This window comes from Anarhichas minor, unplaced genomic scaffold (genome assembly GCF_050575085.1).
Source record: "Anarhichas minor isolate MPS153535 unplaced genomic scaffold, ASM5057508v1 ptg000136l, whole genome shotgun sequence".
NCBI classification, from domain to species: Eukaryota; Metazoa; Chordata; class Actinopteri; order Perciformes; family Anarhichadidae; genus Anarhichas; species Anarhichas minor.
Window position 1 is genome coordinate 9285414 of NW_027466582.1, and position 120482 is coordinate 9405895.

The following is a 120482-nucleotide window of genomic DNA, read 5'->3' on the forward strand; positions in this document are numbered from 1 at the left end:
TGGCGTTTGTTGTTTTTCATTCTTTTGAAGGGAAAACCTCTCTTCCTGCTATTCTAAATGTATGTGTTTGCTGTTGCCAACGCAGAAGAGACGGCTGCTGTCTATTAAGTTAAGTTAAACATTCCTCTAAAACCATCTAAACAGCAGCGGGTGACTCAAGCATGTGGTCAGAATTTATGGCTGCAAGTTCTGGCTTTAAGTTGGTATGATGCACATACACCACTGACCTTGGCTGATGTCGTTCATGGTGATGAAATAACTCTCCAGCGCAGCCCTTTTCAGACAGAAGAGAGAGCAGAAATCCACCAAAAATTATAAAAAAAAAAAAAAAAGTGGAGCACTGATGTATCTGATAAATCAATCTCATTAACAAACAGCACACTGTTAACCAGTCCCGTCCTGGCGAAGCGTACAGGTGCCAACGAGGTCCACTCAATTCACTAATGAGAAAACGAGCAGGCTAATGAGGCCCTGAAAGAAGGTCATGATGTAATCTAATACCCAGCTCACACCAATACAGTAATATGAAAGCTGTACTCTTCTGGGGAATAAAAGATTTAAAATGAATATGTAATAAAGTGGGCTATTATAACTAATCCCTGGTGGGGATGTTTCTTAGTAGGAGCTTTGATGATTATAGTCAAGAAGGGCACATACTCATAAAAGAAGTATGAAATCAAATAAAATGAAGGGGAGATGCTTCTGTTTACAATTTGTCCAAGATAATGAGAAGAGGAGAGCTGGTGATTAGGAGAGCATGCAGCGACGTGAGGAAAACACATTTTCGATGTGCATGAATTAGCACACGTTGAATTACATCTTTAATGATAGTTTGTAAAATCTCCTTTTCATCACGCATTAACGTTTCTGCTGTGTCAAGCTTTAAAACTTCTTCCCAAGCAGCCAGGGGCCAGTGTGTAAGGATGTCCGTCTAATGGCAAAAGTGTCCACCACTGCCTCCATAATTTCTCCTTGTGTATTGAAACAAAGCGAACCTAGTCCACATTCGGATGGTTATTGTATATGTTGTTGTTACACTATATTTGTGGTGTGTGTGAGTACTTTGTGCATACTTTTACTTTCACATAAAAGTGCACACATGTACTATGTACATTTTTCTGTGATCATGTGTGCAGGCCATAATCTGCAGCACCTCTATTTCTATGATTCAGTGGAAAATTCCAAGATTGCCGTTGTGATGGCTTAGAAAACATAGAGGCTGTAACCAAAGCTCCGGCTGTTTCAGTCATAATCCCTTGTGCCTCTCCCTGCTCTGCTTCCCCATCAAAGGAGCGCTGATTACTGGGAACTCCGCTGGGAACGGAGCTGGGAGATGGGAAGTGGGCATGGAGGAGGAGGAGGAGGAGGAGCAGAGGACTATAACCAGTGATGTAGTGCTGAATAATAAAAAAACATAAGCAACTCTACTACCAGATAAATCTTTTTCATCGTCGGTCAGCTGATATGAGCCCATGCTACTTTTGCAGGACAGCAGCCTTTGTGGTTACAAGTGTTTTACAAGATCATGTTACATTAAATTCCCTCACAATTCCCAAGATTCACTCACTCACTACATATCTTATCTAAAGTTAGCTCACAATATCTAACCTGACTAAGGGAATCTGCAGAGTGGCATCGCTGCTGTCGTGGCAAAACACCTTATTGAAAGGATCGCTAATTCAATGATTATAGACTCAACTTTTCATTTGTGGAAGAAAGAATGTGTTATGTGTAGTCCAAGGTCGATTCTCACTTGAGGATTCGAATTCGCTCTGAAAGGTGTGGATTTATATAAACACTGTGTGCATTTTGTTTAAGTGGCAGCGCTAACGCTGTTGGCTGTTTTTTCACGTCATGTAACCACAAAACAGGCTTGATGATGTTTGGCTTCTGAAAGGAAGAGAAAGGTATTCAAAACAAAACACAGAAAGAGTAAAAATGTCTGACTCACTGGTGGCAAAGGGCAGGAAGCAAAGCATCCTAAGTGTGTGTGTGTGTGTGGGTGTATTTTGAAAGCCTGAAATAGAATAGGGTGTGTATCCGCACATTCTCTACTCGTGTTTTTAATCTTCCTGTCCATTTGTCCATCACGTAGTGGTGCAGCACTTCCTGTCTGTGTCGCGGCGGTGATGACTGCATGCACCCAATAAAAGGTCAAACAGGAAACTGAGCGGAGACCCTCTGATTGTTACTGAGCAAGAGTCCCCATTGTACATCCGCCGTGCTTTTTCCCTTTTGATAACACACACACACACACATATGAGCACAGAAGTGTATGCACATAAGTATACACACACACACACACACAGGCAAACAAACACTCAAACAAGATAAGCAGAGACAAAAAGGAGCTTGAAACTGTGATTATGCCGAAATCAAGGAGATAAAACACAACTCAAATTATCAACACAGTGGACTCATTGTTGTGCACACACACACACACACACACACACACACACACACACTCAGCGGGATTGTAAGGAGAGTGGAAGTGAGTTGAGCTTCTGGATTTGTGATGGAAACAGGCCAAGAATAGTTAAAAATCATTTATGTTTTGTTATTTCCTACACGGTGCTGAAAGGGCGTGGTGCGAGAAAACACTTCAGCGGCAGGTAGGATGTCAGTCACTCAGCGTAGAAGCATGCTACATTTACTCGCAGGTATTTCCCTTGTCACGTCCTTTCCCATTCAGTACGCATCAGGAAGACTCAGGATGATTATTAAACAAATCTCACAAAACGATCATTGAGCAGAAATCCAGATTCAGTAATCAGGGGGTCTCACAAAAAAAAGGCGACTGCAGACAGTTAAATTAGGTGGTCTAAATTAGGTGGTCCCAGACAGGGTGGGATGGACAGGGCTGTTGGCCGAACAGGAGCCACCTGGTGAAAGGCCAAGGTCTGGGCTGTAACCCTGGAAGGAAGTGGAGGTCCTGAGGAGCATATGAGAGGCTATAGGGGGCAGGATGTGTAGGAGGGGGCTGGAAAGAATCTCCTACTTTCCATTATTGTTTATACTTGTATATGAGATATGTGACAAACATTTGTTGGCACCCTTTCTGTTTTTATTCTATTCCATTCTACTCTGTTCTATTCTGTTCGGTTCCATTCTTTTCAATTCTATTTGGTACTTTTCTATCTATTTCTTTGCGGCTGTGTCCAAAATCATTGTTCTTCATTGTTCAGTCATTCGCTACTCTATATAACAGAAGTCCAATAGTGGGAGTACATTTACATTTTGGACACTTATATAAAATATAAAATACAAATGTCCTGCTCCTTAAACACACACTGGCCAATCATAGCATAGCTACGGCCAGCTCCGACCAGGGTCCGACAACTATAAAGCTCTGCTCCATAGACTCTCATGTAATCGTTTCAGATCTTCTTCATTTTCAGGCTGGTTTTGTGGATTTGGAGCTCTAGTCATGGTTAAACTTTGTGTAATAGTGAAACTTGTTACCTTGATTTCATTGTCTTCTGTCTTGATCACCATATAGACGAATTAGCTCACAATAGATATAGTGCACTATACAGGAAAGACAAAGGGATTTTGGACACAGCCATGTTTTTCCACTTTATGCTATTTGGTATCAAGCCGTGCAGAAACAGTAGTTTGGTTTGTATCTTTTGAAGATGTGAGATTGACGCTCGTTCATATATTTCTGATGGCAAACAAATCAATTGCGAGCATTTTTGAGAGTACTGAACAATTTCAAACTGCATCCTAGTAAAGCAATAGAATGAATATACAGTTGTAGAACAGGCAGAGTGGAGTGTAAGACGTAATCTTACTACGTCTTGAATAATCAAATTGCTGTTAAAGTGTACTGCAGCAGCTCCCACTCTTCCATTAACAGCATGCTAAAAGCCTGAATCTATGAAAGCATCTTTTGTTTTGTCCTCACTCCCTCATGCTGCTGCGTCCGTTTTCTCTCTTTCAGTGATTTTACGCAAAATGCGGCTTCACAACATGACCATGTGCCAGTTTCGTCTACTATTCGTCAGCCTCTTGGCCAGTCATGCCAAACCCCAGTCTACAGTACGTACGTAGAAGACATGCTGTTCCCGATGGCACAAGCATGCACTCACTTGTTTGTTTGCACTCAAGACACACACACACACACACACACGCAAACACTGGGAAAATGAGGAGATAAACAAAAGGTATGAATTATTTCCACACCATCTTGTTTTGAGTTATACTCCCAAACACACGTCCCCTACACACACACACACACACACACACACACACACACACACATACACACACCTCAGTGCACCTTAATGAACAACCAGCCTTTGTAATATGATTGTATAATAAGTGAGTTTATAGATTGGAGAGCATCATAAATGTGAGAGCGTATTGGAGCTGCTTGCCAGACCTCAGGCTCGGTATAACCAGCTCAGTGTGTCTTAATTGAAATTCTCACGGGCCTGCAACTTATTTTCCCTGGGAATCAGCTGGGGAGAGGCTCTGGGGTGTTGCTGGCTCCGGCGCTGCATGCAGAAGCTTGTGCAAAAAGCCACCAATTACAGACAAAGGCTTGAAATGAAATTTGGTTTCGATTCAGATGTTTCACTTCATTCTCTCACGATGTTCCCTATGAACAAGGTTGACATATTTGAAGTGGAGGCTCGTGCCAAAATCGACCTGTTTTGCTGACTCACTCTCTAATAAAATCATCCAACGCATCAAAACCATCACCCCGACAGAATAAGCCGTGTGTAAATGAATGAGCAATGATAGTCCCTGACTCGTAAACAGGCAGGTCTCGACCCGGCCGCTGACTGTGGAGCACGTTCTCGTGGTATCTGTGGAACATCACGGCCTGCAATAATAAATGAGTGGAGTTATCTAATTTGGGTAGGATTCTGTCAGAGGTCAGAGAGCATCACCTCTGCGCCTTTGAGCTCTGTCTTGTAGGGTCAACGGAGGTGAGGGCACAGCCACAGGCAAGCACACACAAATCCAAACACGCACACACATACGTGAGTACACACAATCCCGCTCTATCTGCTGATTTCTAGCAAGGTCAACATAAGGTTCTTTGGTGCTTTCAGTGGTTTGAATTCCTGCTTTCTGGTCCTCGGAGATCACAACCAGGGTCAGTAATATTTCTCTGAGTCCACACTGCATGGCACTGTACTGGGACTCCAGGATACAAGAAGCCCGGTCAGATGTTACATCTTCGGGACAGGGACGAGCTGAGCAGATCAAAGCTGTGCATTAGAGACTCCCCGCTCTGGGTTTTTCATAACCGCTCGCACACAGAGTCGGTCCCACAACGACGACACCCCTCGGCCCTCTGACCCTGTGAACTGTGCGTGTACAGAGCCAAGGCGTAACTAAACGGGTGGCTCCGGCGGCGTCATGAGAAGAGCTCGCCGTCATCCATGCAGAATGCGTGTCAGGGGATTGGGTAACTCTGCCAAGGGGGAAAAAAGGCAGGCAGCACACACTGCACACATTGTTGAAACAGAAGACATCTCACTTACACAAGACAAGCGCGTAGTGTGTGGAGGGGCCCTGTGTGTGTGTGAGTGTGTGTGTGTGCGTACATGAAGACGCATCTGCAGAGTTGTACGCTCGTGTGTATGCGTTTGCATGTGGATGTTTCTCTCTGTTGGTATTTATGTATGAATAGGATTGTGCAAATACATAGATATGTCTATTTATATGCATGTACGGGTGCATCAGTGCATATGCCTCTTTGTGTCTGCATGTGGTTATGCCTCTGGTCATAAACCCCCTACAACCTAAACATATTTAGCTGTAGCAAATTACCCCTCATCACTCAATGTGCCACAATCAAAGGTGAAAGGTCGTGTGTGTGTGTGTGTGTGTGTGTGTGTGTGTGTGTATTTGTTTGTGCGTGCAAGAACATCCTTGCATTAGAGCAGGTTTTTGTGTCTCTGCCTTCAGACTGTGAGTCTGTGTGTCCGTCCGAGCGTGTGTGCGTCATTTATCATCGAAGCTTTGTTTCCCCTCCTCTCACAGTGTTTTTGTTTACCTGTAGCTCCTATCTGAGGTCAAAGTCACAGCACGCCCAGGGAAGCTTTCTGTTTAGTCCATCTGAAGGACAAAACCACCAAGGATCAGCTCCCATCTGGTATCACCTGCTCGCTGTGACACTTGACAAAGCTAGAAAACAAAGATTTGTCAAACACATCACAATTAAGTATACAGACGTGGCTAAAACAAGTCCCGTTTTGAGTGATTATTCAGGAAAAGGTTTCTGGTTTGGTAACTACGGCTAATGTTGATGGATGTGGTTTCATCCATCTCTGAAATGTCTCTCTGGCTTGTTCATCCACAAAATCCAGTTTCACCCTGGAATTGCTATTGAGTGTCCCTGCAGAGCAGAGGCAGCTTGTCCTCCATCAATGCCACTTGAAAGCACGGCTTTGCTGCTTTTCACAAGCTGCTGTATTTTCACGCCTCAGAGGCCGCACAGACTGTAAAGATAGACTTAAATCTTCCCATGTTTCATCTACAATTTTGTAACGTTGACATTGTTTGAAATTTAGAAAGAAGTGAACTTCCCAGACCTCTGTAGCTCCTCAATCTCCAACAGTTTGAAGTCAAGTTGCATTGTGGGTAATGTAGACGCCAGATTTGAACCAGTAAGATGAATGTGCAGAATAGTGCAATTTGCTTCATCGATTTCGATCCTTTGATCATGGTATTACAAGATATTGTATGAGTTCTAATGAACTACGTTGTCAGGGAATGTTTTGCAGATGTGTTCAGTGTCAACATTGTGTGTCTTGGCAGATAACTTCATTCATAACATTTCCTCATGTTGATAGAAAATCCAGGCTGCGTTACATTTCCCTCAAAACACATTTGCTGCAGAACAGTAGGACACTGTATTACGGTATTTTCCAGGAGATAGGGTTGTTTAGCTACGTCAGCTTATATCTTGCTGTTTCCTTCTCGATTAGTTAAAAAGTGATTGTTTTTCTTATCATCATCATCATCATCATCATCACTACCACCACCCCTGGCCATATCCGTTTCCTCTGTACCTCACAGTGCTAAAAGACAACAGTCGTCCCGACAGCACAGTAAGGTCCATTATGGGTTTCCTGAGTCACATTCCAACCAAACGACCCAGTCGACTGATGCCCATCGCAGGGCAGGCATTCTCATCCTCGCACTGATCCCTGTACATGCTCCCTAACCATACCCATACTTTGAAAACATCCGGGACCCTATCGGATGCCCTGCGGAACGCCGCCTGGCGACTCCTCATGTCTCTCAACCAGCTGGCTCACATAATCAGGAGCTTTGAGGAGACACCCGGGAACCCTGGCATTCCCTTGGATATCATTCCTGTTCTCGCCAGTGTTGCTGTCAGCATGAGTAAAAGGGGCTCAGGTTCGGCAGCAGCTATGGTAATGGGATGGACAGATGTTTAGATGTGAGGAACCGGGCCCCCCCCCTGGGGCCCCTACAGCAGTACACTCTGACAGAAAGCAATCAGCTTGATGTGGAGGAACAGAATACTGTACTGTACGTTCACAGAAAGAGCTGCAATATGAGCCTGGAGAGAGGGATTTAGATATAGGGATGGATAAGGAGGGAAATTAGCAGCAGAGAGAGTGAAAAGGAAAGAATTGTGGTACATAGAGCTGAGCAAAGAACAGATTGGAGAGGGCGTAAATAAATAAGTTAGGTAAATAATACTTTCGAGATACAATTCAAAAAACAATTTCTTAACAATTTGAAAAGTGCAAGGGATCCAGCTTTAAATGATGTGATGCAATTCTTGGATAGGCAACTGAGTGAGACTGGGGGAATGACAAAAAGGGGGAGAGGAAAGGAAGGGAGGGAGTGGAGGTGCGCATAAAAATGAGTCATGTTGGCAGGAGAGAAGGGGGAAACAGCTGAGAGGTTTTCGAGGTGCGTCTTTGGCTCTGATCGCACTTTTATTTTGGCTGAAGTAAGGTGATACTTATGAGCAAAAAGGGTTTCTCTCTCTCTCTCTCACCCACACACACTCATTCTCTATGTCTTTCACCCTCACCCCCCCTCCCCCCCTCCCTCCCATCTGTCCCTGCCAAGTTTCTTTTTGTTCTGGGAGGTGATGTGAGTGTTTCCACGTGTGGTAGGCCAGTGCTACTAGTTTGGCTTGTAACACTGACTTGACACAAAGACCCCTTATAGAAACAGAAGAGCAAACAGGGATAAGGCCAAGATTACCTCATAGCTTTACTTTTAACTTAAGAGAGGCACGAGAACGGAGCAGAGATAGGCGTACTCTATAACTGGTATCAATTTATCATATTGTGTCAGTGCACATGCAACAATATTCTGAAGTTATATGACTTCATTTAGGCATTTGGTTATTTTTCTGTCTTTAAGTGTTTTGTTTACTTTTTCTCTGTCCCACCTTTCCTAGTGAAACTACTGGGCACTGATGTGTCGATACTTTCACTGAAGTAAATGATCTGAATACTTTTTTGACCACTGAGTTATTCAAAGATTGTGACACGTCACCTCAGCTTTTAGTAACAGAACCGTTTCACAGCATGTATTTGTAGAAAAAAAGGAAACAATGATCATTTTTAGTCTTTTTAATTTCGTAATTTGTTGACACCTGTGTGTAGGTTTACAACTCCTGGGACGTGCACAGTTGCGCTCTGTGCCAGGACACCAGGAGGGTTGCTTACTGCGATGGAAGCTGAGCACGATGGAGGGCAGCAGGCAGGGAGGAGGAGGAGGAGGCGGCGGCGGAGGAGGAGGCGGAGAAGGGTGGTGATGAAAGGGAGTGAGAGGATAAGACACACACACACACACACTTTTCTCTGTCGTCCGTTAGTGCCTGCCACCGTCACAGTGGGGGGGCTGTGGCCTCTGCATAGCCTGAGAATGCTAAAGGCTAATCCTACAGGAATTCTTCAGGAATGTGAAAGTTGAGTCAGGGATCGAACAAGAGAGGGGTGGTGAAGAAGTGGAGGAAGGGGGGGGGGGGGGGGGGGAGCAGAAAGAAAAGGGTGGCATTCAGGAATAAATGAACTGAAAGAGAGAGAAAGAGAAAAGGGGGGAGGAGGTGGATGGGGGTCCATAGAGAGTAAAAGAGAGGAGGAGAGGTTGAAATAAAAGAAAAAAAAAAAAAAAACGAGTAAAGGAACAAAGACAAAAAGGGAAGAGGGAGATTGGCAGGAGGGCTGATGGCAGAGTGTCTCGTTGTAAGATAAACGGTGGGATGCTTTCTTTTCTCACTGGCATTTAAAGCAGTTGTTATGGAAACAATGCCAACAACCTGCTGGATTGTTTTTAAAAGACATCCCCTGTCCTGCAGGTACACAGAGATCGTCCAGATAGTTTCGCTGAGAGAGTGCGCGAGCTTGTCTTGTCATGAAGCAAACGAACTTTGTGCAGGCTTTCGTAACAATGGCAGTTAGGCGTCCACCGACGCATCTTAGCTGTCAGGATGAGTCTCTGCTTGTCCTTGTATCCTGGTCCCGGTTACATAGATGGTCTTTCCGCCTCACAAGTGACGTACCCAAGCTGGCACAGCACAGTGCTCCCGTTGGGAGGTGTGCACTCTTGAATCCGGTTCAGTTATATCTGGGAAAAAAAAGCTGGTTAGACTTGGCTGTAAACCATTGGACACTGTTTGACTTTAATAGACAAACAGAAAGAAGTGTTGGCTTTAAAAAGCGGAGTGGAAAAGCCCTGAAGTGGGAAAAAAAACTCTTCTCAAAACTTCCTAGACCTACCGTACCGGATGAATGATATGATATCTTCAGTTACCTGTAAGGCAGGTGTGCCTCTGTGTGTGTGTGTGTGTGTGTGTGTGTGTGTGTGTGTGTGTGTGTGTGTGTGTGAGTGTGGTTTCTTTGTTTGGCCGCTCTTGTGCAACAGTAATTACAGTTGCAGTTACGGTTACAGTTAAACTTGCTGACAAAACACTGCAGGCAGCACTTGCACAAATGCAGCTGCTCCATTATCTTTATGTGTGTGTGTGTGCGTGGGCGGATGTGTTTGTGTACATTTATGCAAATGCCTGTGTGTGTGTGTGTGTGTGTGTGTGTGTGTGTGTGTGTGTGTGTGTTCTGAAAAGAAATAAGGGCATTCTTAATTTGATGAATTAATAAATGGAAACAATTATTCTGGTTTGATTTGCCTTTTTCAGAGAAGACAATGTGACAATCACATGAGTAAACAATAAAACCCAGGGTCCTGGTATTGTGCATGCTGCCTCTTACACTGTCATGACTTACTTGAATATTAGTAATACCTGTGTTTTTCCTACTACGGACAGTAAATATTTTCTACTTTGAAAAAAATGTCAGCAAAGTAAATGAATCAGTATCCATCCATACCCTTATACCAATATTTCTATACTCAATACGGACGTGAAAATTACAGAAATTGATAGAACTCTGTTACATCATTGAATTGTATTGCTATGGCCCATGTAAGATGGAAGATATGTGTTTTATGTTTTAATGGGTTTTGTGTTTAATAAATTAATTAGTCTCCTCAGATCCACAGGTAACCTGCGGTGTGTTTGTCAGCCATCGATAGATTGGGGTATAATGTACAACGACGGTACAACTATAAGGTTTGGCTATACTTGATCAGAACTAGTTAGTACGACGTGTTATCCGACCACATCTGAAATCAAAAGTGTTTATAGTTGTTCCGAGTGCCAACAATGAAAGATTGAGGGAAAATCCGTCCGTCTGGAAGGCAAACCCACAAATAAAAATTGTTATGTAAAGAATGAAAAATACGAGCTTGAGTGAGGTGTTCAAATACTGCTTAGTTTCTCACACCGCTTTTATCAACTGGCCAATCACTGCATGGTACACAATGAGTACACTGGCAGCTTAAAGGTCCGACATGCTGTCCGACCACAACCTAAGGCAAAGGTGTTAATAGCTGTTTGGAACCGCCACACTCAAAGGCAGGTTGAAAGGCCGGCACAACTAGCCTGGGTGTTGTGGTTGTTGTGGTTCACCCTGGACACCCCAACTCTTTGTATTCTTTATGTTTTGGGCTCTCTGGGGGACTGGAGGCATGTAATCATGAGTGGCAGTAGAGGAAGCAGCCTCTCTCTCCCCTTAGCCAAGCGTATAGAACCCAGAAAGCTGTTCTGGGTGGGCAGCGGTGGCTCAGGAGGAGCAGGTTGTCAACTTATCGGAAGATCGGCGGTCTGCATGTTGCAGTGACCTTAGGCAAGATACTGAACCTCAAAGTGTGTGAGTGTGTGTGATTGTGCATTACATTAAATCCTGATGGGCAGGTTGGCACCTTGCATGGCAGCCTCAGCCATCGGTGTATGGATGTGTGTGTGAATGTTGACATGTAGTGTGAAGCTCTTTAAGTGGTTTGAAGATTAGAGAGGCGCTATATAAAGGCAAGTCCATTAAACAAGTTGATGTACCTACTGTTTGATATATATATATATATATATAACACAATGAGAATAATAAGAACAAGAAATGAATAAGACTGGTTTAATTTAGGAGGTTATAATTGATCATCTGTCTTGTGTTTTTTTTGGTTGTGTGTGTATAATAAGTGTATTGTGAGCGTGTGTGTGTGTGTGTGTGTGTGTGTGTGCTGGCTGTCAGGAAGTGCTGTCATCATTAGGCTGGCTGGCTTGGTGTGCCGCTGTGGTCACCGGCTTCCCCCTGAGACGAACTCTCTCACTCACTCAAGGACAGACATCAGACATAAAAAACAAAACCACAGAGAGAGAGAGAGAGAGAGATGGTGAGAGCGAGCATCGAGGGTGGGAGGACGAGTGATAAATAGTAAATGTTTGAAGCCAACTGAGAGTGAGTGGGAGAGGAAGAGAGCAGATGGAAACCGAGCGGTGATGAGAGATTTTAAGAGGGAGGGATATGGGGAGAGACAATAGGACAGACAGGGACACAGAGAGCCATGCAGTTGAAGGAAGTCCCCTAATAAAAGGTTTCCTGTCTCGCTGAGCGTCCCTAGTCTCTGATGGCTTTTCACTGAGGCCTGCTTGACACCAATTAAACCTGCTCTGGGACTGACTGCACCCCCATCCCCTCAAGGACACAGCAGACAGACATGCACATGATGGCTGAGGGCTGGGTAAGAGGACTTCCTATGCAGGGATGCAATAAACACCGACACTTGCAGACAGCCACACACAAACACACGCGTGGCTGCACATACAGTCCAGGCAGCTTTTCATGAATAGTCTGTCTCCCTGACATAAAGGTGCAAATTCATAAAATTCATAATGATTTCAGTCAAACTGAAATTCTCCTCACAAGTTGAAAGGAATGCCCTCTTGCACCTCAGGACCTGTAGTTCGCAGTCTGAAAATTAGATTTTCTCTTTTTCTCTCGACCGTTGTTCTGCCTACTGCGCTCTGGGTGCTAAGGCAATACTTCCACATGGATAACTGCAATCAGAGGCTTTTAGGGGTGTTCGTGCTGTAATATCTTTTGCGAATCGGACCTTGAGACTGGGCAGATAGCGGTTGCAAGTGATGCACATGTCATGGTGCTATCAGTGGCCGCAATCCATCCTTTGTGAATCTGCCCCTCGCTGTTGTGTTGGTCCCATATTACAGAAAAAAAGGGGGTCCAGCTAGCATTAGCCGCCTCTTTTCCGACTATTGTGCCGCAGCTGGATTTGTGATCGTTGGAACTGATATTGATTTGACTTTGAAGCATACTGAATCACTTTGCTTTTACAATTCGGTTTTGTGTACATGGGAATGTAATGTAACACGGGGCGGTCATCGGACCTATAAAAACATATACGACAGATTGACTTCTGGGATAAGTTCCCCATTTGTGTGGCCCTTAAGATCCTGGTGGATCCGGGAAGACGTGGTTCAGGATAAAGGATTGGGACGCAGATTACAGAAAGGGGTTGATTGGGTGAAGGCGGGGGTGTAGGCGAATTGGAAATTGGGCCCAAAGCCCGGCACAGCATGCCACGCTCCAGGCTTTATCCAGCTCCGCTTCAAAGAGCCCTGAAATCTCTCCAGAGCCACTCAGACAAATTATAGTAATAAACAACAAGTAACCCCCCCGATCTCACCCGCCTCACCTCCCAGGGGGAGAACAAACGGCCCAGGATCCCGTTGCCCCAGCGACTGAACCCTGACCAGCCCGCCCAGCCACTGACCGTCTGTTTCCGACTTTGTTTGTTTGTTTGTTTGTTTACTCAAAAACACCAGAGACTGCGACAGCGGGGAGGGTTATCTTTACAGAGCTCAAGCTGAAAGGAGTTGGAAAAAATAAAGAACCCCCAATTACATGTGATTTAGTCCATCCTGGGGTATTATGGGGCTGGTGTATTTGATTGGGACGGATAAGCTGGACTGTGAGTGGGCTCTAATGACCGACCGGCCTACGGGAACGCTGGGTGTGCTTTATTCAATTGTGTGCATACTGTAAATCCCAAGTGTTCTGTGTATCATAATTGTATCCTCATTTTACAAAGCCCGCATGAAGATCGGGAAAACATTTTGTTTTCTCTCATGTCTGTATGTCTGTTCCAGGAGAAAGTGGGGGTTGAGTGAGGTGTGGCACACAGTGAGGACACGTCAGGTACACAAGCTCTCCCCCCAAACTATTGGCAGGTATTTGCCAAGAGTTCTGTTTTCAAAGGTTCTCCTCCACACTTGCAATTTGTCCCCAAGAGCCTTTTACCATGTGTTCGGATGGTTAGGAGACTAAAGTCCAAGCTATAATCCTGATATTGTGTCTGGTGCTTGTTTTTTTTTTGCACACCATCCCACACAGTGTGTCCAAAGGGGCAGAAACACTTTATTAAAGGGAAAAGAAATACACCACTCATATACTTGTGCGGCAGTCAAAGTCTTTACCTCACGACCAAAGGCAACGGCACTCAGAAGGTGTGGAATTTGACAGGGGAATAACTCACAGCCCTCTACTGTAGCTCACATGGAACTGCTAACAGAGAACCTATGAAGGCTCGGGCGAAGAGTGGGCGATCATTCACGACTCTCTTCTTTTATCTTGTTTCGCTAAGAGGAAAGCCAGATAAACACTCTCTGGTACCGTTTTTTTTTTTCCAAGGTCAATCCCGGTGTGACACTAAAGCCTCGCTTGGAGATCCACCAGACTTTTAGGTGAGAGAGGGAGATGCACAGACAGAAAAAGAAGAATAGATCGAAAGACGCAGGACCAAACATAAATGTTTAAGTTCAGGAGCTTAGTGGGGAGTGTACCTCCCCGAGCCTCGCTCCGGCAGATCAATCATGCTAATATCAGACAGTCATGGGAGGAATGTCAACAGCACTCACCTCTAACCTCATGTGTGAAGGCATTACAGTGAAGCAATGACCCCCTGATTCTCCTCACGGCGACCTCTGGGCAGCCCTGCTCTAATGGAGATTTTATGGACGGTGGTTCACTTTATAGAGACTGTGGGCCTGACTCGGCAGCTCTGGGAGCCAGATGTGTTATATGTAGGCCAATTACTTGAGATGGAAAGAACTTTTGATGCTTTTCTCAGGTACAGCCACTGATATGCCAATTAAACTCAAAAGAGAGTACTAATGCGAAAAATTGAAAGCTTGTCTCATCCAAAATACATTTACATACTATGTATACTTGCCATTTAACTTGCTGTCTGGATTGCATTCATCAGCAGTTAAGACACAGAGGCATGGGAAGGTTGCCTTTTGTTATTATGGAGTGCGGGAAAAAGTAAAGACTGTGAAATAGATTTTGTATGAATAGCCCTCTCAGAACTTCACATCACAAGACTCACCTTTAATTTATATTTTAAGTAGGTCTGTTTTTTAATGCAATTACATTTTATGGATTTTGTTCATTGTAATGTGTGTGTTTAAATGCTTACAAAGTGTTTTTCAATGCAAATCTTATGTGTAAATCGATCAGAGGAAGAGAGGGAGTTACTTCTGACATTAAAAGGAAGTGATCGCAGAGTGGGCTGGAGGTGACAAGCTATACATTGTACTGTCCACGCTGAAACATGAGGCTGACATTTTCAGATTTTCACTTTTCGGAGACCATTTTCGTAAAGCTCCATTTTGGGGAGGAAGGGGAGGCGGGAGGCGGGAGAAAACGCTTTTTCAAATGTAGCTAACTCAGTGTAGGGCTTATTCTTGGAGATCAAGAAAGTAAAAGAAAGACAGACGATGAAAGGAATGATGGAGCAAGACAGAGACAGTAAGTGCAGAGAGAACCGAGAGAGAGAGAGAGAGAGAGAGAGAGAGAGAGAGAGATAAAAGGACTAGAAAGAGAGGCAGAGAAAGAGTAGAGAGATCAAGTGTCAGGTCCACTGTGGTCCATTTTGCCCGGAGACAGCTGCAGCCACAACTGTCAAATCCAGAGGGGCCCCTTCCTCTATAGGCACCGGGAAAGCACCGGGAATTATCCAATGTCTCAGCTCTCTGCTCCTTGGGGAACCTCTCTCTCTTTCTCTCTCTCCCTCTCTCCCTCTCTCTTTAGTTAGCAGGGGAGAGGAGGAGGAGAGGGTCACGGCCAGTTCCACTTTCAGTGCCTCCACTGATACCCCTGCTCCACATGACTCTCCCCTTTGCACTCCTTAAACGGGGTAAATCCTGGACATTCAGGGGGCACACACCTCTCCCGCCCTCCCCTGCTTCCACTTCTTCCTCCATACATCCTCTAATAATGATTTGTGTAAGTGTGTGTGTGTGTGTGTGTGTGTGTGTGTGTGTGTGTGTGTGTGTGTGTGTGTGTGTGTGTGTGTGTGTGTTAAAGGGATGTGGAAGGAGAAGAGGGGGCAAGTGTGAACAGCTGTGATGTATTGTCGTCTGGGGCATGATAATATACCCATGTCATTAGGGCTGGACATTGCTAGCATGTGCATGTGTGTGTGTGTGTGTGTGTGTGTTAAGGTAGGCTTTAAAACAAGCTAATCATAGTTCAAAGGAGGCCACCGCTTGCTGGCAAAGCCTGATACCTGCTGAGCCTGTAAAGGAAGGAGGATGACGTGAGAAATCAATGCAGCCTACCACCACAGAGCAAGAAAAACAACTCAGGGCAGGCTGCAAATATTAGTGAGAGAAAGTAGCTATAAGGTGAGTGAGTGTGTGTGTGTGTGTGTGTGTGTGTGTGTGTGTGTGTGTGTGTGTGTGTGTGTGTGTGTGTGTGTGTGTGTGTGTCTGTCTGTCAGAAGGAGGAGGGGGAGGCAGTAGCTAGAAGGGTGAGAAAGGTAAAAGGTTTTGATGTTTGGAGAGGGAGTGCAGCAGGGGAGCGCATCGTAATGTATCTATTGAAGTGCAGGCCTCTGTGCTTGATACAGTACATCTGTACCCCATTTCCCTCTTTTCCCCCAGCTGTGCACTCTCACGTGTGCAGGAACAATAAGACCCGGGACCATAAATTCCCTCACTCCCTCTCTCCTTTTGCATCCATCTACCTTAACCTCTATATTTCTCTCTTTTTAATCTATCTTTCTCTGTCTTTTTCCGTCAGTCCCCCGCACCCAAACAACCTTGTCCCCCCCGCCCCCCCCCCTTCCCCGTCCTCGCTCCCCTTCACCTTTTTGATGTAATGCAATGATACCTAGCCTTTGCTATTAGCTCTAACGTCTGCCTCAGATTGCTGACTTGTCTGCAGCCCCTCATCGCTGACACACTGCATCGAAAAAAAGAAAAGAAAATGAATTGATTTCCTCTCAGTAAGACGGGTCGTGTCTTCTGCTCTGGTTTCCACCATCCCTTACTCCCCACCTCTTCCCTCGCCTCACACTCCTCATCTCATCACCCCTCTCTCTCAGTGCACCCCTCACCCGAATCCGTCCACTGCCACTCTCCGCACTGCAAGAGAGTGGAAGTATCAGTTGGCCCCCGTCAGGTCCACTGGGGTCTGGGTGAATGAAATATGGTAGCTGTCGCATTAGGAAATCCATTGAAGTTAATTAGGGCCGGTGTTCTCTGCGGAGCCACATCTGCTGCTGCTTAGGCGCCAACACCCCCCCATCCAGACACTACTAGGGGGACTGTGGTGGGGAACAGGAGGGTGGGGGTTGATATCAATGGGGAAACAGGACCTGGGGTATTGAGTGGTACTGGCCAGTGGTTGGCTGGGGAGAGTGGCAAGGAAGCTGAGCGGCTCCGAGATCGTGACCTCCAGGTGATTCGTAATGGCGGCTGGATGGGGAATCGAGTAATGGATACTGCGTTGTTATCAGGGCTATCAGCTGGCTAAGCTGTTGTAAACCAGCTACTCCCCACCCACATGCTATGACAACATATGATATCGACCAGCCAACTGAGATTATTTCAGGATGTATGATATTTCAGTCCCCACGTTTGCCGGTTTCATTACGGTCAAGCAGTGTCGGCAATAAAAGAATTAAACTGTCCTATATTATTGGTCTGTAATGAGCTGTGAAACAGATCTTAGTAATTTGGCAGTGAGGGCTATTGCAGGGTAATGGGGTGTAATTTTGTGATGGCAGTTCAGATAGAGCAGTCAGAGGGCGTGTGAGGCTTTACAGTCCACTCACAATGTACACCAGCTGACTTACATCATGAGGTGTGTGGGCCAGAGAGTGATAATAGCAAGCACACAATAGAGACAAGACAAGTCAACTCAGTGCGACAGAGCTGACCACTGCATCGACAGTAGTCACAGAACTCAAAGGGCGGCGTTTTGTCAAAGAGTGACAGACCCAGCGGGGTCAAAAGTTGAATGATAGTGTGTGTGTGTGTGAAGCACGGCGACTGTGCAGTGTATTGACATGTAGACTAACGGTTCAGAGCTGCCTTGAGTGGCCGGTCACAGCTCTTGAGTGCTGGACCGATGGACCGGATTAGGTTCTGAATCATCCGTCGGATTCAAAGAGTGCCAAGCAGGCCCACGTGGAGTCTGCTGGCTGCTAGAGGGTTTGTTTTTATTTCGGGCTCAGGTCAATCATTTGCAACTTAGTTTTACTTCTTTGCTTGAAGTTCCAGATGGGAAATGTTTTACTGTATCAGAAACGGTTCAAAGAGTGTTTGGTTAGCTGTCAGTCACTGAGTCGTAAGTTGACATTATATTGTGTCTGTGTTCATTGTGTTGCCTCACAAAGAAAATCCCACCCATCTGGTTTCTCAGATAGTTTAATTAAAAGATAACCAGAAACAACTCTATGTTTTTGGTTTGAGCAGGGATTTTAAGGAAGCCCATATGTTTCTTTTTCCCTCCACTTTTTAAGTCTGACATAAATCTTTATGATATATATTAATAAAAAGACGTGTATCAAAGTCTTGTTAACATAAGACATCATCAACTAGTGCTTCTTTAAAAATGCAGTTCCAAATGGTCGTTACTTACGTGATTTGTATTTATATATTTGTGTAGTTGTGACGGCATTTTTGTAACTTTTCTCAACAATTTCAGCAACTTTTCACTCCCGATTGAGGGTCTAAGGATGGACGTGAGGCACGTCGAAGAGATTGCGAAGCTCTTTGAAGCAAATTTGTGAATTTGGTTATATAAATCAACTTGACATGACTTTCAATTATTTTCTCCCAAAGAAAATTTGAAAGCATATGAAGAAGGAGTGATTCGATTGTCTATGGGTCTTCCAATCAGCAGGAGAAAGAAGGTGAAGAAATGGTCACGTAACCTTTGTCTAATCACAAAATAACCCACCCTCGGTCAGCCATAGCAGGGGGTCAGTACACCCACTGAGGTGGCTGATCATTTGTCACCTACAGTTCAGTTCAGAGAGCGTCTTCACCGTGTCATCCATCTTCACTTTGCATTCTAAGTGTGTGTGTCCGCGGTGTGTTTGTGTTTCACGCCATTTGTCAATAGTTCAGAGTGCATCTTCACTCATTCGTCTTCAGCGAGCGTCTTCAAGTGTGCATTCTTTGTGTCTATCTCAGGTCATTAGTGGTCAGCGTGTACAATGGATGAATGGGGTGGGTGACTGTCGGGATAATGTGAAGGGTTTCTCTCTTCTTGTCTGAAACTGATTGGACATCTTAACACGATTGTGATAAAACAGATTTTCTCATCTGGTCATTTTCTTTCAACAAACATCACAGAAAGACAATAAAAAAAATGAGGAAAACAATAATTGTGTTCAAATGTACTATACTGTAAATGCATAACAATGACTCTGAGACATGTTATACTGTCATTACAGTCCAGTTCTCTCTTTTAGATATATGCTATTCTGGGATAAATAGTTTACAACTGCAAAATCTAAAAATATTTGGAGTCCCCTTCTTCTCAAAAATATATATTTTCTTAGTGTTAAATCATTTGGATGTTTGACCTTCGCTGTGCAGAATCAAGTGCGCAGACTTTGACACCAGAAGTATGTTTTCACATGAATCTGCTGACAGTGCAAGGTGTCTCTGAGCTCACCTTAAATCTTGAGTGTGAAGTTGTGTTTACAGACAAGCATGATTCATGACATCACATCTAGTTTTGAGGCAATCGTGGTCAAATATGCAACAACTTTATTGACATTTTGTACACAATTATTTTATAATTTTCATATATCTTCAAACATTTCTGGAGGAGATGTTTAAGTTGAACTTAAAGGGGCCATGTTACCTCGCGAGATCTTATAGGATTTGTTTGTTGACCCTTTTGACCCCAGGCTTTGCAGTGTTGGGTTTGCTTGACTTCTGCACTGGTTCCATCTTTCAATCTATGTTCGCGACACATGACAAAATATACACTTCAGACAAATCTACAGCCATGCGGTTTGGCTGGGAACCGAACGATTGTGAGCCGAAACTCTTATCAAATCCCTCCATGTATATCAATAGCAATTTGGGTAGAATTGCCTCTCAGCTGTTGTTTGATATGAGAGAAAGAAAATGAGAGGAGGCAGTGAGATGAAGCTGGCAGTACCCGGTCCTGCGAATGTGTGTTCTGCCTGCATACTTGGCATCAGATCAAGGTGAATCTGGTATGAGCGAGGGAATGAGCTAAGGAAAGTGTGTGTGTCTGTGTGTGTGTGAAAGAGAGCAGTGTGTGTGTGCATTTGCAGCCCTCATTAGACAACTCCAGCCCTGCGTTCACAGTATGAACACACCACTCCTCCCCTTCCCCTCACTCTCAGCCTCTCTACTAAATGAGGTTAATAAACTCAAGCGTTTACTACCATCACCAACACCATCCCTCCTCCCTGGCTTTCTCCTTCATCTCTACCTCCACTGCGCTTTGCACTCCCGGGCCAGCACTCCTCCACCTCCCTTCTCCTTCCTAAGCCTCCCTCCTTCTTTCATCTCAGCTGAATTGCTTTCTTCCTCTTTTCCTCACCTCTTTTTTTATTGTCATTGTTGCGGGGCGAAAGCTCTGGGATTTCCTCCCTCTGCTTCCCAGGACAGAGCTGCAATTACAGCTCAGGAGAGAAGAAGACCAGCTGTGCAAGGGAATCGCAAGCAGTGTACCGGCAGTAGCAGGGAGACAAAGATGAGGGCGCCCCTCAGAGGAAAGGACATGAAACTGCTCGCATTTCTTCCTCACATCAAAGCAGAAGCATACTTTCAGACCACGTGATTTTTTATTTTTTTTAAGTACCAGGCAGGGTTATCATGACCATACAGGAATAACAACCCATCATAACGAATAATGTGCTGTGTTATGACCTAGCTCCTGAGCTTTAAAACACAACTGAACACACACACACACACACACACACACACACACACAGGCTGTGGCAGGAACACGCCGTGATACCAGGCAAATGTGAAGAATGCTTTAAACAGCCTTGGGTGCTCTTATCTGGGACCGCACGTGGACAGAGACATCCTAAAAGAAAAAAAATACATAAACATAAAACAGAAATTCAGACAGCTGTGACCTGAATATGTGAAGGAATGCTGTTAGAAGTATTTATGTGGCAGCGTGTCAATACATAATGCTTGTTTCCTTTCATCTTAATGTTTACAGCCGCCGGGCATAGAATCAATCACGTGCATTATTTCAGGCAATATAGTGTATACATGGATTACTTATTATACTTCCTTAATACTTACCTGCTATACAGTTCAGGAGACGTGGGTGCGAGACCAAAGTTGAAATAGCCTCTGTGATTATCCGACATCTGACTGGATTACCTTCAAACTAAATAATTGTTTTCACCTCAGGTCCGGTCACAGTGTCCTTCTGATGATATGAGTAAGGGCCTGCTGTTCATCAAGGCAACGGCTGTTAAAGTTTAAAGATTTCTTTAACTGAAGGAGGTTTAACAGTTAAACCTTCTTCAGTTTTTACTGTATCGTGTTATACACAGCAATGGCGGTGACAGTAATCATGACTTTAAACGGATTGTGATCCCTTCATCTCGTCACTCATCCTACTGCACCACCAAAAGATAATGTTTTTTTTTTTTTATTGTCAACAAATCCTGTGAAAAGACCAAATCCAACAATTTCGTTAATTAGTACCTCGATACTCTGTGATTTAGCTCTTTGTAAACATTAATCAAACAGGGGTAGACATTTGTTGGGGACTATTTTAGATCATTTACACATCTGGTGCTCTAGTCTGGTGAGTATTTCCATTAGCCGGATGATGTATGTGGGATTGACTCACAGTAAAACTACAGTTTTCATGTTCATCGTAATCGTAATGAAGGAAGATGTCAGCCAGCACGGCGGTGCGGCTCACTGGTGTGTTTTTGGACACACACTGGAGCTTTGGCTACACAATGATCTTTTTTTGTTTGTGTCTCTCTTAAATCCCTCAACTTTGTGGTTACAGTACAATACTGAATTGCTGAAGTACTCTTTTGAGTGACCCCTTTCCCGTCGTGTACAGTCATCCTTGTCCTATTTTGATGGACACCTTTATCCGTACATTTTTCAGATGCTTGGCCCCAACTGGCAATGATCCCATGACCCTGGCAGCGCCGCCAAGATCCACTGCACACTGGATCACGTTATTAAAATGACTCTGATATGTGCCTGTTCAACTTCAGGCATCAGCTGCTTGCAATGTAATGTTTCCTAACAGCTGTCGCACTGTCGGCTCGCCTGTGTGAGTGTGTAACAAAGAGAGAGTGATGGCAGCAGGAGCTCCCGTCGGGCCCATGGGACAGTCGGGAAAGCAGCAGACGGTCGTGTCGTTTCACTGGAAACATATGGTGAAACTCAAGTGTGTAATTTACCTAAGACTACGGGTGGCCCCGAGCAACACGTACACACATGTTCACATGCACACACACACACACACACACACACACACACACACACACACACACACACACACACACACACAGTGACAGGGTGTAATTTACCTGGAGCCTATGGGTGGCCCAGTATCCCGTTGCACTTGTCATACACACAGACAGCTCAAACTCAGTTCACACTCCCTGGCAGAGACAAGAGAGAGTGAAACTATTTCTCCCAGGTCCGCAGACAGGAGAGTAAGAAATCACACAATGACAGAGATGTTACAGATCAACACACTGAAAGGTTGAGAAGGCTGAAACTGCATTTAGTGTATTGGCCCAGTGGAAGACATTACCCCAGAATCTCCACCTGTGGGAGTTGCTGCACACCCTGTATCACATCCTCTGCAATTCATCAAGCTGGCTCCTTTTCAAAGCCGGCGCTATCCTCCCCTCAGAGAGAGAGAGAGAGAGATGAAGGTCATGGGAGCACCAGCCAAGGGAAGGGAAGACAGATTATTGGAGTGTGTCCCTCCCTACATTCCTGCACTGACCTTCATAGTGGTGTGGCACTGCAGCTATCATCAGCCCACCATGCTTTACAGTTGGTTTTGTTTGAGGGGTGGGATTACGGTCTCCTCCAACCTGCATGCCCCACCCCAATTCCACGGCAAATGGAGCATATCTTGTTTGGGAGGAGGATTGACAGACAGGCAGTCCCAGAGGTTTGAGGTGTCCGTCTGTGAAGGCTGATATGATAGCCTGTCTACAAGTTGCTGTGTGTGTGTGTGTGCACGAGTTGGTGTTTGATCTCCTTTCCCAGCCAAAGGGCTTTAACTGTACTCCAGGTGCAGAGAAGTCAACCTGAGGGCATGGGAGGCACATACAGTTGAGATCACAACCCTGTAGTACGTACACACACACTCTCTCACACACACACATACACACACACACACACACACACACACTGAGGCAGGAAGTTTCCTTGAAGCAGTAACTCAGACTGAGTAACTTTGTGGTTTAAACTGGTTTACCAGTCCAGTGGTGTCACCGTGGAATGCTCCTAGAGACTGCACTGTGCTGGAGGATAAACATTACTGTTACCGCCTCCGCAAGTGAACATCAATCAGTCACAAACAGAAATACTGAGAGTCAAAAAATGAAAAGGTGAAAGGGCCAGCTGGTTCAGTGGGCAGCATAATGACAATGTGCAGGACAGGCTCCCAGTCTCCTGTACACAGAAGCAGACGGAGTTGGGTTTTCTTTGCTGCAGGTCAGGTATGATTGGGCAGAGGGTCAATTAGGTGGAGAGTAAACAACGGGACTGAACACACTGAAGTGAGGCTGGGACACAGTTGTTCAACAGGTGCAGAAGATTTGGCAAATTTGGCTAAAATAATCAGCGAGCCATTAACTCTATCCAATAAAGTGAATTGCTGTGTAAGCGACGTTAAAAGCTCTAAACGGCATGTCTTCCATTCTATTACCCTAAATGTAGCAGGAATAATTCCAGCGTATCTGCACACAGGAACTCTGTGTGGTCCATAATGAGCTCAGTAAACATCTGCTACTCCTGTATTAAAGACCATTTTCTCTGTGCCTCATCCTGTAATATGGAGAAATTAGAGTGCAGGGACTCATTCGGCGTGTTTATACACACACACACACATTCACAGAGAGCAGACATAACATACGGAGTCCAAGTGTTTTTATGCAACCCAACTGACGCTCTAACATACCATCTCAACACCACAATTTTCCATCCACAACAGTAAAACATTACCGGGTGTCCTCGGTGTATGGTCCCTGACTACCAGGGTTTTTTTTTTTTTTTTTTTTTTAAGTGAAGGGTGCTGAGGCTTGATCCAAAGAAGCAGGTTTACAGATTCATCTGGAAATCTTTATTAATTTAACCCCAGAAGCTCCTCAAATCTGGAACATGTGAATGTAAAAATACTATTGTTTTTAGGTTGCAACTGAAATAATACACTGTTTATTTAGCATGGCAGCGTTTCCCTCCAAACACTGCAGAACACAACAAAGGCTTGGTTATGCAACTTTCATAGAGGAATAGCACCACCTACTGTCAATCCTCCATAGCAAACACAAATCTACCAATAGTCATCAGAAACACAACGTCCTATGATTCTGAGGAGAACAAAATGTAATTCAAAGGCTTGGAGGGTTTAATGGTTTTATTATAGGAACCACTTAAAGGACTTTGAAAAAAGCATTTCCTGCACAGCAGACTGACAAAACAAGAAGAAGAAGGCATGACTCCTCAGATTACAACACCTCCGTGTACACGCTGGCGTGGTTGTAGTAATCCATCTGGTTTAACTTAATCCAGCAGAGTGTTCCTCATCCATGCAAACCTCACGCTCCTGTCTCTCCCCCCCCCCCCCCCCACTCCTGAAAAAGTCTGTTGATGGTACATTGATCCATTTGCGGAGGCTCTTTCTCACTTGCTCATCTCCTGCTGGACCTCACTGAGGATCTGCTCCTCCAGTTTGGACGTGTCGTACTCCTTCAGCATGTCGTACTCCAGCCAAGGCTGGGCCCACTTCTGGGCGTGCTCCATCCTCTCTGGGGTCAGGGACAGGTCAAAGCGAATGCCCTGGATGTTGAACTTGGGTCGTTCCCAGCGTTTGGACCACGGCTTCGGACGCATCCTGACCTTCATCTGGTGAATAGACAGAAATGCTAATATGCTGCAGTTCTTTTGGATCAAACCACATTTTTTATCTAACTTACTAGAAACAATACCTGCATTACATGCAGCTGTACAGAAAAAATACTTTTAACGATATTAAGTACAACGAATATGTTTGGAGGACTTTGTTATAAATTAGGATCCATCTTGAGGCTCTCTCACCTTGTTGAAAGGCACCTCTCCAGTGGGGGAGAAGGGCACGGGCTTCATGTCCGGGTCGACAGAGCTGTACTCGTTCAGGGCGTCTCTCAGATACATGAGGTTGTCATCGAGCCTCTTCTCAAGCTTCAGCACGTCAATCTTCTGGATACGGGGGCTGTACAACTCGTAGCAGATTTCCACTCCTGAGACACACACACACATGAAGAAACCGGCGTTTTAGCTGAAGGACGCCTGGTTCACTTCTTGTAAATGTTAAGGAACTCTGGATGGAGGAAGTCTGTCTTCTTCCTCAACCAAGTTATAAATGGCCAACACTACGGTAGAGATGTGGACATAGACAAATATAGAGGGAAAGGGACAGGCAGACTCAATACTGGTTTACAATAATATCAAACATTTTGGTTAACTTAAACAAGACATTCCTTCATGTCATGAGACAGTGATGCCACAGCCTGTGTGCAAACCTTTGTTTCCTGAAATGCTTACACGGAAAATAAATAAACCTCACCTTGATTGTCAATGATGTTCCTCAGGACACATGTGGCTCCCAGCCCCTTTCCACCCCTCTGGATACAGATGCCGACAAAGCGATTCATTTTCCCACTGGCATTGGGGTCAGCCATGGTCACTGCCAGGATGCTCCCTGAAAACAATCGGAAATAATTTACACCATTTAAAAATGACGCAATCAATACACTTTGTGCGTAATTAAAAAAAAAACACAATTGATATTAGCATAGCAGCATTATTTAACACAATGCATATTGTTAATACGTTTAGGAAATTGCCTTGGTATAAAAATGGGATCTGAGGAGGCTTTGTATGTCTTAAGATTTGGAAACAGGAAGTTCCAGTGAAGGGCCGAGACAGCAGAGGTTTTTGGTAATCTTACACCTGTCACCTCACAGTGGTCACGTGCCTGTTGGGGGATTAAAGAGGTTTCTTACCTGCGTAGAACTCTGGGATGTTGAGGACTTTCCTCCTGCGAATCATATCTTTCCTCTCAATGGAAAATTTAAAAGGATCTGTCCTCTGTCTGGGAGGGATGAACTCTGGGCTCAGAAACCTGAGAGGGAAGAACAAACAGGACATCACTTAACAAAAACATGCTGTGTACAGTATGCAGCGTTAACATGTGTATCTGGGAATGTCAGTCATACTTTCGCAGAGACGCCACAGTCTGTGTTTTATCTATGATGACAGGCTTAGGTGGAGGGGTGAACTTTGGTGGCTCCTCGCTGTTATACGCCGGAGCCAGACGACAGAGTGACGTCGATATGAACCCTGGAAATAACAAGAAAATACGATAAAAATCCATGTCAGTTAAAGTGGTGGTCGCTATTTCGTTAGCTAACAGTCTAGCGTTAGCTAACGTTAGCTCATAGTTCGTGGATGTACGTTACATTACAAGTACAACACATCTTCCAAGGCCTGGCAGTAGACTACCGGAGACAAGTGAGCTTCTTCGGTTTGCTTACGTTCATTTTGGAGCCGCAGGTTTCGTAATAACCTCAGTGAAAACATGCATTTGTCGAGCCCTTTCGCACAGGCTGCCATATCTGACCTTCTATTGTCGCATGGGTATTTGTACGGAAGCCGCGTAGGGAGATGTCAATGAAACGCGATTTGTTGTAATCTGCAGTAAAGTCTGTGGTCCACAAGATGGCGCAACCGTTTCATAGGTTATACATCATCTAGCCGGGTCCTGTTTCAAATGCATTAAAAATATAGGAAGTAGCACATAAATACTGTATTAAAAAATATATATTATAAAGATTGATGCATTTAAAGATGCATTTATGGATCTAAATAGATTTACCTTTATTCCACTCAAAAATGTAATAGTGGTGTGAGTATTGAATCCTCTTGGATTCTATATGTCAGTAAAAATTGCAATATGATACAATAAATACACTCATGCCACTATCCAATAATATAACACTCTGAAAGGGGCCATTTTGCCCCCCCCCCCAATGACTATCATATTTTTACTTTTAATAATTGATGTAGACTACGTTTGTGCTTTTAAGTAAAATAGTGGATGCAGGAATATTACTTGTAATTGTGTCTGGTGGGGAACTCTGGGTCTTTGAGACCATGCAGGGGAGCGGCGGTCCTCCAGGTGGGCTGCCTCCACAACACGCAGTTCGAAATGCACTCAGAGAGCAGTGCACTGCTCGACCCGCACAGTCTCACGGCGGTGCGGTGGGAGGATGAGGGAGGACTAGAGACATGGGACCGCACATCTCCCGCACGCGACGCAGCACCTGAAACCCAATGCGGCTGCTGGACTTTGTAGTGCTACGGAGAAGCTCACAAACTTTAATGCTTCAAGGATGTTCCTCTCAGATGGGACTCTCTCAGCCGTCAGTTCTGCGCTCCTGTTGGGAATTACGTGTCTGAGCGTCCTCAGCGATCTCACCAAGGGCTCATCAGACCTTTCAGGTTGGGTATTGTTCTGTTGTGTTTCTGTTTGTTTGTAGTCTAAAAGTTGATTTTACAAACGTGTGTGTACTCGTGTGTTGTGTGCACTCAATTAAGCCTCATCCTGTTATTACGCGAGAGAAGTAAGTAGCACCCTAGTAGATGAAAAATAAAAAAACGAGTCATTACGCATGCTTTAATTCGTTGAGCACAACACTCAAAACAACTATGAGCAGTGATCTCAGTGCTGTGTGTCGCATGAACCTCTCCTCCCAGGACGACCCGTGCCCGTGGCGTGCTGCAGCATGCTCACTCGAGTGTTTGTTTCTCAAACCGAGCAGAATGATCAACTTTAACATGTGGAAAAAGCCTTTATCTTTTGGCAAATTCTGACCCACGTTGAGGCACTTCAAACGACAGGTTGTCCTTTACTGAAGGCTGTAGGGGATTAAGGCTTGGTTTATCAGTACAGCGAATATCTGCAACACACACATCCCATTGATGGAATGGAGATAAATGGGTTAATGTGTTACTAGATGGGAACTATTGTCTAGACCAAGTGCTGCAGATTTACAGCTCAGAGAAGAAAGCAAACTTCAGATGCCTTGTATGCAATCAGTTTGAAAAGGTAAAGTCAATGCGAGTCATATCAGTGCCCAGGACCTGCCAATTACCTCAGGTTTATGTGCAATCCGACTGAATCTGTGGGCTTTTATGTGCGCTAAGAAAAGGCAGCATATTGCTAAACTAATGAGTTGTTGTTTTTCCTGTGTTGCATTAAAGACCATTGAGCTCTGCTGAGCCCAAGGCGAGCCTGCAGGTTTTGTTTACTGTGCCATAAAACTGGAAGGCAGCTTTGTGTCGGTGTTAATTGATCCCTAATGGGTCTAATGGTTGGGAACAAGCATACTACCACTGTGGGGAAAAAGGTGCTGAAGAGCAGATGTATGTAACATGCCCTCTGTGTGTGTGTGTGTGTGTGTGTGTGTGTGTGTGTGTGTGTGTGTGTGTGTGTGTGTGTGTGTGTGTGTGTGTGGCTGTGTGTGCATGTGTCCAAAATGTGCCTAATGAGCTGCTAAAGATCACGGTGAAGTGAAGGCTGTTAACAAGGTTACATTTCTGTAATTGTCATGTGTCAGTGGCTGTTGGTTTGGTCATAAATGCTATGAGTGAGTAGATTAAATGGTGGTTAATTAATTAAGCAACAAGGTAAAACTATTAGAGCATCTGAATCCAGATTTCCGCTGGTCGGTGCAGGTTTACATTACGTTACAGTCATTTAGCAGATGCTTTTGTCCAAAGCGACTTACAATTCAGTATCTATCTATACACCGTAGGCACAGCTACGGCAGCAATTTTGGGGTTAAGTGTCTTGCTCAAGGACACATCGACATGCGACTAGTGAAGCCGGAGCCGGGGATCAAACCACCGATCCTCTGATTGACGGCCCTGCTTACCCATACACTGGCTTAGGCACGATTATTCAAAATCGATATCATAGGCGAGGAGTTAATTCGTTGAGATCTCAGCTTTGGTGTAACTTTTTTTTTGTTTTTGTCCTGGAAGTGGCTCATTGATACCTTTGCTCCATAGGGGGATGGGGAGGAGGCACTGCTGTCATTTTGGGATCTTCCATTGCGTTACGTGGACCTGAGATCGGTTTTTGAAGGGACGCCGGTGTTGAGTCCCCAGATGTGATTTGGTTTTGCTCATCAGGAACTCTGTGCAACATGCTTGAACAGAAATGCTGACAAAGCATGCCCAGTGAATGACATGAGAAAGAGGACTAAGAATACCTCGGGGACAAAGAAATCCTTCAGTCCTCACATTCTTGACCAGCGGAGTCTCCCTGGAGACTGAGAGGGGTGTTTTTTGATTGACAGGTGCTGCCAGACTGACAGAAGTAGATGTGGTAGAGCATCCGATGCTCAGACCTCTTATCGGTCATGCGGTCGGATTGGCGACGGTGGAAAATCTGGTCACATCGGTGAACCTGCGGTGAAGTGACCCAGCGGAGCCAACTGTTGATTTCCAAAGGAACGCGCATCATATTTTTAGTTCCTGCCTCTCTGTATATCTTGTGTTTGCATCGTCTGTTGACAACTCGAGTAAAAGCAGTTTCACATTTCATCATGGAAACAAACGACTGCATGTTGGTGGGTGTTTTGATTCTGTCACCCCCCCCCCCCCCTGTTATAATTTTCTATTATACAGCTGCCTGAACGGGTAATTACAGGTGTGGAGTGAGCCGAGCAACACTTAAGAGCCCCGTGGGCTAACGTAGCCAGCAAGCTCATTATGCGGAATGTTCAACAAGCCATTGATGCTTTGCTGTTGTTGTTTTGTTAATATAATCTACAGTACACGGCGTTATCGTCGCCTCCCCTGCATGTATATCCATTTGTTCAGGTTTACTCACATGACAAGCTTGTTATGTGACTGTTCTTCATCAGACTGTGAGCAGCAAACCATCCATCACCGTTAATGACCGTCACGCTTCTTTGCCTTTTTGTGCAAATACCATAGACTGTATATAAGGCACATACAGACCACACTGCACCACAAACACTGGATGGTGTCTCACATGTTTTAACACTAAAATAGAGCTAAAACTCTTTGTATAATCTATAAATCGTTAACATCATTTTATGAGTAAAAGTGCCAGCTTCTCAGTTGTTGCTTTTCTTTGTCTTAAGTGATGGTAAATAGAAAAAGAGTTTTTTGTCGTGGTTGGACAATAAAAGTAATTTGAAGACTTCAGACTGGTCTTTAGGGTGTGATGGGTATATCTTTGACATTATACTGACAAAATAATCTGCCTAACAAAGTCAGAAAACATATTTTTTGTCAACATATATGCTGCGTGATGAATGCTGGACTGTTTAAAAAAAAGAAATGGCGAAACAATGACAGGAATCTAGCATTTGCCTTTACTGGGCCTTTCGCCTGTGAGTTACTTCCAAAACAAAGATGTATTGTATGTCTCTTTTAAGCACAGAACATTTCAGACCCAGTTGTTTGTTACCAGACAAAATATATGACGCTGCCAAAGGGTTACAGTGCAGCAACTTTTCTTCTCTTTCATTAAACCCTCTAGGCAAAACCCTATTTAACCCCTGTCAATGGGATGTGAGGCTGTTGAGGGGCCAAGGGGTCAACTGAGGTCAACCCATAGTAACTGTGAGTGTGTGGTTAGGGGGAGTTATCATCCATCTTGCTCTTTGTTCCCCCCTGTCGAACCTCATCACACATGTTGACCACTGTCGGGAAAGAAAGAAAGAAAGACACCGTTTTCTTTAGGTCATGAATTTAAATTCCGTTCAGGAGAGGCAGATGTTTGGAGAACTTCAAAGTAGGGCTGTGAAGTTGTTTGGGATCAATTCGATTTGTTTTATCAGTTTTTATATTTACTTTTTCTTTTTTTTTGTCAGTGTTTTAACATTTGATACACGTACTTTGTCTTTGGTCAGAGCCTCTCCAGCCATATCTGTGTTCCCATGTTTACTAAGATATAGATGCTGTAGTTTACTGGATTTTCTTGCGGTAAAAAGTGTTGATCAAACAATTACAGCTGAAACGAGACAACTAATCGATTGGTCTTCAACAGAAAATGAATTACTCTTTTAAGTCATTTATCAAGCAGAAATGGCAAACATTTGATAGCTTTTGGATTCTCAAATGTGAGGATTTGCTACCGTTCCTTGAAAGTCTGAAATGATTGACGATTGATAGATTGTCGGTCGGACAAAACAAGAAATAGAAATGGGCCTCTTTTGGTTTTGGGGAAATTGGGATGGATATCTTTTTTAACAAATTCTTGCACTTTTATAGACCAAACAATTAATTAATCAATGGAATTGTTTTTGAAAATAATCATTAGTTATAGCCCTAAAAACAAAGGCTTGATCTTGTGATGTAAAGAGCAGAGGTCGATCGATTAGCGGATGTTTAAAGGCCGATATCATAATATTAGTTTGGAGCAAGAAAAAGCTGACAGACAAATTAATCGGTCGATACCGATACAGAGCTGATAGTGTTGCGCTACATTGAGAGCTAACTTTTGTGTGGAGAATTTAACTCAAGACGGGTCAGATATGACGTGAATACCACTTGTCATCTTGTTATAAAATCAGCTGTTCCCGGGATGCAAAGTTTTGACATCCATTTTCTAACACTATCCCCAGATTGATGCGTTCAAGATTTTTTTTCACAGAGTCAAACAATCTAAATAATCCAATTTAAAAACAGAATTTAAAGTCTGTCGGCCGGAGCGCACCGAGTTGCCAGTCTGTTGTTTCGATTATTATCAGGAATTAACCACATTCGCACACTGATATCGGAGCTCAGTTCCGCCGATAGCGATAGTTTGCATAATGTCCCATTGGCGCCGATTAATCTGCCAAACCAAATAATCCGTTGACATCCAGTAAAAAGACTGGGGAGCTCGATCCTTCAACTGAGACAGATCAGCTGATTGCTTTGCTCTGGGCAAGCGCTCTAAGCTGCCTGACACTGCAGCCAACACTCACACACAGACACACAAATCCACCTATATGTCCTAGTCCATATTACTGAGCGCTACTATCTTAATCCGCTCTGATTTTTGAGTGGCCTTGAATGAAGGGTAGCACACTGAACCCCATGCTCTCCTCTCCCAGCCCCTTCCCCCCCACTCACACACTCAGCAGCTCCCTTGCCTCCTCTCCCCACCTCCACCTCGCTGCCTCTACTCATCCCTAGGGCTTGCCTGATCACTGTTTCGGTGTCTTGTGTGCGCCAGGTGAGCTCTGTCTAAACAAATCCTGCCTCCCACTTGTTTTGTCTACTGCGGTGCAGGCAGGCGGCTAGGCGGACAGCGAGGGCCGGGCATAAGGCGGCTTTTCTCTCCGACTGAATAGAGAGGGGGAGCTGCTGCTATTCAAAGAGCCCTCTCTGTGGGCGAGTTCCCCAAGGAGTGAAGTGTCAAGATATTTTGATTCATTGCATGATGGTATCACAACACAGAGTTGTTGGGTGCCAACGAGGGAGTGAGTTCTTTAATAGCATGTATTGTTTTGAGACACGCTGAATCTATAAACCACTTGTGTGGTGCTTCAGATATTTTTGCGGTTTGAACAGGTTTGAACGATAAACTTTTTGATTTGTTAAATCAACATTTCTTTAATAGATAGGAGACACGTTGCAGAGGGTTGAAGGTTGCAACGTTTTGAAACCCCGACAACATTTTGTCGGGGTTTCAAAACGTTGCATCAAATCTGAATCGAGTTTAGAATCCGCTTATCAAATCTAAATCCTTTTAAATCCCTTCTAAACAAATGTGACGCTGGAGAGTTTTTGGGTGCATGTGATGTAGATAACCGCTGATTGTGTGCGCTCCTGTGTGCATTGATGGCACAGGGGTTGCCATACAGTGGGAGCGTGCGGTTGTGTAATTTGAAGCGGACGTCTGGCACAACGCGTGATGGCGATGAAAGACTGTGTTAGTTCCTCCCCCTGGATACAATAAGTACATAAACAAACACACACATCAAGCAACGATGTGGTGCTGGTGATGAGAGATGAGTGTTTACAACAGGAAACAACTCTTCCCCTCATGCTCCCCTTCAGCGTGAGGAAATGACATTACCCCACCTCACACCATTATAGACACGGGCATTTTAAAGACTTATTAAAACCTTGTTGAACTTCAGCTTCTTTCAAATGGATTTACTTTCTATTTGACTCCAATAACAACGGGGTGAAGGGACTTCGGGACAAAGCTTTGAACACAAACGTGTCGACAAGATTAATGTGAAAATTAGTTGAAACGAGCTTTGAGTCAAGTCTCGGCACAAAAGCCATATTAACGTGCACCAATCCAAATATGTTTTTGTCTCATTGCCAAGATGTGTGTGGGAAGGCAGCACCTCCTGACTGAGGTAATGCTTAATTAATGATTTGGCTGCTGGTAATATTAAACTAAATTAACTCCCGGAATGTCAGTTATGTCCTGGTACCACGAAAACAACAGAAACACATTTGTCAGCATGTGAGCATTTTCAGTGTGTTGTACATCAACATCAAGTTATTCTGCTGCCGTCCCACAGAGCTTCCAATGGGATGATGTTCTGTTCTCTTTGTGCAAAGGGAATGCTACTCTTAATTGTGTGTTAGTTCTATTTCAATATAAAACGTAGAAAATGGTCGAAAAGTTACTGCAGAATTTATTGGTATGGACAAAGTGTCACAAGTCTCCACTACTTGTTTAGTTTGGGCCGCTGGAAAAAAGCTATTCGGGACCAAACAACTGCTCCGAGAGTCAGACTGCCTGGTTGGTGTGAATGAAGTCAATACAGAGGTGGTAAGCTTAGTTTATACTTGCTGTAATGACGGCCGGCGAGTGTTGGGAGTAGGCCCCCCCCCCCCCAAGTGGTCGCGGCACTTGGTTGTGCACCCCTGAAGTTGTGCAACTTGGCACTCGCAATCGCGTGACTGTCACAAATAATTCACTGATAAAAGCACTATTTACATGTCCAGGGATTATACAAAATTCGCCAATTCTTTTTGAAATGTTTAGAAACAGGAGGTCTTTATTTGAGTAAAATTGTTGACAGGATATCCAACCTTTGTTTATTTCAAATGCATGTAATACTTAACTTGTTTCTTTGCAGGACTTGTATGAAGGCAATACAGTATTCCATGAATATGAGATATGAGTTCACAGATAATTACAATCCCTCCTCGGCATTGTGGAGGTTGGTTTATGGCGTTTTGCTGGTTCTACCTGAAGTCTATGGGCATATCTATTGGTTACACTCGTTGTCTTTTTGATTCTTCACAGTTCAATTTGTTTGTACGCCCTCTGTCGTTACGGGGAGTAATGTAGCACAATATAAACGCCTCCGTTCCTTCTCGGGCGCCATCTGCAGAAGCTCGCGCTACGGCGCCAATGCGCGAGTATAAACAAAGCTGAAGTGCTTGTGTGTCTTACTCTGACTCCCTGATGAGTGATATTTAGTGCCCACACTGTAACTATCCGCTGTGCCTGACTGAGAGCATGTGAATGCTGGCTTGTGTTGTAAAGCGCTTTAAATGGTCACTAAGACAAGAAAGAAAGAAAAGGGGCTTTATAAATGCAGTCCATTTACCATTTAATATTGTGATACAAGACATTCATTCAGTTTCTATGTATCTATATGTTGTTATTATTATAAGTGGCAGTGTAATTATCCGAATGAAGCGCGTAGTCAGTTATACCTTACGTGACCTCTTTGATTTTGCGATGTGTGTTCATGTAGTGCTGATGAAGCAGGATGACAGTCAGTAACTTAATAACTGAATAACAGCTCTTGGTTCATTTGTAAAAAATCTAAAAAATCTTCTCTAAATCAAATAAAGCAGACTACAGGTGTGAAGCAGCCTTAGGGTCTCACCCATGTACTGTAATGGGGTGTTATCAGTGTGTTGACTGAGGGCATAGGCTGTGAAAAATCACTATAATCTGAGTGAGAGTAGGTGTCACCTTTTCAAAGAGCGTCTGTCTCCAACCCGGTTTTTTGGGGGGAAACTCCCAAAATAAACTCAAAATGACCTACGTAGGCAGTGGATGAGTTCTAACTACCGGCTGAACAAGGCTGTGTGTCGTAATCAAGGCTTATAATCAACCCGTAATATGATAATCAGTATTTAGCATAGATTTCTGTCAATCCCTAAAACCACCCACATTTCTCGTAATAACTGTTATTGGGGAGAGAAGAGGGGTCTAATTCCTAAAGCATTTTACTGCAAAGATGTATATGTAGACATCGTCAGGTGTGTGTTTGCACTTGCCCTCTCTTGCTTGGGGGAGGTGTAAGAAGCCCCAAAGAAAACACCGTGAAAAACGTGTGAGGGAGATTCTTTAGTGACACCCCGGCGCTGTTGCATGCAGCTGCAGTTTAGCGAGCTGTCCTCACATCTCTGCTTAGACAACAAGCGTGTGGTTAATTAAGAATGCAGTCTCATTTGTCATATTTTGAGCACAGACGAGGTATTTTCCAGAGAGAGTTTGTGTTCACGTTGGGAATCAGATAAGCAGTGTGATACCTGCTGCTGCAAGCACAAAGGGGTTGCAGCACGCATTGGAAGGATGAAAACAGAACAGCTGTAAACAGAAACAAGTTGTGAGAAAGAGACCGGTGGGTGTGTGCACACTTATGTGCAGGCTGCTGAATTATGCTCTCAGCGAGCCCCATGACACACACACGCTGAAAACCATGCGCACACACCTTTTCTGCTCCTGCATCTCAGAGAATGTCAACCATGCTTTGATGCCCCTCCTCCTCCCCTCTGTCTCCCTTTTTTTTTCTGTTTCTCTGTTTCCTGGGAGCTGATTTATGTTTGGTTTGGGAGTCGACATGTCCGCCTTGATCCGGCTTCCTTTTTTATCCTTTCTTCCTCCATCCCTTCAATCCTCTCTTCCATCTTCACCTCATGCTTCGTTAGGAAAGGGAAAAGAACATTTTGAACACCATTCGTTTTTATGGTTTGATTAAACCCCTAGAGGCAGAGAGAGAGAGAGAGAGAGAGAGAGAGACAGCAGGGAGAGATGGAGAGGTAGAGAGCGAGCAAGAGAGATGGAGAGGTAGAGAGGTGGGGCATAGAAGGGCCAGTCTGAACAAGGAGGCATTGTGTAGCCCCCCAACTGTGTCGGACTGACAGTCTGCATTACAGCATGCTACAGCAGCCCGCTCCCCAAAGCACTGCTAATCTGTTGCTTACTGGCCCCTCCGGCTAGCTCAGGTAAGGGGGGAGGGAACTAAAGAGAGATTTTCTCTTGTTCTTTCCATGTTTAAGCCCAAAAAAAACCACAGACCATATTTGTTCCATTTGCAGCATAGCGTCAACCTAAAACATAAGTCTTGTTATAGCTGGAAGTTGGTGGAAGTTCTGGTGAGATGTCATTGGTTGTTGTAACTATCGTCAGTTTGAGTTGCGATACGAGTCATTTTTTGCTCAGAGATTCGTCCTTCTTCACAGATGGGCTTTGATAAAATGCTAACCTCAGCATGCTAACATGGTCGCCATGAAATGAACATGCTGATGTTTTGAGAGTAAAATGTTTTCTGGTCACAATTTAGTTAAGCATTTGCTTATCAACTCTGAACACAAAGCTGAAACTGATGGGGATGCCCTTTGTTTTGCAGGTACTTGGTCACCAAAGTTATCACAATTCATCCTCTTGGGAACATGAATGTGTGTACCAAATGTTATAGCAATCCATCCAATAGTCGTAAGGCTAGCAAACCCATATCATATTATTTAAGCTTGAAAAGGATGGTTTGGGGTTTTTTGGTTGCCAGACTAGAGAGTAATGACATCACACACCAGGCTCTGTCAGGGCAATAAGCGTATCATTTGAAAAAAAAATGAGTAGATTTATGAAAATAATCGTTAATTATAGTGCGGTAGTAGTACAGCAAAGGGTTTATGTGTAGCAGCGGATGTTATACAAATCGAGACTTTACACTCAACAGGCGAGAGGAGTTCTACCCAAGGAGACCCCAGTTATAGCTACAAAAACAAACTCTCTGTGAAACTCAGAATGAATAGGGCAAGGTAAGCTTTCACATCCAGTCCGGTCATTCCTGCAGATACGTCTGGGTTTGTTGTAAATGGAAGGGGATCTCTCCCCGCTAAGTCCCATTAGACATGCTGCAGACGGCTTCTCCCTCCCTCAGCTCCTTAGGAGTTGTTCTATTGCTTGTTTTCACAGTGCAGCCCCCCGATAAGCTTGTTAATTCCCCAAAAAGCTCGACTTCTGAGTGCCCACCCACTTCTACCTCTTTTTTTGCTCAAAGGAAATACCTCTATTTTTTCACAGCACACATGCTCGAACCTTGATAGAGGTATGCTGCCTTCTGTTATTGCATTCAAACTCATTACATTACATGACGGAGGAGGGAGGCTACTGGAACTGATGCCAGGGTAGCCAGCGTGTAATTCTGTAGTGATAACGGATTCACTTTCAGATTCTGGGTCAATTTTGGATGAATTCTGAAACTTTGGCCGAATATTTTGCTGCCAATTGCGTCAATGAAGCTTTCCAAATTTGCTCCTGTTTCAGTCCGCGCTTCTCACACTGGCTCCTTCTCCTTAGCGATGGCAGCTGACACTCATGGGTATCAAAGTACCTATCCTCTTAGTTATTTATCGAAGATTCGTTCACTTGTGTTTTTAATGAGAGGAGGATTAGTTCTCCAGCAGAATCAGGTTCTTTGAGAGCTCCCTCAAAGAGCTCTCAAAGTCTTCTCCAACTCTAAATGTATATAATTGACTATAAATGGTTGAGTCCTTGGCGTTTGTCTGACTGAACTGCACAACAGCAGCGAAAAAGAAGTGAAAGGAGATGACCTTTCTGTCACAAGCTGTCTTCTCTAAGCCTTAGGCTACCACTGCCCCACCCAACAATCACTTAAATCCAATCCGCTGCGGTGAGGACGACTGATGAAAGGTACATCTGTCGTTCACTTTGTGGCAATAAAGCTCACACACTCGTGCATCTGTCTGGTGTCTGCCAGACTGGCCAGTGATGAGGCAGTCTGGATGCCACCCAACTCTCCCAGGCCATAAAAGTGACCATTAAAATGACAGATTCCTCTTCCTCTGGCTCTCTCTGGCCATCTCCCCGTGTCTTTCTCTCTGTCACACACTTTTTCTGTTTGTCTCTGTGGGCGTCTGGACATGCATCCGAACATCAGGGAGGCTGTTCTCGAAACCTCTGTGCCCATCACTCTTTCACCCCTCTTACACCCCCACACACACCCCATCCGAGCAATGATGAGGAACACACATGTGCAGAGACTCAGAGTAAAAACGTCCTCTCGCCTTGTGCCCTTTGACCCCCGGGGGTCATAAGGAGAGGCACGTGCTAACAGAGGTCATGGGAGGGCTTGGGTGGGACCAGTGTTTAGTTTTTTTGGCGACTCCCTAGGGTAGACTTAGATGGCCTCTCTCCAGCCCGGCAGATGTTTATTACCCGGTCACCCCCTCAGGATGAGCTTAGACAACAGACCCACAGGTGGACGTCCTCCTATTGTCTGTAGAAGTATGACGCTGATATCCTGAAATATCAACCGCTGCCTTTTTGCTAACATGACTAAGTTATAGCCTAAGCTTCTCTTGTGATTTCATTTAAGCCAAACCGTCCTGTATGGATCAGTTTCTCTGCTGCACAAGCAGCAACGAGCGAAAGGAGCAAGAGGAGCGTGTTGCGTTCATGTTCTCCTCCAGAGCATACATTTCTCGGCCCGCCTGATACAATTTTTGGCTTTGCTTGTGACATCCCTCGAGTTCTCTCTAAAAGAAACAGCTGAACAGGGAGCAAGGATTCACTAAATGGTTTGGTGAAAGCTATGTAAATTCTATGCTATGACCAATTGAACTCTGGTGGCAGATTTTAGAGCGACATGCAGCGCTCTCCAACAGCAGCATCAAGATAACGAATGGTTTTGTCTGGTTTGAGCGTTCATGGTGACACCTTACTAAAACACCTAATATTGTTTTTTTCCATTTTTACAGTGTGTGTGTGCTAACATGTTCAGTAAGTACTCTAGGAATCCTGCACCTCACTCACTTCAACAGCCGTCACGTGCCCCCCCCATTAATGCTGTCAATACAATACAGCCCCCACTTCTGGCACACGCTTTTCCACTTGTTCTGCACATCACCATGCTACCAATGACTAAAAACACAAATAAGACATTAACTGTGGATCAACTGACTGTGTTATATAGCAGGAGTCACTCATAGTGACAAACCTGCAGAGAGTTATCACCCAACTGTGCTCTACAAACCCTTATATCATCTTTCAGCTCAAATGCATGCACACAATCTTAGATTGTTTAACTCAGCACTTACAGCTGCACTTGAAAGAACTTTAAATGTGCAGCACTTGATTAGTTTAAAAGGCAATCCTGCTCTAACTCAAATTGAACTGCTTAGGTTTGAGCAAAATATCTCAATGCTCTTTTTCTGCCCCATTGCGCGATTAGCAAGAAAGTGGGCTAATCCAAAACATGACTATAGCAGCACGACTAATGTATTGTAAGCAGAGGAATGCAGTGCATTTTAGGAATGCATTTTTTTCGGACCCAAATCTGAATGGCTTAGCAGTTAGCACCGGCATCTTTACAGCAGCCGTTGATCGTATAGCTTTCCTTTGACATCATGTCCACTGTGTAGCGGTGTGTCCTTTGCGGCGTCCGTGTGAACTTTTGCTCCGTTTTCTTTTCATGTTCGAGGTCTCATTTCATGTCGACACACCTCATAAACCCGTCTCATGCAGCTATCATATATTCAGCTCAAGTTCAGGTAAGAAGAGGTGAATGCGGAGCTTTGACGACGTATGATTTAGAACCAGTGGTTGCTTTATCTAAACTCTATGCTCCAGGCCCTTGTGCCGCCTCTGTGGTCTGAGGAGAAAAGTAATTACTACAGGGCCTAAAGCCACCAGCTTTGGCCTTTGGACCTCTGCTGCCACATCCTGTAAGCTGTGGCTTCACTTTTAAAGGATCCTTTAGCTTTTTTTCTCCCGACCAGTACGCTGTCTTTCTCTTCTCTCGTCCAATTAAAACCACTTCCCTCTCGACATCTTTTCACATTTTTGAATTACCACTTGATTATGTAGCAGGTGTCTCTTTGGATTCAGCATGTCTTTATCTACCAATTTCCTTCTCCGTCACTTATCTTCTTCTCTTCTTTGCATAGTCCTCTTCATCTCCACCAGCCTCCTCTAGAGTGTTGCCAGAGCGCGGCGAGCGTCTTTGAGGGAAACCTCCGGTCTTCCCAGTAATCACCACTTAAAGGGAATTCCTCCTCCAGCAGCAGGCCTGCAGTCCTGCGTCTTTGAACATTTGATGGTTTGATGGCTATAATTTGCCTAACATAACACCAATAAAGTCATGAAGCTGTAAATGCCTAACTATAGCTAATGTACCAAGATGAAACACAATACAGCCTTTTGATTTTGTAGCTTTCAAGAATGTCTTGGTTCCTTACTTTCTGTGGAATGTGCTTTGAGGAGTTGTTACAGATACATCTGTATTGTTCTACATACATGATCTATTTAAAGCGGTTGTAGTTACAACTACTATGCCTGCTGATTATCTCTAAAATACAATTTAAACTGGAACCTTTGAGCCACTAAGCTAAGACGTAATCTTCTACTATTCTGCACTGTTAATCATCATTGCCCAATGCAAGAGGCTTTACAAACATTACCTCACAAGCAACATCAAATCCAGTTAAATGAGTAAGCAGTTGAATAATAAGCAGCATTAAGCCTGCGCTATTATAACACCTCAGTAATACATTGTTCATGCTCCAGCCAATAGGAGGAGGTGGCATCTTTCAAAAGCAGGGGAAAGCCCTGAGCAGGAGTAACAAACTCCACCTGAACTGCCTCTGGAGTCAAACCGTCCCCCTTTCTCCTCTCTCCTTTCTCTTCCTCCCTCCTGCCCTCGGTTCATGTTAGAAATACCTGTCGCTCTCATTTCGTAGCAGACACTGAACACCTCAGCTTAGTGGACCATGAAGAAAGTGAATAAGAGCTTCCTCTTAGTCGGACCTGAGAGGAGAGACGGGTAAGATTGCAGTGGGAGCTCCAGCTGGGAAAATGCACGTTATACGGACGTAATAAAGAAGCATATTTACCCACAATCGGCTGTAAATTTGCATTGGTATGTGACCTGCACCAGGTTGTGTCTAATCAGTGGATCCCAGGGAGGAAAGCCTTCTCCCAACAGGCCTCGCTCTGTGTCATGTTGACACAACACAGCGGCCCGTCACTAATCTCCATCATACCTGACCTCTCCACCGATGGGTCAGCCTTTAGGGTCATCACATGACCACAAATGAGGCGCTAACATTCACAAGGGCCTCCCATTCTAGCTTTACAACTGGCTGAAAGATTACGCCTACTGACAGGTTAAATCGCATCATATGACAAGTTCCCATCTGTGTTGGATGATAGATACAAAAAGCAGGTGCCCGTCGTCTGCGCCTATGTTTATAACAAATCCCTATGCTGCTTGTGCAGAGATTAAATGGACCTTGCACGCCTTTCAATCCAGTTCACGACAAAAGCGATCCTGTTTGTACACGAACAGTAATGACTGAATAAACAAAACAGCAGACATAATAGTGCGGTGCTTTTGTCAAGGGAAAGGGCAGAGAGCTAGTTAAGGAAGGAGTCTGGCCCCACATGAAAAGGAACAGAGAGGACGAGAGACGCCTGGGTGTTCCTACTGCATTGTTCAGCCTTCTGCCTCTGAGGGACACCTGTCATTGGCTGGGCGGTAAACACAGGTGCCTCAACCCCGCCTGATTTGTTGGCCTTGAAAGGAGTCTTCAGTCAACAGGTAGCGTGAAGGGAACAATAGTCATGATCCTGAAGAAGACAGAGAGAGAGAGAGAGAGAGAGAGTGGGAGGAGGGTGGGATGGCTGAAAAAGAGAAATGGATTCTTTAGAAAGCACCTGAGGGTTTGTGTGAGATAATCTGTTTGCTTTTACCCACAATCCCTCTTTGTATGGCGGAGGCATGGCGCATGTGTGTGTATTTGGTCATCCCTCGCTCCAAGAAACTCCTCCTCCAAGTGGCCTGTGCAAATTCAATCATCCACCTTCATCCCTCTCCGTTTCACCCTCTTCATAACCTCGGCCATTTCCATGGTTACACCGCTGTACCCGAGGCTCAGAGGGCTACGCAAGCTCGTGGTCTCTCATGGCACGGGCGCCTTGCCAAGAACCAGCCTTAATAATGTGATACTGTTACCCCAGTGCACCACACACCCTGGCCTCAAGAGCCAAGCGCTGCGGCTTGTTCCTACTTTGTTTGTGTTGACGTTTTCTATACGTGTGTGTGTGTGTGTGTGTGTGTGTGTGTGTGTGTGTGTGTGTGTGTGTGTGTGTGGTCTCACTGCCAGGGGGAATGCCAAGTTCCTTCTCACCCTGTGTGGAATGTGGCAGACCTGTGTGTAAGCCGGAGATCACTGTGGGAGGGGGAGCAACTAGTTAAGCCCACAAGACTGAAAGAAAGAATCAAAATTTCAATAAGTGACGCCATAAGTGCAACTTCTAAATCGGACAGCCTTAAAATTCATTTTAAAGTGGGTCATTCACACATTAAGTTGAATAAAGAGAAAATGTTTCATCATTGAAATCCAAACACCTACATGTTCATATACCAGATCTTATTTCAAGGTTCCTATTTCTATGATTTTATTGCAGGATGATGCATATGACCTAGTTTGGATCAAATAAATATATTAATACAGGTAATTAAAACTAATTGAGCTTTAATGCAAAGGAAGCTGCTGTATCTAGTTCACATACTGATCATTTTAAAATAGGATTGCTTGTGCACCTGTTCTCCACTTTTACAACCCAGCCAGAGGTGGAAACCTGTTACTGTGAGCAATGGTGGTTTAATAACCATCTCTATTTAGAGAGTCCGACCTTTCAAAGCCGGAGAATGTCTGTTGTTTCCCTTCCTTCTTTTAACTGTGGCCATGGTGATAAGGGGACAATGTGTGTGTTTTGTGTCTACCCGTGTGTGTACGTGCATGTGTGCTAACGTGTGTGTTAGAGAACGCTGTTATTTCCTCTTCCCGACCCAAACACTAACCAAATACAGATAATTGAATCACAGTGTGTCCACTTAGCAAGAGAGTGTGTGTGTGCGTGTGTTTACTTCTCTGTAAATGTGTTTGCAGAGCACTTAGAAGGAAGTTTGAGCTCGCGTTTGGAAGTTGTTTTCAGTTGATAAAATAGTAAAAAATAATTGCATTTCTCTGAAGTGTCTCAGTATGAGTTTGATTTATTTATAATAACCTGGATGAATTTGGAAACGGAGACATTTGAGAAGCTAAGACTTTAAAGAAAAGTGTTTGTTTCTCCTCTGCAGCAGCCAGCAGATAAATGTTCCGGATAAGTGCAGAAGGACATTACGGGACAGTGGTCGGTCCTTTATCTGTGATTTCCTTCTCAACGTCTGGAATGTCAATGGTGGCTTTGTGATGGGCTCAGTTCTCCTGAGTGACTGACTGGCTGACTGGCAGCTCTCAGAGACTCTTAATAGGAAAGTAGAATCAGCCGAGAGACTTCAGTGTTTTAAAAGAATGAGAGCTTTTATGTGATTTGAAGCAGCCTCAAAAGGTTAAATAAAAGTTCACGCGGCGCTTGTTCCATTTAATGGTTTATATAATGCTTCTATTGACAGGCTTGATAACAGCTGGTTGTGTGGTACAAGTAAATATAGTTACTGGCAACATACGAATAGAAATTGCAGATAAAAGCATTAAGAAAGACAGCTCCATGATGTCTGGGTAGGTGTATGCAGAGCTATGCCTCAGAATGCTCTCGGAACTCTGTTGCAAATCTGTGGAAAAAGCCCAGTGAGGCGGTATGTGTGTGCGCTGTATCCTGGAAGGAGAAAGTGTAATAATGTCAGGCTTTAAAAATCACCCTTCTCAGGTATTTTTTAATATCAACCAGATAAGTGTATGTTCCACAGCCATGACCCGGAGGGCTGACACTAACAGCTAAATAAGCCTCAGCTTTACCCTCTCTGTGTTATTGTGGTATTCTAGGCCCTGGAGGTGTCTGCTACAAGGAAGCAGTGATCTGTCAGGGCTTGCTGATATGCAGCTCCGGGAAATTAAGTGGAAACACTTAATTTCTGAACAAATAAGATCACAAGAGACCGTAGCATGCTGCCAACCCTCTCTGCATATGATGGTAGAATGAAATGAGGGATTAAATGGTAATTTAGCTTGGGCAATGCAAAGCAGTTGTAACCGTGCCAAGTAAGCATTTTCCTCCTTATTGGTTCCAGTTTATTGAAATAAAATCATTCAGCTTAAGGATGCACGTCTAATGCAAATCATGCCAAAGGGCTCAAGACATTGTCAATGTTTTGTGCATGTCGTGATTGACTGAAGTAACAGCTGATTTGGCATTTTGCTGTCTCATAGGTTACCTGTCCAAAGTGTTGAGGAACTACACCGAGCAGGCCTGCGACGGAGACTTCCTGTCTGTTCGCTGCCCGCCCCGCACCACCGTCACCATCCAATCAGCTTTCTATGGAAGGAGAGGCACCTCTGACCGCCTACAGTGCCCTCAGACCTACCAGGCCCTCCTAAGTTCTTATAACGCCCGGGAGGATGACCGATATTGTTCTGTGTCCACCGCACTACAGGTTAGTAACTAAGCTCACACCTGATAGTGTTTTGTGTCAGAAAAGGAACATTTTGTCATCATCTTGGTTACTTTTCTTCTTTTTTTAATAGGTTGTTAAAAGTTGTCCCCAGTGTCTCCCATGTGTCCCAGACCCGGATCTTTCTCTCTCTGTTTTTGGCTTTTGTCCCTCAGTTAGTCCACTCTTCTCACAGACACGCGCGCACACACACACACACACACACACTCTCAAATCACTTGTGGTCTGCAGATCCTCCTGGGAGAAAGTGTCCTGTACACTCCTAAAATTGGCCAAGGGTTATATTTTGGAGGACCACACTGATTATGTAATGCTTTGTGAGGATGTTTTCCGGCAAATTACACTCTCTAAAGAGGAAGCATGCTTGTTCCCATGACACAAAGAGATTTCATGGGGTCTTTGCCTCAGCATCCTCTCCTAAATTGGGATGCGGCTGGACTAGAAGCCTCCCTTTGCAGCACCAATACAAACACACACAAACACATCCTGTTCAGCATTCACTGGGTCCTTTGGTTTATTCTTGGTCCCCCTGCCTTCTAGCGTCGAACACCCTCCGTTTCCATAATAGACAGGATAGCCATGAATGCACAGACACAGAGTGCATTGTGCTGAAGTGAGATAATGACTGACTGCTGCGCCACCCACATTAGTACAACCCTGAAGAATCCCATCGTACGACCTGTTCGTGACCCCAGTTTGTTGGTATTACATATATTTCTCCAAATAAAAATGCTTGCTTCAAGGGTATCCCGATCTAATGGTTATGTTCATTAACCGTCAATCTAATGATTTGATTTAATTCTATATTTAATCTATGAAATGTCCATAAATAATCTAAATCACCAAGTATGTGTACACATACAATAAACTTGACTCTGGTTGTTAGTATTGCTCTCAATGCACTTGCACAGAAATAGATAACAGCTGGATAACAAAGAATAGACGGGACTAAAACTGTTCACAAGTATGTGAAAATAGGTGTATATATAAATATATAAATATGCATAAAAAGCACCTATGACCTACAGAATAATAAAATATAAAAGGTCTATATAAAAGTGTTAAATGCAAATAGTGCACTGAAATAAATACTGAATACATACGTATACACATGGACTGAATGTGTATACTGTATTTACAGCGTGTAGAATATATATTGCCAGCGACAGTTGATATGTAGATATTGAAAACTGTAAAATGATAGTCTATAATGGGAGCAGTGGATGTTTAAATGGTTAGATAACATACCATTAAGAGTTACCATGAACAGTTCCAAGAGATGACATTTTCAGAATGTTATTTAAAAAACAAAGGTATTCGATTAACAATGATGTAAAACGGAGGAAAAACAGATATATTTGAGAAGCTGTGAATTGCAAGTATTCAGCATTTTAGCTTGATAGAAGACTTTAATGATCAATTGATTATAAAAAGTATAGTTGCATTTTTAGTAGTAATTATTTAATTGACTAATTCTTTCACTAACACAAGTAATCCTCACATTGCAAACCGAGTAGAAGCATTCAGCATTGTGGTACTTCTAATTGATTATCAGTGTGTAACCTTTTCCATCAAACATTTAATGATGATTTGGAGATATGTCTCTGATCAATTTTACCTTAAAATGTTGAACTGGCTTTAATCTATATTTTCTATTTCTGTCAAAAAAAATCCCTTGAAAGGGACCTGCATATGCATGAAATCCCTCATTTCTCCTTCTGCATTCCATGATCTATTGGAGTAAATGCTTCTCCTTCATGTTAAATTGGGGGCCGGTGGCTCTGAACAGAATCCATTGAGTCATTCCTCCAGCCACTATCGGAGAAGCTATTGTGTTGGAATGTGCTCACCTGGCTAAAGATGATGAAACTAGAGAAGCAAAAGGATGCCAGGAAATGAGATGAGTGGAGCTTTCTCTTTACCTGCTCCTCTCTCCTCCTTATTCCCATGGCTATAAGCAGCGTGTTTGAAGTGGTTTTAGGTTTGCCTCACCATCGTTGCCTTTTTGTTCTCCCACTAAACCTCTCTTTGGTCTTCCCCCCGCTGTCTGTCACTCTGTCCTTCTTTAGAAAATGCTGGACGAGTGCCAAGACAGAAGGAGCTGTCAAGTCCTTGTCAACAGCCGCGTGTTCGGGACGGACCAGTGTCCTGACAGCAGTAAATACCTCATTGTCTGGTACAAATGCAGACCTAGTAAGTCCCTCACCGCCTCGTATCTTGACAGTGACACACATTTCTGTCTCTCTATGTGCTGGGACAGGTTTTTTTTTTTTCTTCTCTTCTCTCACACACCTCCACATTGTTATTATTAGAGCTAGGAGAAGGTGTTGCTTTGAAGTGTACATCGTCCTTTCAAACAATGGCCATGGCGTAAATGGCTGATTTCCACTGAAATTGGTCATTCCCATATTATGTATATGTACTTTAGGTGCATCCATATTTTTAACTGAACTTTGAAATGTACAAAAACAGTGTGTAGATTTGATCAGGTGCCGCTGTGTCCTCCGTGTACAGCAGCAATGCAAGACATGGAAACTGGACAGAGCGGCATACGAAAGCCACGATAATAAACACTTTTGAGTAAAAAGTGTTTTTGTTAGGGAGTATTTTCAGCCGTGGATTAATACACGTTTGGTGCGCTAGTGAGTATTTATGCGCTAGTAAGTATTTATCAAAAACTACAGTGCCCATGTTTGTCCTAATGAAGGAACATGTCACCGTGTGTCACTGTGTTTTTATGGGACAACAATGGAGGTATAATTGTTTAATTATGAATTGAATATTGTTTACCTCACAATGGACCGATTTCTCCAATCATTTGCTTCACTATAAATTCGACACCGAATTAGGCGTCACAGTATCTATGTGAGTCCTTCCTTCCGCTGCCATCTTCGCTGCTTCGTTTAAAAGAAGAAGGAAACCCTCTTTGCATGCCTCTCCCTTTATCCCTCTCCCTGTGAGCCAGGAAGCTAAGAGTATCACTCCAGAGGGGAGCCACAACAGTGCAGTAATCCCACCCAGATTCTGGTCTCCATTCATGGCTCAGTGCTGTGTTGAGCCGAGCCGCACTGAGCTGTGCAGCAGTTCACACTAGAGTGACCAGAAGTGGGCATTAATCCACTGATCCCCCCCCCCCTGCCCTCCCCACTTTTTCATTTTCCACTGGACCCCGGGGCCAATCAACAGATCTTTGTTCACTGTCACTTAACCAATGACTTCTCAGGGGAAGAGAGAAAGGCTGCATGGGGTGTTAGTGAGGTGCAACGGACAGGTATCACTGCCTCTGAAAGGAGAGGTGGATAGAGGAAGTGAAGGAGAAAGGGAGGGATAGAAAGCAAACAAGAGTGAATCCGTCACCAAGAGTCCTGCCCCCTTTTTCCTCTGCTCTCTTGCTCTCGCTTCTTTCTGCATTCCTGTTCCCCTCCCCACATGGACGTAGAAGCGGCTGCTGTTGTGTTTTTATTTGCTGGCCAGTATAGAGCTGCTCTGTCTGTCACAGGTCACTGTGGCTGGATGTGTGTGAGGAATGCCTCTGCATGGCTCTACATGTCCACTGAGCAACTCCACCTCTGTCTCTGCCTGTTTACACTCAATGAAGCAGTCGTCTGCTTTCAGTGCTTATTAAAAGTGAACGGATAACGTAATGTCTCGTCGGCAAGGCAAGGCATGAAGTTAACTGAATGATTGGGTACCAGCTCAAATATTTTGTTAATTATAGTGTTTTAGTGATCAAATCACATAGAAAGCAAATAGTGTAGCCATAGATGGATTATTCTGAAATTCAGAATTGCTTTATTTATTCAATTTATTTATTTTTTTGCAGTTATTCCAGATCTATGAGCTTCTAATATATAAATCAATCAGGAGAGACAAGTCTGATAAATAAAAGATGATATGTGATGATAAAGTCTTTACAGAGTCTTTGGCGCTTGGACTCTACAGGGAGATTTGTAATCGAGGGGCGTCTGCCCTGAGCAGCAGCAGGATAAATCCCCACGTGGAGTCCAGACGCTGGTGGTGGTGGTGGTGGTGGTGGTGGCTGATGATGATGAGGCTGATAGAATGATGAAGTTGATGAAGCGGATTAATCTGCGAAGATTGGGCGGAGATGGGAAGGTGGAGGGGTGCGTAACAGCAGCATGAACGTACATGATTAGCTAACAATGTAAGTGTGTCGCTGTGCTATTGGATGAAGGAGACCAGCTGATCTAAACAGATCATGATCGGCAGCCCTGAACAATGACAGCAAGGAAATAGTGAGTGAGCATGCGTGAGGAGTGAATGGCAGATGTATGAGAAATAAACTACAGGATAGGCACGCAAGAGTATCGTCTTCCTGACTGAACTTACGCTAGAACTTTCATTAGTTCAATTTGTTTAAATTGTAAACATAACCTTTGGGAAGAAACTGGTCTTTTGGTTTTTCATTATTTGTAACACACATTGTATACTCTGTCCTTCTATCACCAGACGAGTATGAGAGTAAGGTGGTCTGTGAGGAGGAGAGGATGAGGCTGAGCTGCAAACGGGGTATGCAGATCGCCGTTTACTCCGCCATGTTTGGCCGGACTCAACAGGGCACCCTGGAGTGTCCCCTGCACCACAGGAGGGCCCCGTCAGTAGGTGAGGCACCTTCTCACGCTCACATTGAGGGTAGCAAGAGAGGAGATTTATGCAGGAGGAGCAAGGAGCTCACTGACACAATTAATGTGAGTTTGCAAACATATGACCAGTTAGCAAGTCGGAGAGCAAAAGATGTAATAAGAAATATGGTCAACATATCTGACACTTTAAAATGGTGTTTAATTTTGATGTAAACTGGGAGGATTTTAAATTAGATTTCACAAAAATAACACATCACTTGGTTGAAATACAAATGAGCGGTTAGGTTAGCATTATCGGTATCCCACTGATTCTAAACTGCATGAATACTACTAACTGTCAACCACATATTTCTGCTTGCACGTTTAAGTAAAACTAAGTCAAGTTTACCATATCGCCTGGGCGTTTTAAACTGTTATTTTTGGCAGTTGTCCTTGCTTGTGATGCTACAGTGACTTCATGTTCACATACGTACATGATTGCGTTTGTTTTCAGGCTGTCGGCTAAATGGCCGTGTGTGACACATTCTCTGCCAGCTATTGGATATCGATATAGTCTTCATAAAATGATCTTTAATGTCTGCATTGCCGACCGTGTGCGAACGAAAATGTACTCTTCCATTGTTTACAGAACACAATAATTTTGTGGCTGGGTACTTTACGAAGGAAGGAGTAAGCCACCTGGAGCTCTTCAGAAAAGAAGACACTTTCTCTTCGTCATGACAGCTAACTGTTAGCGTGCTGACAGGTTCTTTCAGAAAGAGCTGCAAGCCTCGCAGCAACACACTTGACAATTGATTGACAGACAAATGTTGAATTCAGACCTGTGGTGTATTCTTTATGTTTTCATATTGGGTTTATAGTCAGTGGGACAGAACATGATAAATGTCAATGTAAGCGCTAAAAACAAGTACAACATTATTATTTTAATTTTACAATTTGGTAGTGAATTGGTGAAAACAGGGACATTTTTACTGATATTTGTCGGCACTCTGGACACTTAGCTCGAAACCAGACCTCTGGTCAGCGTAGTGTAACTTGATTAGTAAATCACTAGTTTGATAGTAGTAATAGTTATAAGCTATAAGCAAACTTACTAACTACTAAGCAGGAGATCAAGTCAACTTAGTAACTACGAGCTAGAAAGGACTTAGTATGGTCTTAACAAACAAACGTAGAAATGGATTTACGAGTAGCCAGTCGGACCCAATCCTGGCTTCTGGTGCAGCAAGACATTCCTATCAGGTCCCAGGCTGCTGTGTTGATCATATGATCATCAGTACTGTTGACATTATTAGCATTTGCTCCATTCATAGCATCAGTCTTGGGGTCAGTGTGAGGTCAGGAGAGGAACTAGATTTCTTCCATGAAGACACGAGCTGGGGATGCAAATCGAGTCTATTTGCCTTTGCATGATGTTAAAATGAGTCTCCTTGTCCTGCTAACGTTCTCATGCATATTCATGATTTCGGAGAGAGGAGCTTCAGGTCACTCTCGGCTTTGATTTGTTTCTTTTTGCCAAGATTTATCTGAGCAAATCATACCAGGAGTCATTATGCATCCATCCGATGGAAAACGTTTTTTATTGATGAGTTTTACACGTCAGGACTCGAGCACCTCAGAGCCTCAAAGAGAAATACAAACACTGCCAGGCACATAACTCTTGTTAAATCCCTCCATTAATTTTCTTTGACTTGGGGTGATATTGCTTAGAGATGCTGTTGTGGTTTGGTAAGATTTTATAATTCCCCTTAAAGCTTCAGCTGCCTCAGAGGCTCTTAAGGAAACACTGGCCTGCCGCAGCCATCCTCACTGTCAGCCGTTTGCGCAGTTCCACTGCGATTACTCAAATAATCTTACTATTAGAAACATATCACTATTTAACATGTATTCATCTTGTTGTTTAAGAAAGCATGCTGGGATATACAAAACCTCCACTCGAACTCGGGTAGATGCAGACAAACATGCACACACACACATTGCCAGGGGAATTGGGGTGGAATGTAGATCAGGTGTCTCTGTCATCTAAAGCGCAGAGTTTGGCCCGTAGAAAAGGGACAGTATTGAGTTCCCTCCAAGTATGTATATGTGTGTGTGTGTGTGTGTGTATGCACATGTGTGAGTGCATGGGATATCCAGATGTACCCTCACCCTTGTTTAGGGGAATGTTAATGACTCTAAGCTTGGATCCATGACAAGTATTAGTATGACCATAGCTACTGTGGTGGTCCTGGCCCCTTTACTGGGCAGCTCATTTATTCCGCCTTAACTAGCTCTGCCTTTGTTTCGTTAATGTATAGAAGGAAATGTACACTGATGTCTGTGCTTGTAAATAAGTAGCCAGAGCAGGTGGGAGTTTACTGTGTGCTAAAAACAGCTTGTATAAAGTTGTGTGGGAAGGCAAAATGTCATTTGTCGTGATTCCCAATTCAACAATGCACTACAGAGATGCCCTGAAGAGAGTGTGTGTGTGTGTGTGTGTGTGTGTCACAAAGGTGAAAGGACGGGGCCGAAAGGCTGACACAGGCGTCAGTCACCGGGTAATCAGAGACATATAAAGAATGGCATTGTGTGCGTCTCTGTGTGTGTTATTTTATACTATATGAGCATTGAGGTCTGCTTTGAAGCAACCTCCGCCACTCCTTCGCATGCAGGTGGACCCGGAATGTCGAGGTAGGTGAGACAAGGCTGGCCTGAGATCTGGTTTCAGACTCGGGATTAAATACAGTAGCCGAGTTCTCCCAGCATTGATGGAAAATTGACTCTACTGTTACAGTTGTACAAAAGCCGGATTAGAGCAGAGGAGAAGTTGTTTTACCATCAGATCTTGTTAACCTTGTGCGTGTCTACATGGACCGCACACTTGGACGTACACAGGCGCCTTGTTGTTCCTGGTCACACATTATACAGCATGTTTTTTCTACATCTCTATCAGATACACACACACATACACAGGCGTATACACACACACACACTCCAACCACCCACAAACACCTCCTCAGGCTGTTCCAGACAGTCTAGAGGTGCCGTTGTGGGATTTCCCGTCAGCTCCGTCTTTGATGTGGCTCCCGTGTCACCAGGAGCAGGAAGTGAGGGTGTCTTGAGTGACAGCTCAGAAACGAGCAGTTCATTTGAAATTGCTTTTATCCCCTCTATTTGCTCTCCCATTCGAGGCGCTGTGGTGCCTCACACGTGTGTTTGTGGCTGTGCATGTCTGAATAATCTTGGGCTTGCCAGTCGCATTACGCGCAAGTTTGTTTTGAATCAAATTTGATTTCATGTCTCTTTAAATGTGAGTTTGAACGTGCCAACAAGGTGGGTTATAGTAATCTCCTAAACCACACCATGTTGGCAAGCCTCACTGCTGCCTTTGTTGTGCGGTCATCAGCTGAACTCACACAGCTGGCTGCACCTGCCCAGGTGAACTATGCATAGATTCAGTCAGACAGACATTAGTGTGCAGCAGCAAGGAAATTGTTGCAGCAGCAAGGAAGCAGGTTTCATCCTTAGACTGAGGTTGCAATTCAACACCAGCCACCTGTCACGTAGAGGTAGATCTTTCTTAGTGGCTTGCTGGCGACATTGTCTGAAAAGCAAACCTCTTCTGGATGTGCTTTTTTGGTCAACAAACCATATTTAGCTTGTGGATTCTGCTGTGTATTTACCACCATAGAGATCTGTAGACAGAGGCTATCTGGTTGCTTGTTGAATCCAAAGCCCTGGGAAAATATGATTGACAAGTGGATACCGGGCCTGTGTGCACAAAAGTAAGACCTCTTTGATCTCGTCTCTTCCTTGGTTTTAGGGTGGGGTGGGAGTGGTGGAGTTGGACAGGTCTTGGCGGCGATGGAGAATCCTCAAAGCAAAGGGGCCTGCTTCAGCCCTCCTCTCTCATCTGCCCCATTACCATCACACACACCTCTTGACATCTAAATAGCCCCCCATGCTTGGCATGCAGAGTCTCAGACTGCTTCTTTTACTTTTTTTTTTTTTTTTTTATTTTTTGAAGGCCGTTGCACTTTCACTTTTGAGTATATGCTCCAGACAAGGCCCACAGCAAGATGTTTGAAACTGTGAGCACGGACTGACCGGTGTCTCATATGATCACAGTAGCTTTTAAAAGCCGAGCACGCACAGCTGCGGGTCAAATTTAACGCTTCGCTTTTAGAACTCTGTTCCAGTTGTTAGGGTGCAAGCTGCTTCTCAGTAACTCTATCTGCATTTCTGTCTGACTTTTGATGCATACAGAGCAGATATGAAGCAGGATTGTTGGTGTTGTTTTGGAATAGATTAGATAAAATACAGTTCTGTGTGTTTAAACCTGTTCGTGCAAGGTTTTAGGGCAACGGGTCCCCCACTGACTGGAATTCAGATGTGGTGTTTGAATATATGAAGTAACATGTTGTGAGTGATAACACACATGCTTGGGGTTGACTGTTTTCGTACCAAGTGCCTCTCACTCGAGAATAAACCGGCTATCAACTTACAAACACAGCTGAAGAGAACTCTCTGCATGTGTTTGTGCAAGTGTGCAAGTGTGTTTGTGTGTGTTCTCCTGGACACTTTTAGACTGTAAGTATACTGTGATACTTAATATTCACTATGTTACAGTGGAATTAAATCCTGCTGAAGTGAATAGAGCTTAACCAGCAAATGTGTTTGTGTGTGGGAGAGCGGTCTCAAAGTTATTAATGACATTCATAGAAAGCACTTGGCATGTGCATGTCACTTCAAGCTAAATATCACAGCATCTGAAAGTCACTTTTATGTCACACAAAGACTTTTAATCCCACAACAATGACTCATGCCCCGCTAGCAAATGACACGTATCTCAGGTGAGTCAGGGTAGAAGAGGAGATGAGTGCTATTTGTCAGCCCGTCGTTGTGGAAATTCCAGGAAAGGTGTGCGTGGGTGGAAAACCTGGAGGATTGTTATGGAGCTTCGCTGTGAGGATTTTCTGGAAAAAGTTTTTAGCAAATGCTGCACCCACAACACACCCCACACTAGTCTCAATATCAGGGCTCTGTGTCAAGTGAAACTCAAAGGCAGCCTTCACAACGCACAAGAGCTCGAATTGAATGAGGTTATTGTCGCACCTTGGTTTTGTGAAATCATGCCGTCATGTTATGAAAATTCTTTGGCAGTCGGGAAACTGGACGCAATCCAAGGCTGATGCTGGTTTTAAGGCAAGCAAGCAGGAAGTCAGATGCATAATGGATGAGTGATGTGACAAACTGAGCTGCTGGTACATGGCGGCATATCAACTCCACACCTTAAAAGCAGGCAGGATGACGCTAGCAGAGGTTTCTCACTCTAGAAGGGCTCTGCTTTAGCAGTAACTTCAACAGTGTGATCAGTCCGGAGTGAGAATAAGTGTGTGTGTGTTTGTGTGTGTGTGTGTTTGTGTGTTTGTCCAGGAAACTTCTCCCTTTCCCTCAGTCACTGCTCCTCTTGACGGTGGACCTTCCCTGTTAGGTGTATAGAGGCTACAGGATGGGTGCACAGTCTTGGTGGTGGTTGAGAGTAAAGGTTAGGTATCAGGGGTTATATTCATGCTCGTGTGTGTGTGTGAGAGAGAGAGAGAGTGAGAGAGAGAGGACTGTTGCATGCTTGTCTGTCTGTATTAAAGCTGCTAATGAGAGTCAGAGGAGGTCAGACCCTGAGGAATGCTCTTTTAAACTACATTGCAATGTGCGTGTGTGCGCGCACATGTATGCATGGAGAGCCAGTGGACAAAGAATAAATGTGTGTGTGTCTCCATCCTCTTGTCTCAAGAAGTCTTATTCTGCCGCTGAATCCCCTCTACCTCTCCCCACCCCCCTCTTCCATGGGCCCCCTGCTCAACTAATCACCCAGTCAAGGAATCAAAGCTGCATGCTAATGGGTGCCTGTCTGTCAGTGGCCTCCCTCGTCAGAGAGGAAGGTATTCAGCGTGGCACACCAGCTCAAACGAGCCCTCTGGGAAGGAAAAGAAAGGGAGAGCAAATGCACATCAGCCAGACCAATAGGTCATTGTGCTGCAGCATCTGCACATAGACGTTGATACAGATACAGGATTAAGGCTTTTAGACACCGACAGTTCACCAGTTTTTACGGTTAGGATGCTCAGCTGAGAGCGATGATAACCCCTGCACAGTCGATGCTGCTGCTTCTGCCCTCTCCTTCTGATGCGGCTCAGCATGTGATGCAAAGCAGTGCTCAACTGCTGACCAATAATTGTTTTTCTTGCTGTCACCCCATGGATATCTTTTGGCATCGTCATCATCATTTGATCTACTTTTTTTTCCTTGATAAAAATGTACTTCGTCTTCATTTTATCACACCGGAATGAACACCCCCTCCTTCCAATTATACTGTTATCAACCACATTACAGTATTATATCATTTTGCATTATAGTGAAAACTGATGCGGGCACGTTTCAGACATGTTTCTACTGCACTAAACAAGAAAGAAGAGAGGTGTGTCTGTATGGGGAGAGGTGCACCAAAGTAACAGCTGCATTTAGTTCTTTGGAGAAACTCCTTTGAGACGAGCAGTGTGGCATAAAAAAAAAGTGTATTTCTCAGACATTTCTCATTTATCATCAGTCCCTTTCAATGAATCCAGTTGTGTTTTAAGTGACAGTGGGAACGGTCAAATCTTTGAGGCGTCCGACCAGTTATCCAGTTACATTAACTGGTTCCCACAGGCTTCCCACCTACATCCTGGTTGGGAATTCCAGTGTGTCGGCTCCAGCTGGGGAGTGTCCGGTTGCCCCTTCGGACCGCGTCCAAGTGGCCAGACGTTGATTCAGGTTCAGGGGACGGGACTGCACAGTTGGCTCATTCAATGAATTCCCACTGTTAACACTGTGCATGAGCACTGGATTGCTCTCTTTCACTTCCTGAGTGGGACATTTGCCCTTTGACCTGTGCCATAATTCATTGTGGCCTGTTGACGTGTGAGCCAAGCCTTAACCAGCTTGTTCTCTCTACCTGTCTGATCTCTGTGTCTCTTTGGGGCCCACACTGCAAGAGCCCAGTGTCCACTTTCAAAGGCTCATCTCCTTCTGTTGTTTTTAGGGGTTAGATGGGCCGTGGGGAACCTGTGGAAGTCATCCATGTAGAGCCACGGCCCATCCACATTCCCACAAGACTCAGCTGGAGGTCCTTTAGGACTTCATTAGCGTTCCTCACACCTCAGTTTGGGGTGTCACAGAAGTTCAAAATAGGTAGAACATAAAATACTGATTCCACGAGAGTAAGTTAGGCTCATTGTTCAAGTTTGGTTAACGGAACTTACAATATTTAAACAGCAAGTTTGCAGCCACAGGTTGGGTGTCTTTAGAAACACTCAATTACATTGAAGCAGAGATTATGGGATGTTTTATCTCCAGCTCCCTTTTGCCAATGTAGTTGAAGTTGAAGTGTATTTGTCCTAGCAACACGGACCATGGTCTATGTCTTGCTGATTTCAAAACAGAGCTGAAATGATGAGTCAGTTAATCGATCAGTCCATCACCAGAAACATTTTTGTTAATTGCGTAATCATTAAAATCGTTATATGTCTGTAGGTTGGACACGCACTATTTTCTAAACCAAACAATTAATTGATTGATCAAGAGAATAATGTGCAGATAAACTTCATAAACATTGTCCGTTTGTTGTAGCCTTACTTAAAAACATAAACACAGTAAACACCGGGCTTTAAATGAGCTCTAAAAAGTTCAATCTGAAGAGTACAAGCACAGCGGGTCAGCATATCATCTCCTGTAGTCACGTTATTAACGTGAGAGAGGAAGGAAGTGAGAGTGGGAAAAAGAGCCTCATCAGTCCGTCCACACTCCCCCAGACGATGAGAGCTGCGGAACAGAGGGTCTGGAGGGTGCTTAGCGATGATGTATGAGTGTTACAACCATTACTATATGTCTGGTCTCCGTACACACACACACACACACACACACACACACACACACACACACACACACACACACATCCTGGATCAGGTATCCTTTAGACAGTGTGAGGCCCCAGTAAGGTTTCTGTATATGGGGCTGATGAGGCTCCACCAGGAGGCTTTCATGGGAAGGAGTGTGTGAGATGTCCCCTTGCTCTCTCTCTCTCTCTCTCGTGTGTGTGTGTGTGTGTGTGTGTGTGTGTGTGTCGCTGTTCTAGCTGACAGAGACTCATGTAGTCCTTTTGTGCCTAAAGTGCTACTTGTCCATCAAACACTACAGTAGTAGTAGTAGTAGCAGCAGCAGTCGCCGTAGTGGCCTTAGAGACTCATATGCAATATGAACTTTCAGTAATACAAAGTTATGTAGACTCGGTTTCTAAAAAAGCATTGCAATTGGACGAGAGTTTCAGTAAAATAAACATTTCACTAGCAGGTTATCTCTCTGCGTTGTGGATAAATAGACTTTTAAGCATAACCTTTAGGCTAACTGTTGATCAATGACCACTATTCTTTTCAAACTGGCTAACAAAATATATTTCATACTGGTATGAAAATAGGAAAATAAATCTTTATTTTACAGGTCCTGTCTGTAATTTCTTAATAGTTTCCAAGGAAAACTATGTAATTTGGTACCAATTATAGGGAACATAAAAGCAGTGCGTGTAGTGACTCGTTAATTTGAGGTTTTAAGAAAGAACAAAGAAATAATAGTAGTTACATCGTAGGGTAGAGTTTATAAGCAGCTGGAAACTGTTATTATTTATTGCCTGAACTTTACAACTGAGAAAGACATAATCACAGAAGGCTTTGATAGAAGAAGGTTTCACTATCAATCACAGTAACCATCTCCATTTCAGAGGTACAACTGACATTTTTTAACATTATTGATTATTTTCCAGATTATTTAATTGACTAATTAATTAAAATAAATCCCACCATACAGCAATATCCCAGAGCCTAAGTTGACTTATCCATAATGTTTGTTTTGTCTGACAAACAGTGGATATTTTTGTTGCTTGACTAATTGATGAATCAACTAATCCATTTTCCCCTTTAATTAGTGCCAAATTACAGTCTTTTCCAGAAACCTTCCTAAGAAGTGAGTTCCTTTAATGTTCCTGTGGACTTTAAAAGTGGGGAAAAATATAGAAGCAATAACGACAACTCCGCTTAAAATTTATAATTAGGTCAACTGTATTATTTCATCAGTCTGGATGTCTGATAATAATTCAATACCTCCTCCTCTCCATCTTTTTGTCAGACTGCCAGTCGTCTGTGGCTCTGCAGGTTCTGACCGCCCGCTGTCAGGGAAAGAAAAGCTGTCTTGTTCGAGCCTCCACCAGAAACTTTGGAGATCCGTGTTACTCCGGCACCAGGAAGTACCTCAGTGTCATCTACACCTGTGGTGAGTCTCCATGCGCCTTTACCGAGGGCTTAATATTCCTACCACTAGGGGGTGATGTCCACTCACTGATCTGCTTGTCTACGTTTTAGCTCTCTGTTTCAGAACTACCAGCTCTAAAACCGGCTTTGTTACACTGAAGAAATGTATCTATTTTCAAAGGTATGATGATAACGCTGCTGGGTGTCTAGTGTTATCTTATATGGATCTCTCCAACAGTGGACAATACAGGCGCCACGTATTGTCTTACCCACAGTGAGAATGTTGTCTTGGCTACTTTCATTAATCATTTGAAGAACTTTTCTATTTACTTAGAAATGAAATTTAAGGATTTCATTCAGGGACCGTCACAATCACTTTGTAGACGATTAATGGTTTCTGGAGAAATGCAGGGTTTGTTTTTTTCTGAAGTGAAAAAGTTAGGCGGAGATCAAACATGAAGTTCAAAGCTTCTTCATGTATTTTCCATGTTCAAGTCACACCTCCAAAACTAGGTTAAGAAAAACAACTTTGGCGCTGTATCTTCTATTTTGACTTAACGTCTGGAGAATGATGGTCTTCCTTTTTATCTGTTCCCCACCCATGGGCTAATCCTGACCCGTCAAGGCTGTAATACATTAACCCCATGCTTGGAGACACACTGACACACACACACATGCTATCCAGACTCCTCCAGCGCCAGGAATTGATCAATCAACACCATGGCCTGGAGCCTGTCATACCCAGCAAAGTCACTGGCACATAGACCCAGATCCAGACCAGGATCACTGTTACAATTTGCATTACAATGTGATTTTTGAGATCTGAATTTTAAGCTTGGATTTATAGAATATGTGGCTGTCTCCAGTGGGCTTGAAAATCACTATTATGTCCCTCGTAGGACTGCAAATTAACCAAATCCTGTGGGTGTGTTGCATTTTCCGCCTGTCCCTCCACAGCCCTTAGTGCTTGAATTTGCACATGAGCTGAATTATAATTCTTAAATTGTGATCACTGTTGTCCAATAAACCATCCATCCTTTATCTCGGCAACAACCGGTCAGCGCAGACAAGAACACACAGACCATTCAGCTGTGTTTATGGAGTCGCTTGGCTCTGACTGACCTCCCTTATCTGTCACTGATAACACGACGTGCTCTCCTAACAGCTCTGGTGCTGAGTTGGGTCGGTAAATGTGCGAGGTATGCAGGAGATCTTGAATGGTGTAAATGTTCAACAACGTGCCGCCTATGAAGAGGTTAGAGACGGGGTTGCTGCGCTGCGGCGGGAGTGGAGAGAGGGTTGAACGTGAGTAAATCAGTCTAGCTGCTGTAGACATGAAGTCACTGGTTGCTCCAGGCTCCAGCAAAGTGGTCATTTTGGGGGATCCTCTTTCATCGGTGGTCGAGTGTGTGTAGGATTGACCCCATTTGTGTCGGAGTCGGGGACGGAGGATGTCTGTCTGCACATGATTGGTTGCATTTGTGTGTGTGTGTGTGTGTGTGTGTGTTGGTCTTTGCAATATTTTTTTCCGACTGATAAAAGTGGCACTAACACAAAGTGATTGATAGCCCAAGATTTATGGACTTATTTATCTTTTAGAGTAAGCTTCTTTTTTTTTTTCTTCGAAAATATGATTTAGTTTTGCTCTAAAATCCATGAAGTGAATGTGTTTGTGTGAGTTTCTGCACTACTAAATCAACCACGCTGCCTGAAGGAGGTGTTAACCCACTTAAAACCTTAACTCTCCCTGTCTAAGTGCTATTTTAGGGGCTTTTGCAGCTTTCCAAGAATAAATAAATATAGGAAACAGCGTCTGGGGTTGGTGTTTAGGTGTACCACGCATGCAGGCATGAGTACATGTTTGATTCCCACGATGGACTTGCTATCGGCCTCTGCTTGCCGGTGATTTATAAAGCCATCAACCCTCTGAGCTCCAGCTTCTTCCTCACACACAGCCCCAGGGGTAGACTTGCTCCTGAGCAATAACACAGAAGCAAATGGCCCGGAACCTGCCATCAGTCTCCCGGCAGATCACACACACTCCGCACAGCCGCCGCTGTCAGGCTTCATTTCCATGCACTCCCCCTGGAGGAAGTCCCTATAGTTTATTTGTAGAAATAAAGTACTTCAGCCAGGAGTCCGATCACAGCTCTAAACATTTGACAGCTCTGTATTTTAACAAGAGGAAGTTTAAAACAAGTTTTCAGCAATGAGTTCTGTCTCGCAAATCATCTATAGCGTAAACTTGGAAATATTTACCCTCAGAGGAACTGTTTGGAAATGATGAATGAGCTTGCTCGGGGCACTTTCTTCAAAAGTGAGGTTCCAATATGCCCCCTTTGAAGTTTCTTTCTTGTAATGTTGCGTTGGTTACTTTGTCAAGGTTTGACCTACGCTATCTGAAGCTGCAGGAATGTATCCATCTATGTGTTTGATGGAAAAAGTCCAGTTCTGGCTGATGTTGTACGAGTAGTGTCAGTGTGTCTTTTGTCATGTGTAGGAAGCGTCCTATTTATACAGCTTGCCCAACCAGACCTCTGAGGCCTGTCCTGCAGCCCCCGCAGCATCGTCCTCCCTCTGCGTTGTGAGTGAGGAAGAGATACAGCCTGAGGGATCTCTGCATGTTATGTGTGCCTTTTGTAACATGAAGCACTGCGATAACTTTAAACGTCATTTTACAAAAATGTGATTTATGGATGTCCATGTTGATGGAATCATATCCAGAAGAATCCATCTCTGCTTCCTGTGTCAGTCCCAGACACAGACCTCCCTGTACAGAGCACAGTTCTCTTCCTCCCCTGAGAGGTATTAAGGCTTCAGACTTCATATCAAGGCCTCTCTCCTAAACTGTCCCTAGCTCGAGAGTGTTCACCGTGGTGTAACGGATCACCCTGAACAAGCCACACAGCCTCCTTTGAACCATGCAGAGAAGACTTTCAGGCGGATAAAAGCCTAATGAACAGGTCTAATTTGTTTCATCGTCTATTCCTTTAGCAATTAGGATCCTGAAGGAGCTTTTAGAGACTAAACCGCAGGCATCGACAGAGGTGTGGTCACTAAACTGTGCTACTGCTATTTATAATGGACACAATCCGAGCAGTGGAAGCTCTGGCAGCCTACATGCCGCTCTGAGGGGGCGCTGATTTAGACGTAACAGGGGAAAATAGAGGAAGATGAAGATGTAATTCAGAAACTTGAGGGTTTGGATCATCCCAATTGGTTCTGCAGACATGCACACAGATGCATACACACAAATGTAAATGCACAAAGATACTTGAGGTACACATGCGACCGCTGCAAGCCGCACACTCCTCCGACTCCCCCCGCACACATTTATGTCATTTCAGCAGAGGAGACTGTGGGGAAGATGTTTATTTTGGCCCAGTTGTGTGGAGCTGCAGTCCAGGCAGGCAGGCAGGCAGGCAGGCAGTAGCTGCAGTAGCTGGGCCCATTCTTTCTCCCTTTATAGTTCATCCTACAGCTGCAGGACCAGAAGCTAAAACACACATTTAGATTCAAATATTGTCATACACAGTCATAGATGTATGATGTTCATCAGGAAGTATCCTGAAACGGAGGACTCACTGCCATGTTTTGACAAGTGACTCTAAACGTAATGATAAAATGAGTTATCACCGTTTGGTGATAACGTCGGAGGATTCTTGCTCTGATTGCATCATTATCCAGCGTATGACCCATCCCACCCATTGGGTGATTTAACATTGTAAAATAAACCAAGAACCAGGAAAAGGTGTTTGGTCTTTGACCTGAGTGTGATCCGTGGTGTGTCTGATTTTAGTGAGTGAAGAGGAAAGCAGAAAGGAATGAAGTGGCCCCTCTGAATGCTCCCCAGCCTCGTAACACAAACCTGACTCTGCAGAAACCCTGGAATAACAGCCGCAGCTGGCACTCTCAGGAACACTGCTGCGAGAAAAAACACTCTCACGTGACCTCGGCTGACCTGCGTGTGTTGCATTAATAACGGTAATGGTTGGTTCAGCCAATGCCCTTAAAAGGCATTGAGTTAGATTGGTACGGTGTAACATCGTCTCTAAACTCTCTAAAGTAACTGGCTGAAGGTGGAAGCCACCCAGGGTGTGGTCTCCAGAGCAGGCCGTGAACAAGGAGGGAGTTTTATTTTTGGCGGGAACACACTGTTGCCGTGGTGATCTTGCTGACGCAAGAGGGTTGTGGTTACTGTGCTTTGCCAACAGGTTCAGTCAGCTGATGTCTGGCCCTGCACAGCGTCTCGTCGACTTGTGTCATCTGGTATCTGCAACATGTAGCACAGCAAACAAGCAAATAACAACAACGTGCTAAATCCCAACCTTACTTGGCCAAATGCAGTGTGGTCACACAAAATCTAGTTTAATACCCAGCCGATGTGGTCACTGGCCCTGAGGGAAAGTCTGTAAGGAGTTTAATCTGATTAAAATGCATCTTGAACCAAATGGACAAGGTGTTAAATTCCCTTTTAAGTCCTCACGGCTTCACTGACTTTTCCTTTTTTTTTGCTTTCTTTTTTTTTTCCCACTCACATGTTTGACACAGACTTTTTGGGTTTCTGTTGGCTTACTCCGTCCGCTTTAGTGTTCCCAATTTCTTTGTCCATGTCACCCTCACAACCTGCAGCCTTTCATCTCATCTGTCTTCCTTGTTTTTCTTCTGTCGCCATGCTGTCCACCATTTCCGACCCTGCAGACAGCGATAGCCTCGAGGTTAGAGCTGGAAGTTGACTGGTTCATGTCGCTGACTATATGAGGAAATATGAGTCTGGTCATTGGGAGGGATTGAGTTATGCAGATACTATTGTCACAGTGCCTTTGAGCAATCCACTGAACTCACAAAAGTGCCCTTCGTTTGTTATGTGGCAGCTCCCACATTGAACTGTATGTAACACAACCCATAGGCTTTAAATAACAGCGTAATTAACCAAAAGACATAATTCTGTTAGTTATCATAATATAATCCTTTAAAGTTGTTTTATTTAATATAATAAAATGCAACTTCGTCTAAATATCTTCACAGAACAAGTTTACCTGTTTAATTACTTTGAATTAAAGACAGCAATTTCTCCAATGCAAGAAAAAAAGAAAGGTTGAGGCTTATGAAGTGTTTAGAATTTGTACTCGTTAGCAATGCAGTCAAACGTCTAGCAAATCCTTCAGGTGAAAGAACTTTAGCAAAACTAAATGTCTGATTGCCACAGTAAAGACATTTGTTGTAACTTTTTACCTGGACACTTGGTCCTTAATCATTTTGCCTGTTTGTGTAAAATAACTTCCACAAAGCCTTTTGTCGCTCTACAGTTTCCTTAAGTGAGTTAAACGTCTTCTTCTCAGAGCTCAGTCATTTTCCTTTTCCTGCTGAGTGAGGCAGTTTGGTATCCAACACTATTCACTTTTTGTTGTGTCATGATACCAAATCTTAAAAGCGTCCTAATGAAAAAAGAAAAGCTGTAAAAGGAAACTAGGCTGTGTGCCAGCCAGATGTTTTGATTCCACCCTCTACAGACTGCTTAGTAAACACGGGGAAGCGACAACAGAGAGCTGTACTGATGCAGACAGATAACACAGGTGACCGCTGTGTGATACTGTAGGATCAGAGCCAACTTTAGTCCTCACTGAGTATGATTAACTCAATTCTAACCTTTGAGGCGTTCAACAGGCTCATCGGCTCTGTTGGCAAATGTCAAAATGTGCATCATCACCTGCAGCACAAGATAACCCCACGCAGTGATGATACAGTATCCTGTTTGGATGTGGAAGGTTTCAATGGTCCAATCAACGAGGACCAGTGGTGCAACAGAACTGAGTTAATTTACTCAAGTATACATTTCAGATACTTGTACTTTACTGGAGTGTTTTCGTTACATACTTTATACTTTGAGTTCTCTTTACTGCTGATGTTTGATACCGTTTGCAAATACTACGTTTCAATGTTGGTCTTTATCATCATCGTGCAGACGGCCTCATGACATTGCAGATAATCAATGTCTATATCCCCCCCCCCCCCCCCCCCCCCTGTTCGCCCTACTGGCTCAATACTGACCACTCACTTTGACCCGGCCTCTGTGGCACTTCTAGTGAGGCTGTAGGTCTCATTAGCACGGGTCTGTATGGGAGCGGGAGAAAGAAGGCCCCTCTGATGATCATTTTGGGGTCTGTCGCTCCGCTGCCGCTAGTTAAAGCCACTTATGTCCATGTAACCGTTCCAGCCCCCAACATAGCAGGCGCTTTGCAGAGCAGAGGAATGTTCTGCGTTTGGCTTTAGGCTGTTTGTCTGCTTTAGAAATGTTGGATAATAGGAGCACGCAGTCAAGTTAACATCCATCCAGTCACATGTATACAAACACACGCGCATAAATAGATTATACAGTACATGCACAAACTGAATGCACAAACATTGTATACACACAAACACAAACATCCCCCCCGTCCCCCCGTCCTGTGGTATTTTTTACTTGGCCTGTTTTCCCAAATGAGCAACTGCCTCTTTGTTGGGTTGGAAACTGCAAAATAAGCGAAGCTCTGGACGAGAAGTCGCTGCCAACTTTGTCGGATTTACTAAGTTGTAAACTGTGTACACTACTGTTTTTGTGTCACTGAGTCACTCTGCACTCACAGCGAAAGCTACTCTCCACTCCTTTTAGTGATCCATAGTTCTTGTTTCCGTTTGTATGTAGAGTGTGTTGAATCGTAGAGGGGGGGGGGGGGGGGGGGGGCAGACTAATGCTTTCCAGTCTGTGGCTGGTTTCAGTTTTCCTCCTGCGGTGGACAGAGGGGAGAGAGAGGAAGGGAGAGGGGAGAATTAGTGGAGGGGCGGCCTAGGGGGTGGGAACCAAGGCCAGAATTTCCCAGGGCATCTAAAGCTGGAATTATAGTTCTGCAGGATACATTTAAACATCTCTGTGGGTCCGCGCAGAGAGCGATGTTCTGGGTAACAAGAGGATTGCAGAGGAGTCAATTTTTGAAGAGATCATGTCAGTATACCATCTGGTTTCATTAATAAGCATTATAATTACATTCATTTGCATATTTTGTTGTTGTGAATGTGGTATTTCATCAATACAATTATTCAGTTTGAGTCACAGTGTGTCGTTTTTGACCACTACTGAGTAATGCTTTCAAGAGTGAGCCCACACAAGGGTGCACACGCACGGGGCAACGCAATACACATTCCTGATGGTGATGGTTTCACGCTGTTCCCGTTGACAGCCAAATAATGCCAAGAAAGGCAGGGAAGGAAACGACTGCAAGCTAGCAAACTGGATCGAAACATCGCAAGATTTAGGACGTTTAAGAAATCAAATGTTTTGAGCAGGTGAGAAAACACTAAATGTAACTTTAACTTGACAAATGTTTAAAAGATAATTTGCACAGCATTATTTCGCATGTTTCTATCAAAATTGTAGGGAACAAGAAGTGCATTCTCCAAGCACAACTTAAAGTTGTGCTTGGTTCATGCCATTGTCTATAGGTTTATGTTCACATGTATATATATACTGTATATACACTTTTTCTCTTGAATATATATTTATACTTATATTGTATATAGCTAAATGTCTATGCCTACATCCGTTCTACTTTTTTGCTGCCCTTTTTTATTCTTTATATATATATTGTCTTGTTTATTGTAAATTGGTGTTTGTACATTGAGAGCGGAGTGGAAACCGGAGACAAATTCCATGTATGCGTAAGCATACATGGCCAATAAAGCTGATTCTGATTCTGATTCTGAAGACAGGGACCATTGTATGGTGTATGAATGTCTTTCCATAACAGGTATGAATGGGCACAATGGCAAAAGTAATGTCAACAATGCATTGTACAGCTCTGAGTGTCCAACAAGCCGATTGGTTGATCCAACTTCCTGTCAGGAAAACAAAAGGAAAACCATATTCATGTTATACAATTCAATTCTCTGTCATGGAATATGTCAATATTGATATACTGTGTGTCACAATATAGTACATTTTCAAGTAAATCGACAAAGAAAACATCTGAGGATAAACAAATCAATGCACGTGAAGGAGCAGCATGTTCCAGCTCTTACACACCACACAGTCCCAGATCTCCAATCTGAGCTGAATGAAATTCTCAGGTCATTTCCTGTCGCTGCACTCTTAACTTTTTCATCTCTCTCTCTCTCTCTCCCACTCATAGCCCCCTCCTCCTCTTTCCCCTGCTCCTTCCCTCCCCTTTCTACCTCTCTGTGATTGCTCACTCACACAGCAATGGGCTGTGTAGGTGGACACTACATGTCCCTGCTTCTGTCTCTCTTTCCCCCTCTCTCTCTCTCTCTCTCTCTCTCCCTTGATCTCTCCCTCACCACCTCATTTGCTCTCCCTCGCTCTCTCCTGCTGTCACATTCCTGTTGTCTAAAGCCGGGTTTAACTTTCTCTCTCCCTGAGTGCAGGAAGGAAGGGGAAACTAAAAGAGGAGACGCATTAGAAAAGCCTTATTCTCTCTGGATGAGAAGAATCAACAGAAGAGGAAACTCTCTCCATACTTCATTTGGCTTAAAAGAAAGGGGGGGAGTCGCCATAAAGGAGCATACCTTTTTAAAGGGGCTATCCTTTTTTTTTTACTCCCTCCCTTCCTCTTTCTTTTCCTTTTTTGGGGCCATAGTCTCTCATTCTGGTCGGACACACGGTGGACTATTCACGTGAGCGCTTGTTTTTACGGCAAAGCTACTCCCAGGAGGAGGAGGAGAAGGAGGGGGCAGCGTTTGACAAGACAGACACACAAACACACGCTCAGAGAGAGAAAGTTCTAGCCTGGACACTCGGAGGATTTTCCATCCAGCAATGTGTGTGTAAGTGTCCCCTCGTCTTCTGTCTGAACACGCTTTTAAATCTCCCTGCTTTAGTCTGGCTACTTTTGCCCGTTGGTATCTGTGCTGAAATGTGTGAGTCTTGTGTTATTTAAGAAGTTGGAGCATCCCTCTTGTTTACAGTCTTAAAAGCTTTGCACTTTTAAAAAGTATTTATTTCTGCATATTGAATCTGTTATAAGATTGTTATTACCTTTTGCTTGGTGAGGAGTTTAAATGCCTCACCATGCGTTGCCCCTCAGGAATGTCCTTGTTGTTTCAGCTCACGCTGTTAAGGATGAGAACGTATGAGTGGATAAATTGGTGAGAGTGTTTGTTAATTATTTGGAAGAGTGTGTGTGTGTGTGTGTGTGTGTTGGGGAGAACATGAGGAAACAAGTGCTAAGGAGCTGAGAGGGGGACTTAACAGGTTGACTGACTGGATTAGACTCAGACAGGGAACTGTAATTTCACTTGTGGATAGATGAAGTAACAGCCGTGTGAGATCACTTAGATACAGACAATACACCTGACTAGACTGATACCTGATAACACGTCACTCAGTGTTGGTACCTTTAACAGGAACAGTGACACTTGTTTTTTTTTTTCATGCATCCTTATCTGTCTGTGTGTGTGTGTGTGTGTGTGTGTGTGTGTGTGATTCCATAGATGGTCAGTGTTTTTTCCTAACAAGCTGCTGGTAGAGAGCAGGCTCTGCTGGCAGGAGTTTGTCTCCACTGTAATTAACCACCGGGTGCATAATACAGTAAAACCAACAGTGGCTGCGAGGCGTTCGCACAATGCAAATACTGGTGCTGCACTCAGAGCAGGGTTTGAGGTCACCGAAGAGATGTCACCCAACTCCTTCCATTATCGGTTAATCTGCTGATCGTGTCTTGATTAATCTAAATTGTTTGGTCTATGAAACGTCAAAAAAGTCATGCAAGGTTGTCAATCAGCGGGGCCAGAGATGATGTCTTCAGATCTCTTGTTAATGATAATTATAAAAAAAACAGAAAAGCATTTGAGCGTTGGATTTGCTTTTTGCTTGAAAAACAGCTGAAACAATTAATCAATTAACAAATAGTTGCCCATTCATTTTTTACTGATCGACCAAAGTAGTTGGTAGTGTTGGGTGAAATGATGAAATCACAATCAGTGTCACAATCAGTGTCACATTTATCTCCAACAGTAGATATTTTTAAAATATCTGCGACTATGATATTTCCTTTCTTGTGCTGTCTTACTTTTTACATATTTGTTTAATTATTGTTTGGACAGTATAATATTCTGGGCTTCTGGACTAGAAATTAGGTGGATTGGATATTTGATCTTCTGTGTTTTTTTTTGTTGTTGTTGCAGACAAATTGATTGTTGAGCAATTGTAGATCACGAATGATTTAAATCATTTTGTAATCAATACATTTTGTTTATTGTCATATAAATGTATAAACCTGTAAACTTAACCAGGATAATCAGACTCATCCTCTCACTGTCACACAGCCGATTGGCTCCTTTGAACCAATTTGAAAACATGTTCAGTGTTAAATCCACATGCACTATCAATGTCTCTTGCAATTCAACGCGTGTTTTTCCACAGGAGCCTGCCTTGAGCTCAACACAACTGCAGGCTTACAGTAACTCCCAGCGGTGCATGCCCACCACCTTTACACACGTCAACCCTCGTAAACAGGACTGAGAAAACCAGCGAGCCGATTACACCAGACAATGGCGCAGTCAGTTCCTGGGCTCCAAAATGACAAAATTGCTCAGAATGCCTTCCAAATGGTGTGTGAGTGTGTGTTGTAAACATGTGTATACAGTAGGTCTGGGCTCCCGCTGCCCTGCTTGCGAGACTGTAAGTGTGTGAGCCTGCTGGTGTGTGTGTGCATGCGTCCACACCTACGTCTCGCTGTCAGCCAGGTTTCTCTCTAATTGACACGTAGCCGTTCCGCTGTAGCGCCAGTTTGCAGAGCCGGCCCGGTCCCTCCCAAACCACAAGGGGCTCTTTGTTTGTAATTTATGAATTAGTGTGTGGTTTGGGTTACGAGAAGAGAGGGCGGGCCAGAGGCTTGACGGCACAGGAACAGGAACAAGCCCAGCCCGCTCCAGCGCTCGTTTTGATTAGCTGGACGTTAACTCGCTTTTTGTTTATTACTCCCGATCAGCAGTCTGGATGTCCTCTGGAGATGGAGGGAGAGATTGAGATGACAGTAGAAAGGATTAATGGGGAAGATGAGCGGTCGTCTGTTTTTTTTCTTTTTCTCTCTGTTGCACCCCTTTCCCGCCACACACAGAGTTGTGACGTCATGTTTGACAATGCTGTGATGATCTGTGCAAATCTGCCTCCGGCCGTCGGATTAGGCCGGCTGCTCAGTTGTGAAAACAGAAAGTGCAGGAAGTCAGACCTCGTTGTCTCTCTGTGATCTTTAGAACTTGGCATGGCTTCATACCCTCCTGCTTGGAGAACTCTTTCTGCCATCCATTGGCTTCTTTTTACCCTTTTTCATCAAGTAGTTGTATTTACTTTGTCTGGTCTGAATGGAACCTGGTGCTGTACTAAGCTTTGGCCTGGTTCTCTCACAGAAAAGCAAAGCCCTCTTTTCTTTCCAAGCCCCATTTTTTTCTTCTCCACCCTTGGTTTGATTTTATCCTTTTTTCGTCTGTGTTTTCTGTTTTTGAAGCATGCATTCCCAATGGCTTCAACTCTCCTGAAGGAGTGTTTTCTTTTTTTCCTTCCTCCCTACTGCTCTGCCATCCTTCCTTCGGTCCTTCCTTCCTCCCTACTTCCAGAACAAATCTTTCTTTAACAAAATACAAGTCATTTTGAAGTGTATGAGGAGACAACTGGGTCTCCTGATAGCCAAAGCAGATGTGCCCCCCCCCTCCCCAATAGCTTCCTGGCAGTCTTCAGCACCAACATGCAGCTGCTTGCATGGGGTGCTGGGGCTCTCCTGTCCCCCATATCTCACCCTATACCCACCCCCACCCCCCAACATCTCAGTAATACCTATACATACCATTATCTGTGTGGCTTTGGCCCCAGACCTTTCTTCTACTGTATGTCCCCAGTGTCTCTACTCCCCAATCATAGCGGCCAGAGAGCCCCAGTCTCACTATTATACACTACAGTTCTGTGTAAGCTGACGTTACAGACTATAGTTCTGCTTCCGAAGCCCTTTGTACTTTTTAGTTCATCTACAAGAACTTTTCCTTTTCTCTTGGGCCAATTCTTTAAAACAAAAAAAACAATTTGGAAACAGTTTTCTCCTCGAGGAGCAGTGTTTTATCGCTCCTCTGATATCGGTGTTATTGCCCGGACTGGTCCTGGATGGAGGGATTTGAGGAGCCTCATAGCTGTAGGGAGTCATTTATCTGCCGGTGAGATTGTGGGGGTAAGTCCCCTGGATCAGCGGATCCTGCTACATTTTAAAAGGTCAGCGAGGTGGGAGAAGGAAAAAATGTGCACATGGAGATACGCACAGATATGAACACCTGAGGATCCAAAACACACACTTACATATAAACCCATGCGCTGCTGTGATGCGTCTTTGTAAGTTTTGTTTAATGTTGCAATGGCAAGAATTGCGTTGCATTGATAGCAAGCATATACGCTATTGATAGCTGCAGTATGCAGTTATCCAGAAAGTTTATTCAGCAGACGTTCTGCCTTTTTAGTTGCCCTTTAGCAAACTATGCTCATGCAGGGAAATTAATTTTCTCTCCATGGCCCCCTGGTCAGGGTGAAGGACGCTGCCCCTCTGTGTGTGTGTGTGTGTGTGTGTGCGCGTGTGTGTGCGCGTGTGTGTACGCGTGTGTGTGTGTCCTGCTGGCCTTAAGAAGAACCTTCACAGTAGTCCAGTTAATTAAACCGGAGCATTGCACCATGAGCAGGGCAGAAAAAAACCAGTGTAGAGGTGCATGCCAACCATGTGTGTTCATGTTAGTGTTTTGCCAAAGGTGTGTGTGTTTGCTGACTTGCCTGTCCAGTCAGGTCTGTGTGTACCAGACGTGGGTTAAAATGGATGGGTGGTGTTTGACGTATACTGGAAGTTGCGACAGCTTGAAAGTCAGAGACGGAGTAAGCATTTCTCTGACAGCTGCCCTAATGCAGTAACTACGCAAAAAAGTTTTAGTACACAATAATGCAAACAGGATTGTTCAGAGTTTTCTTTTTAGATTCATTCTTAAAATTCTGTATTTCCAAAACAAAGTGTTTAAATTAACCCAAGAAAGAAACACTTCACTAAAATCCTCATTGCATTAAATGTTAAGATGTTTTGTTTTTTGCCATCAGTGATTTGCTGAGTATGTGTTGATTCTTGCCAGCACGTATTACTGTTGGATTTGGGGGAAGGAGTAATGCTGTTTTTCTCCTCGTAGGGGACTAGCATGGAGTAGCATGTGGTGTTTCTTTACAGCCCTCCCTCACGTTCCCCTCTCCTCCCCCTCAGTTCACCCTGCCTCACTCCCATTAAACTCAATTTGTTCTGAGAGTCACTATGAGTCCAGAAACATGTGCTGCACGGGCTGAAGAATGCAAAACAACTTGATTTAGAGGAGGATTTAGTGGCATAGTGGGGAAAAAGAAAGAGCTGTTGGCTCAGAGAGGAGAGATATAAATGGAGAGAGGGAGAGACATTTATAACATACATTTCAAGATTTAATCATCAGCATATAGTTTGAATGTATAAAATGTTGTTGGCATGCTTTGGCCAACAACTTGCAGTGCTTTTTACGACCTTATTAAATTGAGAGAGAGAGAGATAGAGAGACAGTGAGAGGAGAAGAGACAGAGCACTCCTTTCATATCAACAAAGTGGTTCATGCTTTTGCTCGGTTGACTCGTTATTAGAAGTCTGGAGACTTTCAAAAAGCCCAAACACTCTTCAGCAATCCACAGAGACTTCCAATAAAGGTTGAAATGTTTAGTGGGTGCCAATTTAATGAAGAAGAGACTCTGAGTGGAGGTTTCTATCGAAACGTGTAATAAGTCCGCCCACATTTAGAAGCTTTTAATATACAGTAAACATGTGTTTTGGGTTGCTTTGCCTTAGTAATTTTATCGCTGCTGTATTTCAGGTTTTAGAAATTAGCAGACGTGCTTAATGATGTCTGTGGATTTTACAGCCAAGGGTTTTTGAATGAAGCATTAAATGACCAGCTGCAGATGTTCAGCAAGTTGTCAGATGTCTGCCAGTTGAAGAAAGAACATCTGCTGTGAAGTAAATTTGTGTAAGTGAGCACCAACTGTTTGGGGCTGAATCCCAATGCTGTCTCAACTTCAAGATTGGTAGGCAATATTTATATAATACAAATAGCTACTGGTGTTAGAAAGGAGACAAACATTTGGAGGTGGTTTACTGTTACAGGATATTGGCTTGAAGTGAAGTATAATTGTTGGTTTAGATGTTGATATTTCATTAGTACCTTATTCGTATCTTTAAAAACATTTCTGTGCTTATTTGAGCCTCAGATTAAATTCTTCCACTTGCAGTTTAGTTGCATTACAGGCTCAAATATCAAGTAGAGGAGCCTGATATCAGCCAAATGAATCAATTACCTCAGAATCTTTTAGGGTTCCTGACTGAAGACCTTTCCGTGACATTGTAGACAGCAGACGATCTGACATGGTCTCGGCATGAAGAAGCTTCACAAGGATACAAATCTGAGATTAAAGAGTCGGAAAAACACAGAGCTCAAGCAAACATGTGATGTATCATGACCTTAAATGGCCGGGGTTAGTCCACTTATCAATGTGTCCTCTGTGCAGGGCGGCCTTACTATATATTGATCTCTGATTGTTGCTTTGAGGGTCAAAGGTTATCTGCCATCAGCAGCTGATGTGTCAGTACTGTGTACCTGGCGACGGTCAGGAAGTCGTTTTGGAAGTTATCTGTTGAATGTGTCTGATGGTGTTCAAGCATCACTGATCAGTAAACCTTTGTCTGTCATTCTTGCATTAGGGTTCCACATAAATTGGTTTATAATCAGCTTGCCCCGAAAAAGAAGTTGTGGTTTTAAGGGGAGTTATAACCAGGAAGTAACCAGGCTACGTGGCTAAACGGATTAAACAAACAAGATGCAACCTAATTTAGAGATTCAGAGGTTCTGGTACGTGTATTTTTTCTTATTTTTAGACAGAGCCAGGCTAGCTGTTTCCAGTCTTTATGCTAAGCTAATCGCCTCCTGGCTCTAGTTAAACATAGTTTACAGAAACTAGAGTGGATCTTCTCATCTAGCTCTCTGCAAGAAAGCAGTCAGAGCGTTTCTCAAAATGTCAATATTCCATTGACTTTAAAGCTTTTATCATGACATATGTAACCTATTCTCTCTAATAGATTCTGAATGTTAATGTTAAAAGCAGCACTTGATAGGAATACTATTCCTCAAAGGCTTAAAAATATATTCTCACCCATTGGGATGTGTTCTAAATAGCCTGCAGGCTCTGCGCCGTAGCCTAGACCAGTACAGTAGAGCCAGGCTGGGCTGTTATTTAAAGTTCTCCCAGAGAACCCCATCACTGTGATCTCCAGCCAGAGCCCACTGATCTAGCCTCCAAACACCACCGCGGCCTCACTCTTCCTTTTCCTTCCAACCGAGGATGAAGGGATGATAAAAGGAGGGATGGAGGGAAGAAAAGGGGAGAGAAGCATTCTCTCTGGCCTTCTTTGGCATGTTCTTTTTTTCATCTTTCTTTTTTTTTACCCAGCAGGCCATCTGTTTCCTGTCTGCAACATGACACCAGCACCCGATCTGCTACTCTTGAGGTGTGTGTGTGTGCTATTGGAGGCTTTATGATTAGCTACCTAATACAGCTGGTTATTTATGTTGGTACAAAGTGGCCCATGTGCTCTCATGTGATTGAAGTCTGACATGCTTCGCCCCAAGTGTGTGGGAACCGCTGACTTGTGTATCATTGATTTATATCGAGTAATCTCATTGGCTGATGTGATGTGGTAAAGCAGCATTTTCTCGCATTGTGCCTTCTAGAGTCACGCAAATACGCTGTCTTTTTCACACTTATTTGTATGGAACAGTGTGAAATAACGTGTACTCTAATCAAGTATGTAGTACGGTAATAGTGGGTGTTTTGTCTGACCACTGTTAGGTCTTGTGAATGGGGCAGTCTCTGTTTGGATCTTGGCTTTTCTCCACTATGAACAGTAATAGAGCTGGCTGCATGAATCTGGATATTTCACTTGCTTTTTATGACAATGAAGGAGGTGTGAAAGCCATTCAGCTTAACTGTCATTTTTTTCAGTTACTGTTTAAGTGGTAAGTTGGCATCTTGGCATTAGAGAGCTTATCCTACAAATGACAAAGATCGGACTCCCCTCTCCATCAGCTAAAAGCAGCCTCAGGTCTCAGTCTGCCTTTCACTTTTTCACTCTCTTTTCCCCTTTCTCACCCTTTCAGACGGGGATTTTCCACCTCTGGGCTCACACTGAAAAGCTGGACGTCTGTCTCTGCCAGTGTGTTTGTTTTTAATCGACGTGCATAATGACGTCCGTTAGCTAAAGCGAAGCCAGACCCCCAAGTTGTGTTTGTTTAGCGAGGCCGCTGTGGATCCAGCTCTCCGTGGCCAAACCAGACATATTTTGGGATGCTACTTTTATGCAATCCCAAAATGTTGGGAGCTTGCCTGCTGAAGCAAGCAAAGACACATCAGGGCTCTGTTGTTGTCTGTGCCAGATTCACTGTAGTTTAGGCAGCATTGAAATACCGACCCAGAACGGCAAGGAGGTCGATTTCCAGCCGCTATTTTTTGAAACATTGCTTAAGCTAGTTAGCATTCTGCAAATTCAGCCACAGAGAGAGAAACAGTAGTGCTGTCAGAACAAAGGTTGCAATAACTGCACTTGATTTCTTGCATGATCAAAGTACAAAGATTTTTGAGACATACAGCTGCTATTTAGTAATGTGACAGACAACCACATGCTCCATGTTTTGATCACAAGATTTCATTAGCCTAATAATGAAGAAAGTCTGTCAGTGTTAATATGACAGATGCCCTATAAAGGTCAGTGCTGATTCCTTCATGGGTGGTCCTCCAGCTTCTGAGAATCATTTTAGTGTGAACTCTGGCTCGTCAGATGTTGGCATATCCTAGACCCTGCATGCATGAAATGTTACAGTGAAATTATTGTGGCATAACAAAGTACTGTGGCTCTGTTTGAATGTAACAAAATCCACTCTACAGCAACTCTAAAGCTCACTACTTAACGTGTTATATCTCGTTTGTTTCATCCATGAAAAAACAAAGTGAAACTGTTAACTCGCCATATTACAGCGGGTTAAATGCTGGACGATTTCTTCGCAGGGAGTCTCCGCTTGTTCCCTGCAACAGCCAATCTAAACTCTCAGCAAGAAATGACGTACACTTATTTCCTAAAATGTCAAGCTACTGCTATATATTTGGGTCTGCCTGTCCCTCATATGTCTCCTTTCCTAGTGTCATTTGTAATCCTCAAGTACGTAATAAGTATAATACTTTCGGACATAAATATAAATATTTCAGACTATATGTTTTAAAGCTGATTGGTCTGCAAAGTCATCATTTTTTTCCTCCCTCCTCTTTCCATCCCTCCCACTCTGACTTCCTATCTTCTTCTGTCTCGGGGTTGAATATAGTATGTGCTGAAAAGGTGTTCTGTGTAATGCATGTGAGACTTAAAGTGTCAAGTGTTGACCCGTGTGCCAGTGTATGCTTGTGTGAGTCTGTTTTATGTCAAAGCGGCACCGAAACCCCCCGCAGCAAAGAGACACAACCATCGCAGATCAAATAGCATTTCTTAACTCCGTAAGCCACAGTTGGCCCATTGTCGGAAGGGTTCTGCATCTGTTTGATACCGTAAAGATTTAGAGCACAGCTGGAATGAAAATACTGCCGTCTGGGGATCGAGGAGAGAGATCTTCTCAGCTGCGACAAGGGGTTGACTTCTGTTGGGTAGAAAGTTATTAGTCGCTGTCTTCAGGGTTGTAATGATAAAGAAGGGTAGATAAAGCTACTCTATCAGCCTATCCTTTCGCCCCTCTGCTTTTTTGTCATGCTTACATCTACATGTATAGATGTATTGCACATTCTCTTTTTCACAATGATCAGGGATATTTCAGAATGAAGAAAAAGTTGATGTTTTATAACCAATAGATGAGGTAACTAGATAGAGGCAACTGTGAAGTTAGCTCTTTGCAACCTCTTTCCCTATTAAGGAGAATGGGACACAACTAATGCATGAATGTTGCTCGGATCACCAAAAAGTAACAGCTCTACTAGGAACAGAGCTATTGATATGACTGTTGATGCAGCCCCTTTCGGACGCATGTCCCTCCACTTATCTCTGATTCATTTGTCTGGTTGAATTGCCCTCTGCTGCATCACCCGGATCCGCCTCAGCTCCACCGACGATCCACCTCTTTGCCCATTTTCGTATTAGCTATAAGTTAAGCTGCGTCGTCACTGCCAAGATGGCGACGGCTGGGTCCCATCTACTTTGAGCTCAACAGCGGATCTTCAGAAACCTATGGGTGACGTCACAGAGACTATGTCAATACTTAATAAAGTCTATGATTCTTGCAGACAAGGATAAAGCATCACGTTTAGCAACTCATTCACTGATTCTTACCAGAAATAACAAAGTACGGGTTTGATAACGCCCTTAATTCCCGTGTTGTTTGAGTGATTTGATGATCACTCTGTGTTCACAGGATACAAAGGTCTCAGTGGTCACAAACCAAACAGTTCTAGAATTTGCAAAGGAAACTGAGGGGCAATACAGTTTGAAGCCACTAACAGGTGTATAGTTTGCGTAAATCCTCATGGGTGATGAATTTGAGAGGAGGTCAGTGTTTTGTATGCTTTTACCCTCCACTGCAGCTCTGGCTGCACGTTTGACATGTGTGTTTCCATGTGCTTGTACAGGATATTCAATCAAGACTTAAAGACTTTCGAGGTGGTTTGTAATGTCTTAACTCTGTTAGCTCAGTTTCATTATCTAATCACAGCCGTGTAGTTACGGACTGCAGGATCTCTGATGTCCCTCCGGCACTTCAGCCGCGGCAGCAGGTGTTTGTTTTAAAGACTGGTGTAAAAGTGTCTCTGGCAGCTTCTGTGTCTATCACTCCTCTCGTATGGACATGCATCTGCATCTGTTGTGGCTCAAGCTGTTTTAAGACCATGGCTAAGTTGACAGGGGCAGAAGAAGGAGACAGGACACAGAGTGGATGTAGCAGCAAATATAGACATGAGGACAAACGGATAACCAGCTGTACCCGAAATGTCTCAAATGCTAAAGCTTTGGGCCACATTGGACACATGCATTTCCAAAACTGGAGATATATCATCATCTATGGACCCAATGAGTCTACGGCTGGCAATATAATCGCAACAAGCAGTGTGTTTTTGTAAGAAACCAATTTAGAACATTATATGTATTCAGTGCTCCTGTGTGCCAAGAAACCCAAGCTTTAAGGGAAGAAAGGAAATGTTTATGGAGGTTATTATTCTCTCTACTCTCATCTGTTCTCTCCTCTCTCGATCACAAACAGCTGCTCAGTGTAGCCTGTGATAGCACCCGCCTACTAAAGTCTATTTTCGGAGTTGGTTCTATTAATAGCCCCTAGCAGAGTAAAGTCAAAAGTCTGCTCAGAAGGGACAAGTTCGGTCCAGTGTAGGGCTGGCTATCAAACCTTTTTATTTAGGAGAAGTTCTTGAATAGCTGCTTATCTTTAGACAGCATTGGCTTCTTTGGCAAATTCTAAAATTATAATTTTTGTTGGCATTATCAACAAAAATCTCAAACAATACCTGGCTGAAGTCCAGTGTTGAAATAGAAGACTAAACAGAAGGTGAAGGGTAATATGCATGCGTGTCTGCACTAAGGCCGATGACAGACTCAGGCTGACCTAGACCTCACCGTCTTTATCTCTGTCCAGGCCTGACTGCTAATATGGCCCAGCACCTTGTCAACACACAGAGAGAAAAGAAACATGCCTCCCTTTCTCATACACGTGCGAACACGCCAACTCCCACACACTACATAGGGTTTCTCTGTGGAAGAGTTAAGGTATAACTTAGTCCGCATGCTACTGTGATTCACCCTCACTTAGGGCTCGTCTAATTACCTGACAATGACAAGACTCAGAAGCACTTATGATGGACAAACGCTGTATGAGGCAGGTGGTAGTGTTTTACCAAAATGGTAAAGAGTGTGCATCAAATCATAGAGCATGTAATGACACACACATGCTAAAACTATCCCTGCTGTGTTATTTTGTTGTCCTCCGTCATTTCTCACAATGCCTTCTAATCTAATCTAATCATTTCTGGTGTTTACTGAAAAGCCAATGGGTCATGGAGGGGCTCTTACACGTGTCACTCTGACGTCATACTCTTATTGCCTCAACTCAACAAGTGTGCGTATTGTACATTCAATATAGTGGGATTTCCTATTTAAAACGTTTTAAATAAACTTCAGGGACATTCCAAATACACCAGGGATGCATGTTGCAACGCCTCAACCGTGCTATTGCCTCTCTATTAACTTCTTTAATGGAGTTAGTTTTCTCAGAGAGGCCCATTCATGAAGTTAGGTGCAGACCTCGGTGAACTCTCCGTTATTGGATGGAGCGAAGTGGATCTTGCTCCACAGGCATCTCTGATAACATTTTGGAGCTTTTTGGTTTATCCATTTTTGACTTCTCGTTTAATGTTGTTTTTTGAAGTTTGTTTGTAAAATGTAGGTTCAGTATTAAACGTTGGAACACATATAATGTAATAAAAACTAGACTGATCCCAAAGCGTTCCGCCATACTCGCAGCCTTCTTTATTTAGTGGTGCTTGGTGCCATGTTGTGACTTAAAAACAGGACATTGGTCAGGTGGTGACGTCATGAATTGTTAAGTTTTGATGGATGTAAGTAAACCTTGAGTTTATCACAGTATCAATTTGTGCTTCAGCTCAGTTTTGAAGGCGCGTATATCTTGAGAGGGGGCTACTTTTAGCTAGTCATAGGTTATCTGTCACCAAAACGCCAGACATTCCTCGGGTCCCAGTAGATTTTAAGTGTTGATTTTATAAACTGCCGTGTGCGACCAGCTGTTGCTGTCTGCTAAAGATAGCACCATTGTTTAGATCAGCCGTGACATATGTTGGAACATGCTTGTTGAATGTTGCTGACTTTATTTCTGGCGTGATTGTGTATAGACAGATTCTGCCACTAGCTGTTCCTCTCCCTCTGTTCCATGTCAGCAACAACAAATGACAATCTCTGTCATTTCACAACCTCAGCAGCTCTCTCTCTCACCCAATCAAAAACCCAGCATCCCATTACCTCACAACTCTGATATGAAGGAGTGACTTAGGCGAGCGCGTGAATTTGATGATTCAGCGTTGGTCACATCCTTGTTGACCCAATGGAACACCAGATAATGAAGAGGCAGTGCTGACTTCGACAGTGCTCCCACCTCTCCCACGTCCAGCCGATATAGACGTGGAAACACAAACATTAGAACCATCTGAGGGTGGCAGAGATCAAGTCTAGCCAACACAGAAATACCCTGATTTCTTTTAAAAGAAGCAGATTGGTGAAGAAATAATTTTATGTCTCAGATGAGCCTAACAGTTGAGCAGTTGTCAGAAAAGTGTGCTGGGCTCAAGAGAAGCTCCAGGTATTGATTATGACAAGCATTCAGGCTGTGAACAGTAGAATCGGACAAGCTGACCATGGTAGGTGCAGGCGAACAAAATTGCCATGATTAGGTTGGATTCACTGATGATGAAAATCGAGGAGACAATGGATGTGTATTTGTGTAAAGTGATTATCACACTCAAACCCTCCTCTTTGTGCATGTTTCAAACCGGGCTGGAGGTTGCGGATATTATCAGAAGTGAAGACATCAGTCGGATTCTTGTCTGCGTGGGGTCTGAGGGGGCAGCTCCGCAACTGAGGGATTTTCTCACTGATTGTTATGACCCCGCACTGTCAACAGAGCATCTATTCCTGTCTCTGCATCCACGTTAAAGACGCCAACTGTGTGCGCGTGTGTGAGGAGTGTTTTTAAATAGCCAAAACAGCTGGGATTTTGTAGTCTCACTGCCGATTGTGGTGACGTGAGAGTGATTACGTTCACTGCCCGTGCTGTGGCATCTGTACGTGTGTTTGTGTGTATGTGTGTTGCATTTGTGGGTGTCTCACAGCAGAGTGATGTGTGTTATCCATTAACGTAAATGGGGGAAAAAATCTGAATGTAGGGCAGGGGGCTCAGGGAGGCAGGATGGGGGGTTTGAGCTCTCTCTCCATCCTGGAATGTACTCCCGACCTTCACTAACCCGACTCTGGATGCTGTTAGACTATGTCACCATCCAGCTATGTCTTGCTTCAGTAGAATATACCTGTATTATATTAAAGAACACTGCATGAGCACAAGCCTCTTTAGCAGACGGAGCTTGTCACAAGAAGCTCCTGCCAACTAAGGGCTTTTCTAGCCGGCATTAAATCCACGCTGACTTGATTTCTTGAGACCGCTGATTTGATTACGCATTCATGCATCTGAGCCAAAAAACATAAGCTGAACTTTTCCTGGATCTCCAGACTTTGAGACTTGGTTCTCATAACTTTCTATAAAGGTTCTCCAGTTTTCCACGAGTGGCCTTAGATGGGCTCCAGAAGTGCTTATGGGGTGGATTAGGCGTCTTGCTAAAGGAGAGTTTGCTTACTGGTAACATTCCCAACTTATATTCATTGTCTGTCTATAGATTTTAAAAGACAACTTCGTCATTTTATAAATGTGACCGCTTGAAATTTATGAGACAAGTATGTTAAAATATCATCCAATATAAAACGTATGGCATGTTTTTGGGAAAATTGTCGACTGTCATGTAAATTAGATTAGTTTATAGCTTATGGGATAAAACTCTCAAAACCACTGGTATGCTCCTTTAAGCCTCCTATTAAGGTTACCACAGTCCCAGTGTATGTTGTAACTCTCTAGCAGACACACACACACACACACACTCGCAACAAAAGCTAATAAAGTAGTAGAGAAGGTTAGATGCCCACACTAACATCAAAATGGAGCAGAACCAGAAAAAAAACCCACAGCCCAGACCACCAGTCCCTTGATAGAGTTCACATTACAAAGTCTACTTTGCATAGACGAGACGAGACTGAGTGTGTTAATCATGTGCTATGGCACGCATGCAATTAGACATGCAGCCATTCATTTTCGCAGTGTGAGGTCGGGGTAGTGCATTCATTTGTGGGAAGATAAACATGACGGTGACGCCTCAGGTTGGCTCAGGTCAGGGAGGTTTGTATATCTCTGTGCCACTCACACGTTCACGTCCATGTACTGTGCCATCCACATCTAAGTCCACAATTGTATCTACATATACAATATACAATCCATCTCTTGCTTGTAAGGCTGTCAAACAAACCCAATCAGCTACTGTCAGCCGGATACTGTTAGAGTGTTACGCTGAGTGTTCAAGAAAAAGAGAGAAGAAGAATGCAATCTCAACACCTACAGCTTCTGCCCTATTCACCTTGCATGTTGCTCTGCAGGAAAGCCATTAGCTCGGTAAAAAGTGGTTGTGTGTGTGTGTGTGTGTGTGTGGGTCGATGGGCTTGTGAATGTGAGCTTGCAGATATCTGCATGCCGGTCTGTCTGGTGTCTGAGTGGGAGACAGGAGAAAGAGCTAGAATAGAATACATTTTGTGAGTCTAAGTGTGTCTATAAACAGTGATTTGAATTCTCGAGGCATTGCCTTTGTGTGTGTGTGGTTGTGTGTGTGTGTGTATCAAGTGCTTGTTGGGTCTCTGACAGCGCTTTAATGTTGTAGATTAAGTAGACTCTGGTTGTGTGCTGATTGAAACCAGACGTTTTTGCTCAGACACATGCCCACATATGCCAGCACATTGTTTCAATGCCCTTTAAAAAAACAAAAAAAAAAAATGCTATATATCCCTTTAGGAGAAACGTATTACCCACAGTGTGATATATTTTTTATCTGATTTGGAACAATCATCTCCTGTCATAAGTGTGTGTTGTTCACCCTATTTTACAGTTCCTCACACACTCCTTTTCTCTCCTTTGTCTTTTATGAATGTGCAGTACATCTCGATCAGTTGCACGTAATTCTTGATTCACCCAAGATAGAGAATGATTTAGATGAGTGCCACCACATTGAGACTTAAGCTCACAGAAAAGTCGTAGTGGCTGTCTTTATTCGGGCCAAAATCTCAGAGAACTAAAGCAGAACAAGCATTAAAGAATGCCCTAAAACATTGACCCAGGTCTGATCTCATCTCGGATTTAGCATTGTTTAATATTGAACCCCTCTGGCGCATAGGGCTTTGTCCCAACTGGGTTCTGCATCGGTCAGCACATGGCCCACAAACATATGCACATACAGACATGCACACACACACACACACGCGCGCGCTCTGGCCTGCAGAGCCCAGTGAAAACAAAGCTGGGCTCTGCCAGTGTAAACACGGCCCATTGTTACGGGCACGTTACGGGTCTTTCCCGCCTCGTATCTTCGCTCCCCGTGGCGGTCCAGGGCCAAGAGGTACAGCGCTGGCACCGCTCCCGTTTAGTCGAGTTATATTGAGACTCATTTGCCATGCGTTTATGTGACCATGTCATTATAATGCAGGCTGTAGAGTGTGATTTATGTCCTTGGTTTCTCTCCCTTGCACTCCTCTTTCTCTCTTTTACTCTTTCAGATGTTACTGCTTGGCTCCTTAAGTGTGGTTTGCGGCCGTTTGCTTCGAGGGCTTTTAGCTTTTTAACAATTACTTTTTAGACGAGCAGCAGTCAATTCACTATAATGCACCAGCTTCTGCCAGCAAAGTAAGACCATAGACAACATGGGAAATGGCTGTTTAGAAGGATAGATATGTAAAATGTTAAATAAGTGTGTTGGACTGTGTGTATACAATGCATGCGCGTGTATGTGCATGTATCAGGTGGCCTTTAAGTGTTTGAGCTTGTGTATCTCAATTATATGTCCCTTAATTAATTGTGTTAAAATGTGAAAGAGTGTGCGGCGCATCATGGCGTTTATCAGCTGTGACCCTGGGCCACATGTGCAGCCAATTAGGGCCAATCAGAAGGCTGTAATCAGGGCGTGGTGTGGGGATGGTGGCAGCGGGGGAGTTTTAAGACCCATGATTAGTGTGTCAGACTGATGAGGAAGGACAGGGGAAGCTGCCGGGCCCAATCCCATTTCTTCATTCCTCTGCGTTCTTCACTTCCACATATGGAGCAGCTTTGTTTATTCAGTTTCTGCCAACCAGATCTGAATAAAATGAGGTTTCAAATTCTTGTGTTTTTAACCTATTTAGGCAACAGATTGGTGTGGTTTGCCACATGAGATGATGCAATTACAGAAAGGTATTTAAATGTAAGAGTATAGCTTTCTACAGCTGGCAACTCACCTAACACTATATGATCTTCTCCTGATGCAGTATGGTGAGCCCATCAATCTCCTGCTATTTCGCTGATAGGCGCTAGGAAAGCAAAGGCTGGAACCAGATTCACCAGCTATTTGAAGTCTGTCAGCTATTTGAAGTCGTCCTCCTCTCACATGTGCATTGCTCCATAAAGCTGTCTGTGTATTGTACGATATGGTTGATGTACGGCAAAATTAATTTGAGAGTACAGTACTACTTTTGTGTCTTTGTAAGGCAATTACTGCTATCATTGGCTGCACCACAGTGAAAGAAAAATGTTCGCAACTTTATGAAGTCAGTGGTTTAAGGAATACATTACTCAACGCAGTTAGATCATGCAGTGTTGGCACTATATATAGACGCAGCTGTAATTCTTACGTGTGTGAGGGAAGGACTCCCATTTACGCAGCAATATGGCAATCAAATGGGGAGTTACAACTTTTATAACACTGCTGTGCACTTGCCATACACTTAAATTGCAGTATTAACATTTGCACAAACCACAACTGCCTCAAGATCCTCTCTTTGGTACCAAAAGGCCACAGAAAACTAATTATGCAAGATGCAATAGAGCCCAAGGCATGAATGGTTAGTTGATGTACAACAACTTTTACAGCTGCAATAACCTCTGTCATTGTTTTTTCATGAATGCTAGCTAGCTAGCCATGTAGGAAGATGACTTCTTCCTAGCTTAGGTACAGGTGTACCACACAGCAACATCTATCTAGTCCCCATTTTTAAACTGCTCAGTGATGGCTGTTGTCATATCTGTGCATTTTACTCCTCACCAATCTAAAACACAAACACTGTATGTCATGATCTGCAGGATAAATGTCAGTAATTTTCCTATTAAAGTCTTTTCATCATAGCTTGTATTTGAAAAACAATCTTGCAATGTATCCAGGCCACAAGTAGTTTCCAGTGGAGGGAGCTTTGTGAGGTTGCTCCGCTTCTTCCTGCACTTTCATTGACTCTTGGTCCAGCATAGCTTTCGGGAAATCAGAGTGCAAGTTCAGAAGGAGTGAGTGTGAATCACGTCCATCAGGCTGTCTCATTCATAGCTCCTTACGCCTACATTCACAATATACAGCCGATGAAATATAGACGATACAGCTATGTGCACACGAGGGAGGAGAAGGCCTCCCCAAGAGGCAAAAAAATGATTGCAAGTTTTTAAATATTTACAGACTTAACTGCTTGTACTGATACATCTAAGATAAACAAATATAAGCAGATCATTTTTGCCTAGCTCTCTGCAGAACTGCAATAGAAACGACTGCTATACGTGTCCTTTACAAATCGCCTAATTATCCTCGTTGTGTGTTTCTTTGATTCCCTTGTCCCCAAACTCCCCTCCTTTGCTCCACCTATCCTTCTCTTTGAAGTCCCAAAGAAGTTGCTGCAGGAGCACGGACCCAGACCGCCGGTGTACTCTCCTCCACCCAGCGCCCATGACCCCAACATAGTGGGAGACAGCCCTCCGGAGGGGAGCTCAGTCAAAAGCTCTGACGCTGTTCCAGGTGAGCAAAGTGAGGAACACATAAGCTTTTTCACTCTCGCACATACTCACGGCCTCCCATGGAGAGCAGTTAACACTAAACAGTCCCAAGGCCTCCCAGGCATCAAAAGAAACAGTATTTCAGGTCTCAAGTCAGGGCATATATGTATATTTAAAGTCACACGGGTTCAAATGTTTCCATATGTATCCAACCAGAGCCATCAGTTTGGACCATTTATGATCATTGGTCTTAGAAATATACTGCTTTCCAAGAGCCAATGATGTGACCACTATATAAATCAGTCTGCTGTGCTATCTAACTCCCATAAAGAGAAAGAGGGAGAAGACAATGAAATGAAAGAGAGGAAAAAAAAGAGACGCCAGCAAGGAAGGAAACTTGAACAGAGCTTTATTCATGAGGGATGGTGGCCTGCGTCCAGCACGCTAATTACTCTGCTCAGCGACCGGCACTGTACTGATTAGGAGGATAGACGGATGAATGAGGAGCTAAGAGAGGGAGCGGACACGACATGTGTGCTGTGACGCATGAATGGCTTCCCTTCCTTGCACCGGCTTCAAAAACTGCACTGAAAGCTCATCTAGAAAAACCTGTTTCCATCCCTGATGCACCGAACAAGAAACATTAAACTGTAAATATATTATATTAAACTGTAAATATAGGTATCCTGATCGTCTCATTTCTCTTTGTTTATTTTCAACTGGACAGATTCGATCTTTCTGCTTGACCGACATGTTGTCAGTATACAAAACAGCTGGATCACCATTTTCACAACATACTTCTTAAGGGAATAGGTCGACATTTTGGCAAATACACTTTCTTTCCCAGAAGTCATAAAACTTAAATTCTTGATTTTTCCCCTTCTCTTTTTACTTAACTCTCATGTGTTTCTCCATTATATGTATTTAGGTTGCTGCTTGTTTTTATGAGAACAATTTAATATTGCTTTGTGAGGCTTTACATTGGGTGAATTATTCAAGCCAGGTTTGTCATGGTAGCATCATCATATCAAATGGAAATGTTCTATCTGCCTGTATTTTCAGCCTGACTTGTTTGTGTCTTTGGAAACTTTAGGATCTTGTCTAGAATTTAAAATAACTTGTGAATTCGAACACCACTTGGCAGGACAGGACCATGTTGTAGAGATGAACCCACCCGTTAGAAGGGTAAAATAGGTTAAAGTTGTAAACCACAGGTTTTATTGTCTCCATATTTGGTCTGCTCGTTGCCATGTGGTGTTTCTACACTGCAATTCCCAGAGATCATTTGGCCACGATGGTGTTTTCTTTTTACTGGAATTTTCTTTCAGTGAAGTCCTGTATTTTGTTTTTGTCCCTTCTGCGATGATGCCAGTTGCAACTGGTCCTAACTACCCGGTTCCCCCTTGTGTCTGTTCTTAACACACATCTGTTGCTGATGCCGAAAACAAAGAAATACTGTATATCACTCTCTGATTGAGACACATCATGTTTGGGTTCAAGGATTTATAATTGTTAAAATGTCATTGAATTGTTATTGTTAAATAAATGTATTATGAATAATGATTTCACCTGAAGACATCATGATGAAAGTATTTCATCATTATATATTCGTTTTTTCTAGCACTGCTAGTGTTTTCGATTGACAATTTTCCTATTTTTACATGTGTCATTTGTGGTCTGTTGGTTGAATGTTAGCCGATGTGTGCGCCACAGCAGTGGGTCCAGGTGAAAACATTTACCTCCTCAGTGAGCAATTCCCGTCTAAACTGCATTTATCAGATAAAGAGAGCCTGACACACCAAAGACACTCTGCAATTAGAGGTCATTGGTGTGTGTGTGTGACAGTTCACCGAAGCAAGCTCACCTACAGTAACAACAAAATAAAGCATGTGAATATGACTATGCACACAGAGTTAAGGCTTAGGTCGTTGAAGGCTTCTGTTCATGTTAAACACTTCTTCAGGTTAACTGGATGCGACTACCCCAAGAAAAATCTGTTTAAATCTAAGTGATCAAACCACTCTGCTGATCTCAATTCCTCGACTTTTGCATACAAACACAGAAGCCAGCGTGTAAACACAGAGAGAAGTCCTACTGTGATGAACATCCAGAGGAGGAAACAGTTGTTCTCATCTATAAATAGATTGTTTTCTGAGATTTTAGGGAAGCTTTTGAAATGTTGCCAAAGTGCAAACTTTTCCCATGTGGTTGTATTGTTTCCTTAGACATGAGTCAGAATGAGTTTGACAGAAGCGGATATTGTGTTATCTTCTGAATCACACAACTCTCTGTGAACACATGTGTGTGTTTATGCGTCGTTCATCTTTTTTACAGAAGCGTATCTCCTAAAATGGAAAACCGCTGTGAGACTGCAGATGACTCAGTGATCTGAATGCTGTAGTCACAATACCTCAGAGACAATACACTCCGACTGTAACTGAGCCCACCAGTGGCGCGATAATCTGACTGTGCACACTCCATACTCCTTGATCTCAGAGCGTAGTCATGTACAAAGGAAACTTTTCAAAAACATCTGTGTCTAAATAAAGAATTCAAATGCAAAATGAATTACCCTCTTAGAATGCAGTCTGCTTTGTGTTGTTAAACTGAACTTTTCTGCTTTTGCAGATAGGAAGAAGATTCGGGAGACTAACCCCAACGAGGAGAAGTTTTCAGAAGCAGAAGCTGGAAGAGGAGGAGGAGGTGGAGGAGAAAGTCCACTGCGGCCCCCGGGCATGAATCCCATCATCAACTCCACCTCTAGCGCCAACATGGCCCTCATCAGCAACGCACTGGCGGCCTACAATTACATATCAGGTAGGGGGAAGATTCCTATCATCGAGTGTGATCACATGAGCAGCCTAAATATGCTGGAAAGTAAGAGACCTTAACCGGACCTCTTTTCACTTCTAATGGAAAAGATGAAATTCCACCACAGGGATCGTTGTTAGTTGAGAACAGAGCCGGATCTTAAGATTCAAGTATTTGAGTGTGTAGTTGTATGTGTGGTACGTGTGTGTGGCACGCCATCTTTTGTTTAAAAAAAAAAAAAACCCTGTTTCCTTTTTCTTGTTACTGAAAGGTATGTAAATGTGGTAAATGTTCTTGTTTTATGACCTCAAATAAACAGTCTATACATAGTGAAATGCATAAATCATGCAGTCAAATAAACTTAACTTCCATGACACATTAACTGTAATGTGAAATGGAAGTTGATCCTGTGCAAGATCAGCTTACTCAGCTTTAAACTTCTTAAAAATGCTGGATGCTGCCAGTGAATTGAATGTCGGCGAGGACTGTAACACATGATAGTTTTAGGTTGAAGACAAACAACACTACTCCAATCTAGAAGAGCTGTAAGGATCGATGAGCATGCATGGAAGCAAAGAGCAGTTACAGTCATCAAGCCTGAAAATGGTATTAGTTTTAACCAGAAGCTGTGTAGATTCATTCCTTAACAAAGATCTGAGTACTGTAACCTAAGTCCACCTGGAGCTTGAGGGGGCGGGACACATTAACCAACATTAACAGCATGTGAAAATACATTTCTGAAGATGAGTGGAAGGAGAAGAGCAGTACATAGCGAGGTTAGCAGGATTTGTGTGACACCCAACCAAGTCTGCAGCCAGTGTTCATTACAGTGAGGGAGACATCATATGTCATAACAGAGCAGGCTGAACAGGTCAGTCACAAAGATCCTATTGAATGTTTGACATATTTTCTGAAAGAAATCAACTAGCTTCTTGTCTTTCTCCCCCCCCAACAGACCACCCAGAGAGGGCTGCGCTCTTCTTCGTCTGTGGCGTGTGTTTGGGCCTCTTCCTCACACTCTTCGCCCTGGTGGTCCAGATCTCCTGCCGCACCGACTGCCAGTCCCGACAGCGGCCCCCTGCCAAGAAACGAGCGCGCCCCGCCGACTCTTCCTCCGATTCCAGCGACTCAGACTCGGACTGGGACGCCACCTCGGATCTGTCGGCGCGGCGGCACCGGCGATTCGAGCGCACGCTTAACATGAACGTATTCACGTCGGCGGAAGAGCTGGAGAGAGCGCAGAGGCTCGAGGAGCGGGAGCGAATCATCCGAGAGATATGGATGAACGGGCAACCAGACATCCCCGGGACACGGAGCCTCAATAGGTATTACTGAGGACTGCTGAGGGGAGTTTTGTAGAAAGAGACATGGCCCTCGTGAAGCTTTATAAGCAAGCATGCAAACTGTGGACTCACGCTGGTGAGAACAGTTGAGGGTATTGCAGACTTGGGGAGAAAGTTCTTTTCCCTCTGCTGGTTTGCATATTCCTCTGGGTATCATAAGCTCTGTACCCCATTCAGTAAGAGAATAAGCTCCCACTCTGCATGGTAAGCTCACCCCTTTCTGCCGGAAGCCAGAGGTGAGGGGATACACTGCCTTGCCCCTGACCTCAGCAGGCCCTTTTGAAGTGGGGATTTATGGGTTAGCTGCCTTAAGACACACACACAGGCCTGTAGAAACTACACAATGACTGAAGGGCCGAGGCCTCAGACGGGTCTGTTTCATACAGAACGTCAGTCACCTGCAAAAGACTGTGACACTTGGAGCTTTATGCTCAGCACCCTCCAGTATGTAAGTGGGGACTTTACAGAGGGGCAGCAGAAAGCAGAAAGAAGGGTACTATGGGATAACATAAGACAATCTTTCCACAGTGAATAACCGCCGCTGCCTTTTGAACTATATAAAACCAAAATATATTTTTGGGGAATTCATCTCAACCCATATGAAATCTATTTTATAATATTTAATAGTTTATTGATGTTGTGTATTTTTGTTCTCAAGTATGGTTTATCATGAGATTTTTTTTATACTTGGCGAAGGTTGTCTGGCACCTCAGGGATGCAATCCTAGTGTTTGTGTGTTTGGTTGATGTATTTGCTTCCTAAGAAGGGGATCAGCCCATTTAAACAGCTAATGTCAGCATTTAAAGAAAAGAATTAGAAATATCATATATATTGAGCCTCAAAGAGGTTTAGTGATTTAACCTTATTTTTGATACAGTATGTTTAATTCACAGTGCAGTGCCTTTTCTAGCTATTAAGTCAGATTCTATAAACCAACAACTTGTCAAATGATTTATTAATTGGATATCCCAAATGTATTTTACTGTTGCTTTGCTGAAGTAGAGCATGTTTCAAATCGGTCACTGACACGCTATGCACTTGCTGCTCTCCCCAGATGTAAATGTACGTAACCAGAATATGCCAATTTTGTACCAGTGAATTTGCGAGAAATAACTTTCTGGTCCTTGCAAAATGTCAGGTCTTGTGTCAACTGTGCCCTTATTTCTAAGATACCAGTGCTACATCGGATGCTCGGGGTGATCGCTGCTCGTGGCCATCTGGAGAAGGAACCAGCACTGAAAAAAGGTTCACAGTGGACATGCAACCTGCGTCTCTAAAATCATGTTGCCAGTTTATTAAAATAAGCTATTGTAAATCCAGCTCTGTTTGTGCTGCCTTGGATTCAAGCGTGGAAATAATTATAGTTTTCATAAAAGCTTGGTGTTTTCCTGACTGAGAGTTTAATTGAGAGTACACAGGACATATTAGGGTCATCCACATAAAGACAGCCACTCTATATCATTTTTTTTAATTAAAAACAGTTATTGTGCTTCAATTTGAATGGGGTTCAAATGTGCTGATAGCTGGTAAAGTGAGACCAAAACATGACCCCTGTGCTTGGAAATAAACTGTGTTCAAAATAACACGCCCACTGTTTTGTTTAATCTTGCACATTTTCTTCTGAAACTATGTTTTGATTTTTAAATGTCACCTTAAATGTGCACAATGCCACCATTAAAGTCCAGCACCATACTCGCTCTGTAGTACTGTGGACCTCGGAAAGAATTATTTGCTCATAATAACTTAACAAATATAGAGTTGACACTGTACAATAAGGTCACCATGAACTCTCAAGACGTGAGCTTATGATGGATCACGTGTGGGTCAGTGAGATGTATTGGTGGGGATCGCCCCCTGGTGGTAGAGTTGGAGCTCTTCAGTTTGTGTCAATTAAGTTTGAAGTCACCCATTTTTTGACGAGTTATTTATAGCTATTGCCAATGATTTTATGATAAATAAATAAAACGTATTTATTTGAAATTGTTGCTGTTGTGCCGTTTCCGCGGACACGACACAAACAAGCCCTAACTAGTAGATTCACACATTCATACTGGTTCACATCCTGTGGAGGTGAGCAAAGTGACACAATGTCTTGGAACAGCAGGAGCCACGGACTACCGTTCATACCAGGATTTACCTTTCCGGATGTAACGGTAAGACTGTTACATTGGCTAGTAACGATAAAGGTTAAACACAAACTAGGTTATAGGTTCGTTAGGATGTCTTAATTCAAAATGTCGTTAAATTGCTTAGCTTGGTTTAAGGCTCTTTCGTTTCACTAACGGTTTTAAGCCTTTATTTGACAATATGCGACAATGCATTAAGGTCCCAGAGAGTAGGACTGTTGGTAGTTGTAATTGATTTAGTAAAATAAAATGCAGAATCGTAATATTATGGCTACTTGTTTAACTTAAACTAAGCTAATATAGGCTAACATCTGTTGGCACTTGTTGCCATGGCAAAAACAACAAAACACTTTCAGGCAGCTTGGCTGAAGGAATGCAGATAAATGTAAATATGGAGAAGATGCATTGTACTGTTTAGAATGACGAGAACCGATACAAACTATTATAATTTAGTTTAACGTCAATCATCATGTGAAATATAGTTTTACTGACGTCAATGTTTTCACATTAACATTAAATAGATATTAAAAGGGGAATTATGACCTGTTTACAAAACCTCTAAGCAGCTTATAATACATCATTCAAACTACTAATGACGAGGTTTGTTTTAATCGATAAAAAACACAATCTGTTATTTCATTATCATTTGAAATGTGTGTTTTTATGAGGGAACAAAAACACTATAAGTAAAGTAAAAGGATAACATTTAGAATTTGTGATGGTTTACAAATTATCTTTTGGACGGTGGCAAATAAATTGAGTCTGGAGACCAGCTGCTATAATAAAACAACAATATCATCAATGATGGCAATTAGTATCTCTCTCTCTCTCTCTCTCTCTCTCTCTCTCTCTCTCTCTCATATATATATATATATATATATATATATATATATATATATATATATATATACATATGTATTTATTCATGGAATTTCACAATATTTACATAGCACCTGCTTTATAATAAAAAAATACAAAACAATCTCACTTTTTTGGGACCTTTAATGTCTTTCTCTGCAGAAGTCAACCTTCCATCGTCCCCAGACACTGAAGTACAACAAAGGCTATGCTCTGGCCCCTCGCCCCACTGTGGGTATTGGACAGGATCCTCTTTTATCTGAACAGTTGATCCAGCAGGAGATCAGTAATTTGTCTATTGAGACGCCAGACATAACTTACGGCTCCTCTGACCAGAGCATAGTCAAAGTCTTCATCCCAGCTCACGTGGCCCTTGACAAAAAGGTACAATAATATTATCTATTTATTCATTTTATTTGGATTGTTGTTGCTGTCCAATAAACTATCCAATTAATTGCTTGTTTGTTTGGTTTGTACCACCCTCTTGTCTTGTAGGTGCTGCGCTACAATGCATACTTTCAGGAAAATATCCAGTATTCCCCTGAAGAGGAGTGCTGGGTCCATCCCGTGGTCATTTACTACTACCTCGAGGATGACAGCATGTCCATCTTTGAGCCCATAGTGGAGAATTCTGGATTATCGCAGGGGAAACGGCTCAAACGCCAGCGGCTGCCCAAGAATGAACGTGGAGAGCATTACCAATGGAAAGACCTCAATATTGGCATGGACTTGGAGGTGTACGGGGTCAAGTACCACATCACACAGTGCGACACTTTTACAAAGGTACAACATTCACTTATAGGAAAGCTCTTGAAGTGTGTTATGCATATTCGTTATCTTCTATATATATATATACTGTGTCTCATATGTAGGAATTCATGGAAAGTGAGGGCATTGTTCTAAACGAGCCTGAGCCAATCCCTGTGGATCCCTACAGCAAACGTGACAAAAACCCTCAGCCTTCCTTCACAACAGCCTCCGGATTTGACGACTTGCACAAGTTTCTGACCATGGATTGTATGGTAAAGGAAATATGTGAAGTTTGCGTTTCTTCTAGTTAAGATTGAGCCAATATCTACAGTAATAGTGAAGCCAATTTTAAGTTAATTTAACCTTACAGTATAAATCATCTACAAGAGCAAAGTAAAACTCAAGATAAGTTTTGTACTAAACCACATTTTTCAAATATAAGTGATCTTTCGAAGTGATCTTGCATCGTTAACCAGGTGTTTGTACCGTGACATTTTGCATTTGACTTACCAATTCTAATCCAGGCTTTTAACCTCTTCCTGGTCAGGTGCTGCGTTTCTCTGCCCTGTGGGAGGATACGGATAATCTGTTTGGGGAGACCAGGCCTGTTACCATCCAGTACTACCTGGTGGATGACACGGTGGAGATCAATGAGGTCTACGGACGCAACTGCGGACGATTACCCTTCCCTGTCCTGATGCGCAGACTGAAGTTGCCCAAGAAAAGGAAACCGCCTGGTAAAATGCAACGTTGTGTTTCTGTCACGTTTAGCTTTGTATATAATTGGATCTGACGCGGTGCTTTGGTTCAGGAGCCTCTTTCTATCACGTCATCAGAGTGAATCTTATCTTAAAACCAGCATCACTTTAACACTATTTACATCATACTGCTCTGTAATTGAGTTTTGGTTATATATATATATATTTTTGTCAAATATTGTTTGCGGTGCAGAAAAAAAACCACAATTGTATTTTTTTAAAAGAGACAACATAAAAAGATTTCTAAACTAATTAACACCAATGACAATACTCGTGTTTCCATCCAGAGATCTTTCCCAGCTGTGTGCTGGAGGTTTCAGCAGCGGAGGTAGACGAGTACTACTCCCCCAAAGACTTCCAGGTGGGACAAAGGATAGAGCTGCTGAGCCGTCGCTTCCTGCTGTATGACTGCGACGGCTTCACTAAAGAGTATTACCAAAAGAATCACCCTGACCTGGAGATGAAACCCTTAGAGGTACCAAAAGAAACTGACCTGCTTCAGGAGAAGAAGAAGGTAAGAACCGGAAATGTATTTTTCATCTCAAACTATATCATCTCTATTGCCTGAGGATATGTGACTTTTTGTCGCTATAGATAATTATGTTTTGTCCTTCATTACCCTCGTCTGTCCATGTTTATTTATTGTACATTTATTGTACATATGGAGCAGCTAAATATTTAACTTCTTTTTGAATATGTGTTTGTTTTACTGTTGTGTACTTTTATGTGTCTGTAGCTGCTATGACGTTTTGTTATCTATTCTGTCCACCTCTATATCTCACACTGCCTACAGCCCAGCGCTGTGTTGGACAGTAGGCTGGCTCCCATAAGAATTGGCCTTCGAGTAGTATTCTTGAACGGGTGTTGAAAATATTTGATATACTACAATTTGTATTTCTATTGTGAATCTTTCTACAGGAGGCTCCTCCCTATAATGCTTTTGGTTCACAAGAAGAATGTGCTAAAGACTTCAGACGCCAGAAGCCGGGTATGCGGAAAGCAAATAACCAGCCGACCAGAGAGGTAAAAATCAGACCAGCCATTTAAAATAACACACTTCTCTAGAATCTTCACTTTAAAAAAAAGAAATGTGACGCATACAACAATTTATGTCCATTCTCTATCAGTTGATTATGTAGCAGAGCCATCTTCATGATGTCATGGAAGGTTGGATTGCCTCAAGAGTTCACTCCACAAGACCAAGTGAAAGCCTTTGCAGAATGTTTCTTAACATAATAAACAAACTATTGTCTGATATCAGACAGAATTGTCATTTTGTCACACTCTTGCTCTTTCCATTCTCAGTCTGACATTGCCTCCACACTCACACGCTTACATTCGACAGTCGATGTGTTGCCATGTCATCATACTTTGTTCTGGTGTTTTAAGAGTGAAGTAAATATTTCCTAAAATATTCAAATCACGTGTCATTAAAAAAAAAAAAGACCATCAATCGCTAGTATTTGCTTATTCCGACTCAGAACTTCAAGAGAAGCCTACCAGAGGGGAGAGTTGGTAGAACCAGTGAGGAGAACGCAAAACACATCTCCCCCCCCTTTGAATAAATGCGTTCACAGCAGAGTGCTGTTTGATGTCATCTGTATTTTTGATTGATTTAGAACAGCCCCGATAGCAGCGTCAATGTTGTCTGTAGCGGTGTCCACTGTTTTATTACTCTTCGGTTCCAGTGCACAGCCGACGACAACAGCGTTAGTCCCGCCCATGGCACTAATTGTTCGGACTCCTGTGGCACTGATTGGCTGAATCACTTTTTTAATGAGAAAACCGCTCTCAATCGTCACAACGCCAGACGAATCAGTCGACTCAAACTCGGAGGATTGGGCAGATTGAAAGGTTTGGACCCATACAAAACAAACACTGGACCTGCTGCAGAAAATGTATTTTGTTTGATGGAATCCGACGATGTTCCCTCATCCACATAAAACAAGCGGAAGACCAAATATGGACATGTTTAGCAGGCTGTCAATAGCATTCAGGTGGTTGAGTCCAAGTGCACTACCCAATACAGAATCACCTTAACACACTGCTGTTAACCGTTTTATGATAGAACGCTGGAAATGTAGAAGAAAGGAGAAGTAATTCTGAATGCATTCATCTCCATTTACCAACTGGCAATGCAAGCATTTTCCATTTCTGCAAAAATAGGGAAACATGTAGAAAAATGATTTCAGTCACAATATTTCAGAAAATTGCATTATTTAATAAAGTAATTCACAAAAAAATGGAATGGCATGCGGTAATATCCATCATACATACTTGATGCTTATCTGTTCAGTGACCTGTGATGAATTTCAGATTTTAAACAGACATTATTCATTGGGGCGTGGCCCAGGTTGACCCCACTATTGGTTGGCCAAAATCCCTTTCCTGACATGGTGAAGGGATAATGGTAAGGCCAGCATACAGTTATCTGTTATCATACCATACCATATCAGTAAAAATGTTCTGCTACAACGAACCAGACTAGAAAATAAGCAAAGCCAATTCAATGAGGAGAGCTGAAAACAGCCGACGCAAGACAACACTACAGCCGATACAGTACTTATGCATGAGGATATGCATCAACACATTCAACAGTGACACACAGCCAGTAACGTGTGTGCCGCATACGGTGTTCACTTTACATTTGAAATCATTCTGCATACAATTGGTGCTCCTTATCCGTGGGATAGCAGATGTAGATGTATAAAAAAAATACTGATATGATGAAAAGAGTAAATGTCTGTTGGGCTCAAGGGATTTCCTTTGATTTCATTTTCCAGCATCCGAGCCCTAAGTCTGTAGCGACTGAGTTCGTGTAACATCTCAGGACATAGTCAACAAGAGGCTTGGTGGCCGGTGGCCGCCAGCTTTCCCGTTGTGGTGTTGAGAAACCTCGGCCAGGGCTGAGGTCACTGTTCAGGCCAGTGGGTGGGCTATCTTAGGGGGATTTGAGTTTTTTGATCCGAGGAGAGGCTCCATTCTCTGCTTTAAGAACTCCGTTTTCATGGTGACCAACTAGCAGGAGGGGGGAAAAAGTGAGAAGTCAGGATCTCTACTAATGTAGCAGATAAACATTCAACGTTCATCAGGACAAATCAAGAAAGCAGGGAATGATGGCGGGGGGGGAAAAGTCACATTTATACTCACGTGAGTCTCTCTTCAGCAGCCGGAGGGGTTGTTTTGCGGCAGCCTTCTTGCGGACAGCCTGTTCGTGTCTGAACTCCCTCCAGCGTCTCAGCTGGAAGCGGATAAACTTCCAGAGTAGCCAAGATTGGGTCAAACATACCAGCAGTAGAACGGTCATCCTGAAGGGGCCCCAAGGACAGAAGATTAGTGCAATTGTGTGCTTTGGAAAATGCATGAAGTAAGGTCTGAACAGCTTTTTTTATTTTTTATTTCTCAGGCTTTGAAAGCAATGGACACTAAGGCAACCACAATTTAGTTTGGACCAGTTGCCCCGTTTGCAGCCAAGTCAAGTAATCTGCTAGATATGTTGTCCTTGGGGAGATATCTTTCAACAGAGTTCTTAATAGTCATGTAAACTGCAAGTACAGCAAATTGTTAAGCGTGACATGTTTTTACTCGCCATGTCATATTTGGTCAATCAGTGTCAAATTCCTGGCTACAGCTACTGTGAATTTATGTTGCAGACCAATAAAGACATTAAAAAGTTTAAGGTTTTTCGTGGGCGCTAAGTGTGTTTTTGACTAGTTGTCACAGTAGCTGTAAAAAGCAATAGCAGTGCCACAAAATAATTCAGTATCCACAGATGTTGGCCGTAGGTCGTTACCTTATCAGCACAGTGTTGAAGTTGCCCATCTCCCAGTCCAGCCCCTGGTTCTCACTACGAGCCAAACCAAACCCAACAGCCAGGAACATCAGGGTCAGAGTGACCATCCGTGTAAACACAAAGCTGATGGCCCACATGTCAAACCTGAAGCACAAACAAAACAACTATTTGTCATAGGAACATATCAATAAATCTGTAAAAGTCAAGTCATAGCAATAAAAGACAAAAAAAAAAAAAAAAAAAAAAAGAGACTAAAACAGTGAGGTTACTGACATTTTCTGATGGTTCTCATCAGTGAAGTAGAAGAGTCTGGCGATGTGAAAGCCCAGTTCTGAGACATACTGGAGGAAGAGGAGTACCAGACCCACACGACTTAAACTGAACAAAAAGAGGAAAGAAGCAGACGAGTGATAAGTTAAAGCAGGGAAAATCATCCAGTGGTGAACATCCATAGAGGGTTCTGAAACCATTTACAGTCATTTACATAATAGCAGTAGCAGTAAAGCAGAACAGTGCAGTGAAATCTGGCGCTGCAGATAAATTCGTCGAGTTTCAACCTCAAACTAAACTTCCTGTTAAGTCGTTTCTCGCTCTCTCCCACATTTGAATTTTGCAGGTTCTCAAGAAGAAAGCTCCTTCTGCTGGGCGCTTACTTTAACGAATAGGCTGCAGCGATGTGCAGCAGGTACAGACAGATGTACTGGAGCTGACGAGAAATCTCCTCCTGAAAGAAAACAAAACAGTTGCAAATGATATTGCTTTTTGTTCTTTGTCACGCTCTGTCTAATGTGCGTACATGCAAAACAATCACTCATTCCTGTACTTCTGTCTTTGTGAGGACACTCACTGACATAGTGCATTCCCACCATCACACCTACTTAAATGCCTAACACCCATAAATCTAACCGGAGCCTTAAAACCAAGTCGTAGCCATTTGAAGGAGAGTGGATCTGCCAAAATGTCCTCATTTACCCAAAATGCCCTTATACTCTGTCGGCCTAAAAGTCAAATGGGTGCTCACAAAGATAGATGTACAAGTACACACACACACACACGGCTTATCTAGTCACACTCCAAAAACTCATCCAGTTCCCAGGGCCTCCTTACTGACCTTGCGTACTTTCTGGAAGTAGAGCTCCGGCAAGGCATGGAGCCAGTAGGCCAGCTGAGTGAGGTAGAAAAACTTCACCTGAAACCTGGAACCACAGACAGGCAGAAGGGAAGTAGGAGAAAGGGGGGAAAAGGGCAAGAAGGAGAGAGAGAGAGAGTCGGTACAATTCACACAGCTGCCACAGTGACACATTCCTAGTTTGATTAGGCTCCCATGACAATGCAACTGTTAAACACCTTTAAGATGCCTGATTAGGAGTAGACACAGCTGAGTAATCCAGCAGAAATGTCCCTGTTTTTAACGGTGTTCAATTCTTTATTCATAACTCTAACGCATGTTAGCACGGCTGGTTAGTTTTGGCTCTGTGTGCAGTCAGAAAATCATGGTAAGCTACAAACTACAGGCGGTAGACCAAAGCTGGATTACCAACAGACCAAATCGGACAACCTGGGGCCCCAATGTCCCTAGATCCACTGCGTGGTAATTATTTAGTCGTTTATAGCATTAAATTACAATATGAAATCCAGCATTTTCATAGAGGGCCGAGTCAAAATCTAGTTTTAATTGCAACATTTGAGTTGATATCAAACGTATATAGTGCATAGTATAACCGGCCCTGGGGTAGAACAAATAACGTAATCATCTAAATTAAATATACTTATTTTCGAATAAAAAATATATCACAAACAGAGCAAGTATCGCATCATTCATACCTGAGGTGTACATGGGGATAGTTCTCCCAGAGACTGCTGAGATGAAAGAGATATCCTTCCTGTGTGGAGAAATCAAAGACGAGAACACTTTATACTGTCTTTCCTTTGTGTGTGTGTGTGTGTGAGTGAAATACACTATATCCTTGACACGTCTTAAGTAGTCACTGAATAATCTCACTCACTGTTATGACGATGTACAAACTCCACACACTCGACACCAAGTGAAACACACACAGCTGACCCGACTCATTGAACTTGGTATTCTTGCTCTTGGAGAGGTGGAGACGCCGGTTCACTTTCTGCAACACGAACAATACAAGAGATCATGTGAATGCAACTGGATCCGGTCACAATGGGCGACCTGATGACAGCTGAATGTGTCATACACAAGCAAGTGTCACAGTAAAATAACTAGGACAAGAAAAGAAAAAGAAAACAGCAGATACTATTTGTGTCTCCTCTGAAGTATTCCTTTCAAGACACTTTGGAAATCGTGGTGATGGTGCTAAAATAAACCCTCATTCCTCCTCCGCTGGCCTATTTCTAAACAATGACACAAGGGCTCATACCTTCAGATGGATTAAATGCTACTCTCTCTCTCTCTCTCTCTCTCTCTCTCTCTCTTCACAACTCCATTCCTAAGAGAACTGGAGCAATGTCTGTCGGATTTAGTCTGAGAAACAGTCAATTTGCTGCTCTTTACGTCTTTTGATACGTTACATTTCAAATGGTTCCGTTTCAAATGTCCTTTTAGGTGCAACTGGATGTAAACACTTTAACTATGCATCTTCATATACTTGAATACATTCATCAATAGCATACTCTTACTGAGGAAACGGTAAATAGGATAAGACATTATAGGGTTTTTAAAATGTAGCAGTTCTTTCCGTTTTTCCAAAGAAACATCCTAGAAAATGATTGTCTGATAAAATAAAGCCTTAGCCTCCTTTTAGTATTTACTCATTGCTGTGCTTCTCTACGTCTAACCCTCTGACAGTATACTGTATACTGTATAGAAGGACCTCTTTGTGTCTACCATGCCCCCTCTTGTGATGCATTATGCCACTGGGTGACTGAGTACTTACATCCAGTAGATACTCCTGCACTACTGCATGGAGGATGATGGCGATGAAGAAATAGAAGAGGATGGTGGCAGAGTCCTTCCATCCGTAATGGTAAAACGTCACCTCGCCCTCTAAACACACATAGGAGGGGTTAAACACACACACACACACACACACACACACACACACACACACACACACACACACACACACACACACACACACACACACACACACACACACACACACACACACACACACACACACACACACACACACACACACACACACACACACACGTACAATGAGAGGTGTGTTAAGCATCCTGGAGCTATGTAAACTCGGTTTAAAAATCACAATTCAATGGCGGTAATATGATGACGTTATATGCAGGAATTGAAACGTATGAACTGTAGGATTAGCCATTGACTGTGAATTAAAGTTGGTATTTAATAAGAAATCCACAACTGCACTGCATACCTGGTGATAGTGTGGTCACGTTGTACTGAGGCTGAATGAAGAGTATGGCCGTCTTGGCTGTTGTCTGGAAATCGGGTGAGATGGGAATTAGTATTTCATAGAACATCAAATGGCCAGTCTTCGAGGTATCATTCAAGTATGTACAGTATGTGGGTATGTGTCTGTGCCTGTACTTGTGAGAGCGCGAGTGAGACTCCTAGCTTTTCAGAATGTATAATGTTGTTTATAATATTGTCAGTCAACCCTCCCCCGTGGCATCATGACCGACTGGGAGCTGAAAGAATCTGTCTGTTGACTCGGGATGTGGAAACTGTAACAGAGCTTCCCAAATTACTCTATGACAAGCAAGTTTCCCCAAACCTTTTTTAGCTTAAGACCACTTTAAATGTAGCGATATGTAGCTGCTTGTCACAGGTCCATGTAGCTGTGACTAGTTCAGTCAAAAGAGATTTTAAATAGTTTATTCTGAGTAACTTTTGGAGGCCCGAAGAGGTAGAACTATCCAGTATCGCACAAGACAAATTTGTCTTCAATTATTTTTGCAATTAATTGAATTGTCATTTATTCTACATCACATTTTCTCAGATCATTTATGGAATATTTTGCTTAATAAATTATTGAGGCAATTCAAATTGTCAAAATTGTTCAGTTGACTAATTGACTGGTTTTAACGATCGTAGAAATGTCATGCTGTGTCTCAGATGTCTTTCCTATCCCATTTATCAACTTTATTTATTTTATTTATTTATTTATCTTCACACCCTTGGGGACGGAACATAACGGGACTTTGATAACATTTGGTGTAAAACAAAATGTCATCCTTTTGATAGCACGTAGCATAACCTATTAGCTTTAGAGACAACCTCATGAATAAAGTCACTGCATGTCAAAATCCCTTCAGGTCAATGCAGACCTTAGAGCCAGCAGCCACGGCGCAAAGATTGAGACGTGGCACTTAACTATCACCGGCAAGCTCGCGACGAAAAGTCATACCACTTCCGGCTACGCTTTTAGAAATAAAAGCCCTCACCGTCGGACGTCTGCTGAATCACATTCCAAGCAACAGCGACGCTTTTAATTTGAATGCTGATAAATGCTCTACTTGCTGTCTTAGCTGGACTCCCTGTGCTAAATGACAATTATCAGAATCAAAACGTTGCAGCGGTCTTTTCTGGGAACTGGAACCAAAAGGGTAAAACATACACTTCAGGAAACGAATAAGATACATTGTGTACTACATGAGGAGACTGGTATGGCTGTGCCATCAGAGTTTTCAGTTCTATCCCGGTTTATTAAACTATTTTTGAAATAAACTTTTAAGTAGTAAAAGGCAAAATACCGATAACTTTGAACATATCACAGTTTAAGTAGCAATACGCGTGTAAAGTTGCAGTTTACACCCTGCTGTTTACAGCTGTTACTGTGTGGATCAGTTTTAAATCTGACGTTGCTACTTTGACTACAAACCGAGTAAGATTCATTGTTCATAAAACTTGTAAAAAAAAAAAAAACGTGAAAAAACTGCAGCAAGCAGCCACCATATCCGCGGAACTGATTCCACTGATAGAAAGCGCAGATGCAGTCAAACAACAAGTTTTTTAACAAAAGCAAAAGATCATTTCGACCGAATAAGTTTCCGCTTCGCACCAAGTCAACATCTCTGTGCGTGCAGCAGGCTCTCCGTCTTAAAACAGCTGAGAGAGACGAGGGAAGAAAGAGAATCTGGGTTCATCTCACCTCAAACATCAATCCAATCAAAACGAAAATCACCAGACTGAAGACGATGTCGGCATGGTTTTGAATTAAGAACTCCTGGCTGAAGAAAGGGTAACTCTTGTTTCTCCGGCGGAATGCCATGTCAACTCAATGCTGTTTTCCCTGCTATTTTATAAATCTCAATTTTTTTTCTGACTACGAAGTTCAGGAGTTAACTTTCTCACTGATTTACGCATGCGCGACTTCTTAAAGGGCGCGTGCCATACATACCTTCCTTGAGGCCGTCTACCGTTTACACAAGAAGTACAGTCTATTATGACAAAAGGCCGTTTCAACCTGAGCGGCCATCGGTGGTGGAAAGTAAGCATAGTTACTCAAGCAATGTGCGGAATAAAGTACTATTTGTAGGTATTTGAACTTAACTATTTATGTAATATTTTCCATTTACGCTACTTTATAATTACTCCACCACATTTCAGAGGCAAATATTTACTCCACTACATTTATTTGATAGCTTTAGTCACTTTACAGGTTTAGATCATTAATACAAATTAGATATCAACTAATAATTTAATCAACTAATGCTTTATTATAGATTAGGCTACCAAGAAATATATTAAGTCATTGAAATTAGCTTCACTTGTACCAGCTGCAACATCAAAGTAATGTTTACATTAATGCATCACTAATTATAATCCCAAACTGTAATATACATTATTCTGAAATGGGCCACAATGAGAACTTTTACTTCTGGTACTTAAAGTACATGTTGGTGCTACTTAAGTAAGATTTGGAATGAGGATCTTTACTTGTAACCGAGTACTTGTACACTGTAGATTTGCTGATTTTACTGAAATAAAACATCTGAATACTTCGTCAACCACAGAGCAGTGCACATCCTAAATGCTTAAAAACAATTCAACTCACGACAAAAAAAACCCCAATATTTAAATGATGACAAACACTTGTACTCCAGTCACCCCAATATGATGGTTATTTATTGCTTATTTAAAGCCACCAGTGGCCTTTCACTTCACATTTCAAAATTTCATAAAGAAAGTCACCTGCAAGAGAAAAGCCAGCATTATCTCACTGCTTTGTTTGTGGATTTCATCCCTTTGACAGAGCAGGAATGAACAAAACATACACGTGTGCCCTAGAAATAGCATCAAGAGCACTTACAAAAAGTCACTACAAGTACCTCATTAGCATATTTTCATGTTGTTACACATTACACATTTGAAAGCTTTTAAAGTCAGTGCCTGAGACATTTTTTCCCCCGACAATGTAAATTCAAACGACATTTTAGCGATTACATGGTCAACATGTAAATAAAGATAAAACATCAAACACAGTTTTCACCAGGTTGACACACTAGCCCTGCTCAAAGCAATGCCAGTTGACATGATTGATTATACGAAAAATACAGTTTCTTATTCTCTGAGGGGACCGGGGATTTGTTTCTTTACATGGCGATAACAATAAATCACAGCAATAGACATAATGGTACAGAAGATACTTGTGCTTTTAAGAAGCCGACGAAGCTCCGGCTTTACGCTGAGATGGTGACGATTCAGAGGTCAATAGTTTCTCTATTCGCATAACTGCTGGCAATTATTAACATGAGTAACAGCAGTTTCGGTATGTAATATAAGACCTTAAAACAGCTGCACGCTTCTAATGACGCTTTATTGATACAACTCATGGCTACTTCCTCAGTACGTGGTTACAAGCTGTCAGAAACAGTGTTCACTTCGTTGCACAGTATAATTCTTGAGGCTTAAGTTAATTGCTACCAAAAAAATAGAAAACGCTGAGTCAGGTAGAAGGCGTGGCTGAGCTTCGCATACCACCTGTTTGACCAATCAGCTCCTTTAATTACCTTCGTGATGTCTGATGAAAGCATTGCTGAAGCTTTCAACTCCGTGTGTCCGGCGATCCGGAAAAGCAATGCTTTTTAAAAAGAGTTCATGATTTGAGAAGAATAAAGGCCAGTTTAGCATTAAACCAAAGCACTGTGCCCCACAGTGCACTAAATATATTGACACAGAGAGGTGAACTTTCTGCCAGCAGATGGAAAAAGCAGCCGTCCAAAAAAAAGCTGGTGTACTCTTTCCCTGATTCTGTCTTTAGAAACCTAGAAGATATCGCCCTCGTCTCTCCGTGACATTATAAGCTGCCTCCTGGGACCCGTGAGGTGAGGGACTGTAGACGGGGAGTTCAGCACTCCGGAGTCCAACTTAGGAGTGGAAGTGCAGTGTGGCCCCACCCGGCCCATGAGCCCGCGAATGTCTCTGTGAAGGGCCGGATCGCTGGGGATTGAGTTGAGGCGCACCCCTCGTTCCAGACCCCCTATGTCCCGGTCCAAACGGGGGTTACTGGCGCTGCTGGGGGACTGAGGATCAGCGCTGAAATACAAGGTTGAACTTGACTCTGTAGGACAGAAGTACGGCTCTGGGCTGTCTCCAAACACTGACTTGCCCTCTGGTGAGCTCCGTTTGAAATCCGATGCGGGCGACTCCATCGGGCTCTCCATCTCCAGACTGTCGTCCTCTTCTTCGGGGTTTTCGGTCGACGTGGGCTCGCTCACGCTCTGGAACTCGTCTTTGCAGTCGGAGAGAGGTGCCAGGCCTTTCCCCTGAGACTCAGAAGTGGAGACCCCCTCGCAGCTGCCTCCTGCTGTGATAGTCATGCCCTCGTTGCTCTTAAACTCTTGGATGTACTCCTCCATATCCAGTATGGCTGCCGCTCCGCCGGCCCCATACGCTCTATTGATCTTCCCCAGGTCTCCTGTTTTCAGAGCCAGCCGGATTAGGAGCCAGTGGTGGTGGTAGCAGGGACAGGAGCTGTTGGCCCGGCCCCCACAGGTTCCCGGGTGCTCCAGCAGAGAACCAGCCACACCTGAGAGGGAGAAGCTGCCGTGGTTTTGAATGGAGGCAGCCGGCAGGCTTTTGTCCCCGAGAGAGAAAGAGGACTCCCCTCGTTCTATACACGTGCTGCCCATGTGGTTGCGGTTCGTACCCTGGGAGATCTCTGTTGACTTGGGGTGGAGGAACCTGTAGTATAGGACAAGAGAGGTAGCGCCTAGGAAACAGGGAGCAAGAACAAGTTGAAGTCAGTACACTCAGTTTTACTGTTTATTTACGGTCATATTCATATCACAAATGACTGAAAAGGCAGAATATCCCGCATATCTTGCATCTAATATCTTTGTTAAGGTGGTAGATTTGCAGCATATATAATATTTACTTTTGTTGTTATTTAACTAGTAACGGGTTGTAACGGTATAACTGTACCACGGTATATAGTAGTATTAAAATGGACTTTTATCCTACAGTGTACATTTGCTTACGTACATAAACTGACATAAGTGAGTGTGTGTGTTAGTTAAAGGCACAATCACACACACACACACACAAGCAATCACATGATTTTCCTGGCGAAGACGATGATCATAGTGTTACACTGTGATATTTTCCGAGATGGTAATCGTACTGTGAAAATGTCATACCGTCACATATCGGCCACATCGGTGTTTTCCTACTTAGAATAATTTTTTTAAGCCATTTGAATAACCATAGGGGTAGTATTACTCAGATACCACAGAAGCTATTAGAGACATTGAACACCAAAGCATCTGAGAGAAATCTGTTGCGTAACACAGGGGAGGGAAGGTAGCGAGAGTGACTCACCGAGGAGAAAGCTGCACAGCACAGTGGCGGGAAGGGTCACGCTGTCCCAAGATGCTTCGCTGAGGAAGTCGGAGGCGGCCAGCAGCAGAGTGGCGTTCTCCACCAGCATGAACTGCAAGAGGAGAGAAGGTCACACCATCAGTCATCTCGGACAACTTTACGTCATTGTAAGCCAAGCACACAGAGGAGAGGATGACAAGGCAAACTATCTGCCAGTGTGTGTGTGTGTGTGTGTGCATATCTGTGTGTGTGTGTGCCGCTGCCCTGTGTATAAGTCATTGAGGCAGTACTGTATTCGGAAACATGGCACCAGAATCAAACACGGTGAAAAGGCATGTCTTACTGCATAAAAACTGGCCATGCGAAAGCGCGAGGGCCCATCTTTGACGTTGAGGAAGAGGAAGATGTGGACCAGCCCCATAACGCCATTAAAGGCACGCCAACACCAGGGGCCGGTGCAGATGTCGGGTTGCTGTGATACCAGCCAGAAGGAGGCCGTGAGCCAGTGGAAACCTGGAGGTCAACGCATAAATAGACGTGGAGATACAAGCGTAATTGGGAATCCATGTGCAGAGAGGCATTAACAGGACATGCTGCATTATTCTGAGGATAATTACATCACTCAGTACGTAAGCCTCCGCTACACAAAAGCGCCATGAAGCCTGCTGCTCACCTGCGACTCCACAGACCCACCAGTTAAAGACCCTGGCGAAGAACATGAGGCAAGTCACCCTTGCACCCAGCATGCCCGCCCTCCACACCAGCTGGCACAGCAGGGCCGCCGGAGGCATGGCCAGGTGGCCCGGTCGTATCAGACAGCAGGCTCTGCTGTACAGCACCAGGGCCCAGGAAATAGACAGCACACACAGACCACAGCAATAGGCCACTGAGGATTAAAAAAAAAAAAACAGAAGAAGAAAGTATGAAAAAACACTTCCATCTCTTATTCAGACACTGTCTACACGACTATCAGTTTACCTGGGGACATGATGCCCACGTCGGTGGACACCACAACGTATGCCTGCAGCAGGCTCTGAGGCAGCGTGAGGACGAGGGCCTCCAGCAACCAAAGAGCAGCAACATCTGCCTGCTGCATGACAGCAGCTCCGAGCTCGGCTACTGAACCCTGCATGCGCAGCACAGACCTCATGCAGTCCCATAATCTGCCAGAAGAGGGAGACAGAGACACAGTGATACAAGAAGTGACACACAGTAACCTCCTGTTAAAAGGTTTCAACTATTTATATAACAAATCGTTTTTTCGGTCTACTTGATAGCTTTGTTTCCTGCGATGGCACACTGGATTAAATCCTAACAACATATTCTATATATATATGCAAATGATGCAGTATTTTGTAATGTAACATCTGGAGTTGCAAAGATCTTACCGTTTGAAGATGCCCAAGTGCAGTATGTGTATGACGGAGAGGTAGCACCGCCTGTCATCCCCGTCGTCATAGTACCATTTCATACTGAGCAGCTGAACCGCTGTTCCCGGTAGGAAAAGGCCGAGAGTGAGGCCCGCCCACTGCGTCTCCTCGTTCCAAAGGTAAAACCCAATACAGTAGATCACTAACACACGTACACAGAAAACAGATACAGATACACAAATGCAAGTTGGTATTAATAGTAAATGTGTTTCTATCTCAAGTGACATCTGTATGTTAAAAATCCATATGATTAGGTGCAGCCTATCATATCGTAAGGTCATGCAGTTTTTAAATGAAACACATGAAACCCAGCGTGTGTCTATCGTGTGAGGATTTGTGGCAAAGACATCAGAGTCCTGCTGTGAAAATAACACATTGATATATTTAACGTCTGATTATTCAGTGTCACACTGACTCCAGTCAAAGCAGCAGCATCGTGTGTTCTTTTTTTAATCTTGTGGGAATGGTACACCTGCTGGAGGCAAAGCCTACACATCCAGTCACCTCGTCTCTCTGTCCTGCCCTTGCTCCATTGATCTGCTGAGTCAGGGAATCATCACACCTGACAGTCTCTGCACAGTGTTTTCAGTACAGACTCCAGTGCATGAATTGAACTTTAGTATTAATAGTAATAACATAAGTATTAATAAGCTATTTTAATAATATGTTTTTGGAGGTGAGCATTATTCCTATGTATCAAGGACAAGCCTTTACTGCGGATGTTTTTTCATTTCTTTGTCGGCTCTGTGACCCTGCTGAATGACCCCTGGAGGTCCCGGGGACCTAGCTTGGCTAACATTAGGCAATGCCAATGTTACATAGCTGTGCATTTAAAAAAGAAGCTAGCTTTGTCAATTGCCAGCGTTTCTAACCTGAACTACGGCTGCTCAATGGCTGAGCGACACGTTTTTTCATTCATTAAAGCCAACGGAACATTCTCCACACAAACAGCCCCCCCCCCCCCCACTGTTTTCATATTCAATTCCAGCTCGCACCATGCAAATCGAGCAGACCGCTTGCGCGGCGAATTCTATGCCCACTTACGAGCGGTCCGTTCGGCCACGATAACCAGCGCCGACGCGCCGAGCAGAGCCGCCTGGCAGCATGCGATCCAGCATCCGCTCCGCCGGGCCGCCGACGGCATTCTGCGGGCGACCGCCCCAGCAGCGCTTATCATGATGCGGACAGGTGGGAGAGTGAATACACCGGTGGCATTGTCCTGGGCATGCTTCACCCTGGGTACGTCCGCTCTCTTCTTCTTCTTCTTCTCCCGCTGCCTGCCTTCTCCTGCCCCCCCCCCCCCCTCTCTCTCACGTCAAAAAATCTGTGACGTCACTGCGCGGTTTTAAAGGGGCACCGGTGTACCAGCGTTAACGGCTCACCTTCCATCCCCCTTGGGAACATAGCCCTAATGTTTCATAGGAGATCTATTTCTCTCATCACACTTTGATCATTCAACAGAACGCTGCACAGAAAGTCACAGAGCATGCCGTGCCAGGCCTTGTACCCCATTGTGTTATGATATTTGTATGTTGCTGTGAAGCATTTTTCTCAGATAGATATTCGGTCAATGTTCTTTTACAATCAGCTGTAAGAGTGCTATTCAGAAACAATCTAACATCTGTGTTTATATCTCAGAATAAACTGTAGAGTCATCTATTTGTGGTTGTAGTCTGTCAGATGATTAATACTGATACCAAAATATGGAAGTACATGTACAAAATTAGCAGCAAGATCTTATTGATAGTGAAGATAATTTTGTTGTGTGTTGTTCTTTTTTTCTAGGGTGAAGGGTAGACACTTACTGGTGGTGGGTGTCCCAAAACTCATAACAGGATGTTTATCTACGTCACCACATCGACACACCTCACACACAAAGGCAAGTATGTACATTGCATGCAAACAAGTGAGGTTTCTTCTGTGTTCACTTCAAAGCTTAGCTCACTGACACTGCATAGTTAAAATAGTAGGCTTAAATACGCACACGCATATAAACAGAAACTTGACAAACTTGGTTTATGGAAAATCACATGTTCAATGAAGATGTTCCAGAGATACAAAAAAAAATGCAGAAAATGTCACAAATCGCTGTTTTTATACATTTGAGATTAATGTTGGCAACAGAATAAATTAACAAAGATGTATACATTAAATCAATCAAGTCACGGGTCCGAGGCCATGCGGGTAATGTCTTGATTCTTCACACGCTACAACCTGTGTAGAGTATGGGCAAGACAATCCATGATTGAGATAAGGCTTTACTTCAAATCGGCCAGTAACAGACAGCTGCTGATTTGACCTGTCAGGATTATATGGCTGGATTAGCAAGGCTGTTTTAAGGCTCTGATGTGCAGCCTGACTCCAGCTTGATGCTGGTTGAATGCAGAGGTAAAGGCAGATCAGCAGAACACTCCTTTGGTGATTTGTAGTTGGTCAGCTCAGTCTCCCCTTGTTCGCCAGAGGTATGAGTCTCCATCTTCTTTATTAGGTCAAGTACATCCCCCTTGTCCATGTCGGCCTCTGCAGCCATGGCCTCGAGCTGCTCTGCCGCCTCACTCATGTCAAATCTTTCAATCTCTACATTGACCTGGTGTAGCTCCTCCGGCGAGTGTCTGCGGGAGGCCGAGGGGGAGAGAGGACAGAAGCCTTGGAGATGCACCCGGAGGCTGCAGTAGTGGAGATAGGCACAGGGACAGCAAGGACACCTGTGAGGTCGTTCTCCAGTGTGGAGGCGTTTGTGGAGCTTGAGGTGGACAAATTGAGTAAAGCGGGCGGGGCAGAGCTTGCACTGGTAAGGCCTCTCACCTGAGTGTAGCCGCTGGTGGGTCTTCAAGTTACTGGTGCTACTGAACCGCTTATGGCACACCTGTGTCAAAACAGAGCCAAGGAGAATATGTTTTAGAAACACATCCCACTGCAAAATAGTGAATTTCCTATTTTATGCTTAAATGTTTGTATGGATTGAACAAACTATCTACAACATGTTAATTAATGAGCTGTGGAGGTTCAGGTAGGCAGACTTTGTAGTCTTCCGACAGAGTCAGGTAAGCTGTTTCTCCATGCTTCTTGTCATTATAATCGAACTGACTGCTGGCTCCAACCACATTTATAGTACAGATGTTAGAGTGGAATAAATCTTTCCCAAAATGTCAAACAACATCTTTAATCTAAGATATAGTTATACCTTGCATTCATGGGGCTTCTCTCCAGTGTGAACCAGGTAGTGTTTCTGCAGGTGGGCCAGCTGAGTGAAGGTCTTACTGCAGGTCTGACACCTGAAGGGACGCTCTCCACTGTGCACTCGCAGATGGACCTGAGGATTGCATGTCAGAGATTAGTATTCACCATTGATTCATTCTGTCAAACTCAAGAAACCATGGTGGCTGGTAAATTCTGGTAAGTTCTCAAAGCCACCGTATTTAGGCTATTTCTATCCTTTTTTAACTAATGTGATGAAGAAGAGCTTACCTTAAGGTTGGACAGCTGCCCAAAGACCTTTCCACATATGTTGCACTCATACCGGATCTTTCCATTCTGCCTGGTGAGGGGGTAAGACAAGGTCTTGTAGCCGACAATCTGCCCACCTCGTTTGATCTTCCTGAGGTCCATTGCATCCTCAGTATTGCTTTCAGTGGCAGAGGTGGGTTTGGAAGGGAGGCAGTCTGAAAAGGCGGCCAAAGGCGAAAGAGAGGGCAGTGCTCTGCGGATTGACGGGGCCATTGATGAGGCACTGGATGTGGCAGGTATTGTGAGGTCTGCGTGGATATGGCTGGGAGGAGAGTGTTCGAAATCTCTGAGGTGATCTGAGGGGAACCTGAGGTAGTTTGTCCTTTCGGATATGAAGTCATTGTTGTCTCTGTGCTCACTGGTAGGTGAAAGAATGAGGTCTTGTTTGGTGTTGGATAGTGCAAGTGTCATGTCTTTGTGTCTGTTGGCTAGAGGGTGAAGGAAGTGTGCATAACCATCAAAAGGCAGCACATGAGATGAGAGTGTTAGGTGAGGTTTCAGTCGATCTCTGTAGTACGGGTATGAGTGAGGTAGAATGCTGTTAAGGCCCAGTGAGTAGTGAGGCAGCAGATAGGGAGAATGCCTCAGAGCAGGATGAACTCGATCATGCACAGCAGGCTCTTGGTAAGGTTTGGCTATAACAGGGCCTCGACTGTGCTGTGAGGTGAAGTGCAAACTGGAGGGAACCGGACCAATTCGAGCTGGTCTTCTGTCAGTCGGAGGGCTGCAGGATGGCAGAGGTGGTAGAGTTGCATATCTATGGCCATGGATGGATTCTGACTGGGGCTGGAATGGATACGCAGCACGGGGACACGGGGGAAAAACTGCTGGGTGGTTGGTCTGAGACAAGGGACTATCCAGACGTCTTGGGCAGGTAGTCAGGGATTTGGAAGGCTCGTCTCGGAGGATTTCAGAGACGCTGTGTCCTCGTTTCCCTGTTGTCTTCGCCTGTGCTTGACTCTCTTCTGTGGGACAAATAAAAAGGGAAATGACATCAGAAACACGTGAAATCATTTTTAGACATTCAGTCACAGTATCATCATTCTTTTGAGTGACACATACACCCATGACATTAACGTGATCATGCACACAAGCTGCTTGTTGAAATCACTGTTTATCTTCATTTTCGTTGGTTCCCGCGGTACTCCAAAGCCTCATCCTGTGTGTGTTTGATAAGGTGTGTGTGTGTGCACCATCTCCCAGGCTTGCCCTGACACTCTATGAAAGTGGACACCATATGTGAAACAATAGGCGTCTGATCAGGATACAGATAGCATGGAGTTAGTGGGTACAGTATGGTATTTGTATTAGAGTGCTGGCCAGTATAGTTTCCACTATAAGCAGGACAGGATACACAGGATAAGAAACTACGTTTTATGTGAAAGTGACTGATGAACCAAAGATTTCACCCAGATATGAATAAATCTAAAAGATGCTTGATGGTGTGACAAATATAGCCATCAACCATTGACCTATGAATAATATTTATTTTTAACTAAAGTCTACACACAGGTCAACTTTATGAAATCTGGATCCAAACCTGTATTTCATCTGAGCAATTCCCCCCACTCTCTACCCACGAAGTCACGAAGCGAGATGCTTCACTGACTAACTCCAGCATAGTCGAAAGACGCAAACTGACAAACAGACGAAGACGAAATACAAAAGTATGCATGCACATTTCACCTACTCCTGGACACAATTGACGTCAACCCACAAAAACACAGAGCAACCCTTATCTACTGTGTGCTACCCCGTGTTCCCCTTCCCCCTCTCCTGAGAGGCCAGCTCTCTGCAAACAAACAGCCGACACTCAGTGAGATATCAATCTGTCAGCGGGTCGTCTTGTCAGGAAGTTCAAGTAGTCACTGGAGCGGTTCCTACTTCTCTTCCTCCTTAAGAGCCAAATAAATAAGAGGAGTCCTGCCAGAATACTGTCAGCGCCTCAGGCAGCCTCTTGTGTGTGAGCGTGTAAATGAGTATTTTGGTGTGTGCATGCGGCCTCTCTGCTAGCATGTGCACTCTTTTGTGTTGGTGAATGAAAGCAACAAGCTTTGTGTGCCAAGGAGCTGCCAGCTGTGTTTCTATGTGGAGTTAAAAAAGGGAAACTGAAACATAGCCTAAAGTCCTGAAATCAGTCTCATCTTTCACAGGTACTGTGGCTATACCTGGAGACAGATCATCTTTGCTTTCAGGACTCCACTCTCCTCCTTTGTGTGTCCTGCTTTAACAAAAGGGCCATGGGCGGGACAAACAAAGAGTGTGTCAGTCGGTCTGCGCTTTGATTGGGAGCCTTACTCCACAATAACAGACGCGTCTCAAAGCTTTGGCACAGGAAGGGTTCTTGTTAACTTAAGGCGTCCAAATACTCTGTCCTTGCACTCATGTCCTAAGATCAGATGAGATAAGAAATTTATTTTTCTCTGACTCACACACTTACCAATATTGTCAATGGCCAGCTGGCCCAGTGGAGGGTAGTTGCAGCGTTGTGCAAATTCAGGGCAGTACCACACCAGGAGCTCCTGGCCCAGCTGAAGTGGTTTGATTGTGTAGAAGTAGATTTCCAAACCGCTCTGGCAGGCAATCAGGTTCTGCTCCTCCACAGAACAGGCTGGGTTGACGTAACGCATCCAGTTGCTCCTCTCCTCGTTCAAACCATCCAGGATGTGGTGTAAATACCCCTCCGAGAAGACCTATATAGTGTGAGATATAACAAGTCGAGAATCTGAATCTGAAACCATGATGTCACTGGTTTCCTGATGCTGTTATGGTAAATGCTGAGCTGCTGCTGCTGAGATATTGATGTTGCATGTGTTTGCTCCACACAAGTCATCTAGAGTTAAAAAAAAGCAGCTCTGAATTAGTATTTCACCGTATGACTGCATAGTATTGGGTATTACTATCTCGCTCACTACGACTCTCACCTATCGCCTTTGTGGTGAGTATTGATGACATTTCTATAGGCCTATACAACTGTTCTTTATGCTCTCTGCTCTTTGAAGCCGTGCTGTCACTCGAGTCATGGCTGTAATGTTAACACATTGTCTGTGTTTTGGCTGTTGCAAGTTTTGGTTGGGGTGCCATGATTTCAAGGTTGCTGACTTCTAAACTGTAGAATTACACAGGCGCTTGTGTGTGATGGAAGATGTGCCTTTTTTGCTGATTTGTAACATAACGGTTCTCAGGCTCAAAGCCACTTCCTTGCTTAGTCAGTGTGAGAGTTTATGAGTCTGAAGAAGTGCGGACATATGTATGATGTATTTACTGGCAGCGATACCGCTGCCGAGAGAAGCGGAGAAAGAGGAGAACCGCTGCGTCACTGAAACCAAACAGCTGTGTGTGTGTGTGTGTGTGTGTGTGTGTGTGTGTGACCTCAGGCAGCCATGCAGGGAACTGGCAAACACATTCACAGTGCATGCACATTTCAACCCATCTGATCCAGCAGCGTTTAAAGGTACCCAAGCATTGGCTGGCCGAGTTATACTTTCACAGGATGTCAGACGTTGACCACAACTGCTTACTCGTGCCACACCACAGCCACAGCAGCGTCCCAAGATGGAGATACAGGATGTGAACACAAACCTAGACAAATTTGAGATGCACATGCAGCTCACTTACCCTCCAAAAGTACTTCCTGTCAGCGTCTTTCAGCAGCGTTTCGTTGGTGTAGCTTTCCCCCACCAGAGGGCCGAAACGTGTTCCCTTCGGAATCAACTCCTTACTGGTCACCCCAAGCACCTGTTCAACAAGGAGGGCATGAAATCATCAAACAACAGAGTGGCTAACAAATTGGAGGCCCGAGCAAGCATCCGGATGCACTCAGAGCTGAAAAAAAACATAATTAGAGGGATAAGATTCTTGGGAATACAGTCCTTCTTATCTGACTCTCCACCCATTGCTGGTTTCTTAGTGATTAACAAAAATAATCAAGCCAATTCACTGGAAAATTAAAATCTCCAGCAAAAGGAAATACGCAACCAAGAAATGAGTTGTCATTGTTATATATTGGCTGTCATGACAAATCTTACCCAGAGAAAAAAAACGAGAATTTTGCTTGACTGTGACAGAACGTGTCCGTTGCTTCACATGCTGAATATTTCATAAGTCAATCGCCCATGTTATCTTTAGTTTCTCTACACTATTCAAATTTCACCACCACTCTTGTTCTACTACCTCCAGGTGTGAAACTCACCCCTCTGTGTCAAGCCTGCAGGATGTGGGAGAGAGGATAATGTATCATGGGCACACCCCGACCAGTCAACTACACTTTGAGCTCCGGGTTCAAATCCCCTAAAGCAATGGTAATGTAGTCTCTCTTTCATCTTGGAGCAATACTGGCGAGGCGTATGCAGCTGGATCAACCACTACATGCTTAGTTCACCTCCAGTCTATCCAGCTAGTTTTACCCTCACTTTGTCAAACTGTGTCACAGATTACTGTAACGTTTCCTGCTCTTCGGTGTCAACCAGACTCCAGACAGACCTCATTTGAAGGTCAAAGTGGTGCTACGGGTATTTTGCTTCAGACACCTATGCTAGGCTACTTCCTCTGATCTCACCGAACAACCATTTTCCATTTACAGAGGCTCAATGTTAATCCTGTGTGAGTAAAACCTAATGTTTCTTTTTCATGGATAGCCCACTGGGCTAATCTTTTATCATGTATTTACCATGCTATCTGCAATTTCCTAGTCCATCCAGTTAAACATAAACTATCCTCCACTTTAAATCCCTGTAACTGCCACCCACTTATCCCGGAAGATGGTTTATGGTGCTATCCGTAAGGGGGGGGGGGGGGGGGGTCCCGGTCCCGGTCCCGGTGCTGGTGCCCTGCTTTACGGTGTAATTGTGTGCTGCGACAAAGGGTTGGGAATCTGAAGTAGTTACTAATCATAGAGACCTCAGGCTGTGCGCTCAGGGGCTTGCCTTTTTCTGTCTTTGCCTCAACACATTCATAGCAGTGAGGAAAGGCTGAAATTAGACAACAACATGTCAAGTACTTCCCGCCTGAGGATGGATGAGTGGATGGAAGGATGTTGGAGTGACGCAAGGAGTCGGTAGTTACACAAAACATAAACAACTGCAGTACATGCTTACATACCACTTAGATGTATTGGGATTATTCTTCCTGCGTTGGTTTTTGTAAGAACTCTTTTAAACTCCACTTTCTCTGAATTTGAAACAACATAGAGACAAAGAAGGTGTGCTTTGCTGCGTACCTCTGCGGAGCTGTGGGAGCATTTCAGAGACAGGTTCCTGGGCAAGGATCTCTCGGCTCGTGTCTTCCCGTTGTTTTCGGGCGCTTCGTCCAGAAGTTGGTCCTTCACGATGTAAGTGCACTTCTCCTCAAATTTATCCTCGCTCCACGATTTCGTGTCTGCATCCTGTGTCTCGGGCATCGCGTGCTGCGATGACCCTGTGCTTTGCGGTGAGCTTTCTGAGGTCAACATGGCTTCGGTGCACTGAGAGGAGGCCTGCAGAACAGATAGAGACTTAAAGTAGGGAAACGTGTTGTCAAATGTCCGTCATTCCATATCTAAAAAGAAACCCAAACAGATGATCTAATTGTTGACCAAAGACACCTTTTAACTTTTCCTTTTATGTCATAATATAAGGGAAAAAACACAGACCAAACAAACAATAGCTGCAGTACCAAGGGAAGTGCACATTTGAATGGAGCTAAAATTAGATCTCAGAGTGAGATGTGACACAGAGGAGGCAGGGGCAAGTCTGGGATGTTAGGGAGGTGGCGGAGAATCTCCCTTTCCCATCAGCCACTACTACCGGACAAACAAACTTCAAAGTGGAACCTTCGTGCTTGCTGCCCCATTGCCCCCACTGTCCCATACATCCTCTCTCCAAATCACAAGCCCGGGGCTACAAGGGAGGTTCCTGTGCACGTCAGCCCCGGAGCAGGACCACTTTCACAAGGAAATCAGCACTCGCAGTGAATATTTAAAAAAAGAGTTTTGTTAATTAATCAAAACTCACATCTGACATATATGTTCAATAGTGGCACATATGCTTCAAAATATCTCATCTTCTTCTCGGGGAGAGAAAAAAAAGGAATGCAGATAAAAGTGCAGAGAGATTTAGGTTTATGGACGACGTTTCCCCCTGTTTTCTTCTGAAATGTGGTCACCACAGCTGACTCGGAATGACTGTCACAAGTGTAACAGCTCACTCCGAAACCAGCAAACCCAGTGACACAGCAGAAAATATATTCTGAAAAATCAAGACATGAGTCAACTCTCACAGCTGTGTAGCTTGCTGGACAACATGTAACAGGTTGACTCTAGAAAGCACTCTTCACCTTACTCTGATATGATGTTCTACGGGACAGTGTCGTAACATTTCATACTGGTAAATAATATAGAATCATTAGAACAAGATCTATAAGTATTAATAAGATGATTTTGAGAGAGATGCATATACTTACTGTGAAGCCTTGAGAGGGGCCACACATAAGGCCAGGCTGTCAGTGCCCTCCTTGAAAGCTTGACTGTCTATGAGCAACCAGTGGCTGTCCTCTGTCTCTTGTCCTCCGTCTCTCTCTGTCTCTCTTGTAGTCTCTCTTGTAGTCTCTCACCCGACCTCAGTATCCTGTGTACCTGCGTGTGACTGGCCGCGCAACTGAACACTCAAGTGTTTGACTCTTCCTCTTGCTTCTGGCATGGGAGGAGGGAAGGTGTGTGCTTGAGACACTGAGAGAGAGAGAGAGAGAGAGAGAGAGAGAGATACACTCCCTTTTCCTCTTGCTCTCCCTCCCCTCTGCCCCATGACTCCTCCTTGGAGGGTGTTTGCGTGTGTGTCACTCTCTTGCCCCGGGGAGTTAGGCTTTCTCCGGGGGGGGGCTGTCACACAGCTATGTCCGGATCAGAGAAATACATCTTCATTTTCTGACAGTCACCCACTCCATCTCTGGGTGAGAAGAAGGCATATCTGCGTTGTGTTCGGAAGTCAAGGACGCAGCACAGAGGACATGAGGTCACTGTGGTGCTTGTGTAGTGCGAGGCAAGGTTTCAAAAGTTTTTTTGTTTTTTTTTTGTTTTTTTAATGACGCCAATTCTGCTCAATTCAGTTTCAGCTTTTAGTTTGTCGTCGGAGATCTTGTTTGCGTATAGGTTCAAATGCAGCACACCATATTCACACCACTAACCACATAGAAGACCTGAAGTAACAACTCTTGATGTTCACAACTAACAGTGCATGAAAAAGCTCAATTAGATCACAGCAACAGCTGCAGACCGAACTATTTCCACTTTATGTGTCAGTGTTGCCTGTTTGACTCACTGATACTTGCTAATGTTGATCTCCAGAGAGTCGTACAAGGTACAAATGATTATTAATAGTTTTGGAATGTGTAATCTGCCACAAAAAGGAATATATCACGTCACTTTAAATAAAGAAGAAAAATCTCAATTCATTGTTTGGTTAATAAAACATCACAATGTCATAGAGCACAAGGTGATGTAATCAAATCAGCCCCATACCTAATATTAGGACACTGTGAGAGTTAGTTTTACTGCCTTGAAAAGACTAGAACATAGATGAAATAACTTTTGTCTTCTGTCATTTTCTTCAGAGACTCTGACTCTTAAGTGATGTGGCATAATTCTTATATGCCAGAAAGTCAGAAAGTCTTTATTGTGTGTGATTATCATAGCATATCCTAAAGATATACGTATCCTAATACAAAATGATGGCTACTCAGAAGTGCAAACTGCTGCATCATTAAAACAACAACAATACGAAAAAGATAAAGAAGAAGAAGAACTTTATTTATATAGCATCTTTCAAATACACCAAATAAAATAAGGGATATCATGCTCTTGAGATTTCGTTTAAAATCTGGCGGCTGCATTTTGGACGCCCTGAAGCCATGTAATCACACTGTTAGGGTGGGTTTTCTCCTGCATACTAGGGGGAAAAAAAAGCTTTTCCCGTGTTTTCACTTTCAGGAGACTTGTGTCCAGCTGTCCTTCTGTAATGCTCAGTGGGGGTGAGATCCAGAAGCTGTTGATACTTGTGTCATGCTGTAGGTTTATCTGTAGCCCGGCTTTCACGCCGGTCTGCTCCCCCGTGGTTCTTTTCTCCAAAGGCAACGTTTAACTTGGCAGGCCGCCAGACAGCTTAAGAATTCGGAATTTTCAGACTTGTCATCCACGCTTTTGACACGTGACATCCTGCAGCAGCCATGTATGCGTGTCTGTGAGCTTACTTTCATCTTGCCGTGCATGCTCTTTCATTCCACTTTCTCCACTTCAGGGAAGTTCATCTTGCATTGCATGTGTCGAGTGGATTCTGTTCCTCATAGATTCTCCTTTGTTTCTGCTCTGTTTTGTCCTGTTTTTCATGCTTCCTGTCCCACTCATCACACCTGACCAAGCTGCTAATTAGGGCTGCTGACATGAGCCACCATGTAATTTTAAATCCACTTCTCTCTCGCTGTTTTGCTCTTTCTCATTGCCTTCAGACATCTCAGTCATCACCTTCTATTCAGCTGTCTTCTCCTCCACCTCCTCTTCCTCTGTAATGCCCCTCTGAACCTTTTCTTTACTGCATCTATTACTCATATGTACTGTGTGAGTAATTCACTTAATGACAACATGAACTTTTCTTATGAGTCCTTGAGAGGCCTCTGAGTCGAGATTGCACTCAGAACTTTGGTTGTTTGTGGATGGATGCTTTAGCGTGGGTATACATTAGTTGGTATTTGACTTGGAGATATTTCACAAGACATTCTTAGAATGACGGAGAATGACTTAGAATGAGACATGAACATGACCGCTCAAAATGAAGTGTGTAAGGAAATGTAATATACTATGTTGGACAAGAAGAACAAGCTCACTAGAAACATTGATACACTATAAAACATTTCGGATAGCATTGCAGAAAATGGCCACTAAGACATTTGTTGGGCAAATAAAACTAAAGCAACCTCTATGGTTAGATTTAACAATAAGAAAGGAACATTTGTATTTTACAGTTTGCAGAAGTTTCAATAAAC

At 43.6% G+C, this 120482-nt stretch overlaps 6 protein-coding genes across 7 annotated transcripts; 2 read left to right on the forward strand and 4 right to left on the reverse strand.

Moving 5' to 3' along the window:
* Positions 1 to 24276: 24276 nt before the first annotated feature.
* On the reverse strand, positions 24277 to 26563 carry mrpl19 (mitochondrial ribosomal protein L19). The gene is made up of 6 exons (XM_076084611.1): positions 26449 to 26563; positions 26131 to 26254; positions 25918 to 26036; positions 25479 to 25613; positions 24971 to 25152; positions 24277 to 24778 (listed from the first exon to the last, which is right to left on the reverse strand). The coding sequence occupies exons 1-6, from the start codon at positions 26525 to 26527 to the stop codon at positions 24557 to 24559; spliced, it is 861 nt and encodes a 286-aa protein (XP_075940726.1). The 5' UTR covers positions 26528 to 26563; the 3' UTR covers positions 24277 to 24556.
* Positions 26564 to 26919: 356 nt separating this feature from the next.
* Positions 26920 to 91042, forward strand: eva1aa (eva-1 homolog A, regulator of programmed cell death a). Of its 2 annotated transcripts, none has more exons than XM_076084807.1 (8): positions 26920 to 27415; positions 44387 to 44610; positions 46698 to 46821; positions 49099 to 49251; positions 58428 to 58571; positions 85209 to 85352; positions 87950 to 88138; positions 89088 to 91042. In XM_076084807.1, the coding sequence occupies exons 1-8, from the start codon at positions 27307 to 27309 to the stop codon at positions 89465 to 89467; spliced, it is 1467 nt and encodes a 488-aa protein (XP_075940922.1). In that variant the 5' UTR covers positions 26920 to 27306; the 3' UTR covers positions 89468 to 91042. The 2 variants fall into 2 exon arrangements, with proteins under 2 accessions (XP_075940922.1, XP_075940921.1); XM_076084806.1 differs by having other exon boundaries at positions 85209 to 85343.
* Positions 91043 to 91562: 520 nt separating this feature from the next.
* Positions 91563 to 95277, forward strand: efhc1 (EF-hand domain (C-terminal) containing 1). The gene is made up of 8 exons (XM_076084033.1): positions 91563 to 91628; positions 92622 to 92843; positions 92955 to 93242; positions 93332 to 93481; positions 93757 to 93946; positions 94255 to 94481; positions 94886 to 94955; positions 95273 to 95277. The coding sequence occupies exons 1-8, from the start codon at positions 91563 to 91565 to the stop codon at positions 95275 to 95277; spliced, it is 1218 nt and encodes a 405-aa protein (XP_075940148.1).
* Positions 95278 to 96167: 890 nt separating this feature from the next.
* On the reverse strand, positions 96168 to 103086 carry tram2 (translocation associated membrane protein 2). Its single transcript, XM_076084632.1, has 11 exons — positions 102866 to 103086; positions 101129 to 101192; positions 100670 to 100779; positions 99767 to 99883; positions 99585 to 99643; positions 98872 to 98956; positions 98414 to 98484; positions 98034 to 98138; positions 97761 to 97904; positions 97118 to 97275; positions 96168 to 96985 (listed from the first exon to the last, which is right to left on the reverse strand). The coding sequence occupies exons 1-11, from the start codon at positions 102983 to 102985 to the stop codon at positions 96909 to 96911; spliced, it is 1110 nt and encodes a 369-aa protein (XP_075940747.1). The 5' UTR covers positions 102986 to 103086; the 3' UTR covers positions 96168 to 96908.
* A 1871-nt stretch (positions 103087 to 104957) lies between these two features.
* Positions 104958 to 109143, reverse strand: xkr5a (XK related 5a). The gene is made up of 7 exons (XM_076084418.1): positions 109011 to 109143; positions 107925 to 108108; positions 107515 to 107699; positions 107210 to 107422; positions 106880 to 107049; positions 106537 to 106648; positions 104958 to 105928 (listed from the first exon to the last, which is right to left on the reverse strand). Exons 1-7 carry the CDS (start codon positions 109141 to 109143, stop codon positions 104982 to 104984), a joined length of 1944 nt encoding a protein of 647 aa, XP_075940533.1. The 3' UTR covers positions 104958 to 104981.
* Positions 109144 to 109984: 841 nt separating this feature from the next.
* On the reverse strand, positions 109985 to 117938 carry prdm1c (PR domain containing 1c, with ZNF domain). Its single transcript, XM_076084507.1, has 7 exons — positions 117912 to 117938; positions 116692 to 116946; positions 115092 to 115211; positions 113914 to 114166; positions 111435 to 112438; positions 111151 to 111279; positions 109985 to 110832 (listed from the first exon to the last, which is right to left on the reverse strand). Exons 1-7 carry the CDS (start codon positions 117936 to 117938, stop codon positions 110302 to 110304), a joined length of 2319 nt encoding a protein of 772 aa, XP_075940622.1. The 3' UTR covers positions 109985 to 110301.
* Between the last annotated feature and the right edge of the window lie 2544 nt (positions 117939 to 120482).

Bases quoted from the DNA above. Each gene is read 5' to 3' on its own strand.
- prdm1c (XM_076084507.1), bottom strand. From the start codon at position 117,938: ATGTGTGGCCCCTCTCAAGGCTTCACA. The intron at 112,439-113,913 runs GTAAGTGTGTGA...TTTGTCCCACAG, and splicing joins GCTGGCCATTGACAATATTG to AAGAGAGTCAAGCACAGGCG. The intron at 110,833-111,150 runs GTATAACTATAT...GTTTTGACACAG, and splicing joins AGAAGCCCCATGAATGCAAG to GTGTGCCATAAGCGGTTCAG.
- tram2 (XM_076084632.1), bottom strand. From the start codon at position 102,985: ATGGCATTCCGCCGGAGAAACAAGAGTTACCCTTTCTTCAGCCAGGAG. The intron at 97,905-98,033 runs GTCAGTAACCTC...TTTGTGCTTCAG, and splicing joins GATGAGAACCATCAGAAAAT to GTTTGACATGTGGGCCATCA. The intron at 97,276-97,760 runs GTAACGACCTAC...GGGCCCCTTCAG, and splicing joins TTCAACACTGTGCTGATAAG to GATGACCGTTCTACTGCTGG.
- eva1aa (XM_076084807.1), top strand. From the start codon at position 27,307: ATGTTCCTCTCAGATGGGACTCTCTCAGCCGTCAGTTCTGCGCTCCTG. The intron at 27,416-44,386 runs GTTGGGTATTGT...GCTGTCTCATAG, and splicing joins GGGCTCATCAGACCTTTCAG to GTTACCTGTCCAAAGTGTTG. The intron at 88,139-89,087 runs GTAGGGGGAAGA...CCCCCCCAACAG, and splicing joins GGCCTACAATTACATATCAG to ACCACCCAGAGAGGGCTGCG.
- xkr5a (XM_076084418.1), bottom strand. From the start codon at position 109,143: ATGATAAGCGCTGCTGGGGCGGTCGCCCGCAGAATGCCGTCGGCGGCC. The intron at 107,700-107,924 runs GTAAGATCTTTG...CTCTTCTGGCAG, and splicing joins CACTTGGGCATCTTCAAACG to ATTATGGGACTGCATGAGGT. The intron at 107,423-107,514 runs GTAAACTGATAG...TTTAATCCTCAG, and splicing joins CGTGGGCATCATGTCCCCAG to TGGCCTATTGCTGTGGTCTG.
- mrpl19 (XM_076084611.1), bottom strand. From the start codon at position 26,527: ATGGCAGCCTGTGCGAAAGGGCTCGACAAATGCATGTTTTCACTGAGG. The intron at 26,037-26,130 runs GTATGACTGACA...CTTCCCTCTCAG, and splicing joins ACTGTGGCGTCTCTGCGAAA to GTTTCTGAGCCCAGAGTTCA. The intron at 25,153-25,478 runs GTGAGGTTTATT...TGTGTGTCTCAG, and splicing joins GAACATCATTGACAATCAAG to GAGTGGAAATCTGCTACGAG.
- efhc1 (XM_076084033.1), top strand. From the start codon at position 91,563: ATGTCTTGGAACAGCAGGAGCCACGGACTACCGTTCATACCAGGATTT. The intron at 92,844-92,954 runs GTACAATAATAT...CTTGTCTTGTAG, and splicing joins ACGTGGCCCTTGACAAAAAG to GTGCTGCGCTACAATGCATA. The intron at 94,482-94,885 runs GTAAGAACCGGA...ATCTTTCTACAG, and splicing joins TGCTTCAGGAGAAGAAGAAG to GAGGCTCCTCCCTATAATGC.